Source organism: Thunnus albacares, chromosome 21 (genome assembly GCF_914725855.1).
Source record: "Thunnus albacares chromosome 21, fThuAlb1.1, whole genome shotgun sequence".
NCBI classification, from domain to species: domain Eukaryota; kingdom Metazoa; phylum Chordata; class Actinopteri; order Scombriformes; family Scombridae; genus Thunnus; species Thunnus albacares.
The window spans coordinates 1993838-2114407 of NC_058126.1; the positions used below are offsets into that span (position 1 = coordinate 1993838).

Consider the following 120570-nt stretch of genomic DNA (forward strand, 5'->3'; position numbering starts at 1 on the left):
TATTTTCTTTCATATATTTCTTTGTTTTTACAAGATTATTGCCTGCTGATTGGTGGTTACTTATTGCTATTTATTTGCTATATCGTGTTGCGTTTATCAGTATTTTTTCCTTTGTTTGTTTGTTGTTTTATTAAGTATAATCCTGCAGCTTCTGGGCTTCTCCTGTCATACCAGTTGGATTTCTATTATCTGGATTTCATGCTGTTGTGTATGTCTGCAAATAAAAATCAATCAATCAATAAATAAATCTGATAGATGAAGGTTCTTGGAGGCAGTACGAGGCCTGGCACGAAGCTCCAAAACCTGCGGATGCCGCTCAGGGCACAAAGTCACCCGTCATGCTCTGCATCAGTCTAAAGATCATGAAATGTGTCCAAAAGAAAAAAGAAAAGTGCCTTATTTGGATTTGTAGGTGATGAAACAGGTGTGGTGTTCACTGACGCCTGTTTCCGAAAACACGCGGCCAATCAGAGCCAAGGAGGCGGGTTTAAGAACGGGGATGTCATCCTCCTACATAGGATCACATTTTCTCAAAGGTCAAATTTATGACAGTAAACTGCGTATCTTTGGGTTTTAAACCGACAAAACAAGACATGTGAACCACTGAAACAGGGCTGCAACTTATAATTATTTTCATTAGCAATTAATCCGCAAATCATTTTCTCATTGTTCTGTCTTTAAATTGACAGACTAGAGTGAAAAAATGCCCTTTATAATTACACAGAGACATAGGCCTCCTCTCTGGTGAGACGTTCTGCTGCGCATGACGGGGCCTCGTTACCTGCGACCCCTCGGCCCGGGCCTCTGCTGTTGCCCTTCAGGTTAAATGCTCACTCCATTGCAAATAAGTCCTTCATATTGAAGCTGGGATTTTCTGTTTCTGACCGTTAGTTGGCAGAGGAACTTTGAAAACGCCCCCGCCTAATCGAACTGTGCCCGCCGGACTGTACTTTTATCAGCACTCCCAGGACCTCGGGCCGGGGCGGAGGACTCGCTGTGGTTTTCAGGAAATGCCTTCAAAGTCGGATGGTGAGCCACGGGGCTTTCTCTTCCTTTGAACTGCAGATGACCAAAGTTGGGTTGTTCAAATCCAGTTTTATTGTATTTTAATTTACCAACCCCCTGGTTAGAATAGTTCTTTTATGTCTGTATTCAGTGATTTTTTTACCCTCTATCATTAGATTGGACAGAGTTATGATGGTGATTTTAATACTCACATAAATGTTGTTTCTTGTAGCTTTGCTGCTAATTTTCTTAATGTCACTGAGTCTTTTAATTTTATTCCAACATGTGTCTGGTCCCACACACATTAAGGGTCATACCCTGGTTTTACACTTGGGTTTAAAAACTGCTTCTATCTGCCCTGAGCAGCTGCATCTGTTCAACCTGTCTTTTAATTTACATTCTCTGCCCAGTAAACGTGTGCTCTCGCATCTTAAATCGCCTCTGAGCTGACAAGTTTCTCGCATCTTTTGAGCCAGGCGCAGTGTTGTCTTCTCACGCTGATGTTACTCGTCTGGTCCACTCATCGTTCTGCCATTTTGGTTAAAGTCCATCAATTCATCACCCTGATTAAATGACAATATTCATCGTTTCTTGGGTAAATGTCAGAGGGTAGAGCGACTGTGAAAATATACCAAGCTCCACATGCACCGTCTCCATGACAAAGACCTTTTAACTGAGTTTACAACATGGTTAAAGGGGGTTTCCTACTTTGCCAACCTAATCTCCTCCAGTAAACGCAACCCTAAAGCCCTGTTTGATACCATCCTGATGCGCCTGTTTTTTCAAATAAGGATTGTAGTAACTTTCTCACTTTCTTTGTGGATAAGATTAAAGATGTCAGGGCAAGCATCAACCCTTCCTCTATCCCCCTTTATGCCTGTTCAACTTGGCCGTCAATTTTGGACTGCCTTTGTGGGCAGCCTGAAAGCTTCCTCCAGTCCTGCAGATATTTTACTAACATCCATGCTTAAAAATGTATTTGGCTCTATTGGTCCATGCCTGGTCTCTATTATAAATAGTTCCATGTAATCTGGTTGAGTCTCAGCCTATTTAAAACACGCAATTGCTCAGCCTCTTCTGAAAAATAAACAGAACCTTGACCTATCACTTCCCAAAAACTCCGGGCCTATATCTAAGCTGTCTTTTATCTCAAAAGTTTTAGAGAAAGTTGTTGCCAAACAGCTTAGCGCTGTCTTGACTGCACATCACATTTTAGATAAATTCCAGCCTGGTTTCTGTCAGAAGCATTCCACTGAAACAGCTCTTCTCACAGTCTGCTGATGTGGCTGAATTTTCTGTTTTGGTGCTGCTGGATCTTAGCACAGCTTTTGATACTATAGATCACAGCATCCTGACTGAAAGGCTTAGGCAGCGGGTTGGTGTCTCTAGGAGCGTCCTGGACTGGTTCTCCTATCTCTCAAATAGGAGTTTTTCCGTGTCACTTGGTCCCTACATGTCTGAAACTGCTGCTCTTTCTTGTGGTGTACCCCAGGGCTCAGTCTTGGGTCCTTGTTCTCTATAAGGTATCTCTTATCACTATTACGCTGATGACATTCAGTATGTCTCACATCACACTCATTTTATCACCTTTACATTGGCTAGGTTCTTGTTTTCACATACAGAGCCCTGCATTGTCAGGCAACCATGTATATCTCGGACCTGCTCCATCTTTATATCACCAGTAGGTCACCCAGGTCTTTTGACCAGGGCTTACTGGTTGTCCCTCGTGTTTGATTGAAAACAAAAGGTGATCGTGTGTTTGAGGTGGTGTAATCCAACACTGTGGAACACTTCCTTTAGACATACCATCTGCCGTCTCTGTTAACGCCTTTAAAAAGCCTGTCCATCGACTAATCAACTTATTATTGCAGCTCTAAAATCAAGTGTTAAATGTGAAAAACGCCAACACAGTCTTACAACTGATTGATAAAAATACAGACCTTCTCCAGCAGGTTAAATAATGTGAGGATACAAATGATTGAAATGAAGGAAAAGTTGAACAGAAATCTTTCTCCCTGACACTGTATTACTTCCCTATATGGGACACCGAAGTGTAAACACGGCTTCACACTGCTATCGGCTGCAGTTTCACACGTGTGAAAACAGCTGACAGACGTCCAGCTGCAGCTCAAGTGTGACCTCTGACCTCCTGGACTGACTTGGCAGTGACAGCAGTTTGGTATGAAAAGGGTCAAACACAGGTTAAACACAAACACGGAGTTTGCATGTTACAGTACAGACGGAGAGAGAGAGAGCAGCCTGTATAATCCTGCTAACAGTTTCTGAGCTCCATTACTGACATTCCTCACATTCCAGCTCTGAAAATCCCCCAGGCTGCACTGCTGCTTTGTCTGCACGTCACACCTGCAGGGACGGAGCTGCATCTGACGCTGATGGGAAAAGATACCGCACAAATTTATACTAATCTTTATCAGTCTGTGGCATTTGGTGCTTTAGCATATAGCATTAGCATATCACTGCTGGGATCCCAGCCAGAGTTTCATTGATCTAGGTTCACTTTCTGTTAAGAGTTTGCTTTCTGTTGTATGCCAACCTAAGCCTTCGGTAAATACCTGAACATGTCTCCTGTCTGCTTTTTTTGCATTTCCTTATTCTCTGCCAGTATCACACAAACAGTCAGAAAACGCATGTTGCAGGTGCTGCTCCTGAGCATGTGGAGATAATCCCTTCATTATCAAACATGATGATATTCCTAATGCATTGCTGATTGAAAAGACAATTTCATCACACTATTACTTGATATCTGTGTGAAGCCACAATCTGAATGCAGCTGAGATTTGTTAAAAGTGACCAAAATCAAATAAACATGGGCCAAAAAAATTGTGTTTGATGGTGGAAAGTTCAGCTTTCATGCTCCTTATGAGAGGAAGGCAACTGAGCCCAGAAAAGACGTGTTTAAGATCATTTGTGTCCAACATGTCCTCATAAAAAAAAAGTTCAGTTGTCCCGTTAAAATCCTTAAAACACCATCTCTTCCCTCTCCCTCTTCCCCTGAATCTGTAAATATTGTTAATTTCTAAAGTTTTCCTGCTGGACACCAGATGTCTCCTCCTTCACTTCACAATTGGCCCCAAACTAGTAGTGATAAAGGAGTGTTAAACACAGTGAGTGAGACACAGTTTGTGGGGCAGGGGCACAATGTATAATTATTATTATTATTATTATTATTGTGGATGCACTAACCCAAATCAAAATCACATTTAATTTACTTGAGACCTGATATTTGATGCTGTTAGGGTTGCATTTTCGTCTTTTCTACAAAGACCACTGTTCTTTACTGCCTGAACTTTTGACTGTTTAGTGCCAACACGGCTTATAAAGGACAAAAGATGTTGTTCGACACTGAGAAAACTTTGAAAGGGATGTTGAGGAAACAGGTTGGCAGACTGGAGTATTTCAGCTGCCGCAAAACAAAAAACTAACAAATCTGCCACCTCACAAACTACCACCTACTCTGTTCACTGCAGAAAAGGCACATGTGTAACCGATTACATTAGCAATGACTCATGAGCGGCATGTCAGTGAGTGCTACATAATATTATTTGTGTAATATGATAAATGAACAGAAACATTTGGGACCAGGGCTGAGTGAAGTAAAAATACTGATTAAATTATGTTTAATTATTAAAAATATGTAGACAACAATAACCTCCTATGACTCATATTCATCACTTGTCCTGCTCATACAGAGTTGATTTTATTTAATCAAATATAAAAATAAACACAATGCATCCATATGTTGGTAACTCATTAATTAAAACTTCACTGGGGAAATATAAAGCTGCAGTGAGCAGGAAAATAAAACCAATAAATAGTAATAATCAATAAAAACAGTGCAGTTTTCTTCCTGACTGATGAGTAAAACTATTTCTGTCCAGCCAGCAAAAAACTGGTGAAAAGATGTTTCCAGTGTTGAGAAACTACAGACCTCAGTTCAGGCTTAGTGTGTTTTGAATCGGGCTGATTGTTTTCAGTCATTTCTCTTCGGCTCAGTATGCTAACAGTGTTGCCATGGTTACAACGAGCCTGCAACGTCTTCTTTTATTGTCGGAGTAGAGTTTCGGTTTGCTGCTTCCAAAGAAACACACACATGTAAAGACACAAAGATAAACACACACACACACAAACACACTGCCAAGGTCTTTCCCAAAAGTCAATAGGAACAACACACACACACACACACACACACACACACACACACACACACTGAGAAGTTCTCTGTTAGCAGACTGAAGGTCGAACCTCTGCAGTCACAACAGAGTTTCGTCATTTATTTCAGTTGAAATGGAGATTTTTTAAAAAATGTAGCTTTAACATCCAGAACAAACAAAACAAAACAAACAGAAAAACAGGCAGCTGCTCTCCTCCGGACTCTCCGTTCACTCTCTCTCTGCTTTCACGTCAGTCATCACTTGAACCGCTGAAACGAGCCAAGAAAAGCTGCTGAATGTGCAGATTATGATCATGTCAACTAATCAGACACAAGCAGTTAAAAACTTGTCTAATGCTATTACAGTTTTTTTTTGTACGATCGGTTCCCTGCACAGTTCACACACAAAGCAAATCCCTCCAACTGACACGAACACAACAACTCATGTGTCAATCAGACACGCTGAGATAAAAACACAAGCAGCACATGAGGATCTTTATATGGCCGTTCGTGAAGGTACATCGCTGCTTTATTGTGTTTATGTAGTTTTAATGGTTGATAGTGTATAAATGTGTGTATTGTGTAAATACAGTCAGATGTGCAGCTCTCTATAGAACGTACTGCAGCGTATCTACAGGAACGAGTCATAGAAATGCAGCAGGAAGCTTTCATCTTGTTTTTCGGTTGAATATAGATGTATTTCAGTGTGGTTATGATTCATATGAATACATGTTAGTGTTTGAATATAAACCAAAGAGTTTGGAAGTGAGGATGTAAACTTTGTTTACATGAAAAGAAGAAAGATCTTAAGTTATAAGGACCATGAAAGTCCATATGGACTCCTATTGCTCTTCAAGCAACAATACAACCTTCTTAAAGAGGACATATTCTGCACATTTCCAGCTCTATATTTATATTCTGGGGCTCTACTGGAATATATTTGCATGATTTCCAGTTAAAACTCTGTATTTATGGTCCTTTATGCAGCCCCTCAGTTCAGCCTCTGTCTGAAACAGGCTGTTTTAGTTCCTGTCTCTTTAAGGCCCCGCCTCCTGATGAGCCCACTCTGTTCTGATTGGTCAGCTTCAGGAAGCTTCCTCCGGCTCCGGAGGCTACGTAAACAAACTATAGTAGCAGGATTTCACTTCTTTTTCTCCTTCTTTACTCCAAATGTCAACTTCTCAAATCCATCCGAACATGTTGGAGCTGAATCACACATGGAAACACCTTAGCAACCACCTTAGCAACCAAGGCTACAGAACGAACATTTATGGGTGTGTGCAACAAGCCGACATACCACTAGAAAAAAAGTAATAACAATACGAGAACAAAAAGTTTTAACTTAACGAGAAAAAGTCAGAATAAAGCCTGAACAAAATAAACATTGAAGCCCTGAGTTTTGACTTGCAGGCAGCATTTCCACATACATTCACCTAAAGTTTTGAAACTTTGACCATGTTTAACATCTGACATCAGAACAGGATATGAATAACAGAAAACCACAAAAAGCAGAATATGTGCCCTTTAAGGACCTCTGACCTCTACAACCTTCCCAGCAAACATTGTTGGGACAGTGATGTCATGTCGCAGTTGGACAACAAAAACAGCAACATGCACATGAAACACGAATAATGAAACTCAAGTCAAATTGCTTTTTAGTGAATTCATGCACATATTTGGAATACAGATATGCGTGTGTTTTGTTCTGTATTTTTCGTACAAAAACTTTTTTTTATTCTTACATTGATTGAGAGCAGATTGTCCTAAAGAGACGTCCCCTATACATAAAATCAACGTCACTGAGCATTGTAGGTTTTTAACTGTTTAGCAATGATGTGAGCTTTATCTGGCTTAATAAAACTTAGAAAAGGGTTTGTCACTGAATCACATATCTTCATCACGGATGTATCATCTTCTTACTCTTACTTATGTTTGATATATCGTGAGAACACATGGAGTTCACCATGAGAGCTGAGAGCTGAGAGTGTGCTGCTGGCAACAGGACCAAGAGGACAGAAACTGAGCAGAAATAACATTGTTGGGTAAGTTTGCTTTTATGTTGGCGTGTATGTTCTATAACACTCATGATGAAGAAGAGTTCAGTGATTTAGAGCCTCTGTTTTCCTTACAGAGTTCAGTCGAGGACTGTCAGCAGCTGGAGTTAGCATTAGCATTAGCATTAGCCTGCTGCAGCCTCAGTAGAAACTGGAGCAAAGTGCATCAGATGGAATAAAGAGTTGAGAATTACAATTGTCAGATTATCTACAAGAAGCTGTACTTTTGATGATGTTTATCCAAAAAAAACACTGTTGCACATCAATATTGATTCAGTGTGTTTCTGTAAAAATGATGCATGTCTTGTATTAACTAAGATACTTTTTGATGTATGTTTGTTTATATATCATTTATTATCAGGATTGTCTTGAAGGTGACACGTCACTAAGATGTATCACAGACGTCCAGGTTGGTTGGACTATTTCAGAACATAAAGCATTTTAAATTGTTAATCTGGACATGCAGGATGTTTAAAGCTGCAGAATGAACAATGTGTGCATAAACTTTAGCAGAATAGCTCAATACGCCTGCTGATGATGGTAACGACATATTTCGGCGTCGCTGGGACAACCAGGAAGGACGTCCGGCTGATGGCCAGGTGACGTCCAATGTTTGCTGGGTTTTTAAAGCACTCCTAAAATATTCAAATGCAGCCACAGAGAGTCCTGGTCTCTGATTGGAGGACACACCGGTGGAGGACTTGAACTCTGAACTCTGACTTGAGACTGAAACACCAGTCTGTGGAGAGCAGCACCACAACAGTCCATTCAAGACGAGGAGAGTCACACAAACACAGAGTCTCCCCATAATCAAATTGTTGTCAAGACAAAGAGAGAGTGCAGTCAGCTGTTTTCACTTATAACTGACACACACACACAAACACACACACGCACACGCACACACACACTCTGAGATAACGGTCTGAACAGTTGAGCTCAGCGTTTCCTTCCAGTCATTCATTCATTCATTTATTCATTCATCCATTCTCTCCATCTTACAGGAGACAAAACTCATATTTCAGCTGATTGTTCCGAGATACGCTCAAATCTCATAATTCACTCGTCGCTCATAATTCCCAGAATGCTTAGCGAGTTTTTTGTTTTGTTTGTTTTTCAGCCACAAACCACTCGGACGAAAGACAATCTGAGATCTCGAGATCTTTCAGATAGTATTTAAACACTTCCACGCAAACCAAAATGAGTCAGAAGTGTATTTTCACAATGTTGAAATACATATATTTATTATATATAACACCAACCTAATTTCATGACAATCTGTCCAATAGATGTTGAGATATTTCACACAGTATCTAATGTGACTCTACTGTGTCTCGATGTAGTTCAACTCAAAGGTCTGAGTGAAACTAAGGGCTTGGTATTATTTCTTTTATCAACTATAAATGAACATTTTTAGCTTCTTGTACTGATACAGTACTTAAAGATTCCCTCCAGAAACATACTGAGACTCATAAAATACTCTGTTTGGAGCAATAATGTGAGTTTAATGCGGTTTTTACAAAGTATAATTACCACTTTAAAATCCATAAAATGACATCTCCTCCTTCTCCCTCATTAAAAATAACAGAATCTATAAATTTGCAAATATTTTTCATTTCTACTGAACATCAGACAGGTGTCTGTAAACATTCCTCCTGTTCATACTGGATATTCAAAGATCCTTCAAATGTGCTTTCAATGGAAGTGATGGAGGATAAAATCCACAGTGTGTCCACACAGTCATTTAAAAGTCTGTGTGAAGCTTATATTCAGCTTCAGCAGTCTGAGTTAGTCATATCAAGTGGATATCTGACACATTTACAGTCTTTTTAGCATCATATTTCCTCTTTGTGTTTCCTCGGACAGTGTTTCCCTGTTGAGCTGCAGGTGGAAGTATAGTAACAAAAAGAGGGACTTTGGCACTAAAAAGACTGTAACGTTGAAAGATATCTACTTGATTTGACTCATTTGGACGCTGAAGCTTCATATTAGCTTCAGATAAACTTTTAAATACATTTTTCTCCTCCATCACTTCCATTGTAAGGTCATTATGAAGGGATCTTTTACAGCAAGAAAAACAGCTTTAATGTTCATTTGAGCTCCTGACACACACCTTCAAACATCCACGTGTAGGAACAAGACATATTTTTGAGTTGAAGGGGACTTTCAGCTTCAGTAAAGATACCAAAATGCTCTGAGAAAAGCTGTTTGTAGCAAAAAAGAAAGTCTAAAGGTGTCGTATGCTGAAGCGACTTGGACCAAATAAAACAGTCTGGAATTGGTGGAATAAATCCAATTTAAAATGATATGAGTCAGACCAGTTTTCAATAGTTTGTACTACACACACATAACACATTAAGGGTTCATATCCAGACACAGTGCAGCCCTGGACTGACCCACTCCACCCAGACTGTGAACCGTCCTCCCTCTCTGAGGTTATCACTCCCAGTGGGGCAGTTTCCACACAAGATGGATTTCTTTGTTCTCACGTGTTAATCATCACAGTTTTTCATTTTCAGCCGTCTGCAGCTGAGAACACGTGAGAGGCCAAAATCTCAACGATTAATTGATCAAAATAAATGTGCTTGTGAATTGAAAAATCTTCTCAGTTTTCCTCCTGTTTAGCATTTTAACAATTAAAGTCCTGCTAGCGCCCCCTAGAGGCTGCAGTGTTCATTCAACCAGCAGCAGATATTACTTTCCATCATCAAACTCCGTTGTTTCAATGAGAAGAAATGTATCATTTCATACAAATCTCACACACATGTATGCTGTAAAAGAAACGTAACGCTAGCATCAAGCTAACAGAGATCAGTGGGGTCGCTCGGTCTTTAGCTGCTTGGTTCGCCACTCACAATGAAACACGAGGATTTAAAGGAGATTTATGGAAGTCAGACAGATCTGATGGAGGTTTGTGGTGTCAGTTTGTTGTTGGAGCAGCTGATTATAACCTTCATAGAGCTGCAACATTAGAAGATCAACCAAAAATGAACCAGCAACCATGTGTATAATTTAATAACCGCATTTTTTAAAAATTTAAGCCAAAATTCCAAATATCTTCTGGTTTCAGCTTCTCAAATGTGATGATATGAAGCTTTTCTGTCATAACTGAATATCTTTGGGTTTTGGATCGTTAATGAGTCAAAACAAGACATCTGAAGACGTCACAGTGACAGACAATTAATCAGTTAATTGAGAAAATCAGTTATTGAAATAATTGTTAGTTGCAGCTCTAGACCTTCATTTGAATGGCATCTCATGACTATATTTTCAACACTGGAAGTGTCTCTACGTTTCCTTTCATCTGTTGCTTTGGCTCTCTTAATGTTGAACAATGAAATTCATTAAAAGGGGTCAAAGTAATGACCCCTGCATCCAGAGTCCCCGCAGATACAAACACTCGTTTAACTCGCTGCCGTCAATCAGTAGGGAAAAGGTCACCTCCATACCTTTACATGAATTTATTGCATTTGAACCGTTTTTTTGTCTTTTTTAATCATTTAATTTTTATGCATTCTCTGTTTTCTTGTTGTCTTTGTTTCGTGCTGTGTTTGTCGTGTTGGAGATTTGGCTCAAATACAAAGAAAACCCAGGAAATGAACATTTAATTAATGATAATTCAGTCTGAATGAGCTTACATGGGATTTATCTGCAATAATATTGCTGCTGCTCTCTCTTTTATTCCCAATTACATTCATAATTACCTGGTAATTTAAAGCATTTTATGACATGTTTCCATTATTATAATTACTCATATTACTATAATATATTTAGTGTGGTGTAAGCTGTATTTATATAGTTTGAAGTAACCATTGCATACTTTATGCTACTTTTTAATGGTTATTCATCACTCTGTTGTTCCTGTTACAGTCCTATAATACTATATTACTTTAAACTCTTTATCATCATTCTGAATATTTCTATAATAGACTATGTCTGTAATATTTATAGTGACTAATAGTAGCCTACTAATATATATTTGTAAAACTCTGTAATGATTTTACAGTCATTTTTCTGTATTTAATGACATTTTAGCTGTTTTGTTATCACAACATTCATTTCATGTTTACGAAATTTACGAAATTTACGTGTTTTTTGGTGTTTTTTCTTTTATTATTATTTTTGGGAATTTTAAATGCACCATTTTTTTTAAGTTCACTCTGTTTTAGTGATATAACTTTCATATTAAGTGTTTTATTTGCATTTTCTAAAGTGATCTGCAGCTTAAATCCTGAATAAAATCACAGGATTCTTCAAAAAACTACAGAAATGAAAAACAGAATCTCTTCCTTCAGTGAAACCACATTGGGAAACACATTTTACTGTCATTGAGTTAAAGTGGTGAAACTTTAAGAACATTATAACATCTTTGACTCTAACTCTGCCTCTGTCACTGACTCCCGCCCTCTCCGGAGCTCTCGCCCCGGGCTCAGTCTTACCTCTCCTGCCGGGAATGGTGCAGCAGCAGCGGCCGAGCAGCAGCAGCAGCAGCGCAGCTCCTCCTCCGGAAAACTTCATGTCCGCAGCTGCTTTTTAATTAAAAAAAACTCCGCGAACTTTTTTCTTCTTCTGGTGGCCGCTGACAAGCAGTTTATCCATAAGCAGCGGCGGCAGCGGGAGGTCCGGGTGTCTCAGTGTTGTGACGGATCTTTGTGGATTCAACGAGGCTCAGCAGAGAAATACACACCTCCCCTCCTGATCCACACCTCTCCCTCTCCCTCTATTCAAATTTCAATTAGCTTTATTGACATGACATATGAAGGGTTTTGAATGGCTGGAGCTTAAAGGAGTCAAATATTAATAATGTTGTTTTTTTTTTAAACTGTCCTTGTGTGTGAGATTTCAGTTCAGCCCAGTTTGTTGTATTCACATGATGGGTCACTGCTGTAGAGCCAATTAGATCAACTGTAATTACACCCACCACCCATCTGCAGTCTGGAAGAAGTACTCACATCCTTTACTGCAGTAAAAGTACCAATACAGCAAAAAATACTCCATTACAAGTAAAAGTCCTGCATGATGCAGTTAAAGTATTACACAAATCTGTTCTCAGTTTTTGGACTTTTTCTCTAATCTTTGATTTTTGCTGAAATATTGGATCATTTGAACATTTATTGAAATGAAAGCATGTGAGAAGTTTAGAGGGAAAAATCACTGATGGAAATACTCAAGTAAAGTACAAGTACCTCACACTTGTACATAAATAGAGTACTTGAGTAAATGTACTAACTTACTTTCCACCACTGTAACCCAGTGTTATGCTTTTTTCCCTCAATTCAAACAACTAAGAGTTTTGTGTAAAAGTGCAGAACAAACGTTATTTTCAGAAAAGAGCAAAAATAAAAGCAGCACACGTAAACAATCATAATATATCTGTGAATTCAAAGGATCAAAAGAGGAACCTTGACTTCAGTTTTCTAATTTGTCCGCTGAGGGGCCCTCTAGTGGCCGCTCTCTCTCTCCCTTCACCTGTTCATTTATCAAATCTGGAGGTTTGCTTCAGAGAAACTGGGTGACTAATAGGTTCCAGTATGACAGATAAACTGTGTCAAATAAATCTAACTGGTTCAAATTAAACTGCAGTGTTTTTTCCATTAAGATTATACAGTATTTAGGGGGCTTTTGTGTGTGTGTGTGTGTGTGTGTGTGTGTGTGTATTTTAATTGAATGCAGCAAAGGAAATAAAACATGAAATATGATTCTTCAAACCTGCCACTCCCTCCATCGACAAAAGGAACCTGAAAACAAAAGTATGTGTTTGTGTGTGTGTGTGTGTTTGTAATAATTGAGCTTATGTCATAAACAAACAGAGAAAAGAATGATGAGACAAAGAAACAACAACCACACATGTGATCAAAAGGAACATTCATAAACCACTTCAGCAGATCCTCCTCAGCGTGTCCACATCTGAGGTCATGTGTTGGTGTTTTTCTGGGACTTTTCATTACATTCATGACATTTTATTTATTTGTCTTCAGTCGGATTCATTTAAACCATCTGAAGCTTGGCGCTCGTTCATTCAACATGTGTTTTCATGCTAATGGGGTCACTGATTTCACCAACAATGCAGTATTTTCTGCATTCATAATTAATAACTCTCCCTCTGCTTTGTGTGTGTTTTTGCTGTTGTTTACTTAAAATCCCTCCGTGTGCAGCCACTTTTTTGCCAACAAAGCATCTGCGGAAGCAGGAAAAAAAAGCCCCTTAATGGATTTTCTCGCTCATTTGTCTCTAATAAAAAGCGACAGCGTGTCACCAGGCAGAAACACCTCGGCTCAGCTCAGATGTGGGTCAGAACTGACCTCAGGTGGAGCGAATCAGGAAGACCGAGGTTTAAAGATGTTGTTGAGGAAACTTGTAAGTAAAAGGAATTTAACTTAGTACTTCATGTTAACTCAGGAAGTCTTTTACAAAGTATTCAAACACGCCACAGGTGGTTCCTGGGATCATCTAGATGTAATAAGGCAGAAAGACCTTGTAACTAATATAGAAGATAATATGAAATGTTATATCAAATGTCAGAAAAAATGTCAGAGGAGCTGGAGGGAAATTTATTCATTACGAAATACACAGATGTTACTGGACACCAACTAGACTTCACAAAATGAGAATCGCTGATAACAATCGATGCTGTAAGTGTAGGAGCGAGCTGGGCACATATTTGCACGCAACCCCTCGCCCCCTGCTCACACACACACACACACAAACACACACACACAGTCAAAAGTATATGAGTTCTCAGATCAGGTCGTGAATAATCCATCAGTGTGACAGTTGGAGTGTTTCAGCATGTCCTCCTCAACAAGTTATAACTGTCTCTCACACACACACATCTTATCTGTTTTATCAGTCTAAAAAAAAAAAACCCCTGAGCCAGTAATAAAATATCAAAGCGGGGGATGACATCACCGCATACAAGAAACAGTTAACAGGAATGTTTCTTCAGAAAAGTTCAAGGACAGGTCTGTAACACTCAGAACTGATGAATCCAACAGTCAGCATTTCTACTTCACCTGCAGGAGTTTAACATCTTTTACTCAAAAATCAGGAATGGAGTTGAGCAAATTAAGCAAAAGTAATTCAATTTTAGTGCAGAAAACCCAGAAAAGCTTTCACATAAATATCCCCTGCTCTGCTCCTGCTCAAAACTCTGCGTCTGCATGCAAAATTTGTGAACCCTTTAGAATTTGCTCTATTTCTGCATAAATACGACCTAAAACGTGATCAGATTTCCATTCAAGTCCTAAAACTAGATAAAGAGACATCAGTTAAACAAATGAGACAAAAACTTTACACTTGTTTGTTTATTTATTGAGGAAAATTATCCAATGATGCATATTTATACGTGGCAAAAGTATTTGAACCCCTAAGATTATCAATTTATTTGAAGGGGAAATTAGAGTCAGTTGTTTCAATCAACGGGATGACAATCCAGTGTGAGTCTGGGAGACCCTGTCTTATTTAAAGAAGAGAAATCTGGGTCTTCACTATCAAACTCTGAGCTTCACAACACAAGTTTGTGGAAGTGTGTCATGGCTTAAACAAAGGAGATTTCTGAGGACCTTAGAAGAAGAGTTGCTGATACTCACCAGGCTGGAAAAGGTTACAAAACCATTTCTAAAGAGCTTGGACTCCACCAGTCGACTGTCAGGTAGATTGTATACAAATGGAAGACATACAACACCATTGCTACCCTCCCCAGGAGTGGTGGAACAACAAAGATCACACCAAGAGCAGGTGTGTAATAGTCCAGGAGGCCATAAGGGACCCCAGGGTAACGTTTAGGAAACTAAAGGTCTCTCTTGCAGCGGCTACAGTCGATGTTAATGAGTCCACCATCAGGAGAACATTGAACATCAATGGTGTTCATGGCAGAGTTGCAAGGAGAAACCCACTACTCTCCAAACAGAACATTGCTGCCGTCTACGGTTCGCTCAAGACCTCGTGGATAAGCCAGAAGGTGATTGGAACAATGTTCTGTGGATGGATGAGACCATTATGTTTGGCGATGAGCAAACACTGCGTTCCAGCATAAGAACCTGAACCCATCTGTGAAACATGGTGGTGGTAGTATCATGGTTTAGGCTGCTTTGCTGCCTCTGAACCAGGACAGCTTGCAATCATCAATGGAGCTACGAGTTCTGAGTCGTACCAGCAGATTCTACAGGAAAATGTCAAGATATCCGTCTGTGAACTGAAGCTCAACAGAAAGTGGGTCATGCAGTAAGACAACAACCCTAAACACACAAGTTGTTCTACCAAAGAACGGTTAAAACAGAAGAAAGATGATGTTTTGGAACGGCCGAGTCAAAGTTCTGACCTGAATCTTATAGAAATGCTGTGGAAGGACCTGAAGCATGTAGTTCATGTTGAGAAGCCCACCAACGTCCCTGAGTTGAGACTGTTCTGGACTGTTGTTGGGCTAAAATTCCTCCAAGTCGATGTGCAGAGCTGATAAACAGTTACTGGAAATGTTTGGTTGAAGTTATTGCTGTAAAGGGGAGTCATACCAGTTACTGAAAGCAAGGGTTTACATACTTTGGTCTCCCACAAATATGTAAGATTGGATCATTTTCCTCAATAAATAAATAGCATTTGTTTAAATGGGTTCCCTTTATCTAGTTTTAGGACTTGTGTAAATATCTGATTGTGTTTTAGGTCATATTTATGCAGAAATACAGAAAATTCTAAAGGGTTCACAAACTTTCAAGCAGCACTGTATATTGCTTTCACAGCTGCTTGAGTCCTTCTCCTTGTATTCAGACTACTTCATGCTCTCTTCATGCTTCATGCTGAACTGTCCAATCTAGAGCAAACAAGGAAGAATTACTACAGCCTGCAGATGGCATCTGTCACTCAAACATAACTACAGCTTGTTTTTGGGGTGACTGACATTGACCTGATGTGTTGTTTTTAATGTGCAGTAAGAGCGTAGACAGGCAAACACACCTTTACATCTGATAAAATATAAAAGATGACTCGAAACACAGTAGAGGGTAAAAACAGTTTTGCAGGATTTCAAGCGTTTCCACGTCAGCTTTTATATGTACAAGTTGAAAATGCAAATAAAAACAGGTGGATAGAAATGCATTTACAGCTTATTACACTGTAACCTGATCTCAGTTTGCAACAAACAGTTGAAGGGACTTGATGCTGCTGTACAACCTTTTTCTTTGCAGAGGAAGAACACGTTTGTAGTTTTTTGACAGGCAGCTTGAAATAGGAGGAAGAGGAGAAGCATGTGCAGGCTTTCTTCCTCCTCCTTCCTTACATCCTTCCCCCCGATGTTTTCCTCCTCCTCAGTCAGTGCAGTCAGGATTAAAGGTGACAGGTTTGTTCCTGTTTTCTTTGCTGCTTTACGTGTCCTGTGTTTGCAGGTGGAATCAGGTTAATCGACTGAGAGCTTTCAGTGGAAAATAATGGAGGAGTGGAGGGCGGAAAAAAAGGAATAAGAAGAGGATGAAATGAAGTAAAAAATGGAAAACGTTGGAAAGTATGAATAGTGCTATACGAATAAAGAATAACACTGTATTTTACAGGTCCTTTAATTTCATACTAATATCCTGGAAATGTTCAGAGTAATTTGTAGGTATTTTACAGGACAGAGACGGTGGTGCTGTTTGGTACAAAAACTGAAAAGTGTGAAGTGGTTGAGTGCTGATTCATTATATTTGTGTTCATATGCAGTTGTTAATTTGCAAAAAATCTTAATAAATTACACTCACATCAATTTTTTAACTGACAGAAAGTTTTCAATGTGTAGTTTTGTGTGTCAAACTACATGTTAGCATATTAGATTGTTTATTAAAAACTCTGCAACAAACACATTTCTTGTATAATACCAAATGACACAACCCAGTTACACAGCAACTACTTTTGGGAAATTACTGAAAAAATCTAATAAATAGTTTAATACACAAAAACTACACACTGAAAACATAAGTATTATTTAAATAATTGTTAAGAACTTTAATTTATTAAGACGTTTTCCAAATTAAGAACCATGTATGAACCCAGATATAATGAGTGGGTAACTGCACCACCTCTTCTTGTAAAATGTACTAAAAATTAACTGTTAAATACCTGCAAATTACTCTGAAAAATTTCCAGGATATTTGTATAAAATTAGATGAAAGACAGACACAAATATCACAGAAACAGTCCTCTGTCCATCTTCAAGTCAAGTTTTTCTGTTATGGGGGATTGTTTGGCAGGAAAATGTCTGTAATCATTTATATCAATAATTGCTGCTCCTCACACTGAATATTTACAAAAAATTTGTTTTTAAGTATTTTACAGCAACAGTCATTGATGTGATGTTTTATACTGTTGAAGAGGTAAAACCTTATTTTACAAGTAATATGTTCCGAACAATTTCCTTGGATGTTTCCTGGAAAAACAGATTTAATATCAAAGTAATTCTAGGGAAAATAAACACCTTGCTATAGTGCTACCTCGGAGATGTAACACTATAGCAGAGGTCTTACCTTTTAGTAAAAACACAGCAGGTCTGCTGAACATGCAAAAATGTGAATAAACAATTCAGCATATATGAAAACCAAAGTCTCAGTCATACATTTATAATGAATGAATGTTCAGTTGGCTTTAAATGCGGCAGTGCTGCATGAAAATATCCTATTTTACCTGAAATTAAAAGCAAATGACATTATTCCTTGGGGGCGAAAAATGGAAAAATGACGTTTCCATGCAGCAGCTGCTAAGTTATTATCTATTTGTGTGCTGATGTTTATCTGACAGTTAGTTCAAGGAGAGTTTAACCTCAAAACACTGAGAGAGGAAGAGGAGGAAACAGAGATGGAGGAGAAGAGAGTAAACTAATTACCCCAGATGGCTTAGCAAAACATCCATACCTGCGGGACTGGATTAAATAAACTGAATGTGTGTGTGTGTGTGCGTGTGTGTGTGTGTGTGTGTGTGTGTGTGATCAATATTCACCATTGCAAGTGAAAATGTCCTCAGGCGAAACACTGACCTCACACTCAGAGACAAACTGCTGTTGTAAATTATAAATCAAATCAATCCTTGACTTTGTTTCCTTTATGGTGTTTCTGTATATCATTAAACGCTTCAGTTCTTTAACATTGTAACCCCCATTAAAAGTCCTGCACAGACTCATCATTGCACTCCTGTATCACCGTCAGACTCATGATGGACGTTTTTTTTAAAAAAAGGATGAAAATTGATGCAGCAGAACCAGAGATATCGTCCACAATGCAAATCCACTCTGTTCAGTCGACTGCACAGATTCAGCTGTGTTATGCTAGTAGCGGCTAATGTAGCCTGTAGCTGCTAGGAAACACACACTGAGCTGGAAAATCACTGCAGTTTAACTTTTAATCATTAAAAACAGGCAGGTGGTGAAAAGAGAGACTTAAAGGGGACGACGTGTCATGTTTTTTATGATAACATGGTCAAAGTTCCAAAACTTGAGGTGAACGCATGTAGAAATGCTGCCTGCAAGTCAAAAGTCAGGGCTTCAACCTGCTCTTAACACTTCCTTTGCAAAGTGACCTGTACTTCCTCCCAATGATGTCAGCTTGTTCGCACATGCCCATAAATGACTGTCCATTCTTTCGTCTTTGTTGTTAAGGTGGTTGCTAAGGTGGTTGCTAAGGTGTTTCCATGTGTCGTTCACTCTCATATTTCAGATGTGATTCAGCTCCAACATGTACGGATGGGTTTGAGAAGTTGACATTTGGAGTAAAGAAGGAGAAAAAGAAGTGAAATCCTGCAGGAAGCTTCCTGAAAGCTGACCAATCAGAACAGAGTGGGTTCATCAGGAGGCGGGGCTTAAAGAGACAGGAGCTAAAACGGCCTGTTTCAGACAGAGGCTGAACTGAGGGGCTGCATAAAGGACCAGTAGAAGATCAATAAGGAGTTTTTAACTGGAAATCATGTAAAGATATTCCAGTAAAATGTCAGATCAAGTTATTAAAGTTCATCCTGAGGGAAACATGAATATGTGAACCAAATCTCACGGGGGTGGACTGACCGTCAGACAGACATTGTGGCTCTAACTGATTCTAGATTTCATCAGATCAAGAAGGTTTTATGTTTCAAGCGTATCAGAGTAAATTTATGAATTCTGAAAACAAAGGATCCCAGTTCAGGCCAGAAAGTTCTGAGGGATAAACTTTCAAACCAACCCTGCAGCTCAAACTTTTGACTCTTCAAAGTGTTTGAGTCTTTCTTTCTTTAACACCAAGAGGCAAGACTGGAATTTCTGAAAAGAAATAGCAACACTGACTCTGTAGCTCCAACGGTATGAAAGGTCTGCAGACGTTTTGAGGTTGCTGGTTTGATCCTGAGTTCATTTTGAAGTCTGATGTTGAGAAGAAAGACTAAAGAACTTGCTTTCATTCAGTAGTTTGAGCTTTTTTTACTCTCTGTCACATTAATACTTTAAATACATCTATCAGTCTAGTTCTAATTTGGATTTTGATCTAATTCTGGCTGTAATGAAATGTTGCCAAACATAGAAATTAAACTTAGATTCACTTTCATTTTGAACATGCAGTGATGGAGGAAGTATTCAGATCCTTCATTTAAGTAAAAGTACCAATACAGTAATGTAAAAATACTCCATTACAAGTAAAAGTCCTGCATGAAAACCCTGCTGTAGTAAAAGTACATAAGTATTATGAGCTTGATGTAGTTAAAGTATTGCAGTAAAAGTACATAAGTATTCTGAGCTTGATGTAGTTAAAGTATTGCAGTAAAAGTACATAAGTATTATGAGCTTGATGTAGTTAAAGTATTGCAGTAAAAGTACATAAGTATTATGAGCTTGATGTAGTTAAAGTATTGCAGTAAAAGTAGTGGTTTGGTCCCTCTGACTGATATATTATTATATATGACATCATTAGATTATTAATAGTGAAGCATCAGTGTTAGAGCAGCATGTTACTGTTGTAGCTGCTGGAGGTGGAGCTAGTTTACACTACTTTATATACAGTTAGCTAGTTTAGTCCAGTGGTTCCCAACCTAGGGGTCGGGGCCCCTCCAAAGGGTCAGCAGATAAATCTGAGGGGTGGTGAGATGATTAATGGGAGAGGAAAGAAGAAAAAACAAAGTTCTGATACACAAATCTGTTTTCAGTTTCATCTAATAAGTGTGGTTCTGTGAGTGGGACTCTGCTGTCGGTGTAATTATCTTGATGACTCAGGTACTTTTCTTGACTCATTTTTCTAGAAAAGTTATATTTTTCCGATGACATGACATCATACTGTGCTGTCAACATGTTCACATGTTGCAAGATCATTATGAAAGTCTTCTGCACAGACTGTTGCTCTGTGGTTTCATCGGCTAAATTATGAATGCATCAACTGGTTTAGTAATAAAAACACATTGATCGTGATGCAACGGCATCAAAACATTTAAATAAACTACTTCAGTTCCTCCCTGAACTCTGAATTCACTAGAAAGAGACCCAGCACTCATGTTATGAGGTCGTCTACCAGGAACGTGACGTTATTTGATGAATTTGCAGCAAACATTGAGTTGAAGTTTTTAGCAGGACGACTCTGCGCTGGTTCTGTCTGTGTTGATGAACTGATGCCCTTCAAACCAATGAGGAGGCTGCGTCTGACCCTCTTCTATAATTACATCTTTCTATCTCTAATCAATGTTATGGATGTCTGAAGTGATCCTGATCCTGGATGTCAATTATTCTCATCTAAGTCTGGAAATGTTGATTATTAAACTCCAAACTCTTTTCCATGAAGGCTGAAGACTTTTCTGTTTGCCTTTTATTAAATCTAATTTGAGGTTTTTGATTCATATCTCACACTGTGCAGTGACTTTTCTCCTGTTTTATTTCTTATTTTAACTTATTTTTATCTAACATTTAACTCTCTGCTTTTTGTAAGACGTCAAAAGACAAAAAGGTTGGAAACCACTGGTTTCATCTTTTACAATGTGTTGTATTTTAAAAGCTTGTTATATTATCCATTGTGTCAAATCTTCATCTGAAAAGTAACTAAAGCTGTCAAATAAATGTAGTGGAGTAGAAAGTACAATATTTCCCTCTGAAATGTAGAAAGTAGCATCACATGGAAATACTCAAGTAAAGTACAAGTACCTCAAAACTGTACTTAAGTACTGTACTTAAGTAAATGTACTTAGTTACTTTCCACCACTGTGGCACAATTGCACGTTATGTATCAATCTTTTTACTTTTTACTTGCCAACACTGAAACATGGAATCATAATTTTTTGCCATTCATTGTTCTGATTGAATGATGTCACCTGTTCTCCTCTAAACATGGTGGATTGAAGTGATCAAACCTCAGAGCAGTGATGCAGTGTGGATGGGTGGAGCAGTTAAAGGAGCAGTTCACAGTCGCTCCCTCTCTTCTGCAGGCAGACAGCACCCCCTGCTGGCTGCAACACAAACAACATGCAGGATCCCAGTGTTTCAGACAGTTACAGGACGGGTTCTCAGTGTTTCCAGTGTGTCTTAAACCATCATAATCATTCCTCCTGTTCATACTGGATATTAAAAGATCCTTCAAATGTGCTTTCAATGGAAGTGATGGAGGATAAAATCCACAGTGTGTCCACACAGTCATTTAAAAGTCTGTGTGAAGCTTCTATTCAGCTTCATCAGTCTGAGTTAGTCATATCAAGTGGATATCTGACACATTTACAGTCTTTTTAGCATCAAATTCCCTCTTTGTGTTTCCTCGGACAGTGTTTCCCTGTTGAGCTGCAGGTGGAAGTATAGTAACAAAAAGAGGAACTTTGACACTAAAAAGACTGTAACGTTGAAAGATATCTACTTGATTTGACTCATTTGGACGCTGAAGCTTCATATTAGCTTCAGATAAACTTTTATATACATTTTTGCACAGAAGGAGGACTGCTGACATACAGTACTACACATCATAAATCTCATAAATACTGTGATAAAAAAAAGTACAATAAAATACTCAGGATAAAAACAAAAAATAATGAATACTACAAATTATGAAATACTCAAAATAAAAAGCTAAAATGCTGAAAAATCTCAGCTGTACTTCATGTTCAGTGCTAATTAGCAAATGTCAACATGCTAAACATGGTAAAAATATAAAAGCTACTCCTGAACGTGGTGCGTTAGCTGAGAGGGAAGCAACATAACACCAGATGGATTAAATGGATGGATAAAATTATTTATTGCATGGATTGGTCATAAGTAACTTACAAAAAAGGAGGCAAACTACAAAGTAAAAGGGTCTGAGGTCGCTGATTAAATCAAATAAATAAAACCCCCTGACTAAGAGTTTTACATGTGTCTTAATAAAAGAAATGAAAAGTAAAACCTATCTATCTAACTAAAACTATCTAACCCACTCATCATCTAACTAACCCTAATACTTGTTACAGTTTAGTCATGATAAAAACAATGGCTCATGAATTTGACTTTTTATCTTGACTTAGTGAGTGAAACTTTTGGATTTTATCTCGTAATTTTGACTTTGTGTCCCACAAATCAGATTTTTATTTCATAATTGTGACTTTTTGTCTCAAAATTTGGATTTTTATCTGATAATTTCTACTGAGTCAGTGTTGTGACTTATCATGAGCCTTTTATTTCATCCTGACTCACTTTTTTTTTCTTTTACTGACAGAAATGTGCTTCCATTTATTGATTTTTATTATTTAATTGTATTTTAAATCTTTGGTCAACAACTTTTTTGAATTTGTAAATAAAGTGACTTGTGTTTGGTGTGACCGGATGTTTGCTTTGTTATTTGTTGATGAGTTATTTTCAGATGGGGACAGTGAGGTGAGGTTTAATTAAAACAGAGAATAGATGAGCAGGATGTGTGTGGGAGGGGTCTCCTGCGGGTCACGTGGTCCGGGCCTTTGTTGATGTGATTCAGTGGAGAGAGAACAGGAGGACAAAAAAAAAAAGTCCCGGTCCGACCGACCGACCGCATCCGTGCATCCTCCCCGGCTCACACTCGCTCCGCTTCGGCTTGGATGCTGCTGGAATCCCCTCCGGACCTGTTTCTGGATCTTTTTCTCCGCGGTGTTCCGCGGTTCTCCTCGCCGGTTTGAGTGCGAGGCGGCGGGGCTGGGGGATGGAGGCTCAGTCCGGGCTGTGAGCAGACTGGTTTTCAGGGGGTGGCGGAGGTGTGGGGGTCGGTGTGTGAAGCCCCAGGCCCTGCTTTTGCTTTGTTATCCTGGGCTTCGTTTTGCAACCCTCCTTCAGGCTTTCTCGTCGGTTTTTTTCCAGCTTATTTCTCCTCAGTTTCAGCATGAAGCCTTCCTCCTGAGAGCCGCTGGCAGGGAAACACATGGACAACAGGAGGATTTAAGGCTGTTTCTGGCTGCAGGCTTTGATTATTCTTGTTTTTCTGCGGCGTGTTTTTGTACTAAGAGCTTTTAAAGCAGGACTCCAGAAAAACAGATCATTTTTGTTTCTGTTTTTCTTTCTCTTGACCTTTTTTTATCTTCTTTCTACTCATCTGTTTCTCTTTGTATACCTCTTATCTATCTCCACATATCTGTTTCTATCTCCAAGCCTCCTTCACCTCTTTATCTTTCCCTCTTTAACTCTCTACATCTGTCACCTTTCAGTCTCTACCTCCATCTGTCTCTCCCTCCCTCCCTCCGTCCCTCCGTTCCTCCATCATGGCTCCGGTGTGCCGGTTATCCCGGTGCTCCTGGTGCTGCTGCCTGCTGGTCCTGCTGGCTCTGCCCGCCGCCCGGAGCTCGTTCCCCCGCAGCGGAGGCAGCAGTGGGGACTGCGGCCCCGGGAAGGCCGACTGCCCAGGTGAGACACTCCCAGCCTGTTTACACCTGAACACGTCACAGTGTGAAGCTGATGGGAGTTAAATTAAGAGTGAATTTCTGTCTGAATCCGGTTGATGTTGAAGGTTTGAGCATGTGGAGGTCAGAGGTCACAGCGGTGATTTGACCCTCTCTCTCTGCCACCATTTACTGAATAATGTCTCAGTGCAGCTTGATCACATGACCCAGCTGTTGTCATCAACACATCTTTGTGTTTCTGTTGTCATGACGACCGCAGCAGCAGCAGCATCATCATCATCAGCAGGATAAACCAGAGATTTGATGGAGGCTCATGAATGCAATCTGCTACTCAAGGATAAGGATACCTTAGCATCACACCAGTGTTTATCATCAATGCGGTCGTCATGACAACAGAAACATGAACAAACCTGTACAGTGTGATCAGAGGTAGTGATGAGGTTTAACTTGATGAAGCGGCCATGTTGCTGCTCGCAGAAGTTCAAGGCCTTCGTACTACAGCCTATGTGTGTGTGTATGTGTGTGTGTGTGTGTGTGTGTGCGTGTGTGTGTGCATGCGTGTGTTGTGACCACTCCTCACTTTAACTGGGCTCTATTTTCGGGTTAATTACAGGGTGGAGGAACAGGGCGAGGCTAAATGAGGGAGTACCCTGTGTGTGTGTTTAGGCCCATATGTGTGTTGTGCTCAACATATATGTTCATGTATACGTCAAACTGGAACCACATTCACCCGTAAACTTAAAGGAGAGGTCTGCTAATACTCTATTTTTACTTCTTGTCAGTGAATTCATGGACTAACAAGTATTGTGTGTATCAAAGCCTGATACATCTTATTCCTCCATTGTTGTCCAAGAAACTATTAAAAACACATCAGTGAGTCACAGAGCTGCACTGGGCGACATGTTGCTTCATCACCATGAACATGATGTGAGAGTTTAACAGCTTTAAGTCTGTTAGTTTTAAGCTTTAGGGCCGGTCAGGTCCACAGCTTGAAACTGAAGCCAAGCTGAAGCACCTTTAAAGTATCACCGATGGCCTCCAGCTGACTCAACTTCTCTCTACAAACACTGAGTCAATCATTGTTTTCAATGAGTCATTCTGGTCTCAATCTGTAAATTCAGACCCTCTAATAAGTGTGCTGGTGGTCATTTAGGAAATTATTGCTCCGTTAATAAGATTTGAAGACTTATAGCAGCTTTGATGTCTGCTGTGTGGGCGTTGATTGACAGCTGTGATTGACAGTTGGCTCTGAGACTCACGCTGAGTCCGACTGTTGTTGCAAAAGTTTCCGTTTGACGAGCAGTTTGAGGGTCACGACGTCTGATTGGTTTCCTGAACGTTTTTAGAGCTGCAACGACGAATCAATTAATCGATTAGTTGCCAAATATTAAATTAATCGCCAACTTCCAGCTTCTTACATGTGAATATTTTCTGGTTTCTTTAGTCTCTATGACAGTAAACTGAAGATCTTTGAGTTGTGGACAAAACAAGACATTTGAAGACGTCGTCTTGGACTTTAGGAAACACTGATCAACATTTTTCACCATTTTCTGCATCAAACGACTAATCCATTAATCGAGAAAATAACCAACAGATAATGAAAATATGCAGTTTAAGCTGTTAAAGTGAGCTAGTTGTATTTTAATTAGGGTATATGTTATATATATATGATATGAAACTGAACTAAACACTATCAGAGTGGAGGCTGTTACAGCAGAGCGCACGGTGCCACAGTCACATATATAACCGCAATGTTCAGCCGTCCGCATACTTTTGGACGCGTAGTGTAACGGCGTAGCTCTGGATGGAGACAGTCGGGAACATCAGGATGTAGGAAAACCAAGGAGAGAGAAGATGAAGTCGTTAGAGCGTAAGAGAGAGAGAGAGAGATCCTCGGAGGACGGAGACGCTCTTCCACTCCAGTTAAAGGTCGACGTGCTTCACTCACTGCCTCTTCATCACCGACTGGCCTCGAATCAGCTTCACTTCATCACTGAAGCTTCAGTACACATCACTGATAAAAACACTTAGAGGAACAGTTCAGATGTGTGTCAGTCTTTTATCTGCAGAGCTGAAACAATTATTGGAAAGTCGATACTAAAAACACATTTTTGCTGGTTTCCTGACAAATAAACTTGAAATACATCAGAAAATCTTCAAGGATGAGAAATATCTCTAACAGTTGTTCTCCAGACTGTTGGAGAAGGAGGAGCATCTTTTAATCGTTTTATATTTGGGTCAATACGTATTCAGCTGCAACATTTAGTCGATTAATCGTTTTATTGCTGACTATTACGTTAATATCTGTTGTATATCATTGTAAACTGAATATCTCTGAACAGCTGAAGACGTCGCTCTGGGCTTTCAGAAAGTGTAAAAGCCATTTTTAACTATTTTCTGATATTTTATAGAGTCAGACAGCAGCTAACTATAGTATATTATCTACTCTATTAATCGTTTGTTCTATAAAGTGTCAGAAAATTGCTTCTTGTTGTTGTTGTTATGATATTATAACATTTGAATTATGGATTATCATAATAGTTGCCAGTCATTGATTAATCACTGATCATTGCAGACTTATTACAGAGTAAACAAAGAGACATCAGGTTAATGGATAATGAAACTAGCGGTTAGCTGCAGCTCTGCATGTCTGTGTGTTCACTACAGAGCTGAGTCAGGACGCCGTTAGCTTAGCTTAGCATAAAGACTGTTAGCAGGGGGAAACAGCTAGCATGGCTCTGTGAAAACCCGTTAATTAACATGTTGTGATGTTTGTTTGTTCACAAACAGACATGTTTTAAGGGGAGTTACTGTCTGTGCTGGAACTATTTCCTGTTTCAAGGGTGTATTTCTTTACTCTGTGTGTCTCCGGCTGTAGAGACAGTGAATGACTGTATTCTCCGACATGTTGAACTGCTCCTTTAATTGCGTGTGTTCTTCCCACTGTGTGAGTTTAGCTGGTGTTCCGACCTGATATGTCAGTTCAGTTCAGCTCCGCTCGAGTGTCTCGGACTCTGAGATGACGTCGTTCTCTGTCTTTGTGTCTCAGTCGACTGACTCATCAGAGGTTTGAATCAGTGACCTGAAATCCAGCCGACAGCACAGAGACACACTTTCTCACGCTGAGAGCTGACGTTTGGTCCAGAAGACTCTCGGATCCTCCTCAGAGAGATCCAGGTCCTGGTTCATTACCTGTCTGACTTTACTCTCTGACTGTAGTCTCTGACTTCCTGTTCGGTCTCCAGCTGTGATGATCATCTGGTATCATTCAGTGTTTTGTGTTGTCAGTTTGTAAATGGAGGCTTTATTCCCCACAGAGCCTCCGTGACGGGTCTCTGCAGACCTGTGACTCTGTAAACAAGCTGTAATTGGCTGCTGATGAGAAGTTAGTTACTATAGCAACAGGAGATTATCATAGTTGATGGTAGTGGTTTCTCTCTGCAGGCAGATCGCTGTCAGATTCATGTTGTTGAAGAGAAACTTGTAGTTTTACGATGTAGATGAAAGAAGAGTCTTAACATCTGATATCACACGAATCATCTCAGGCTTTAATCCTGTAAACCTGCAATTAAATACAACTTTTATCAATTCAACTTTTCTTTCTAGTAACACCTGAAACTGTTTAGTTTACTGAAAATAATAGATTCTTCACAGCAGAGCAGCTGGAACCAGATCATGTCTGAGACTCTCAAACTGTTTGATAGAGAACCAACTCTCAGGTTTTTGTAGGATTTTAAAGGCGTAAAGAGATGAAACGATTCTGGATTTCACAAGAAAACTGATACATTTTGATTAAAGTCAGATACAAATACAGTTCTGTGTTGGTTTACATCAGGAAGTGCTGAGTTGTCGGAGCTGCATGACAGCAGAGTCACTACATGTGTCATCCAGGCAGCCATTTTGTTTATTTCAGGAGAAGTTAAGCTCATCACAAATGTGACTTTTAATTTGGAAAGAAAAAACAAAAAAATGTACATTTTGTACTTTCTTGTCTTGATATAAATCTCCACATCTGAATGGATAGAGGAGACAATGTTTTCATTCAGTTGATCACTCTGATTGATTTGCTGATCAGCCAGCGAGGATCAATACGTTCAGTGACATCAGAGTTATAAGCTGCGTTTGCTTCTCAACACTTTCGCTTCACACAGATGAGGCTGTAAAAACTTTTACTGGAGGAAAAGTCAGAAATGTGATGAGTTATCAGGACCGACTGACCCTGAACGCATCACGGAGAAACACACACACACAGGTTCTGCTGATGGTTACTGTGTGTGTGTGTGTGTGTGTGTGTGTGTGTGTGTGTGTGTGTGTGTGTGTGTGTGTGTGTGTGTGTGTGTCAGCAGGTTGTTCTGGCTGTCTCAGCACACTGAAGTATTTACTAATTACAGGGGAGGCGGGGGTCACGACCCCTGTAATTACCAGCTCTAATTGGCTAGCCTGCAGGCCGCCAGCCAATCAGCCGCCATCAGAAAATGACCACCCTGGATAATAGCCTGTGTGTGTGTGTGTGTGTTTCCCGCCATGTGTGTGTGTGTGTGTTGCTCCAGAGTGAAACATCTTCACTGCTGTTGGATCGATCATCATCAGATTTTGTTCAGACGTTCACGACGTCCAGAAGAAGAATCCTCTGACTTTACATCTAGCGCCACCATGAGGTCAAAGTTCACACGTGTCCAACACCTCAGTTTAGATTATTATAATGTGAGAATTTGCTGCTTATATTATTGTAAATTGAATATTTTGTAGTTTTGGACAGTTTGTTGTCGCCTTCTAGGAAACTGATCACTGTTTTTTATTGTTTCCTGATGTTTTCAGAGATGTTTTTGTGTGCAAATTTTTATTGGATGTTTTTTCTTCTGAAGGTGTGAGTGTGAGTGGACGGACATGAGATGATTGAATTTGCTCGTAGTTACGTTAGTTTAAGCACAAACCTGCATATCTGAACGTACGGAGGAGATTAAACTGTATTGATCGTGATGATTAACAGATATATCGACGTACGATTCTTCAGTTGGAAGCTGAATATTGCTGATAATCAATATCTATATTTAACAGATCTGTCAGAGAAGAAGAGCGACCTGCGCGTGTGCGACGCCGGGACGTGTCGCTTCGGAGGAACCTGCCGCGAGAACGGAGCCGACATCAAGTGTGTCTGTCAGTTCCACGTGAGTCACACACACACACACGCACACACACACACACGCACACACACACACACATGCACACACACCAGATGTTGTGAACATGTTATTGTCTCGTTGTCATTTCCAGAAACAAATGTTGTCACATATTTGGGCCAAGACAATAATTTCAGTAAATATCTTTGTTGCTGTTGCCAAAGTGAACCAAGCGCGTGTGTGTGTGTGTGTGTGTGTGTGTGTGTGTGTGTGTGTGTGTGTGTGTGTGTTGTAGTGCCCTAAGAAGTACGTACCCGTCTGTGGGTCCAATGGAGACACATATCAGAACGAGTGTTTCCTCAGGAGAGCCGCCTGCAAGAAACAGAGAGCCATCACCATCCTGTCAGAGGGACCCTGTTACCACGGTAACATACACACACACATGTTTCTACCCCCGTCTGAGCAACAAAGCGTGTTATATTATGGCCACGCACCAAATTACACATATCAGTCGTTCATTTACTGACACTACAAGCTCAGTAATAAACATAAACTAGAATGTCGACAAAAACTGAAAATGTATAAACTTCATAAAACTAGACTTCACGGCAGAGCTGTTGTGTTCTGAGTATGGGGTTGGATGTCAGGTATTCACATCCCAGGATTTCTCGCCAAAATCTGCTCCCATTACCCGAGAAAAATACCACAATACCTGGAAGTTACAATCAAATGTCATTATTGTGGAGAGATCCTGTGATAAGAGTGATATTCCCTTTAACTCCAGCGAACACTGAAGAGTTAAATTAGTTCAACTCTGACCCTGAGCTGTGTTACAGTAGTTGTGATAATACAGGTGATGCTGTGATTTAAAGATAATTAGATAATAAAGGTAGAATGAGTTGCATTCATCTGGAAACCCTGCAGACTCTCTAACATGTAACACCGGATGTGTTTGGGAACATTTAAGGGGAAATTTAAAGAAGTTTACAGGCTGAGATTCAGTTTGTTTGAGTTCAGATCAGCACGACTGTCATGTTTGCGTCTGATATTGTTGTGGGTGTGAAGCTGCTGTTATTATCTGATCAGATAGAGATGGTCTGATGGGAGAGTTCATTGCCTTTTAATAAAAACCGTTTCCATCGTTAACGTCTCTCTGTTTCTGTCTGTCAGACGGCGGTTCGGGATCCGGTGATGGAGGTAAAAACAGCTTCTTATTTCTGATCGTTATTCGTTTCAAACATTTTCAGTAAAAAATAATATAATAATAAATGTTGTCGTGATGTTTTGCGTCTGCAGATGACGAGGGTTCCGGACGCGGTAAAAAGGTCTCGAAATGTGGAAACTGCAAGTTTGGAGCCGAGTGTGACGAAGACTCTGAGGATATGCTGTTAGTACACACACACACACACACACACGCACACACACACACACACACACACACACACACACACATCACTGAGGACATGATCTAAGTGTGTGTTTATATTCATTTGTATGTTTTCTGATTGTCGGTAGAGCTTCTCCTCAGAAATCTGCAGCAACAAAAACACAAATAAAACAACAGGCTGCATCACCATGGTAACTTATACCGCAAACTGAACCTGGTCCGGAGCAGGTTGTGTTTCGAGTTTCGGCGATAAAAAGCGCCGTCACTTTCACTGACCACCTGATTTGATGTCATGTTGTAAATTTGTAACGGTGGTTAGGGTTACCAAAAAACAAGCAAAAAAAACCAATGAAGAAATACTTTGAACAAAAAAAAAAGATGAATCTATTGGTATTTATCACAGATAATATTCAATCTATAATATTAGTTTCACTTTGATTCAGCCAGAATATTAAGTGATTTCCACTGATCCTTCATTATAGGACAGAATCAGACAGTTTAATGTTTAAATCTGCTGCATCGAGTTTAAAGTTTAAGAGCTCTGGATGTGAGAGAGAGAGAGCATTGAGTGGTCAAATAAGTATATAAACTATTTACAAAATTAATGATTTTTCTTTTTAATGAACGCAATTTTCTGCCAGCGTTCCTCTCTCGCCTTATTTGCAGCGACAGTGTTGCTTTTCGCTGTAATAATGTATTTATATTCTTCTTATCTCTCCGTTATAATGACCTGTTCTTCCTGACTGAAGCAGGCGGCATGCGATTGGTCCATTTTGTGCGGGAAAAAGAGTCAAATGATGCCAAACGCCTCCTTTTATGGGGACGTGCACAGAGCCTGAAGCAGAAAGCCTGAGTTAACAAAGAAAGTTCATAACCACCGTCATGATTCCACTTATCTCTGATCGCGAGTTTGTCGAGCCAGAACACACAAAGCCTGGATATGTTGAACTGGCTTCATAGTAAAACCCCCCAGGGCTGTTTCAGAAAGCAGAATTATTGAAAACTCTTGAGTTTGTTCACCCTGAGATGAGGGGAAACAGTTCCAGAAAGAGAGGTAACCATGGTAACTGACTCTGTGAAGCTAACCTGCTCACTGGCAGGTTTACTTCTGTCTCCTCCTCTTACAGAGCCATCGGATATTAGTTTAGTCAGTAATCAGTCATTTCAAACCTCTTCACGTCCTTCTGTTATAACTCTGAGACTCAGTTTGTTAGAGCAGCTGCTGACCTCAAATCTTTACTGCACATAATCTGTAACCTCAGTTTAGACACGTGGGATCAATGAATAATTATCTCTATCAGTCATGATGTGATGGATGATGTAAATCAGCAAACACATTATTACTGATCAGACTGTGAGTTACAGTTTATGTTTTAAATCTTTAACTATATTTTTCATCTTCAGTCGCTGCTTCCTGCGTTTCATCCGTCAGATTAAAGCTGAACAAATATATTTAAAATGCAGCTGCAGCCTGATGCACAGAAGGAAATGTAAGAATGATAAATGATCAATTAATGGACGACACTGAATAAAACTTTATTGTGTTAATTTATTGACACTTTTCCCGCTCTGACTCAGGCTCTTTATTTAAATATAAATGTGCATCGTCTGCATACACATGCATTCGTATCTCTACATCCACCGGATTAAAATGGAGGCTCTGCCTTTTATTTACCTGTTGCCATGGTGACTCGTAGTATCGGAACTCCATTGATGACGGCTTTTAACTCGGAGTTGATTGAACTGAGTCTGATCAGCTGTTCTCGAACCGAAAACTCAGAGTTTGTTAAGCCTGCTTTCTGAAACAAGCTTCCTGTAGCGTCAGATTGTTTACTTGTGTGTGTTTTGTTTGTTTTTTTAGCTGCATGTGTAACATCGTGTGTAACGGCCACAACGACAACCCGGTGTGCGGCGGCGACGGTGTCACCTACGACACGCCGTGCCACGTCCGCGAGGCGTCGTGCCTCAAACAGCTCAAGATTGACATCAAACACGTGGGGCGTTGCCAAGGTAACGGAGAAATACACACACACACACACACACACACACATACACACATCAACAAATGTCTAATCAAATCAAACACAAACCCTGAGGCGAGGAGGAGGAGGAGGAGGAGGAGGAGGATAGATAGTAAGGATAAAGGAGAGGAGAAAAGATGAGGAGGGAGTGTTTTAGGAAGAGGAAGAGGAGGAGGAGAAATAAAGAAAGGAGTGGAGAAGAGGAGAGATGGAGGAGGAAGGAGGGATAGAATAGAATCTGCTTTTTCCTTTAAAGCCATTAAAGAACAGAATAACCTGCAGATATTTTCTCCTGTGAAGTTAAAAAATGGATTTTAAGTTAACAGTCCTGTCAGCATCAGTTTGATCACTTTGGATATAAGTATGATATAGATATTAAATATTCTGCTTCATGTTTATTCCTATGAAACGTGTTATTGTGTCTGATCACCTGCTAGCAGCTAAATCTGGTACAAAGCATCTTTTCTCTTTGTTTGAGATGAATGTATCTTGTAAACGGTCCCTGATATAAATAAATTCAATAATCTAAACTAAGAAAAGGACAAGAGGAGGAGGGATGGAGGGATAAAGGAAAGGTAGAAAGAGGAAAAACAGAGTTGAGGAGAGGATAGATGACCAAAAAGGAAAGACGAAGAGATGGTGGAGGAAAAGAAAAGGGATGAAAAGGAAAAAGAGAAAGAAAAGGAGGAGAGACGAAGAAGAAGGAAAATGGAGTAGGAAGGAAGGACAAGAAGAGAAGATGAAGATAGACGACAGGAGGAGGAAAAGAGGGATGAAGGAAAAGTGGAGTAAAACAAGAAAGAGGAAGAGTAGAGGAGGAGTGATGAAGGGTATGAAGAGAGGATAGAAAAGAGATGAAAAAAGGAGGATAAAAAAGAGACTCTGCTGTGTTTTCAGCTCATCTATATTGAATGATGACCTGACCCCAATCTGAACACACACACACACACACACACACACACACACACACACACACACACACACACACACACATTGAGGATTAACACGGTCGGCTGAACAACCAGCTGGTCACATTTATTATACGATGACCTCCTGCTTTTTTATTTTTCTTCTTCTTCTTTGTTGCATCTTTCTCTCCTCTTTGCTCTGCTGTTCTTCACCACATTTTTATCATGAACATTATCACATTTAAATCAAATATCAGGGGACGTCCCGTTAGCGCAGTCAGGTGTGAAACAATAATCTCTTCTGTCTCACAACTTCTTCTTCTGTGGTTTCAGATAAGAGCAGGAAGGATGACAGCATCAAGATGAAACCAGACATCTACGGTAAGTTTGACCACAGTTTGACTTTGTGATTCTGTTTCCTCCAATCAGCCAATCAGAAACCAGAGTTTATTTGTGTTTTTTTTTTTTTTCCAGCTGTGTCCAAACCTGGCGAGGGGGAGGGGTTTGTGGACAGCCCCGCCCCCTGTCCTGAAGACTATTTCCAGTTCTGTGATCACGGCCAGTGTGAGATGAGACACAACCTGCCCACCTGCAGGTAACCTGTCTGTCTGTCTGTCTGTGTGTTCCTGTCCTGTCTCTGTGAGGACAAATTAATCATCAGCACCCACATCTGCAGTATGTTTGACTCATGTAACTGCCAGTGGTGGAAAATAACTGTACATTGACTCAAGTTAAAAAAAAAATACATTTCAGAGGGAAATATTGTACTTTCTACTCCACTACATTTATTTGACAGCTTTAGTTACTTTTCAGATGAAGATTTGACACAATGGATAATATAACAAGCTTTTAAAATACAACACATTGTTAAAGATGAAACCAGTGGTTTCCAACCTTTTTGTCTTTTGACGTCTTACAAAAAGCAGTGTGTAGTCGGGGTCACATTTCACATGTCTATGAGTTGTTAACAGCTCCACCAAATAGTGATTTTTCCCTCTAAACTTCTCACATGCTTTCATTTCAATAAATGTTCAAATGATCCAATATTTCAGCAAAAATCAAAGATTAGAGAAAAAGTCCAAAAACTGAAAACAGATTTGTGTATCAGAACTTTGTTTTTTCTTCTTTCCTCTCCCATTAATCATCTCACCACCCCTCAGATTTATCTGCTGACCCTTTGGAGGGGCCCGACCCCTAGGTTGGGAACCACTGGACTAAACTAGCTAACTGTATATAAAGTAGTGTAAACTAGCTCCACCTCCAGCAGCTACAACAGTAACATGCTGCTCTAACACTGATGCTTCACTATTAATAATCTAATGATGTCATATATAATAATATATCAGTCAGAGGGACCAAACCACTACTTTTACTGCAATACTTTAACTACATCAAGCTCATAATATTTATGTACTTTTACTGCAATACTTTAACTACATCAAGCTCATAATACTTATGTACTTTTACTGCAATACTTTAACTACATCAAGCTCATAATACTTATGTACTTTTACTGCAATACTTTAACTACATCAAGCTCATAATACTTATGTACTTTCACTGCAATACTTTAACTACATCAAGCTCATAATACTTATGTACTTTTACTGTAGGAGGATTTTTCATGCAGGACTTTTACTTGTAATGGAGTATTTTTACTTTGCTGTATTGATACTTTTACTGCAGTGAAGGATCTGAGTACTTCTTCCCCCGCTGTTCATATGTGAGAAGTTGCTATCAGAGAGTTTATTTGACAGCTTTAGTTACTTTTCAGATGAAGATTTGACACAATGGATAATATAACAAGCTTTTCAAAAACATTCAGTAAAACAGGTCAGATATGTGATATTCAAAAAAACGTCTTTATTGCACATTTCCAGTACAAAGAAATTTTCAGCCCTGGAAACAGCTGCAAACACCATATCAAGGTATAAATTTTAATAAAGAAATAAGTATAAAAACAGTATATTAAAAAACTGCTGTGTGTGTGTGTGTGTGTGTGTGTGTGTGTGTGTGTGTGTGTGTGTGTGTGTGTGTGTGTGTGTGTGTGTGTGTGTGTGTGTGTGTGTGTGTGTGTGTGTGTGTGTGTCTGTCAGGTGTGAGGCGGCGTACGGTGGTACTCAGTGCGATCAGCTCCTGGACTTTAACATCCTGTACGTGGTTCCCAGCGGTCAGAAGCTGCACTACGTCCTCATCGCCGCCATCATCGGAGCCGTTCAGATCGCCGTCATCGTAGCTGTGGTCATGTGCTTCACCAGGTAAACACATCACATCACTACTACTCATAGTACAAATACTACTACTGCTACTACTACCACATCTGGCAGCTGTACTATCAGTTAATACTACTGCTATATTTATGTAGTACTAAAGCAAGCAAAGATCACTAAAACTACTATTAATATTAATACTACACAACAACTACTGCTAACTCGTTTAAGTACTACTCTAGAGGTTCTACTGCAGTCAAAGGTTTGGTTATAAAAAGTCAGAAAGTTTACTTAAAGTATGTATATCATACTATTACTACTACTACTACTGCTGCTGCTGCTCAGTGTCTGTGCTGCAGTACGCCGTCTCAGCCAGCGGAGGGCGCTCACACTCTGACACACATCCTCTGATCAGCCCTGAAACCAGCTGATGACAGTTCATTAAAGCCATCTGACAGAGGAAATACATGCTTCAACATGTGGAGAAACATTTGTATTATGTATTTATTTAAAAATATAAATACTGTTTATAGAACAGCAGGAAGAGAACAACTGTAGAACAACAAACATACAGAGAAACAGGAGGCTCAGTGCTGTCAGGTTCAAATATCACAGCTCAACATAAATAACATACACACAGAAATCTCTAGAATAACAATAAGAAAAGAGGCTGAAATATATGAGCCAAAAATTCAAATAAAGCATAAAAACAAAGAAATGAACAACGTATCCAAGTGTTTGATGCTGAGTGTCAAAATAACAGAAAACGTCTCTGAGGAGTTGACTTGAAATCGTCTCAAAATTTCAAATTTCTCACTGGTACAAAAACAGACAGAGAGGTTTTAGAGTTGAAACAATAAGTCAAATAATTGATTTAAGTGAATCAGAATTTGAGAGAAAAAGACAGGATCAAATAGAATTAATCATTTAAGTAATATTTTTCAAGCAAAAATGCCAAATATTCTGTTGTTGTGCTTTTCTAATGTTTAATTGCATTTTAAATTGAGTATCTTTGCATTTAAGACTCTTAGCTGAACAAAAAAAAGACATTTGAAGACGTCACTTTGGGCTTTAGATTCTTATGATGAGCATTTATACCATATTAAGGCATTTTTTTTCATAGACAAAGTGAATAATCGAGAAAATAATAGGCAGACCAGTCGGTAACGTCAAGGAGAGAGAAGCACAGCAACAACAATAATAGCAGTAATAATATGACTAATAATAATAGTGGTAGCAGTCGATGTCAAGCTGGACTAAAGGGACAGCAGGCAGTTTGAGAATAATAATTTAATTCATGTATGTTCAGTATGTAGTCATTCACTACAATCTGTACATGTTTATTGCATGATTTGAATATAAACTATGCAGTGATTTGTATATTTGATCAGTAGATGTGTTTGGAATATATTATTATTTGTCATGTCTGATTTAAGAGTGTTGAAATCAAAGCGTCCTTCCAGCATATACAGTATTATCTAGGGCTGTAGTCAACCAAAGAAAATCTTGGTCGACTAAAATCGTACATAATCTTCAACGAATCGATTAGTCACGCGGGGGTGGGTGTGGATGTAACGGGACAGAGTGCACCGTAAACTCAGCAGTCACACATTTCTCTGTTCTGTATTTCTCTGTTTTGTGTCTTCAGGCTAGGCTAACCCATTGTTGCTAACTTTGGAGCTAACCCCCTTTACTTTTCCAGCATTTGAGGAAACAACAGACGTGACTTTTTAGCATTTATTAACTGACACACTGTAGTCTGTGCTGTACATTTACTGCCAGACTGACAACTTACTACTAACCTTTTCCTCTGCTCCGCTCGCATCCACCGTCACTTCTCTGCCCCTCGCTCTTTCCCGCTCGCTACGCAAACATACTCCTTAACGGAGCCACGCGACCAGTGGTTTCCCAGGCAACGACATACATACCAGAACAGCGCTGCTCAGAGACTCCCTGACGCTGTCAATTTCCGAATGAATGGATATGGAGAATGGAGAAACACAGATTCAGTAAACGTTCAGTAAACGTTGAGTACAGTTAGACCCAGCAGTCTCCGTTAGGTTGGGCGAGTTCAAAGTTGTGTATTCAAAACACCCCCGTTGTTGTTATTTGTTAGTCTGTCCCTCCCGCCGCAGGAAATAATGGATTAATCCTGGAAAGCTGTTGATGTAGCACTTTTCTCCTCATAACAAGGAGATTATTCGACCAATGAGAATTTAGTCAGATGAGAGCATATCGACCAGTCGACCAGCAGACTACAGCCCTAGTATTATCAAAGCATGACCTCTAAAATAATTTGGACCAAAGCTGCAACTTTGTTCCTTTGATGCAGCTGCAGTTGCATGTTCTTGACGTGTAATTCCTGTCGTTTCCTGCAGGAGGTGCAACAAGACGAAGCGAGGCCGGAGACAGAAGCAGCACCTCGGCCACTTCCCGTCAGGAACGTCCTCCAGGATGATGTAGCTGCTCTTCTTTTTTTTTTTTCTCCTCTCGTTTTTATTAAACACAAGAAGTTTTTCGTACCACACAGACAGACTGCATTTTTGATATCTCGACTTTTTTGGTGCCTCTTTTGTTTTTCCCTTTTTTAAAAAATAATTTTTTGAATTTCTTAAGGGGCCTTATTTTTAAGATTTTCCTCCGTGTTCGATTTCCTTTCCTGTCTGGACAGTTTAGTCTCTTCGCTGTCTGCAGATGACTTTTTGTTTTCCATCAGACAGACTTACAGTTTGTTTTCTGTGTTCGTCATGACGCTGCCGTCCACTCAGACTCTGAAACACTGTGGATCCTCCGACGGGAGACAGAAACACTTATTTATCTGATTGTATCTTCACTCTGGACCGTCCACCTCCAAAACTGGGAAAACAGATTTTCTTTTTGTTTTGAACCCTGTGAGACGCAGACTGATGCTGTTTCTGTGTTTTTGTTTAGACTAGAAATGTCTAGTTTATGGATTATGGAAGCAAAACCAATAATAACATAACAATAATATGTGATCTGAATTTATGTGGTTTGAATTCCCCCTCTTTGAAATTTCTAAAGTTTAAAGTGGAGCAATTTCAGAACATCTGAATTGGAAAATGTTAGTGTCCAGCTTTAAAAAAAAAAAACTCTTTCTGGTCAGATTGGATGAGTTAAATAAATACAGACACTAAAATTCAAGATGAAATATTAAAACTTATCATACATGAACAAGATCTGATCATCTATTCCTGCAAATATACAAGAGGAAGAGGATTCCTGAGTAGTCCAGGGAATAACTGGACAGACATTAAACATGTCAGTGCTAAAGTCTCAGTGATATTTAAATTTTAACATGAAGTATTAAGTAGTTTACTTATGAGATTCAAATTATTAATATGTTTGCTTCTATATTTGAGATACACTTTCATCCTGCTGCATAAAACTACAGATTCTTTGCAGCACAGCGTGTTTAAGACCACGTGGACTCTCGAGAGTTTTAGCAACTTTGGAAATTTAAAGTTGCAATAAACGACATTCAGCCTCACTAGATGTCAGCCAACAACTATTTGCTATGTAAAGATCCTGAGCAGAGAATGAAGTCACGCTCCCTCTGTGTGTGTTTTATAATCTGAGCTTCTCTCGTCTTTGTTTTGGTCGCCGGTTTGGCCGCGTGTGCATGTGAATGCATGTGAGCGTGCATGTCAGTGCATGTGAGTCCCTTGCTGTGCTCCCGCAGCCGTTTCCAACATGGCGGCCGCGTCACAGACTTTCACAAATTACAGCTATACAGTTCACTAAGAGATGTTTCTGAAAACATTTGAGGCAGAAGCAGAATATTGATCCATATCTGATCAGCTCTGCCTAGTTTGATCTGAGTTTCATGAGCCGTCGGTTCAGGAGCCAACTTTATTGAGTAAACAACGCACACGTTTATTTTGGTCTGAGATGCTGGTGCTAATGTGACACCTAGTGAGGCTGAATGTCATATATTGCACCTTTTTTAAAAAATGTACCTACATGTCTGTCTGCTAATGTAATATAACGCCTTAATCCTCTAGGGGGCGCTTTGTTCTGGGATTACAGGATTATCAGGGACCACTGAAACCCTCTTGGGTTTTGTTTTTTTTTGCAAACTTCAAATGTTCTGTTTTGCTGCGTCTCACAGGGTCAAAAACAATCTTTTATGTAACTTTGATAAACTTTATTTTCCTCCTTTTTTTTGTATTTGTTATGATGACATGCACCTGAAAACCAAAATGCTGTTTTTTCTACTGCTTAAAATAATGATAAGGTACAAGCTGACATGTACAGGTTGTTGTTATAATTATTTTATTGCTTAATTTTCAGATGACGCCATTCCGGAAATGGATTCCAATGTTTTTTTTTGTGTGTTTTGACAAGCTGATGATAATTTAAATGACTTTGTTTTTTGGTCGAGTTTCTTTTTTTTTTTTTTTTTTTATATAATTTGTAACAATGGTACGAAATGTCCGTGTTGGTTGTTTTTTTTGTGGTAGAAGGAGTAGACTCAATAAGCTGGGCCGAGGTTCCCTCAAGCATCGCTGCTCTGACATCAGATTTACTCGACTCTTTGTTCAGAAAAACAAACACTTGTAACCGGAGTGAAGCTGCGGTCTCAGTCATGTGATGTGTGGGAAACCAGCCTGATTTTACTGTAGATGTTGCAAACTGCATGAACCAGTGAAGTTGATGTTTAGACTGTGCTGTAGTTGAACTAGAATTAAATTATGATGTTCTTCGAAACCTCTGTGTCATTGCTTTGATCTGTTCTTTGACAGCGGATTGAGTTTAATGCTGCTTTAAGGAGTTTAAATCGTATAACTTGACGTTGAAGCAGAATGAAAAGAATATGAGGTTATAAGTTGCATGTTGGATAATGAATCTCAATACTTTTTGAGTGTTGGAGTATCGGAAGTTGGATTTGAATTCTTGATCAGACTTAATTTGATCATAATTTTGCTCACTTTAGTTAGTTAAAGTTAAACACTGACAAATTTTAGAAGGGTGAAAAAGATGGTTGAGGAATATAAAATGTTTAAGTATAGTTTTAGTATCTGTACTGAGACTCAAAAATCAAAGAATTTGCTAGATTTTAAGGTTGTTTTGAAAACTGCTTCAGTAAAAGCTTTTAAAAGTAAAGGCATCTCTTGTGAGAGCTCTCTGAAGTGAGGACGATGAAAACACAAAATGAATTTGTGAAGCCCTTAGTTATGCTGCTATAGGCCTAGACTGCTGGGGGACTTCCCATGATGCACTGAGCTCCTCTCTCCTCCTCCTCCTCCTCTCCACCTGTATGCATTCATGTAACATCAATGCATGTCACTAACTTTGCTTCTTCCCTGGAGTTTTTGTGCTTTCTCATCTCGCAGGAAACCCTGGGATGCAGGCTGAGTCTTCGCGGTCCTTCACAGTCCTGTTGGCATCCTTCCCTGGCTGCTGCTGCTACTTATCCCCTCCTCCCCCTTTCCCTCTCTCTTTCTCTCTCTCTCAACCCAACCGGTCAAAGCAGATGGCCGCCCACCAACAGCCGGGTTCTGCTTGAGATTTCTACCCGTTAAAGGGGAGTTTTTCCTTACTGCTGTCGCCAAGTTCTGCTCATGGGGGAATTGTTGGGTTTCTGTAAATTAAAGAGTATGGTCTTGACCTGCTCTATGTGAAAAGTGCCTTGAGATGACTTTTGTTGTGATTTGGCGCTATATAAATAAATTGATGTAACTGATGTGAGATTACAGACAGAGTGAGTGAGGATGCAGCTGAGTGTGGTGGCCGCGACAAGGCTGAGCTGGGATCTTTCGCCTTTCTGTGCAGCCCAACACTGACCTGGTCCTCCATCAGAGTGGCCGAACCATGTGACCACCGCCGCCAAAAACTGACTTTATGTTTACACTACAGTTTTGTAATGCAACTTTTTCTATCTTCAAAAACTGAGCCTTTCCAAAACAGCCTCCACAGCATGTAAATCCTCAAATGCCGGCTTCCTGTGTGTGCACGGGGTAAATTAAGCTTTTGAAAAGCAATGACGGGTCGGGTCCGCATGCATTAAGACAAACTGAAGTCGCCTCTAATTTCTCTGTGGTCGTTAATATGGCCGACAATCATTATCCTGTATTTATGTTGATTTTGTCCGACATCGTCACGATTGTAAGATTTTATCATCGCAGTGCAGCAACTTTAGAATGAATGCTGAATTTCATATTCACTCCATCATCTGACAACAGAAACAGAAAAATATGTAAATGAGACCAACTATTTGGTGAATTCAGCTGCATTAAAATAGTAAAAGTGATAAATTCAACGCTCGACAGACGACAGGAATTCTAACCTCCTCTGAGATCATTAATTTAAAAAAAACGATATAGTCGATTTAACAACACAGCTCTTGTATTCATGTTTTATCAGATGACATTGCAATCATAAAATGGGGATTTGGTCAGATGTTTTACTCCTCCTTATCAGATGTTGGATTTTAGTAGATAAAATGTTGTCGTTTGATGTTATTCAGGTGTTTCCGCATGGATACAAATTATTTCCACATGAAAAACAGCATTTAAAAATTAGGCCACATACCTGTTAGTGTAGAGCATAGAGCGTATATGCAAATCGATGTAGCGAGGTGTGACGTCACCCGTTGGTTTCATTGGAGTCCGTTTGAAGCCCAGAGTTGCAGCTTCTGGTTGGTTTTGTTTGGAGTCAGGACCTTCCAGATCAACAGCGCAGCATGTTGCCTTTCACACTCCGGGAACACGCCCCGCTACCTCGGACCAAAGCTAACGCTAGCTTACTGGGAACACTGATTACTGCACACTGGGGCTAACCTTAGCTATTTTAGCTAACTTGCACTAACAGGGCGGATATCTGTCAATAGTCCGACTCAGTGTGAATCCCAGAGTCGGGGAGAGCAGCAGGTGAGCCAACTGTCAAATACAGCTGTCAATTAACGCCCACACAGTGAGACATCAAAGCTACTATAAGTCTTAAAATCCTATTAATGGAGCAATAATTTCCTAAATGACCACCAGCACAGTTATTAGAGGGCCTGAATTTAGAGGTTGAGACCATAATGACTCCTTGAAAACAATGATTGACTCAGTGTTTCTAAAGAGAAGTTGAGGCTTTTTGAATGGGAATCAGTTGGAGCAGCTAGCGGCCGTTGGTGGCGCTCTGAGCCTCAAGATGTGGTAGCTGCTGATACTGAAGTGAAATTTCTGCTTTAGTTCATCCGTTGCTGACTGTCAGCACATCAGGCTACTGCAACACTCTGATTCTCGTACAAATTTACCTGCCACTCATGACATCGACGCAGATGATTGGCCCAGTCAGAAAAAGATAAATGAAATTTGAAAGCAACCAAATCCAAAGACGATCTAAGTTGGAAGCTTTGCACAACAAAATGGCCACAACTTAACCCACTATTTTATCAGAACCATATTCATACTGAAAGAGAAGCACGTTTTGGGTTGACTGACAGGTGTTTCAGCCTATCGCAGTCTCAGGAACTGACAGTGTTTTTACTTGAATCACAACCCTCCAGTCACATGAAACTGTGTCCCCTCTGATTCATCAAACAGCAGGAATATCAAACAAGCCAACCTGAAGACTCCACCCACGTAGAGTGAAGGAGTGAAAACCAAGCGCTCCTGTCGGCTGTGGAAGCATCCATGTCAAATATAGAAGTGACGGCAGGATAATTATAGGCAGCAGCTGGTGGAGGGTTTTTAGATGGCGGGGAGTCCCCTTCTCCACTCACTTCATTTTCTTCACATCCTAACACCTTTCTTCCTCCTCCTCTGTCTTCTGCATGTTTTGAATTGCAATCGACTCCCTTCCAGGTTTTTAGAAGTTAATAGGTATTCAGACAGTTGATTAAACTTCAAAACTTTGTATGTTTACTTCACAAATGTTAACAGTTACATCTGAACAATAATAAAGTCCATTGGTTCAGATTACTTTGAATTAGTAACTTCACACAGCAGATGCAATAAAGATGCAACTATAGGATAACATGCTGACTGAGGAGAATCAGTAAATTACCTTTCAGCAGAAATGCTTCGCTATTGACTTTGAACTCCGCAAAGATCAATTGAGCAACAGGTTGGTGACTCCTGGTTGGCACTAAGGCGATTATTTTCATTATTGATTAATCTGCTAGTTAATTTTTTTATTTTATTTTATTATTTTGATCTATGAAATGTCAAAAAAAGTGAGAAAGTACTAATCACAGCTTCGCAGAGCCCAAGGTGATTGGTCTTGTTAAAACAAAAGGTCAAAACCTAAAAGGTGCTCATATTACTGTTATATATGATACAGACAAGCAGCAAATCCTGTAATCTGAGAAGCTGGAACCTGAGAATGTGAAGCATTTTTCAGTATTTTTGCTTGATAAATGACAAAATAACTGACAAATCAATTCAGCTCTAGTTTGGACTGATCATCAACATGGAGCAAATCCAGCATTCAAGTACACTAACTATATTTGGTGAACATTTAATGAAATGAAAGCATGTGAGAAGTTTAGAGGGAAAAATCACTATTTGGTGGAGCTGTTAACAACTCATAGACATGTGAAATGTGTCCCCGACTACACACTGCTTTTTGTAAGACGTCAAAAGCCAAAAAGGTTGGAAACCACTGGTTTTATCTTAAACAATGTGTTGTATTTTAAAGGTATAATTGTATTCCTGAAGAGCAGCATTTGTGTTTTTTGTTTTATCTTGGTGTTGCTGAGAATGAATTTCATTTTGTGTTTTGTTGCCGTATGTACGACGACTTGAGGAATTATCAGCTTGAAAAAAATTCAGCTCAGGAATCCTGATTTGTTTTGGTTGTCAGAAGGTGATAACTATGTTGAGTTGGCTCTTTAAGGAGGAGATTTATAGAAAATGTGACAACTAAGTCAGAGAACATTGTATCCACCATAATAAAACATTTCTGTCATGTAAATTGAATGTTTTGAAATGTTCCCTTTTTTTAATTGGTGTATCTGTATATTATGATTTGTCATGTGGCCATCCTGGTTATTGTTGCCATTTAGTGTCTTGTACCTCTAATAAAAAAATCAATGTTGTTCTACTAAAATTCACTCCATGTTCCATCTAACTACCTTTATGGTCTAAAAATCTAATTTCACTTTTTTTGATGCGCCTGTGAGAAAGTTTTGAGATTTAGCACACCACAGAAACAATATTAAGACCTAAAATGTGTGTTTGCTTTGACTGACAGTTGTCTCATCCCATCGCAGTGAGCTACTTGTCATCTCACCTCAGCTCCTTCTAGGATCCAACCCCCCCCACCCCAGATTTGGACTATCTGGCTCCAGTAACTAACAAAGATGGCAGCGATGGTGAGAGTTAGCATTAGGAATGCTTTTAGAAAACCTAGCTGTTCGTTTGGAGGCCTGTCGATGCCAAAAAAGACTCAACCTACAGGGAGGGATTAAGACTGAACAAGTGAAAAGGTGACGGTTGATAGATGGATGATGGAGGAATAGATGTGAGGGAGTTTCCATTCCCTTTAATACACTCATGTCCCAAAGAGGTGCAGGGAGTCACTTTACCCTCACTGTATTTTTAGCAGCAGAGAACACAGAGCAAGGCCGGGATCCATGTCACTCTTTATCTCTCATTAACACTCACATTCCAGTAATATCCTTTTCCATTTTTAAACTTTCTGATTGGTGGGAACTTGCTGAAGTCTGTGGGTAATCGAACATGACTTCTTAGATAAACTGACTTCCATTCAAGTTTTACTTTAACAGTCTCTTTACTCACTTTAAAATGTAGAGCTTCATTGTTAAATCATTGATTAAACATTGTTAAAACTCACTAACACCTCTTCCTCTCAACTCTCCCTCTGTGTTTTACCTTCTCACTCTTTTTAGCCTCACTATTCCCCCCTCCATCCATCCCTCACTCCTCTTAACTGCTGTCATCCCTCCCTCCCTCCCTCTCTGCCCCAGCAGGGTGGAGTCTATCAGTTGATCTGACCAGTTTCAGGGTCAACCTCCAGTTGTAGAGGAGTGATCCGGTCCTCCTGACCTCCTCTTGGCTCTCCTTCTCCTTCCAGAGGAGGCTTTGTTGTGTTCACCGATGCCGCAACCCTCACCTTTCTCTTTTTTGTGCCACTGATTTTTATTTTTTCTCCAAATTTCCAAGATTTCTTTTTACCAAAGATCTTGTCGGAGCTTGCCTCTCCTCTTTGTCCCTTCTTTTCACATTTGGATCACTGGGTTCTAACAGTCGATCAATCAGGCAACTAGCAAGTCAACCGACAATCAACTATGGCAGACAAACCAGGCTTGCCGACGGGTGGTGGAGATGACGCAGGAAGCATCATGGCATTGCTGGAGCGCGTGGCGGGCCTCATGGATAGTGTCCAGACCACACAGCAGCGCATGGAGGAGCGTCAGCTGGAGCTGGAGAACACAGTGAAGACCATCCAGTCCGACGTCGTCAAGCTGACCAGTGACCACGCCACCACCAGTTCTACCGTTGACCGGCTGCTGGAGAAGACGCGCAAGGTCAGCCGCCACATCAAGGACGTCAGGGTGCGAGTGGAGAACCAGAACATCCGGGTGAAGAAGGTGGAGGCCACCCAGGTCGACCTCTTGGCCAAGAACAAGTTCAGGGTGGTCATTTATCAGGTAAGACTCAGATGTTTGGTTACAAAGACACATTGTGCCACTGTTGAGTACTTTTTGGTGTCTTTTATTGAACCTTTGGGGTTCTGACCAACTGCCTCTTGGAAACTGAGTGCTTAAGTGATACTTCTTGTATCAGGACTGTAGACTGTTTATTCTTTTCTAGAAAGGTTGAAGAGAATCAGATTAAATGTACCTCTAATGCTTTTAGGATTTTGGGTCAGGATTTAAAGATGGTAAGCTGGTATGCTGCCTCGACAAAACAGAGGTATGCAAGGGTTGAAATTTTGAACCAGGTCTGAAACACTGAGACTCTGTGGAAAACCTACCTGAACCCAACATGCTTAAATTACTCCTACAAAAAAAAAGACTCAATACAAAGGGGGCCCGAGGACAGTCCTATCTGATCTAAAAAGAATCAAACGGTTAACCCGAATTGACCCTTCCCTACCTGATCCAATTGGACCAAATACAATTTTGATTCTGCCCAGCTCTGGCCATGGTTGGTTCTTGATCACTGGGAACAGAATCGAATCGTGAAGGCGTTTAACATTCACTCTCAGTGCATTTTGATTCTGTTTCTCACCATTTCTATGATGGAAGACAAACTAGAGAACTGAGGAGACTGAAAAGGTCAAGAGGCCAGTTGTCTGACAGAGGATGAGTGTGATAAAAGATTTCTGTCTACTAAATAGTTAAGGTAGAAAATTTCCAAAAGAAGCAAACTTGTTTTGATGTTTCAGCACCCAGATTTAGACCACTAAGAATGACACCACCGATACCGAAAGCCAAACAAAATCTACAATATATTCATGATATTCACTTGTGAGTTATGAGAAGACACTTGTGAACACTGAACAACATTCTCAAGGTTCTGTTGATTCACATCTCTGAGTTCTGAGTTTGTTGAGATGAACAAATTGCATTAGCTGCATGTATGTCTCAGTTCGTTCTAGAGGTTGAAATAGCAACAAGCACACGCACACCAGGCTTCGTTTTACTTCTTTGGCCTTCACTGTTAGCAGCTGCCAGCGCGATGGTGACCTGGTTATTTTAGCCCTGGATAAACGTCAGTATGCTGAAAGGTTACACCACAGATCTGGAACACATAGAGTTTTTTTCACACAGAAATAACAATTTGTGAATGATTATTTGGCTGCCATACTGTAGAAAACTAATCCACTAATCCTGACAAGGTGCAGCTGGAGACTGAGTGATGGTTTCATTAGGGAAAGTTGAGTGCAGCTACAGCTTTTCATTCCCTTTTTTCCCCTCTTTGATGTCCCTACCTTGGAGCAGTTATAAGATTTTTACCTTTCATTCCTGAGCTGGGTTAGGAACTGGTTCTTACATACCGGATATCTTCAACAAAACAAAGCAAAAAGTGGTCAAAGATGCCAATGAACTTTGTTGGTATTTACATGCCAAAATGATGCAATATTGATGCTTTCTTGTTTTTGCCTGTTTGTGAATTTTCTAAAAATGCTCATTTGTGCTCCATCACAAAAGGAGAAATAAACAAAATGAGACGAAATAAATTTTAGTAATAGCAAAAGTAAAGGAAAAATGTAATGTCAGAGTTGTCACAAATTTAGTCTTTATCCAACAAAACTGCTGAGACTGCAAACGACCAACAACTATTTTTGAATCTGAAGATGCATGCTGACTGCATGCATCTCACCGTGATATCATTAGAGTGCTAACATGCTAAATATCAGGACGTTCAATCTGCAAGAGTTGTCTGGTGAATGCACAAAAAAGATGAGGTGCTTGTCCTAGAAGGTGGCTGCACATTTAGCTCTAATGATTTTATCTGACATTTTGACCACACTTGGTCTTTCTAAGGGCGAGTTCTTGGACGAAACGGCTGTACAATGAAATCATTTCAGCTTAGTGTGCAGTCAGCTACTGTAATCTGGACTCTGTAAGGTACAGTGTCAGGTTGCAGGACTCTCAGTGAGGTACTGAACATGTTAATTGAACCTCAGAAAGACCATGTGATTGGCTGGCTGCAGCTGCTGGATGTCAGGCTGCATTGTGCACATGAAGTGTCATGTTCACGTCTCGTGGGATGGAAGGTAGAGACGGCTTATGTTTTGCGAGCGTTCACATCATCAAACAACTCAAGACACTTTTATGATGGTTGTATCCTATGCAGACATTTCTCTACATGATCTGCACATGGCAACTAGAATGTGGTTATGTTAGGGAAGGATTGTGTTTAGAGAAAATTTCTGGTCTGTGACTGGTGCAGAACTCTGGTCTCCTGCATTAATATCTGATGCACTAAATGACAAAGACCTCCACACCCTTACTCTCAATCCCTAAAGGACACATTTGGTCACACTACAAACCATTAATGATCTGGATATGAACCGCATCAAAGTCACTTGAATGAAATGTTATTAATGATTGATGCACTCACCAAATTCATAGTATTATTACGCTTTTGTAGTTTTTCAGAAATGGAAACCAAAAGAAGACACTTTTCGGAAATAGTCACTGAAGGTTTTTCCTCTCGTTTCTCTGTGGTGCTTTGAAAGAGTATATATATCACTCCCAGTTGTGGCCTTACACAAAATAGAAACCGACCATGAAATAATAACTTTTTAAAGATGTTATGTGTTTTTAAAAAGCCTCTGAACTTCTTTTTATCACAAAAAATGAATATTCAGTTAGCAGAGCTGCTGTGTGGTTTCTGTACTGTAAGTGACTGTGCCAGCTGAGCGCTGACCGACCAGGTTATTCTGAGTCTGAACCTCCACCATCTCCTAATATAGTTGTCTGCTCTCTCTCTCTCCCTTCCTCTCTCTCTGGATTAGCTAACAACAACCTCCTGGACGAACGTTATAAATCATTTCGTTAGCTGCTAACAGGCTGCGCTCGCTGTTTGATTTGTTCTGACACCGGGTTTTAGTTAGACTGGTGAAGGGAAATCCTCTCAGTTGAAGCTGAAGGGGTTCAGCACATAACTGTGATGTCATGGGGTCAAATGGGCTCATAACCTTTGACCCACCCACTTTGGACCACTCCTCCCTGCCCATACTTTAAAAGAGCAGAGATCCCTGCAAGCTGAGACCTTAACCTCTTGTGTTCTGTTACTTTCCTTCTTAACGTTGGATTAATTGGTGAGCTGCTGCTCTCTGACTGGCAATATTTAAATAAGTGACACCTTTTGTGACAACTTTGTAGTTTCATGCACTGAAATCAACAGAAAAACTCAAGTGACTGATAAACTTTTTAACTTTTTAATAGGACTGGGTATTAGACCTGTAATGTATGTGAGCACTGACTACTGAAACATGTCAAACACCGAATGTCGGCATCGCTGTTAGTCAGATGAAAAGATATCAATATTATCTGTGTGTTAGGTGCAGAGCTGGAGGTTCACAAAGACAGACTTTGACTAAGCTTTAAATTGAACTGCTCAGTTTCCTTCGCTGAGGCAGAAAATGACTGCCATCTCAAAGAACTCAACAGTTGCAAGAACATTTAATTGGGACAATTCAGCCACAAGTGTAACAATAGAAAAAACTTCCAGTAGCATACAATCTCAGCGCAGTGCAGACCTGCAGCAGAGCAGGGATGCTTCTTAATGTGGCAGGACTCAGTACTTCTGCCAACTTGTCAGTCACACTCGGAACAAAAATGACAATTTCCTATATATGCAATGGATTACTGCAGTCTCTAAAAACTTTTTCCCTTCTTTTTACTGACCCACATAATGCAAGAAAACCACAAATTAAGAGCCATGTTTTTCTCTTTTTTGTCCTCTAAAGAGAAAAACATGGCTCTGGTCAGAAGGTGTCAGTGATTGTTACCATGAAAACATGGCTGTTGCGTCGAATGGCTAACATTTGAAATAAGCCATATTTGTGAGACTGTCTAACTTGCATTGCCAAAAGCTACAGACAAGTATAAAATATCTAGGACTTGGTTAGCTTAGATTAGCATAAAGACTGGAAACGGGGAAACAGCTAGCCTGGCTCTGTCCAAAGTTCAAAAATACACCTATCAACACCTGAAAAGCTCAATAAATAATACGGTTTTAGTTTTGGTCTCCATACATACACTATGGTACCACACCTGACGCTCACATGCTGCAACTGTTCCTTGAGGCATAACAGCTGATGGATGCAGTAACGCCCTCTGAAGTCACAAACATCTTTTTACATTCCTGTTTGTTTACGGATTAATCAAACAAGATACAAACGTGTTAATTAATGATCTTTAGAGGTGCTAGTAGGTGTACTTTTGAACTTTACTTCCCTTTAAGCTTGTTTGCAGACTGCAGACTGTAATGCAATCTGTTAAAGCTTTGGAAATGTCAGCCTCTCTATCAGGTGTCATTTGGTGCCCATGATGCGTGTAATCAAAGATCCTGATGCTCCCATTTGCATGCTACAAACTAGTTAGCTAACTAGCGTTAATAAAGGTTCATTTTGCTTCATGGATTCCTTCATTTAGGACAGATACAAAAACCTAAAATTCACAGGATAGAAAATGAATGGTCAGTTTTCTTACATTTTCTTACTTTCCAGCTCAGGTTTGGTCCAAACTGGTGCCTGGGAGTTCTTGAGGAGGTTGTAGGAGGTCCCCAGTAAATTTATGGCTTTGCAAAGTCAGCTTTGTACATCTGTCCAGCTCACATTTCACTACAGACCAAAATGTAAAAGACTGTCTCTCTAAACTGCTGAACATCATTAACAACAATTTAATCAGGGTTTTAATAATCCTTTTTTTCTTCTTAAATATACAGAAATAGATTCTGATTGATAGTTTAGGACCACAAATAGCAAATATACCAGACTCTGTGACATATGATGTTGCTTTTCTTTTATAGGCTTTCACTAGTTTTGTTTACTTCTTGTAGAATTCTGGCTGCTGTTCACCAGTATTCACCATGAATGAGTCTCATTGTGGATCAGGGTCAACCTTCCCTGAGCGAATTACGTCTACAGGGATCTGGTTCAGTTTGCAGCTTCGGCCTCAGCATTTCTGCCCCATTTAATGTTGGGTGTAAACTGATATTACAGTTCCAGACTGAGGCATGCCGTGACGTACCCCGAAGCTGAAAGTGATCCAGCTTTGCTCCGTACGCTGCTGCTCGCTGATATGTTTAGCTTCCTGCAGCCGAGCCCTGAGCTGCAGAAACAGGTGCTGCAGTTTATTTATAGAGGCAGGATCAAGGCCTGCACGCTAAAGTCTGCATGACACACTTTAACCAGAACAGAAATAAACCTTACATCAACCATTCAAAGTTTGTCCATCTGAATGAGAAGAAAAAACAAATACAATTTTTTATATCTAAAGCATTGTGTTATTTTAAAGTTTGTCACAATCATTTAATCATGATGTTCCTCCTGGATTCTCATTCTGTTCTGTGTTCTCCTCCATCAGGGTGACCAGGAGGTGAAGGCCGTCGCGCCAGGCAATGAGCCAGCAGAACACAGCGGGGGCGGCGGCGCCGGCGCCAGAGCCGAGGTGGAACCGGACAAGTTCGAGCTCCCTCCAGAGTCGGACGAGGAGTACATGGTGGTGGAGGAGGCCGACTCCTCAGCAGCCAGCCGCATGAAGAAGACGGGCCTGACGCGCATCGAGAGCTTCAAAGCCACTTTCTCCAAGCAGAACATGAGCAAGACCCGCGAGAGCCTGGGCACTAAGGTCAACAAGTTTGGTGAGCGCATTGTGACGGCCGAGAGGCGCGAGAAGATCCGCCAGTCTGGCGAGAGGCTGAAGCACTCAGGCGAGAGGCTGAAGGAGACCATCACCAAGAGCGTCCCGGCCAAGCTCAACCTGAAGAAGGAGAGGACTGTGGCAGAGGGCCAGGAAGGAGCTGAGGGCGCCACGGAGGGAGCCGTGCCCGTCCCGCCTCCCAAGGGCCGCAAGGGCACCCCAGACGCCGCCAAGGCGGCTGCTGACGAGGGCAAGGCAGAGGAGTCAGAGGTGCCAATGTACGACATGAAGCAGCTATCGTAAAGCTTTAGACAGTGATGATCTGTGCCGTTTTCTATGGACTACTGAGACCACACAGAGCAAGTGAAGAAGAAGTTTTAGGGTCGCTGCCACCCAGCGGAGCTGCAAAAGTGCAAATGATGAAGGTTAACATTTGTTTGAACGTTGTTGAAGGAAGTGAGCAGAGAACAGGCCGGTTACAGATCCAATCTGACTGAACATCAAGATGACAACCAAAGATTCCTCAAATCATTGAGGCTATTTCATATGCAGTGTCTTCCTGGACATTTATTATCAAATCAGCAAAATATATGAAGTCTTTTTTTTTGTTTTGTGTTCAATAAACACTGACTTTGGAAAATAAATGAACAGTGTTCAGAACTTCTCCACAAAACTTTTCACATTATCACACCGCTGCTTGTTTTTGCATGTTGATGAGATAGACATGTTGGGTGATAAAGCTATAATGGGGTCATGGTAGGTTTGGTTCTGTAATACGGAGTTTTGCACTTGTGACATGATTAAGGTTAAAAGGTCAAAAAGTGGAGATCAACTTAAATAAACTTGACTCAACAGAGAGAATAGAGACAAATTTGTGTTTGGAGACAACTATGAGGGCAGAAGGTTGTTTGTACACGTTAAAGGACTTAATGGATCCAAAAAGTTTGGAATCATATCAGAGATATTGACACACAGACCAGAGACTCGAAGCAACAGGACAGGAAACTACCTGGACCTAAATAGACTGAATATACAGTAAGTTGGACCCGTGAAGACGTCTTGTTTGCTTTAGTAGAAGCAGCGAAAGAGATTAAACCTGAAAACCTGTGTTTAATAGAATAAGTGAGTAAATTACTGAGACATTAGTGAGCTGAGCTTTTTTAGATAAGTGGCTGTAAATAAAACCAAACGAGTATTTTAGAAATTCTTTACCTCACATATAATGATTTTAATTGATCAATAAATATCTAAATAATTTAAAATATGTATTGTATAAAGTTGTCAGTGTTACACATGGGGAATGCGAGGATTTTCAGAACATTTTGACTTGTTATACGAGAAAAAGCTCAGGTGTTACTAATAGCATTAACGATGACCTCAGCAAGCCAAAAAAAAAAAAAAGATTCAATAAATACATTTGAGGAAACTTCAGGGTCTGTAAAAAAAAAATTGAGTCATTTTACTTAAAGTGAAGTTTCTGAAATTAGTTCAGAAAAATAAATTGTCACAAATAACGTGATGGCGGCGTTGTGTATTTTTCTATATGGAAACCTTGACAACCAAAACCATATTTTTACAGTATTTGTTTGTGTTTGAGCTTTTGTTAGTGTGTGACTGCATGGCTGTAGTTTGTCAGTGATATTTCCTTAAAGCAGATTTATGTTTGTCATGTTAAAAGAATAAACGTTTACTTGATTTATTCTATAGCTGGAGCAAAGCTGCTGACTTCTTCATTAATTACGGACTAATTCGGTGTTTCAGATTTTATTTTATTCTATTTTTCACCGTCATGACAGTATTCATCTTGTAAAAAATATATGCAACTTATAGAAGTTAGTAGTAGTGATTTTCAACACTGATAATGTGTCACAAAGTTTTAATTGACTTTGGTTTTCTTCTCTGCTGAATCTCTGTTGATAATTCTGTGAATTCTCACTGATGCTGTTCTTCTAAGTTAACTTCAATAAAGAAACAAACAACAGACTGACTCACTTCACAAGCTGAGTTTGACTCTGAGGACAAACATCAGTTTTTATTGTTAAATCTTCACAGATCTCACAGTGTCGTAAACAGACACAAAGCAGAATCAGTGTTTAAATGTGTCTGGAGGAAAGCGACTCTTAACTTCTAAGTGATCTAATCAATCAGAAAGTTCATTGCCATGATACATTTGTTACATTTGTTTTACACCAATCTGAATAATTTGATTAATAACAGGTTTTTAATTTTAGTTAACTTAACAACAGTTTTTATCAGCAACCCATCATCATTATTAAGGATACTTTCCATTCTGCGTCCTCACTCCTCCGTCCTCCAGCCCTTAAATGCATCTTGTATGCACAAATCACCACGTCTTTCTATTACAAACTATTTAGAAAACACAGAAATGCAAACAGTGATGTGAAGATATGTGGCTCAAACCTCAGATTATTGAATTGCATCAAGTTTCAAGTCTCTGCCAGCTGATTTTCATAGAAATAAAATGAAACCAACGGCTGTCTGGAAGGAAGGAAATCAATCTAAAGATGAGGGATGGTTTGGAAAATGATCAGCAGGACTTTAAAATAAAATTAACAGCTAAAACCTTAAAAAAAATACACCTACTTGTTACTTTTTATGCTACTTGACCACAACAAGTCAGAGGATCATTTGCAGTCACAGAGCAGCGCGGCGCCTCGCAGCGTCCAGTGCTCCGCCGGCTGCACGCTCCTCAGCTGCAGCGAGAAGATGAAGTTCAGGTCGGTCCGCCGCGGTTTCTTATACACCGGACATGAATACAGGTTGATCGCCCCGCCGCCACCGGGCTGACGCTTACTGTCGGCCATGTTGGCTGAGCTGACAGCGTAGACGTGAACCACAGGGAGGGGAGTGAAGAGGACCTGAGAGGAGACAGCGGACAGGTTCATGGGAGTTTTGTATCATTTATTATTTTATTAGGTTTATAATCGTTTATTATTTTAATAAAACTGCACACACTGACCTTGGGCGGGGACTCAGTGATTTTGGCGCTGCGCCGGTCCCATCCTGCTCCATCCAGGAAGAGGCCATAGATGTAGACTCCGCCCATATCCTCTGGGGGTGGGGCCGACACATCTTCCCTCATCATCTTGGTAACGTCGTTGCTAAGGGTGACCGTATCCAAGGCCCAGCCCCTAGAGAGGTTGGAGCGTGTTGTCTCCTGACGCATGGCGGTCAAAAAGCCCTGCAGGGAAAACAACAGACTCACACACTCACTTCTAAAGATAAAATGCCAATAAACTAAATGAACGAAGGTGGCGTGGTGTGAACCGACCTGCGGGTTGAAGAAGCCCGTGAGCCAGAACTGGTTTGGCCGTCCAGTGCTGATCCAGCTGCTGAGCTGCTGGTTCCTCTCCAGCAGCTCGCTGAACCAGAAGCCCAGCGTGGCCGACGGCCAGCTGAGCCGCAGCCACAGGCGAGGGATCCGAGCATCAAACATGCAGTCGAGAGCGTCGCGCAGGTCCTCCGACATGATGATGGTGCCTGCAGCGTGTCAAATTATAATATTCATAATAATAACAATAACAACATTATTTATATCGCTCTGTTAAAAACAGAGTTGCAGAGTTTGTCTGTCAAATTGCAATTTGACAATTTGACAGACAAAACAAAAGCAGGATACTCAGGAAGCCAAACCGTAAGGCCAAACGCAAGACAAAATTAAGATTAATTTAAAGATGCAATACACGACATTCAGCCACTAGATGTCACACTATAGTACCAGCATCTTGACCAAAACAAATGTGTTCGTTGTGTCGTGTCCCTGAACCCACAGCTCACAAAACTCAGATCAAACTGTCAAACTAGGCAGAGCTGATCAAATACAGATCAAGATTCTGTTAGTGTACAACATATTTTTGTGTGATGTTTAGCTGTAATTTGGGATAAGTTTGTGACACGCCGCCGCCGTCTTGGAAACAGACACGGAGGACATGGAGGGACTCACATGCACTAACATTTACGTGCAGCTGAACCGGCTATCAAAACAAAGAACAGAGAAGCTCAGATTACAACACACACAGAGGGAGTGTGACTTCATTCTCTGCTCAGGTTGCCATTACTCTATTACTCTCTATTACGCTATATCTTTACATAGCAAATAGTTGTTTTCTGACGTCCAGAGAGGCTGAATGTCGTTTCTTGCACCTCTGAGGAGAAGTTAAGACAAGGCAGCAAAAGATGAAAGATAAAAAGACAGTAAAAAAACATCACATCACATGAAAGCAAGTCTATAAAGCCTCGACTTTGGAACGGCCAGAAAGGCCCCATGTGAGGATCTAAAGCTGCAAACTGGCTCATATGGGGCCAGTATATCTGTTATGTTTGGAGCCAGACCCAGATGTGCTTTAAAAATGATCAGTAAAATCTTAAAATCAATTCTGACTTGAACGGGGAGCCAATGGAGAGAAGCCAGGACTGGGGTGATGGGATGTCTAAATGTTGAAAATGTGTGTGTTCGTGTGTGTGTGTTGTGACTGACCGTCGATGGCCAGTTTGAGGTCGGTGAGCGTGCTCCGTACGCTGCTGATGACTCGCTGCATGCGGTCCACCTCTTGCCGGAGGAAGATGTTCATCGGCTGGAGTGGACCCATCTTCTGCAGCTGACCTTTGACCTTCAAAAAAAACACACTCAAGACTTACTCAGCATTTCTGCAGAGAATTACAGAGAATACATTTGTATTGTTTAATATCAAAGGAACATTGAATTTTGGGAAATATACTTATTTGCTTTCTGATGGAGAGTTAGATTAGAAAGTTGATACCACAAACATACCTGTGTACTAAATATGAAGCTACAGCTAGCAGCTGGTTAGCTTAGCTTAGCATAAAGACTAGAACCAGCTAGCCTGGCTCTGTCCAAAAGTAACAGAATCCACCTACCAGCACCTCTAAATAACTTGAATTAAACTTTTGTCTTATCTGATTGTAATAACAAAGTTAATTTACACATAGATGTGTAGTTCAATAATACTTTGGCAGGTACCTTTCTCTAGATATTCTCCCAGATGGTTGTTATTATAAAGGCTACAGCTCTAATAAACACATCATATCTTGTTAATTTAACTGTAAAAACGATACTTCACTGTTATACAGGCTGTGTTGGAAGATTCTTTGGCCAGGTACTTGGCAGCAGCTTAGAGCCAAGAAGCATTCCTGCTCATAACCGCCTGTAAAACTGCACTTTGGTTTTTATACAGATATATTTTTTGCTCCAAATTAGAAAGTAAACGATGCCCGTTTGGCTCAAACTGGCACTGTGCCGGTCTGGTGTTGGAGCCCATTCAGCACTAAACACACACCTCATGTGGCACGTAGTCAGGTGGTAGCTTCTCCAGCATCTCATTGGCTAGTCTCTGTACACTGGCCTCCCTGGTCTCTCCGGTCCCGCCCCCGCTGTCCTTCGGTTGGATGTTGATGATGGTGCTGAGCGTCTCAATGGCCAGATTGGTCTGGTAGGTGATGTCAGCGTTGGGGTGGAGCCCAAACACCTGCGAACAGGAAGACAAGGGTTAAATGATGAAGCTGCTGGACTGTTTTTCTGTGAGTTCTTCTGTGTTCTCATAACCTTCATGATGATGTGTTAAGTAAAAGGAGCATCACTGTGAACGTGTTGTTTCTGGTGCTCACAGACAGCCTTTAACCCTGTCGTGCTTCTGAGCATGCTCTGACCTCAGGTGAGTCGACCAGTGGCAGGGCCTCGATGTGCTGCAGGATGTCCTGGACGGTCTTGGCCTTGGTGGGGATGCTGTAGCCTTTATAGAAGAAGAACTTTTCACTGAAGGTGTTCTCGCTGAACCAGACACGAGTGAAGGTGTTCAGGAGGCGTTTGTCCAGGTCATCGGTCACCCGACCGCCATACTGGACCTCACCTGATTATGGACATGTAGAAAAAGAGTAATGTAATAAACTAATAATCTAATCTGAGCAATTCCACTGTGGAAGTTAGAAATTAAGTGTTGTGCTTCTTGGTTCACCCCGCCTGTCTTCATCTCTTGTAGTGTTGTATTTTTTTGTGCTGTGTCTTGTATTTTTGCTTATTATTGTGTTGTGTCTTGTAAATTTTCATGTCATATCTTGTTGTGTAGTGTCTTGGTGTGTCATAGCTTGTCGTGTTGTATTTGCTTGAGTTGTGTCTTGTTGTCATATCGTGTCATGTGTGTATCTTGTAACATTGTATCTTGTGTCATATCTTGTGTATTATCTTGTGTCGTATTTTGTTGTTTAGTGTCTTGTCAAGTGTTATCTTGTTGTGTAGTTTCTTGTAGTGTCGTATCTTGTCATGTCGTATCTTCTTGTCGTATCATTGTATGTACTGTCTTGTGTCGTATCTTGTTGTGTCGTGACTCGTTGTGACGTGTCTTGTGTTGTACCTTGTTGTGTTGTATCTTGTGTCATATCTTGTTGTGCAGTATCTTGTGTATTATCCTGCGTCGCGTCTTGTCGTGTCGCGTCTTGTGTCGTATCTTGTTGTGTCGTATCTTCTTGTCGTATCATTGTATGTACTGTCTTGTGTCGTACCTTGTTGTGTCGCGTCTTGTTGTGTCGTATCTTGTCAGTCTCATTTCTTGTCATGTTGCAATGTGCATCTTGTCCTATTGTGTTGTGTGCTGAATCTTTTATTGTTGTATCACAAATTTTGCTCATCTCAACCTTTGAAATATTACTTCATTTTGTCTGTAAAGTAATAAAAGATGTACAGACCAAGACCAGACCTACTGAGTGACTTCTGGCGTTTAAAATGTGGCTTTAGTGTAGGATTTGATGTTTAGGGTTTGAAGTTTCACTGCCTTAGTTAAATAATGGATGAAACTCAGTCTGGTTCAGGAGTTTCTCGCCTGGTAGAATAAAGAGCATGATAGATTTAAAGAAGTCTGACCCAGCATGTAGCGCAGGCAGCTCCAGTTCACTCCTCTCTTGGAGTCCAGGTCATCCAAGTGGTTCTGAACAAACTGCATACTGGAGGTGAAATCTGCCTGGTTGAACTCGTAGGGGATGTTCCAGCCGAGAGGACCGAACTTACGACGCTCCTGACGGGGTGACAGAGGAAGGAAAAAAGAAAGTATTATTTCCAAATCACATCCATCAGCTCTTACACTGATTGGTTTCCTTCCCGGCAGCTTTTCATTTCAGTTTATTTTTATGAAAATTATCATGCAGAGATGTGAAACTTGCAGTCATCAATACTTGAATCAGGTTTGTTTTTGGTGATGCAGGGACTGTAAAACTCTGAACAAGCAGTGACACCAGTCATTGTAAAAACAATGTAAATTTGGTCATTTGGTCGTTCATTGCATATAAACAGGCGGATACCTGTACAGTGGTGTGTAAGAAGGCCACAGCATACAGAAGAGGTTTCCACTGAAACAGGTTGCTGATCTCTAACTGATCCTGAGTGACGCCACTGAAAGTCCTCTTCAGACCAGCTTTCATCCCTGATGAAGGCAGATGACAGTGAAGAAAACCAAAGAAAATACTTTCTACTTTCTACATATTTATTATCTTATTTATCTTTTTTGGTTGTTATCTCTTTCTAGCCCCTACCTTCTTTAGCTTTATTATTTATCTACTTCCTTTTGCCTTGAATAGATTTTTATACACAGGCGCATGTGTAGATGAGCAGAGGCCAGTTTAAATGTACACACATAGATATGTGCACATATATATGGGTTTAAATAGGAATATACAGCTCTTGTTGTTTTGTGTTTTTTTAAATATATATAACTATCATTATTATTATTATTTTCTTTTATTCTTCTTTTCTATTCCCTTGGCTCTTAATATTAAAAACAGAACATGATGGAAAGCTGGCCATGACATAACATGTACAAAACATTTGTCCTAAATTAAATTAAATAAAAAAAGAGAAAGAAATAAAAGCAAAGAAACAACCAATGGATGTTGAAGATGGAAATTACTAAAGATAAAAAATGGGCAGAGTAAATGAATAAATTAATTAACATATCAATTAATCCATTAGCCATGATGAAACTAACCGTAAAGAGGACCAGAAGCCTAATATATCATAAAATATATCCAAGGCGCAAGAGGATAAAGTACGTAACATTTAATAAATTAGATAATAAATCAATCATGATGATAGAAGAATCAAAAAGCTGATTGAAAAGATTATCAGCTGAGGATGAACATAAAGGTGAAGAACTGGATTCACTGAACAAGACTAAATAAACAAACAATATAACTGGACTTCAGAAAGCAGTTTATTACCGAGAGGAGGTTCATTGGTGAACTTGATGGAGGACTGAAGGAAGTTGATGGGGAATCTGTAGAAACACAAACACAGTGAAATTACAGATGTAGACCTGCCAAGTCTGTAGACACACCTTCTGGTACAGACTGAAAAGACTTCACTTAAATGTGCTTCATCAGATCCAGCTAAAAACACACTTTGGTTGGTTTTTGGTTAGTTAAACTTATTTACTTACTTTACATTTTTAGCTGAAACCCCTCATCAGCATGTTTGTTCTGGTGTAATGAAAACAGCAGCCTCTAGGGGGAGCTAGCAGGTCACCGGACCTCGTCTTGCGTTATCAATTACCTGGGGTGAACGTCGGTCGTCAGCCACACCCTGAAGCCCTTATGGACGCTCTCTGGTGTTGCCATGGTGACTGTCTCCAGCAGCTCATCCAGGAAGTCCAGTCCCAGGTGGCAGTTCTGCAGGAGGAGCCAGCCGCCGTCCGTCATGCTGTTGGCCAATAGCCTGCGAGCGTGAACCTCCTGGCCCTGACCCATGGAGATGGGACGGCACGGCGCCCCCTGCAGGCAGAGGACAGGTCTCTGCTGTTCATCCATCCATTTTCAATCTACTCATCCATCACATCATCTGTCCATCTTTTTTTGCCCTATTTATATCCTACTAAACTTCTACAAATCCATCAATCTATTAACTGTTCTCTCTTCTATTCTTTCCTTTATTCATCCATCCTTTCTTTAGCCCGTCCGTTTCCATTTGGTCATTTCGGTACTTCTCTCTCTCTTTCAATCCTTTCATGTATTTCTGCCCATTAGCTAATCATCTATACATAGTTTATAATCTTTCTTGCTTTCACTGATTAATTAATTATCTCCTCTTGTATATACTTCAGTCCTCCAGCCATCCATCTTCCCATCCTTCATCCACTAATTTCTTTTCATCATCTCTTCATCTTCTCATCTATCATTCACCTTGTTCTTGGCCAGTCTCTCTATGTTCTCAGTTGGGTCGGAGCCCATCGACAGCAGACAGACCATCGGCGTCCTGTTATCGCTCTCGGCCCACATGGCGTCCAGGTCCAGAACCAAACCTTCAGCGTACTGTTGACCCAGAGACCCTGAGATGTAGCGCCGCGCCTGGCCAACAAACACACAAAACCTGTTACATGTATTAAACTGTTATAACTATTAGCATTATATCTCTTGATTTCTAACTGTTAAAATGACATCACAAACTCTTAGAGTTACCGCTTTATCCATTAGCTTTGGGGTGGTTTTGTTTGTTTCATTTCCGTACTTCGTTTCCTGTCATCTTTCCACATGTATAGGACACATAAATTCACCATTAAATTTCTAATGTTAGCATCACAACCTTAGCGTGTGTTAGTGTTAGCATTATAAATTACATTTCAACTGTTAGTATTTCAATTTTGTCATCGTTATTTCTCTAACTGTTAGCATTATAACAGAATAACTGTCAGCATTGTAACATTATCTATAACTGTTAGTATTATGCTTCTTTATCACTTTAAATTTAAAAGTGTGATGATTTTAAGAGACTTGACATGTGGTGAGTTGAAGATTTGCAGCAGCAGTTTGTCCTCCTCTACAAGATACAGTTAGCATTAAATCAGGACCTGCTAACATTAATAAACATTTGCACTGAACTTACTTATTCTTGACCTACAGTTTGGTATGAGTCTGAACTGATAGGCGGTGGAGGAATTATCACAGCGTCCATCTATGAACAGTTAAACCAGTCACCCATCACTGTCAAATATATATTTGAGCAGGCTTAACTGTACACAGATATGTACACATGCATAAACTATACATAACCACTTACTATATGTATATATAGTAACTTATTACATCAGCCATTCAATATTTATTTCAGCTCTTTTACACAACATACTACTAGTATCCTTGTTTACAGTCTACAGAAACTGTTTGACCTGTATAGACTTATATGTTGTTGTCCATTTGTTGTTTCTGTGCGTCTATTTTTTCACCTACTTGCTTGTACATAATAGTCATATGTTTGTGTTGTACATGTAAGCACATTGAGATCCACTAGAAACTGTATGTGTAAACATACTGGGCCAATAAGGCTGACTCTGATTCTGATCTGTCCTGTAATGAAATCCAGTCTTTTGTTGTGGGTGAACTACAGTGTTCAGCAGTCAGACCTGAGCGATGGTTCGGTCGGGACACCAGCTTCGGATGAGCAGAAGCTTCCGGAAGGTGTCAAGCTTTTCCTCATACCCATCAGGCAACGGGGCGTCCTCTGGGGCCGGATGGTCGAACCACGTCCTCCAGGCACGCTCGTTCTGGCCCACCTGAGACATACCGGAACATAACTTCTTTCAATCTGTGTGTTTCAGCTTTACCTGCTCTAATGACCATGGGTCTGGGTTGTACCTGGGTCAGGATCTGATTGAACAGTGTCAGGCCAGACAGCTGCACCAGGTTGAGCCAGGTCTGATCCAGGATCCAGCGCCGTGGTTTGGATTCAACAGAGTTTAGATCTAGAGAGGCGCCGCCTACACACAAAGTACTTACTGTGACATTACTTCAGTAAAAAAAGAAAAGAAGCACAGAGGGAAAGGAATGGAGAATAAAGAAAAGATTTGGTAAGACATGGAAGGTACAACATAGTGAAAGAGGACAGGAAGGGGCGGAGAGGGAAGATGGATGGATGGATGAATGGATGGATAGATTGCTAAGGCTATTGCTAAGGTAGCAGACTGTCCACACTTGAATAATTTACACAATGTATACATATATATACTGTTTATATATATATATATATATATATATATGGATGGGTGTGTAACCTTTGACGAAGGTGAGCACCTCGGTGTGCGAGATGTTTCGGTCCTGCAGGTCGATCTTCAGAGCCAACAGCAGAGTAAAGAGCAGCTTGTGCTCCTCATACAAACCTCTGGCTGTGTAACAGTACACCTGAGGGAGGGTCAAACAGTCAGTTACACCTGCAGCTTACATCCAATCACAACCAGATGTAACCTGTTTTTACAAATGGTTTAGGTTGACACAATGAGTGCTGATTGGCCAGTTACACATTTACAATAGAAAGGTAAGTATGTGAATTGATTTTTTTAAATTTGCCTCAACAGATATAATGTCTGTCAGAAATATGAGGGTCACACCTTCAATGTGGACTAAAACTAGCTGGTACCTGGTAGGTGAGGAAGTTGATGATGTTGCTGATGCGTTTGGAGGTGAGCTGCGACTTGGCAGAGTGCTGCATGGATGAATCGAAGAGCCCCAAGAACTGCCGCAGCGAAGTCTGGTACATGACGTTGACCAGTGACATCTCCACGATCAGGAAGTAGAGGATGCTCCCCCTGGTGGCCACTGGACGGTACTCCTCCCTGGCTTGGTTGATCTTTACCTCTGTCTCTGCGGCAACTGACAGTTTCTCACTCACCTGGAGGACAAGAAGATGAAGTTGGTTTGGTTTTAAGAGTTTTACTTGTTTTCCTTTGTGCTTTTATTTCATGTGTTGGTCATAGAGTTTGGATAAGCTGGTAGGAAAAGCAGGGAAATGTGAAAATGCTCCCATTCAGCCACAGGAGCATTAATGAGGTCCTACATTGATGTTGGGTTACATAAAGCCTGGTCCCCAGTCGTATAGGATTAGATTCTGAAAATTCAGTAGCAAAAACTGAACAAAGTGACAGCAAAAGAGAAATCTTGATCAGTGACAGAAAAGTAGAGATTACTGTAATCAAATGTTGGTCTCGTATAGTTTTATTGCAAGTTTTGCATTTGGGGTAATTTTTCAGTTTCAAATTATTTTTATTCACTTTCTATTTGTAACTTTTATATGATTCTTAAGAGGTTTTGTTCAATGACCATGAAAGAAATCTATCTTCCATACATTCGGTATTCCAGCTCATCCCAAAGGTGGCGGATGGTGTTGAGGTCAAGTTCAGTCAAGTTCTTCCACACCAAACTGGTGAAATCATTTATTTATGGAGCTGGCTTTTTGCACTTTGGTATTGACATGTTGAAACAGACAACTGTACCTCCTGAGCGGTGGTCTTGGTGACCCTCAGCACCTCGATCAGAGACTGGTCCTCCACCAGGGACCCCTGTGTGCTGGTCAGCCTGAACAGCAGACTGTCCTCCAGCTCCTGCATCTTCCTCTTGTTGGATGTCACCTCCTCCAGGAGCTTCACTCGCTCCGCCTCCAGCTCCTGGCGGGACCAACAAGGTTGAATGAATTTATGTAGACGTTTTAAGGTTTAAATCTGCTGATTTAAACCTTAAACTGATTTTTTTGGCCACTTGGGGGCAGCAGAAACAAGTTGTGAACTCAACATTGACATATTGTCACCTTTCAAGCTGATATATTTTTATTATTTACACATCCAGTAGTTAGTAGTGACCTGTTTCTCCAGCAGTATGACTCGCCCCAGCAGCTGGTCCTCCAGCCCTCGCAGGGTGACAGTGAAGTCGACCACAGCCGTCCTGGCGCTGACCTCGGGGCTGTACGCTGGGTTGGCCAGCTTGGTGGTGATGTAGAGCGTGAAGCCTTTCATCACATCCACTTCCTTATCTCCTACCTTCACCTGCAGGAGGAGTTTTAGAGTGTTACTGTTTATCATTTGATTCATTTCAGCAGAAGAAAAACTAAAGGATGAATTCCTGTTTAGTGTCTAGTGTAGTTGGAGCTGTCTTACTTTATAAGTGGATCCAGACTTGATGTAGTTTTTGTCCAGTATATTGTCCAGGACGGGATCCAGTTCCTCCCCTACATCCTCCAGCAGCAGGGGGCGCCCCAGAGACAGACTGTCCTCCAGGTGAGAACGGAAATATTTATGGTTCAGAGACGTCACCTGAGAGAGAGAAAAGGAAATCACACAGATTTATTTTCACTTTATGTGTCTTTGTGGTGTGTATGCTCCTCACCAGCAGGTAGATTTATGAAAGAGGGTGTAAAACTCACCTGCAGCTGCTGGTCTCTCTCTCTGTTCTGGATCCAGGTCTTGCCCTGTCCCTGGGGGTCTATCAGCAGCGGGTAGCGTGACGCCTTTGTCACTACAATGCCATTCTGGATGGACAGATCATCGCTGGGTAAACCCTGCAGGTTCCACTCGCTCACTGTGGCATTGTCCACCAGCAGACCAATCACATTCAGGTCCTGCAGGGGACAGATATGGCTGTGTGACCTTGTAATGTTCAGTGGTGGAAAGTAAGAGAGTACATTTACTCAGGTTCTGTACTGAAGAACAGTCTTGAGGTACTTGTACTTTACTTGAGTATTTCTATGTGATGCTACTTTCTACATTTCAGAGGGAAATATTGTACTTTCTACTCCACTACATTTATTTGACAGCTTTAGTTACTTTTCAGATGAAGATTTGACACAATGGATAATATAACAAGCTTTTAAAATACAACAATATATCAGTCAGAGGGACCAAACCACTACTTTTACTGCAATACTTTAACTACATCAAGCTCATAATACTTATGTACTTTTACAGCAGTAAAGGTATTTCTTCCATCACTGTGTTCTCTAAGGATTCACATCCTATAGTTTTTATTTTATTCGTGCAAAACAACAGAGCAAAAGATAAACAGCATCTAATGATGATATGAAACATAAAAAGCCGTGACGGAAAAGAACATAGAATGAAACTAATTAAACTAAGACCTATAACAGTAGTCTGACAAGGGGGATAATTAATGTGTGAATAAACTAAATGGATGAACAAATGAATAACTGCAGAAGAAACTGTTGGTTTTAACTTTCTGTAAATTCTTAAATAAAAGCCAGTATTTAAGTAATAGACAGGAATGGATGAATAAAGGCCGGCCGCTAATAAAAGGTGTGTAAAACAATTACCTGTACTATAAGAGTGGTTAATTCGGTAAAACATACATTTACATGCAATAATTCCAAAAGTAAAGAGTAATACTCTGAGTTTCTCTTTTACTGCTCCAATTCACTTATTATATTCAGTCACTTCTAGTTCTGCTATCATCACTGAAACTCAACACACAGAAAAACAAGCGACCAGTTTCTTTGATGTTTCACCATTTTCCTGAAACTTGTTGCCAATTAACAAAACTACTGAACACATTTCACATCTGCTGCTAAAATGTCTGTTTAAATATATATATTGTCCAAAAAACTGTTCAAAAACTGAAATGTCTTCATTTTAAAACAGAAATATATTAAAATATTTGTGTGAGTGAACGCAGGTGCTACAGTGAGCAGGTATTCAGAATATAATCAGAGCAGATGGTGACTGAAAGAGTTAACGTGTCAGTGAGGTGACTGTCTGAGGTCTCACAGGACTGAAGGGGATCAGCTTCTCCTCCATCTCTTTCTTCCACAGCTCCAGCAGCAGGCTGCGGTACTCCTGGTTGAAGGGACCGGCGTAGGACAGGAAGCCTGTGGACAGCAGGACGTCCCCGACCAGATGTTTGATCTGAGTCTGGAACCCAGCGCTGCTGTCTGTCCAACGCACCTGAAAAAGGACAACACCAGGGGAGGAGATGGATGGATGGACGGATGGATGATGGATGGATAGATGTTTGGATGGATGTTTAGATGGATAGATGGATGGATGTTTAGATGGATGATGGATGGATGGATGTTTAGATGGATAGATGGATGGATGGATGTTTAGATGGATGGATGGATGTTTAGATGGATGGATGTTTAGATGGATGGATGGATGGATGGATGTTTGGATGGATGTTTGGATGGATGGATGTTTGGATGGATGGATGGATGGATGTTTAGATAGATGGATGGATGGATGTTTAGATGGATGGATGGATGTTTAGATAGATGGATGGATGGATGTTTGGATGGATGGATGGATGGATGTTCGGATGGATGGATGTTTGGATGGATGGATGTTTGGATGGATGGATGGATGGATGTTTGGATGGATGGATGGATGGATGTTTGGATGGATGGATGTTTGGATGGATGGATGAAGGGATTGATGGGTAAAAGCTGACCTTCTCTCCTCCCAGCCCATCGATCAGAGCCGTAGCGTTGGCCATCTTGCGGCGGCAGGCCTGGGCATCGTCCTGCAGGTCCTGCTTCTCCTTCATGGCGGCGTCGTAAAGCGCCTAAAGATCAGGTCACATCGCTTATTTATACACTTAAATACATTAACAGGATAAAGCGATGGTATGAATGCAAGAACAGCAAATACAAATTCATGGAGTTGAGATAAACCATTTCAAAGACGACGACTCAGATTTATCATTTCACTCCGATAACATAATCAGACTCATGATGGACGGTTTTGTAAAAAAAAAAAGATCAAAACTGATGCAGCTGAAACAGAGATATCGTCTTTTTTAATCCGTGCATTCTTCAGAACCTGACGCCTACATTACCCACAATACAACTGGACGGCCCACACATCAGTCAGATATTGTGGTGTGTAATGCTAGTAGAGCTTCAGCACAGATGAAGAGCTATAGAGGTCTGGTAACCTCACTGTTTTCTAACTCCACACCTGATTATTTTACTTTTTGTTTTATGACATTTGAGTTTTTATTGATATTCAGGGACTGGTTGGTACATGGCAACAAATAAATCTTTATATCCTCTCAGGATCACAGGAGTTGACACTGTTACATTACATGACGTAGAAAGTAATGATAATTATAATAAAGGGTTAAATGAATGAAAATAAGTAGCACATACGAGAGAGAAAGATCCAGTTCCCAGTAAACTGAAAACACATTATACATTTTTTAGAGTTATAGATCATAAATGGTTGGTTAGTTAATAAAACTGTGACAGCCTTCGCGATTAGTATTCATTGTTTTTCCCCCAACCAATGCTGGCAATTTGGACAAGCAATTAGAGTATTTAAACAACATCAAATCCTAATGTAGCGGCTGCACCACATGCCGACACCGAGTGTTAGTGGTTTTCTGTTTAGCAATGTAGTAATGACAGCACAAATAGCCTTTTGTTCTCATACACTTTATTATTATTTGACAGTTTGTTTGCTAATTTGAGTGCATGCATTTTGGTTAACATTCTGTCATTAACTCTTACTTGCTTTAAATTATGTTTGTTTTTCATGTCCTCTCCTGGCCAAAGGAAGCGGCGCCAGTAAAGATGGCCTCTTATACTGTGGCAGGCAGGAAGTGGGAGAGACCAACTGGGCTTGCCAGAGGGGAGTCTAATTATATTGTGTGTGTGTTTTACCTGCACAGCATCCAGCTCCTGCTGTTTGGCATCCAGCTGTTCCTGAGCTTTAGTCAGCTCAGCCTGAGCAACCACCAGACGAGCCTCCTGCAGGGCCAGGTTAGCCTGCACGCACACACACACACACACACACACACACACACACACACACACACACACACACACACACACACACACACACACACACACACACACACTGTTGTTACACCACTTACAACAACATTGTCTTGTACATAAAGTCTGTAAATATTTGAGTCCTCTGTGTTTACCTTCAGCGGCAGGACCTCCTTGTTGATGGCGAAGAAGTCGGCCATGGCCTGAGTCCAGGAGCAGAGTCCCGCCACGTTACCACAGATCCTCTTGGCCGACTCCATGTTGTAGTCGTCCATGTCCAGGTAGGGAGCGAGCAGCTCCACCACCTCCCCTGTGATGGAGTCCTGCAGCACAAACACACAGTACAGATCAGTGCAGTAAACTAATAGTGATGTAGATGCCGTTTTCTCACTGGCTGGATCACCTGTGTGTTAAACATCATAGAAAACAGCTTCAGAGGGTGAAAGATTTAACAGCAGTGTGATCTCAGCACAAAAATAGAGGTCACAAACGTTCAACAGCAATTCAATAGACGTTTTAAAGGTGCAGTGTGTAGAATTTAGTGGCATCTAGAGGAACAAACTTGGCAGAAATGGAATATAACATCATAAATATGTTTTAATTAGTGTAAAATCACCTGAAAATAAGAATCATTGTGTTTCCGTTACCTTAGAATGAGCCTTTTATATCTACAGAGGGAGCGGGTCTTCTTCCACAGAGCCCGCCATGTTTCTACAGTAGCCCAGAACGGACAAACCAAACACTGGCTCTAGAGAGGGACTTTCACATTTTTTACGAGTTTTGCTTGGAGGTGGAGGGGTATCCAACTGGTTGCAATCTGCAACCTCATCACTAGATGCCACTAAATCCTACAGACTGGTCCTTTAAGACATAAAAATACTCTGCTTTGAATGATAATTTTTCCACAAACAAAAGTGCCATTACCTCGTTAAAATGGTAACACTTTATTTTAAGTTCCCCTATCTAGCATTTAAAAGGTTTATAACACAGGTGACTGCCATAAACCACCAGAACTAGATTCTGTGGGTCAGATTTTAGGACTAAATCACAAAGTGAAGATGGAGATATTTGTCTAAGGCATCATCTCAACACCTATATTCAAAAATCTTATCGTGAGCAAGAGAAACAGATGTACAGAAAGGCTGAAACACACATACTGAGGATCCTCATTGTCATAATGCATTCCCCAGCTTGACCACTGGTTTTTATCTGAAACAAGTAGTGAACATTAACTCTGACATGTCATCAGCTTTTAAGTTGATATGTTGAACTTGTTAGCAAACAGTTGCTTATTTCCACATCCAGCAGTTACGGAGCAACATTATCATTCATGTGGAGTCGTGTTTCTGTCCACCTGGTGAATGTGAGTCCAATATTCACTCTCTTTTAGCTCTGTTTTTACTCTCTACCAACTCCTGAGGGAAATATCTGGCTCTTTAGCTGCTAAATGCTCCACTATGTTCACCAGCTAGTCTACAGCTAACTGTGTCTGTTTGGTGCTGAGCAGGTAGTGTACAGCGGCTTTTTACAGCTTTTTCTCTGAAAACAACACTATGAGACGCTGAGAGTGAACCAGAACAGTAAAGTTGCAGATAAACAATGAGCTGAAACTCACTATAAAGCTCCATAAAGCCGAGAGGAGCTGCAGAGACACTGATAATTCTCTGTAGGTTCATCACTACGAGCCACAACCAACACATTACACACTGACACATCAGACTGTCGAGGGATAGAAATATAGATTATATTCGCTTAAACCATCACAACTAAATGTCTTCAAACCTTCAAAACAGTCCATTGAAGAAGCGAGGACCAGTCAAAATGTCAGACGATGTTGTAAAACTAAAACTGGTCCTCAGGAGGATAGAAATACCAGCACATAAACACATACATAGTTCAGGGTTTTTCCAGCTCTAAACATACAGACGATCAGTGGCAGCTCCACTAATCCACAGCTTAGCAGGTATTAAGTGTGTGCACACTGATAGTCAGCACTATAAAAGCAGGTGATGGCTGCAGTGTGATAAGATGAGAAGGGAGTTTCCCTCAGACACACACTGATACGCATAGATGTGTGTGTGTGTGTGTGTGTATTTGAACGTCTGGCTTTGTGAGGACCAATTGGAGATTTAGACCTTGGGACTGAGGACATTTTGGCCAGTTCTCAATTTCTGCTGTTTGTTCTATATTTGTGAGCACATTTTGTCAAGTCATCACTTCTTCAAAAGGACCATTTGTGGGGTTAAAGATAGAATCAGGTTTAGGGTGGAGCCGCAAAGATTAATTGATCGACACAGACTTAATCAGCAATTATGGTGATAATTGGATAATTGTTTTATAGAAACTAATCCCTAGTTGCAGCCAGTCAGTCCCTCCAGGAAACTGTGATTTTATGATCGCAATATTTAATGCAAATTCAAGAAATGTACACAATATTTGCAAGAGCTTGCAGTTTTGCTAAATTACTGCAACTTTTTGCCAATTCATGAAATGGACCAATTAAGAGAGCGCTTGTGATTTGGACCGATTGTTGTGTTTCGTGTCGTGGTAACTTTATGCCATTGCAGCACGCAGGAAGTGATTATATATGACTCTTCATAGGAGGAAAGAGTTAAAATACTGCACAAAGAGTGCATAAAACATTGCAAATTGTATTGCAATTTTTGAGAAAAGCTGCTGCAAAATCAAACATTTTTGGCCCCGATAGTCACAAAAAAACTTGAGGTAAGGGTGCTGGAGAATGTTGTTGATGATCCTCACATGTATGATAATATAAATGTGTGTGTGTGTGTGTGTGTGCGTGTGTGACCTTGCTGAAGTTGAGCAGCATGCTGAGGAAGGCCGAGTTCTGCATCAGCTTCATGGCTTCGGCCCATGAAGGTCGCGGACACGGACGCTCAGGGTCAGAGGTCACTGTGTCGATCTGAGAGCAAACATGCGGGGAAAAACAAAACAGAACTATGAAGATGAAGATGAAGATGAAGGACAAACACGTCTCTTCAGCCTCTAATGACAAACTGGACGAAAGCAGACGTGAGAGTCAGCGACCTTCCTCTGGAACAGCAGCAGCACGGCGTCCATGATCCTCATGATGAGATGAGGAGGCTTCTGCAGCTTCCTCACGGTGGCGATGTCCGCGGGTTTAATGGTCTGTAGAGAAACGACGCAGCCAACATGATATTTAATATACTTTCATCCTGCCATATGAGCTTTATGCTCCGTTAAAAACCAGCGTAGAAACCAACGAACATCAGCTGATAGAGACGCCTTTCTTCATCTTTTTGTCTGTTCAAGTGTTTTTATGTTTTTATTCTGTTTTATGGCTTTTGCTATGTTGATTGCAACACTTTGCTCAGCTTTTGTTGTTTTTAAAATGTGCTTTATAAAATTTGACTGAAAATTGACCTTTCATTTGACAAAAAAAGTCGTTCAACATGCAAAATGCTTCGTCCAGCTGAGGAGCATCTAGAGAATCAGGGTCCAGACGCATAAATGAAGCGCACACACAGAGAGGAGAAGCATGTGTGTGTGTGTGTGTGTGTGTGTGTGTGTGAGACCTGCAGTGCAGCCTCAGCAGCCTCCAGTGCTGGTTTTGCAGCCTCCAGTTTGGACTCTGCTGATGTTTTATCGGCTTCAATCTCGTCAACAATGAGCTGAGCTTTATCCTTCACCTTCTGCACCTGCTGCTTCACCTGGAGAGAGAGAGAGAGAGAGAGAGAGAGAGAGAGAGAGAGAGAGAGAGAGAGAGAGAGAGAGAGAGAGAGAGAGAGAGAGAGAGAGAGAGAGAGAGAGAGAGAGAGAGAGAGAGAGAGAGAGAGAGAGAGAGAGAGAGAGAGAGAGAGAGAGAGAATAAATTAAAGTCATCATATATCATCATTTTATAAAGTAGTTGTGACTAACACATTAACAGCAGACACAGAGTAACATGATCATCTGTCTCTGTAGAGCTGCAGAGATGGTGACGATGCTCTGTGAGGTCATCGTTTCTTTCACATTACACAGAGTCAATTAATCCACTGCTAATTTATTACACATATTTTTTGGAAAAGTCAGAAAATAACAGTGTTTTGGAAAATGGTAGTGTCCAATTTTAACAATTTTAGAGTGTATTATTATGAGAAATTAGAGGAAGGCAGCACCTCTGACAAAGATTAAAGGCAAACAATAGCTGAATAAATCTTCTTAATGATGAAACTGACATATTTTGACACTACAAGGAGAACCACTGGAAGGTAAAACAGGAAAAAATGACTTTATACAAGTCTCAGAATAGCAACATGGGATCAGAGACGCCAATAAACGAATCAACAGGACTTCATGGATGATGGAAAAGATGTGACTGAACTTCCTAAAATATTTTGTGTGTGTGTGTGTGTGTGTATTTTTTGTTATTTTCTCTTATTGTCATTGTGTAATCCTGCAGATCGTTTGCAAATAAAGATTTAAGTGACCAAAAAACAATTATATTATTTTATTAATTGTAATTAATAAAAAATAAGTAAAACTAAAAGGACTTGAAATTGTTTGACGACACCTTGTTAATCAAATTACAAACAAAAACTCATCAGAATAATTTAATTTAATTAATAATTTTAAAAATGTACACACAAGGGCTTTAACAAACTGTAAACGTTAACTAGTTTTGTATCAAACCTTTTCAGCAGCCTGTGCTTTAGCCGTGACCTCCTGCAGGACTTCGTCCGCCCTCTGGGAGGCGACGGCGAGCTCCTGCTCCTTCAGCACCAGCTCCTCAGAGAGCAGAGACACTGACTGCTCCGCCTCCATCAGCTTACACAGACCTGCAGGAACAAACAACACAGGTTACAGACTGCATGATTAACCCTCTGCATCCACTGGTGGAAAGTAACTAAATACATTTATTGGTATTTGTACTTGAGTGTTTCCATGTGATGCTACTTTCTACATTTCAGAGGGAAATATTGTACTTTCTACTCCACTACATTTATTTGACAGCTTTAGTTACTTTTCAGATGAAGATTTGACACAATGGATAATATAACAAGCTTTTAAAATACAACACATTGTTAAAGATGAAACCAGTGGTTTCCAACCTTTTTGTCTTTTGACGTCTTACAAAAAGCAGTGTGTAGTCGGGGTCACATTTCACATGTCTATGAGTTGTTAACAGCTCCACCAAATAGTGATTTTTCCCTCTGAACTTCTCACATGCTTTCATTTCAATAAATGTTCAAATGATCCAATATTTCAGCGAAAATCAAAGATTAGAGAAAAAGTCCAAAAACTGAAAACAGATTTGTGTATCAGACAGTACAGTATGAAATTATCCATAAAATACGTCTATGTTCTATTGTCTTTTCTGATTCTGCCTCCATCTAATTCAAGTAAATGGATGTAAAAATGGGATAAAATTGAATTCATGAGTGATTGACTGAGCTGCCAATCAAGTATTTCGTACTCTATCAGTAATTGTAGCTCATCGTTAAATAAGGAAAGACTTTTAGCCACTCTGTTCCACTCTTTTAAGAAATGAAGTATTAAATTAGGTCTAATATTTGTGTTTTCAGTATGAGGGGGACACACTGTGAAGCAGTTGATCTTAAAGCACTGAGCAGAAAAACAGAATATGGCAACAAAGTCATAACAACATATATTTTATCTGTGTGAAAAACTGGAAAGAATGTACATTCAGCATTAATGTTAAATGTTAAATAAAGTCCGAGATTTGTTGTGTTTTGTGAATCCTTCTCTAGTTGGTAATAAGTAATAAATCTACCCGTCTTCATGCGCTCGGCCAGCGTGCCGACGTGAGCGATCTTCTCTGCGTAGATGATCTTGTAGCTGTCAATGAAGGACAGGTAGGATTTGGGCGTCACAAACGTCTGACGGCGGAAACGCTCGAAGTACTCTGCACATTTCTCCGCCACCAGGTCCTGCAGGGAGAGAGGTCATGTGATCGGAATCTGACGACACACACCTGATCCCAAAGTGAGCAGCAGCGACCGTTCCTGCCATATTTTCAAATTTAGACAAATTCTCATTCATGTGTTTTTATTTCTGGGGTTGACTGGAGTTTGTCTGATGACAATGTGAGCACTACCTGGAAGGTTCCCATGGTAACCACCACGCTCTGCTTTACGTCCTCTGAGCAGCGGAGGTCCTGGTACTGAGACAGGAAGTGATGCGATACGGCCACCAGGGCGTCCCGAGGCCAGCGCTGGAACCAGTCCACTGTGCAGCCTGATATCAGGCCTGGGAACTGTTCAGGTCAGAGGTCAGAGGTCAGGGGTCAGGGGTCAGGGGTCTGTTTGTTCTTTGCTTCAGTTTAATTTCCCACGTTTCATTTTCCCTGTTTCATTAATGCTTTTGTTCATAATCATCACCTTTTTGTGCACGAACCCTTTAAAAGTTTCAAGTGCCAAATAATATCTTCTGCCCTTTATATGGGGTGACGGCACTACAACCGTGTGATGTCATCACATTTCACCACATCACATCACATGATTTCATGTTACCACATCCCGTACATTCATCTAATCTCATCACATTCTTTCATCTCGTCACATCTCATCAGTCCTTTCAGGGTTTCACAGCGTTTTAGCAACTTTTCTTAAAAACTACAATCAAAGGAAAATAAAGCATTTAAAAAAAAAAAAAACTACAATCAATGAAGAGTCATATGTAATGACTTCCTTGGATGAAAAGCATCCTGCAGATCACAGAAACATCTATATTTCAGTGCTAATGTTTAATGTATCTTCTGAACATGAGAACCATAAGGACTCAAAGTTATATAAAAAGGAAAATATTGTAACTGAGTTTCATTTATATCCTTGCTGAATGTGCTGCGATTACTTAAGTTACTGCAACACCAAATGCCATAATTGGTCCAAATCAAGTCTGTTGATTTGTACATTTCATGTGGAAAAGTTGCTGTAATTTAGCAAAATTGCAAACTCTCTCAAATATTGCAGCGATTTCTTGAATTTGTGTTAATTGCTCCCATTGAACCTCTTGTCTCATCAGTCCATCTTGTCTTTTTTTGTCTGTATATGTGACAAACAGTTGGCTTCTGACACAAAACACATTTCAGAGGAACATTAAAGTCAAATCTTATCTCATTTCACCTTTTTCTTTTATCTCATCCCTCATGTGAAACAGAGTTGTGTTATGATGCAAGACGAGACTCAGGCATGACTCAGTCTTTGTCTCACCTTTAAGGCACGAGTGCGAAACTTCTCCCCGACAGGCGAGAAGCAGAGGACGACGTGGAGGTTGCTCCTCACGCGGGACAGGAAGAAGTCGTAGAGGTTTTCTGGGGTCGGAGGTCGGCGAGGATGCTGCCGCTTCATGACAGGAATCAGATCCTGAGTGATGTCATCCAGCTCGTCACGAGCAAACAGGTTGGAAACCTCGCCGCTTGCCAGCACGTTGTTCATGTATTCTGTAGAGGAGAGGAGGAGAGAGTGATGGTTCAATATTTAGAAACCAAACATTTGCAAGGAAGAAGCACAGACAGAGAATGATTTTATTCATCTCCTGACCTTTCCTCTAACAGGCAGATTTCTCCTCTCACATTCTTGTTCCCAACAAGACAAATTCTTTAGATTTCAAGGACCACATAACCTCAGGACAAACTTTACTCTAAGAAGAGCTCAATTATCAGGGTGCTGTTTGCGTCTGTCCAACATGTAAAGGACGGTTCACAATTTTTCAAGTCTGTCAGGAGCCCAAATGGCAGATATCCACTTGGAGGACAAAATGTATGTAAGTTTATCTGAAGCTAATATGAAGCTTCAGCATCCAAATGAAGTCAAATCAAGTAGATATCTTTCAACGTTACAGTCTTTTTAGTGCCAAAGTTCCTCTTTTTGTTACTATACTTCCACCTGCAGCTCAACAGCTGGAATGGGAATTTGATGCTAAAAAGACTGTAAATGTGTCAGATATCCACTTGATATGACTAACTCAGACTGCTGAAGCTGAATATAAGCTTCACAGAGACTTTTAAATGACTGTGTGGACACACTGTGGATTTTGGCCTCCATCACTTCCATTGAAAGCTCTCATCAAACACGTCATACAGGCAGAAGAAGAAGTGAAGGCACAGTGGTCAGAATGAACTGATCCAGCGAGAAAATGTGTTTAAATTGCAGATTTTTTGAAGGTGTGGATACATTTCAAAACAGTCAGTTTTACCCAGGAAGGCTTCGTCCTTGATGTCGTTGTCTGTGAACAGGAATGTGACTCCTTTCCCCTTCTGACCAGCGATACGATACAGAGTCTTCAGATCCTCCAGCAGGTTACTGCTGCTGTACGTCCTGCAGGACACACACACACACACACACACACACGAACACACACACACACACACACACACACACACACACACACACACACACGCACACACACACACACACACACAGACAACCAGAGACAACATTAACTTGTAAATTACTTCTAATTTTAATTATTAAAACAGTGGATAGATAACTTTCTCCAGTGTAGCTGCTAAATATATTATAAACCCTCATACACATCTTTACATGTACATATGTAGTCTGTATATATTTAATCCCCTCCACACCATCTATCTCACAAAATACAACAATACATAATACAACATAAAGCCAAGAAAAAAACAAACAAAAAATGTAAAAAAAAATATAAACAACAACAGAGAACCTGAAGACATTAAGACTGTTAGTGAATTAAACTTATAATAACAGCTAATATCAGTTCCTTTATAATGTGATTTTTGCAGTATAAAGTGACTAATGTGAGTAAGTCTCAGCTTCTGTAGCTGTTGTATTAATGATATTTAGATGCTCCTGATCCATTAATAAACAGTGATTGACAGTTAGTGGTGTGTGCTGCATGTTGGCAGTTACCTGGTCAGTGTGATCTGGAAGGTTTGGTATCCTGCGATGAAAGACGCGAGCCTCGTCAGACTCTGCTTCCCCGACCCCCCGACCCCGACCAGCAGGGCGTTCCCCTGCGGCGTCCGCAGGATCCGTGAGATCCGCATCAGGTGAGTCATTGCGTCCTGCCGTTGGACCCAAACAGAGACAATAGAAAGATAAATATAACACCACAGAGATGTTTTCATTACAGTAGCTGCATATTTTGTTCGTGTAAGTGTGAACGTTAGTGCTTCTTTGTTTTTTTTGGTCTCTCTGAGAGCTGTTGGAGCCAGAAACGAGCCAATCACAGAGCTTCAAATACTACATTTTGTGTCTCTGTATATTAGCGACTAACTGCTAACACTTTCATTAAAGACCTCCTCTACTCAAAAACATGTTTCTCTGTTTGTTTCTTCAGCTGGATGCTGCAGAAAGTTTCTCTGTTCTCACTTTAAAAGGATCAGTTCACAGTTCATCAAGTGTGTCTTAAAACAACAATCAGGAGCCCAAATGAACATTAAAGCTGTTTTTTCTAGCTGTAATCATTCCTCCTGTTCATACTGACCATTAGAAGATCCCTTCATAATGACCTTACAATGGAAGTGATGGAGGACAAAATCCACAGTCCTCCTTCTGTGTAAAAAATGTATTTAAAAGTTTATCTGAAGTTAATATGAAGCTTCAGGAGGAATGATTACAGCGAGGAAAATCTCTTTCACTGTTCATACAGACACCTGCCTGCTGTTTTAAGACAAACCCGAAAAACTGTGAACTGTCCTTTAAATCTCAGTTTAACACCTGCAGGATTTATGACATCATGGACTTTTCTGTGAAGTAGGAGACATCTTGCTATTTGCATATTCATATGGATTTTTACATGAGGGAGAAGAAGTAGATGTGATTTTAAGAATTTGTAACTCAGTAATTAAACTTTTTGTTTTGCATAAAACACATATTATACACAAAGCTGACTTAAAACATGTCTCGAGGAGATCTTTTTAAAAAAGCGGATCAAGATATAAACAAAGTTCAATGTTTTTGGATCCGTTTTTAAATCTTGCAGGGACAAAAAAAAGGTGAAAGAAGTTACAGTTTGGATGAACCTCAAACCTCCAACATGTCTGATAGAAATCCTTCATCACCTTGAAGAAGACGAGGTCCATGGCTCCGCCCCTCACCGCCTCATTGTACTGCAGCTGGAAAACAGACAGCCGCTCCGCCAGAGCGTCCAGCGACGGGATTGGCTCATACACCTGTCAATCATATTCATATATCAGAACTAAAACATCACAGGTCTGTCATATAATATAATTATAATTTATCATATATTCTGTAGCCTGAAGACTGTGTCTCTATATGAATGTTACTGTTCTGTGTGGAAATTTTAATATTATGACGACAACAGAAGAAGTTCTGACTTTTAAACTTTACTAAAATAATAATGAATGAATATAATTTAAAATGTGACATAATTAATCATTAAAGACTTCACTAATTATACAAGTTTATGGAAAGACACCACAAACACACTGACTTCTTCTTGTTTTTTTTTGTTTTTTTTTTTAATATATGCACATAAAAAACATGGGTGGATGGGTTTAATTATGTATGAGTGTAAACATATATACTGTATGTTATATATAAACATTTACAGTATATATGAGTATAAATATATGTGTGTATGGATATTGGTACATTGGTACAGCAGTGGTAGCCAAATAGCGGTCCGTGGGCCAAATCTGGCCCTCCAACAAAAATATTCGGCCCCCTAAAGAAAGCTGAAGTTTTCTCTTTTACAGATGACATCAAATCTTTTACACATAAATCTACCGTAGTTAACAATATAAACACAAAATTCACCTAAATCCCAATAACTATGAGCTTATAAACTCTTATACAGCTACATAATGTAATAATTTGTCTTATCTGACCAGAACAGATTTGTATTAATAACAGTACTTCAACCATAAATGACGCCACTGCTTATTGTGTTAGATTATTAATGAGAATTCTGATATCTGCCCTCAGATACAACCCAAAAACTGTTTTATACAAACAAAAACGTATCAAAAACACGTTTTCACCGACACCTGCCTCCAGAAAACAATGCTGAAATAAATCCAGTCCATTGCTGACCCCTGGTGTACAGTATCTGTTACTTTCTTTGTGTTTTTGTCTTTATAAAAATTTAAATTAGAAGAAGAAAAAAGTGCCATAAGTGAAATATAACACGTCTGCTTTGAGCTGAGGACCTTTGGAGCTTCCAGCTCAGTGTCTTCAGGTTCGTCCCCCGTCGCCTCCGGAGCTTCACGCAGGAAGTCCACAAAGCAGCCGTCCCACTGAGCATGCTCGATCAGAGCTCTCCCATGATCCTCCACTGTGATCTGAGTGTGTGTGAGGGGGCGTTAAAGAAGCAATAAAAGTCCCAGTTACAGAATATAATGCTGCCACCATGACAAAAAGGATATTTGCTCAGTTATAAATAATAAAAAGTTTTCTGATTATAATAGGAGAGTTTAGTTATAATGAGAAAAATAAGAAGAAAAAAGATGCTTATCATGTAAAAACAAGTAAATGTTGTTGTTATAATGAGGAAAATATTAGTTTTAATAAGAAAAGTGTTGCTGCTGAAATTAATGAGTGTGAACATTTGAATAAATTGATCAAGTCTTTCTTTTAAAGCGAACACATGATGAAATTCTGCTTAATGAGCAACATGGATGTGTTGTTATCAGCATCCAGAGGATATTTTCCTCTCTGTGTCTCTACTGGAGAAAGAACCAAGACCAATTAAAGTGCCTTTCATTATTAGAAAACTTAATCATCATAACAAGTATTGTATTAATAAGGAAAAACATGTTGTTATAATGAGAAACTTTCCCATTTAAATGGGAAAGTTGATATTTTCTCGTTATAATGAGAACCATAAAGGCACCCCCAACACACACACACACACACACACACACACACACACACACACACACACACACACACCTTCTCCATGATGCAGCTGAAGGTTTGTCTGTCGCTGCTGTCGGTGAATCGGTCGGCGATCACTCGGCTGCATTCATGATGGAAGAGAGCGGAGAGGAGCTCAGAGCTCTGACACACATCAGACTTCACTGTCAGGATCCCCTGAAACACAAACACACAAACACCATCACACACTGTGACACATTCGCACTGATGAACTCCAGACTGTTTGTGGTCATTTGACTGTATATCTTCTCTCTCAGACGGCGGAGAAAGAAAAAGGATTTGACCAATAGTTCCACACAGAGCAAAAAATATTACTATGACAAATACCACAATGTAAAAACGCTTCATTACAAGTAAAAGTCCTGCATTTAAAACATTTCAGCAGATTAATGTGTAGAAATATCATAATACAGCTGCTCATTATGCTGAATGAAGAGTTTCCATATAACATGTGTGTTGATGTCTAGCTCTGATATTATACTGTGTGCACAGTTTCAGCTGCAGCAGCTCATCATTACTGTCACTGGTCAGCGAGAATATGGTGAAAATTAATGACTGAAGGAAATGTGTATTATTGTGTCGAACACACAACTATCCCCAGCCTGCATACATTAATAATTTAACAGTAAATCTTTAACAGCACATTCAAACAAAACAACATTAAAACAGCCATTTCCATTTTTATACATCTGTGCAGCAGAATATTTCAGGGTTTTGTTGAACCATTTCATGGAAAATTAATTCTCTCACACAGTCTGTTTTCCTTCTGAATATCTTTGAATCTACCAACGTCAGTAAACTGAAGATCTTTGGCTTCTAGATGAACAAGATGTAACATCTGGTTCTGGGTCATACGTGTGTCTGATACGCACATTTTCTTCAATTTTATTTTATTAAATGTTTACTTTTAATAAAATTAACATTAGAAACCAAATGATTCCTGCAAAGTAACCAGCAGTGGTGGACAAAGTACACAACTCCATTACTGGAGTCATAGTATAGATACTCCTGATCAAATATTGCTCACATCAACACAAGAGAACTGTTCAAGAAGCACTTTGAACTTTACTGACAGCACAGGAGTAGTTTTCTCTTGTGACAAACACATGACGTAAAAAATACAAGATTTACCTCTGAAATATAGGTGAGCAAAGTCTTCCAAAGTGGAAATATATGAGTAAAGCAGAAGAAACTTCTGAATTGTTTTTTTAAATAGTTCATGTCATTCTGTCTGGTTTTGTTGGGAAAAAAAGCAAAAACAAACTAGCTGGTGTGATTTTTACCTGCCAGATTCTGCTGAGGTCCCGCAGGTTGAAGATGTAGTGGAACTTAGCAGGAGACGGCAACATCTGAGGAAACACAGAGGAGAGATTTCATTACATTTGTCTGGTGGCTGCATGTTCTGTAACATGGCTCCTCCAATGACCTGTTTCATATTAAACATATTAAACCTCCATATTTTTCAGAGCTGATAGAGGTTCAACTCTCCAGAAAAAGCGCTGAGTCATAGAAAAATTACAAAAAAAGTTTTCTGTTTCATGTTTCTAACAAACAGAGAAACTGCATTTTAAGCAACCAGGCACATCAGCATGTAATGTAGAGAAAAGAAAAGGTAACTATTTTACCTTCGCCTTCACAGCCTGCCACACCCGTCTGGTGGTGGGTACGAGGGCGGAGGCAAGGTCGCAGACCACGGCAGGGAAGCCCCTTTCCGGGCAGAAGTACCCCTGAGCCACGGTGCCAAAGATCTTATCGATGGAGGAGTTGGAGGGCAGGGTGCAGTTAAAGATGGAGAACTGCCTCTTCAGACGCTGAGGGATGTCGTTGCGACCGCCACCGGGGTGAATCATTGCTGCCACCAGCTGTTAAAGGTTATTACACTCTTTATTTATCTTTATTCACACTGAAGTTTGAGCAGCAGTGGCTGTTATCATCATCAGTCATAAAGACAAACTGAAAGCAATTTAAAGGATATCTAAAAGTCTAATATGTTGCTCATCAGATACAGACCTTTAAATTAGAATAGAACAGATCTTTATTGTCCACCAGGGTGGAGAACTGACTTCAGCTCATCAAAACATGAAGACGCACTACACATGATTCTTATGTGAAGAGACAGAGAAGCAGTCAGTGTTGTGTCTTTGGCTTAGATCTCATCAGGCTCTTTGCAGAGTTAAGACTACTGATTGATCTTGGGATGAAGGACTTCTTAAATACGTGTTTACGAGGCTTAAACTGGCTGAATAGAGGATGGCAGCTTTCTATAAGGATGCTCCTCTTCTTCCTTCTCATCCTTTCTGTAAAAAGTTGAACTGAGGACTTTTGGGATTTGCCAACTTTTCTGCAGCTATTAGAACAATCCTGGAAAGTTTATTCTTAGATCTACAGTTTAAGTGACCGTACCAGGCAGGAAGATGAAAAGTTAAAACATTCTCAACAAGAGTTTTGTTTACTAGTTCTAAAATTTGCTGCATATCAATGAACTTCAACATTAAAACACACTATAATAAACACTCTAAAAGAAGCCAGTCTGCATGATGAGCACTTGACACTTTCAGTACATCTTACTGATAATACTTCTGTATCTCAGTTCTTCCATCCACCATGGCCTCCGTGTTGAGTTTGTTACCTGAACGTCCACCACGGTGATGAACTCTCCCGGACGATCCAAACTGTAGAAACCTCCCTGCTCCATCAGCTGACGCACAATCTCATTGGTTATCTGACAGCCGGACAAAGATATCAACAATCTGATTGGTTATAAGGTAGAGTTGGGGAAAAGGAGCTTGTTAATGTGATCGGCTGCTGAAGTGTCAAGTGGAGTAAATAATGAAATAAAGACATATCTGAGAACAAATAGAAATAAGGTAATATTTTATTGATAAAAAGAAAACTTGAAAATAGATTTTTAAAGAAATTAAACCAATAATTTACTTGGTTCATCTGGAAGTGCAGATTAGTGTATCAGTAACATCATTGAACATGATTAAATAGGATTATTGATAAATTGTAGTGGTTAATCGCATCTATTCCATTTTTCTTGCAACAATTAGAAATAAAAGACAATATGTGAGTGTGTTTGGAGGTATATTATGTGCTGACTGTGGAGTGTGTGAGTGTGTCAGGAAGGAAAAGAGAATATTAGTAAGAAGAAAATTTAAAAAAAATGAAATAAAATAAAATGAAGGAAAAAAGAAACCAAGACAAGAAATGAACAGAAGACGAAAGATCAGAGAGCTTGAAGATGACCTGGTCTCCCCATTCGTTGATGACGGGCATGTTGATGTCGTCTATGAAGACGGTCATCCTGCGGCCTGCCGGTGGCCCGTAGGTGGCGCCCATTCGTTTATCAATGTAGCTCTCGATGGTTCTCTGGAACATGCCGGGCAGCGTGGCTGAAGAGAAGTTCACCGTCTTACTGAGGTGACGCTCCGGGTCGAGCTTACTGGTGTAACCCTGCAGGGGGAGCCAAAGAGGAACATATAGCTTTAGCATTAGCTTGCTGAGGATAAGAACAAGCTCCAACTACCACAGCCGAATGGAGAGAAGTGTTAACCTGCAGATCACTCTTAGAGTCAAAATCCTGGTCATCAAAACATCCAGATTTATTTAAGTCCTCCACTCAAAAATACGTGTTTCTTCTTGTTCCTTCAGTTGGATGTTGTTCTCTTCTTTGTGCTGAATGATGATGAGCTAAAACGGCCTGTTTCAGACAGAGGCTGAACTGAGGGGCTGCATAAAGGACCAGTAGAAGATAAACAAGGAGTTTTTAACTGGAAATCATGCAAAGATATTCCAGTAGAGCCCCAGAATATAAATATAGAGCTGGAAATGTGCAGAATATGTGTCCTTTAACACGTGTGTTGGCATGATTTGTGACATTACAGCTAGTTTGGAGCCAATCGTGGTTCAATATGCAACTTACACAAGTGTGATGTAGAAATTTGAAGCCTCCTGTGCACAAAACACTGAGAATAGACTTTACAGTAAAGTAGGAGACATCTTGTGTTTAGAGGAAAAACTTTAGAAATGAACAATATTTACATGTTTATTCATTACATGTAGGAGAAAATTCCTGACAGGTTAATTAAAGATTTCTGTGGAAAACCCAGGTCAGATACAAATTATTATTCAGAGCACAGGAGTTTTATGTCTTAAACATGTCTGACGGGTAACTTCAAGTCTTAAAAGAGGAGTGTTTTCAGTTGTTGCATATTTGTGTAAAAGTTATGACACTAACAGTATTATTATGCTGCTGTCTGCCAGGTGAGATTACGTTTGTCAACAGTTTCATTCCTGTGTTCATTCTCTCTCTGCGTCTCACTTTTATCATGACGGTCTTGGCGGTTCCCTGCTCGCCGATCAGCAGCACAGCCTTCCTCTGCTTCATGATAGTCTGCATCAGGAAGTCCGTCCTCACGTTGTCCACGTTGGGAACCAGGATGGACGAGTAGTCAGGGACGTGGTCTTTGGGGTAGACATACTCTGGGACCTGGATCATAACATCACATCATAACATTTTGCTAAAGTGTTTTTTAATGTGGAGATATTGAAGAAAACCTGCAGATGTCTATTTGACCAATTCAACCTCTTTTTTTTGCAATGAAGCACTGCAGTGAGCAGATACAGAATATGTGGAAAAAATCATTGACTTTGAGGCAAATTGAGGGGAATTTTAAGAGGCACATGGGAGGTAAAGGGTTAGGGTCAGGTGGCCGAATATTGAGTTGTATCAAAGTTTCCTGGACCTCTGACTGAAATGCGGAAGTTTAGTGTCCACAGACCTTGTTGGACCAGTGCTCCCACTGTCCCTGCTCGTTGACGGTGAACTCAAAGATGGTCTGATCATCCTGAGTGTGCGGCAGGTCCAGAGACGAGTTGCAGCTCTTCAGACAGAAAAAGATACAAACATTCCATCCATTACAGCCTCCTAAAGTCCAACAACAGTAAACCAAGTGATCGAGTGACTGAGATCTGTCACAGATCTGTTCTATTTCAATAAATAAAAACATACATTTAGTCACTGCTGAGGAAATTCTACGACCTCTGGTTTCACAACAATATTTGGTGTTTTCACAGTTGGGAAGAGGAAGTGCTGTGCAATGATCACAGATGGGGGTGACAATTAAGCGTCCTCTAGAAGCTCCTTGCAGCCACCAAATGAACATCTTGGCAAATAAATCTGATTCTGTGTGTCTGACAATTTTTGTAACTTTCCAAAACTGACAATCTGACTTCATGTCTCTCTTTATTATGTTCATTCCACCACATTTTGCTGTAACTATCTAATATGAACATGTGTGCAACTCTGATGTTTTCCAGGGGATACTGTCTGAAAATGTGTGCTGTTAACCCTGAATTTAAGCAGTTATCACATCTCCCCCCTCTCTGTGATGGCCAGTGTTTCACTCTGCCTTTGAGTGTGTACGTTCAGAACAACTATGACAATTTTGATTTGTCGTGGTTGGAAAACATATGAAGTAGTTTTTTTTGAGCATCACTTACTAGTAACGGGGATAAAAATATAAACTTTGTCCTGAGGTTGGCGCTAGAGGAAAGGTCAGACATCCTTAGTATCCATCCTCTGTGGATCATGAGTATCCACTGCAAATTACATGGAAATCTGGACAGCAGTTGTGGAGATATCTCAACTTCAAACAAGACTGAACTAGTGATGGGAATTACGGTTCTTTGAAGGGAGCCGGATCTTATGGCTCTCACCATGTTTGGATCTTAATGTCAGACCTGGACTAGCCATCAGGAGCACCGGGAGAATTCCTGGTGGCCTGGCAAGCTGATTGACCTGTAGTGTCAGGCCAGTGTTAAAAATGCTAATTGAAATGGGTAAATCAAAGAGAAAACAACACAGGGCAGCTACAGTCCCTCAGAACTGTAGACCGCCAACCCCCCCGACCTGCTTTTACTCTAATTGTGTGATCTCTGTCATCACACATGATTGGTTGGACGCACACACACACACATCAACACAACATTCAGTCAGTGCATGCACGTGGCTGCACATTGTGAAAAGATCATCCTATTATTCTATCTTGTATTAATTTGCCTCATAGAACCGACTCGTTCACGACTGACGCATCACTAGACCGAACAAAGACAACAACAACAAAAAAAGAAATAAAAGATTCACGCACCTTTAGGAAGGCCTCCATCTTGGCTCTGTCGTCCAGCTCCAGCAGTGCTCCAAGAGACCACATGACCGCAAACACAAACAGTCGACCCACATCGCCATGGGAACCCTGTTTCTCCTCCGCTGCTGGGAGCAAACCCTGAACACATCAACATCAACATACTCAAACAAAAAAAGACATCCGGAGGACTGAATGGAGACGAGGGGACAACAGGAGATTAATGCTGGGATCAGATTATACAAATTCAGCCCAATTTCGTTTTCAGATTTTGTCACAAATTTCCAGCGTTGGACCCAATTATGGACTTTGGGAACAACGAACGGGCCTTGTAGTGCAACATAATCAAAGAACAGTCGTGGTTCGTCACCCTGACAAAAAGTCTAGCATTCGTAGGAGTTTGACATCTCCTACGATGTGCTCCTTGACGTTGACCAATAGGATGACAGAGTGCTCTCTGGTGCACATCTGTAAACAACACTGACACAGAAACACTGAAGTACTATGTTTTACTTTTTTGTCATACCTGCAGCAGGTCAATTGTCTGTCTGATGTACATACACTCCAGCACCAGCATCTTAGGAGACACAGCAGTGGAGACAAAGTCCAACAAGTCCTGAAGGAGGAACAGAAAAATAACAACACTATGTTCCTTTCTTTCCTTTTTGACCAGCGCACCTTAAATACACTGATGGAGACATTCTATATACCATTCCATTTACCACACAACATTAAAAGTATTAAAGCTGAAAATAACAAATAAGTTGAGAAAATTAAAAATATGAAACAATGACTGTGATGGATTATCTCTCTGTGAGTAGATTTTGTATAGAAATAAACAGAAATTGATGGCTGCCAATAATGATTCAAAGGTTTCTCCTTGTGCTCACCTGGTAGCAGCAGTTGAAGCAGACTTTCAGGGCATCGGCCTGTTGTTCTGGTAGTTTCTGTAACCAGGCCTGCAGGATGGGGCTCCAGCCGAGCACCGAGGAGCTCATAAACACCATCCCATTCCGGGACACCGTGGCCGGGGAGGCGTTGTCGATGTTGTGGGGCTCAAAAACAATCTGCAGGCAGAACGCAAAGGACATGACGTAACTTCAGATCTTCTATATGACTCGGCAGCTTCTCCTCTGATTCAAATAAGGTTGACTTGCTGATTAAAACATGAGACATGACAGTCAGACTCAGGGTTGTTGCTTCGTCACCTTGCAGCAGGGAGCCATGGGGATCCGGTCTCCATTCGCCAGCGTCAGGGTTTTGTTGTCATCCAGAACTGAGTTTAAGTTCTCAATCCAGATGGCGTCCACCGGTCCGTCCAACACGATCCAGATGGATTCTCCCTGACACACAAACAGACACACGGTATTCATTTTTGCACGCCTCTCTCTCCATACATATCATGTTTTTAAAAAACAACTAAATGTAGTTTTAAGTTTAGATCGTGTTGGATAGTGGCTAGATTTTTTAGCAAGTTTCAAGGAAACTCATTAATTCATTCTTGCTGACCCCACTGACAGATTTTCTTCTTCTTCTCAAATTTCACTAGTTGAAAGAATATTTTGTACTATCTCAAATGTTTACTTTGGTTTGCGCTCTCTACATCCGTTCATTCATTCATCTGAAACATCCATCAACCTTCTTGGCCTTGAGAGTCTTCCTCCACAGAGTGGAGAAGACTCCGTCTGTCCAGTCATTGGTGGTGACGTCCAGCGTGCCGAACATCTGCGAGGCCGTGATGGCTTTAGGGTTCATCCTCATCTCCCGATGAGGAGAGCCACACTCCGACATGGCCTTCATCAGCGTGTGGATGCACGCCGTCTTCCCGGCGCCGCTGGGACCCAACGTCATCATACCTGCAAGAGCGGAGGAACAGCTGCTCTCACTTCCATACTGAGCACAGCAGGAGTTTCTCTGGAAATCTTGGGGGCTTTAACAACCTTGAAGGTTGAAGGTTTTTTGTTTGTTCATTTCTCATTTTGCCTTGTTTTGTTTTTGTGCGCTTGAGCTTTGAATAGTATAAAGCAGAAAGTATGGCTTGTTTTTTCTTTTGAGCCACTGAGATTCACAGTACTTTGATTATACTATTATCACGTTTCTGTGTTTCAACTCTGATTCTCATTGTTAGACTGACATTTTTTCTTGTCATATTTCTTAATAAAAATATTAAACAAAAAATTCTCAGTACTTCAATAATATAAATAAAAGATTTAATGTTTTTCCACCAGAATTGTATTCCTGGCAGCATGGAGAGGGCTTTGAAAACAGCTTTTTGACCTTCTTGTGGGGAAATAAAACTAACATTAGCCCACATTTTACTGGCTCAATATTTCCTAAAATGTTTTGAAAATAATTGTCTCAGAACTGTCTCTTTTTCCCCAAATATTTGTGCCAAATTACACAGTTATTTTGAGTTTTACAGCAGTTGTTGATTTCTAGAAGAATTTTACATTTCAATGAATCAAGTCAATTTTATTTGTATAGCCCAATATCACAAATAAATAAATTTGCCTCAGGGGGATTTACAATCTGTACAGCAGTACAACATCTAGCAGAATAATGTGTGTGTGTGTGTGTGTGTGTGTTTGTGTGTGTGGGGAGGGGTGCATACCACTAAATACATTCACAACACTAATTGACACCAATCATTAACCTTTACTCAAATATAAACACCAGGACAAAGACAAATGATCCAAAGGAATATTTAAAGTCCACATACAGATTTTTACACTCTGGAAGGAATTCCTTGGATTTAATATGGTTTTAACACAAAATGCAGTTATCTTTGAGATTCCTTAAACATATTTTACAGGATAATTTCTTCACCATCAGGTTAAAACTTCAGGCTGACTGAATGTGCTGCAACAAAGGTGTTTGCTACTCACTATAAGATGGGATGAGGCAAAATATATAAAATGATATTAAATCGAGAACACAAATGAAGTAATACCTAGCCAGGAATGACTAAACTGAGAGCACGAATGACACCTCCTGGGCTCCGTAGATTTTAATTTATAACACAGGTACTGCACCTACTGACCTGACAGCCCAAAATCTCTGGGAAACCTGACATCTAGTGGTGAAACACAGGTACTGGAACCCATCTGATGGCTGTCTTTAGTACCAAATAATGATGACATTATAATAACAATGATCCTATTTGTGCTTCATCCTTCATATTCCTGCTCTCCAGAGGATGAACCCTTTAGATTTTAATGTGACCTTTACTCTATCGCCACCCTCAGGACAAACTTAACATTTTCTATCCAGCACTTTCATGTTTTGTAAGGAATGATCTGTACCGTGTCGGACTCGCTGCGTCTCATAGAGCTGAACCAGTTTGAGGATCCAGGGAGGATGAGCGATCAGACCGGCCTGCTGAGCCTGACTGAAGATGGATGACTCCAAGTCTGGATACCCTGCCTTATCCAGAACTACAGAGGAGGAGGATGATGAGGAAGAAAAAAAAAAGTCTTTAAAACATATTTAGAAAATTAATCATGTAAAACTAAGCCACAAAAAGAGACCTGTCATGTGAATATAAGATAAAATAAAGTGTAAGATATACTTTATTTTCCTCTTAAGGATATCTCCAGACATAATTAGCAGCGTCCTTACAATCATTCCTACATAAAAAAGACATTCAACAGAAAAAAGCAAGCAAAAAAACCCAAAACTAAGCAAAACACAAAATGACTGCGACAGAATAAATCAGTCAGTTCAAACAAGTATCAAACAACCAAAATATCTCCTCATAAATGTTCATATGTTTTTATTTACATCCAAAACCACTCTGATAAGAAACTCTACACATAGTTTGCAACAGCAGAGAGATGTTCTGGATGTGATGTGATAGAGGCAACCTACCAATACCAGGAAACAGATCATTGATCAGACTCATGAACAGCGGCTCATCCTCATCCACCTACAGAGAGACAGAGAGAACCCACGTTAAGCTTTTACTGTTATGAAAAGAATATAATAATAAATAATCTAAATGTATTAGTTCGGTTTCATATTAAAAACATACTTTAAATCTGCAGTCAAAAATGAAAAATAACGACAATTTTGTAAACAAAGTAAGCATACTACTCTCTACTTCCCACCATGGTGAATTTGCATTTTCCTTCTTCCTACTAGAACTCACACACAGTGTTCTGTTATTTTTTTTATAGATAGTGGAACATAAACGTACCATAAAAACAAGACAAGCTTGAGAGGGTTAAAAGAAGAATTAGGGTTAGTCACCTGGATTATATTTGTTATCAAATAAAAGGAATTCTTTGAGAATAATTGGAAATTTAGCTCATAGATGGATGTGTTAACAACAAACTGGACTTTTGAATTAGTGACGGTTATTCATAAATGTCAAGTAATAAAAGCACCTAAACACCTGTAACACAAACATACCAGTTTGGAGAGGTTCATGTCTCTGAGGACCCTCATCACCACAGTCTTCTCTGGTTCTGACGGGTTGGATCTCTTCACGGCTCCCAGCGTCCTCAAAACTGACAAAATGTTCCTCAGACCAAAATCATAATGGACCTGGTGTAAAAGCATCATTATGATGATGAGGTTAAATATATAAGAAATACTTTTTGCAAGCTGAATAAGCAGAAACAAGAAACATGTGATTATGATTGAGATTATGTAGTAATCTAATTAGGAAAGAGACAAAATAAGGATTTTAACTGACAAATGACAATTGAGAAACTACATAATTTTAGAGCAAAATGAGAATTTTAGCAGGAGGAGAAAGTTTTAGAAATGACAAAAATCTGACGGGATTGTTGCAGGGAGAGAGAGGCACAGAGAGGCGTCTTCAGCTCTATCATTATCATCAGTCTCCTGACCTGCTTGGAGAGCTGCTCCTCACACAGTTTATAGAGTGTGTAGAACTTCCTGCTGAGAACCTGGTTGTCACGGAAACCTGCACTGGCCAGTTTGACCCTCATGATGATGGCTCGGTCCGGGACCATCATGGCAACCGTGCGGAACTGGATCTTCAAGTTCTCAGGCAGCTCCTGACGACCAGCATAACCAGGGTTCTGGAGAACCAAGAGGAACTTTGTGGTTGGTTCCGAGGTAGAACAGTTCTTGAACTCTCTGACAGGTTCTGACTATTTCTGAGGTAATCCAGTTTTAGAACTACTTCTCAAAATCTGTTTCTGAAGAAGTTCAGTTCTAGTTTCATTTCTAGAACTGTACTGCAGTTTCTGTTCCTTCTTTTTCTAGAAGCCGTTAGCCGGATGTATTGTAGTCAGTGTATTTCTGGAAAACTCTGAGATGGTTGAGCTCCAGAAATCTCAGGAGTCCTCTGGGAACTTCTACAGCTAACTATGTGACAAAATCCATGTTCAGGGATATTGCTGAAGTTCTACACGTTATCGAGAATCTGGTTACCTTTGTTTACTAAGGTTCTGTGATGTTTCTGTGAGTGAATAACAGCAATAATGTTTTAGCAGTGTTTCGTGAGGTCAGAGCTCAGTTACCATGGTGAGGAAGATGCCGAACTCAGGGTCCATGTCGACCACGTCTCCGTCAGTGAAGACAAACTGTTTCTTCTTGTTCTTCTTACACTGCAGGACGATGTAGATCTGCTGGGCGGCGACAGACAGCACAGGCAGCTCGATGCGGTTGAACTCATCAAAGCAGCCCCAGGCTCCGGACTGGGCCAGACCTGCAGAGACACAATAACCAACTGTAAATCCTTTGGTGTTCAGTCAGTAACAATTCATCTACATCCGGCTGCTTGGAGGTTTGTTTGGCATCACTTCCAGTTTGAGTCTCCATGTCTTCTTATAATGTTGTTGAGCAAGATGTCCTCAGCTAGATCTGCCCCCTTAAACCCAAAAGATGTGGACCAACCTGAACTGAACTGAGTTTGGGTCCAGACAAAAGCATAATTTCCACTGCTGATGGGGGGGATCATCTGCCTCAGTTTTCAAAATCCTATTTTAGTCTCTGTCACTTTTACTTTTTAACTTTGATTCATTGACTAGAATCTCTCTAAACAGTGTCCTCTCACTGTCCAACCAATGAGATCCAGATTAGAGAAGCTCTGAGTTGATTAAAAATGTTTAATGCTTATCTGAGTGACCTTCAGTTATACTGTGAGCTCACAGCATCATTGGTCATTAGCAGTTATTGAATACAGGAGGAAGCAAGCAGGAGGTTACCGCTATCTACTGATACACACTAACCAATGCACTAGAGTAATCACACACACATTCACTCACCTTTGTAGATACGTCCCAGTCCTCTGTAGTCCATCTGGTCCGAACAGTTGAAAACAACCACATATTTCCCCAGACAGCGACCCATGTCTTTAGTGGTCTCTGTCTTACCTGGAAACACACACTGTATCAGAGCAACAAAGTCAATATGAGGATACATCATTAAGCTGTCACCTGAGACTGTGTTACCTGTTCCTGCTGGACCAGCCGGAGCTCCACCCATACTCATCCCCAGAGCCTGGGACAGAGTGATGTAACACCTGGACAGATGTGCAAACATACATATCTAGTTCTGGCTGGACAATGAAGGCATCATCTTAATAATCACGTCACCCTGCTGCATGTGTCAGGTGTCTGTATACCTGTCTGTCAGTGGGGTGATCACCAGTCTGTCTGTGCAGCCCAGGTATTCATTGCAGTAGCTGAACTCCACATCTGTGATTTGGATGACACATCTGTCCGTCTCCTCCAAGAAGTAAAACCTTGACTGTTTCTGCCACTCGAAGTCTGATGCAGACCGCACATTCAGACGCACCTGTTGAGATAAAATAATAATATTTCCCTCTCTTGTCGATATTAAGCTGTACTTTTGTGCGTCCGTCTGTCCACACACCAGCTCGTCGAAGATGTCTCTCTGGTGGACGTGGATGGTGATGAGCGTCTCGTACTTGGTCCTCTCGTTCCTGCTCAGCTCTCTGGTTGTCATGTCGATCAGCTCGTTGAGGAGGTCCAGGAACTTCTGATTGGTCGTCTGCATGATCTGCCAGCCAATCAGGTAGGAGACAGTGAAGGGGGAGGGATCTCAATAATGAATGACATGTTTCCCCTCCTCCTGTTTTGAAAATAAAAGCAAACCTTCTTGTCAGACTTGCTGAGGACCAGCGCTTCCTCTGCATCTCTGGTCCAGATCATCTGGATTCCCAGCAGGCCGACCTGAGCCGGGAACGCAGCCTGGAACTCCAGCAGCTTCAGGCCCGGGTCGCTGATGGCCAGGAAGGCCTGACGGATGATGGTATGGAGGGTCTGCCTCACCCCGGCTAACAGCTGGCCTAACCAAACCTCCACGTTCCCCTGGAGGGGACACGTTCAGCCGTTAAAAACTTCTCTATCTTTGTCTCTTTCTAAGTCTTTCTTTCTTTTTTCTGAGTCTGTTTCTTTCTTTCTTTCAATTGTTAAAGCTTCATTTTTCATCCCATTTTACTTTTTTGAACCAGGTAAAAGCCTCATTGAGATTAAAATCTAATTTTCAAGACAGACCTGGCCAAGAGGGCAGCATAAAAACAACAATCTAGTTGGTCTATGACCAAACCCTTGCATCTCTACTAAGCTCTGATTGTTTGATGCTGATGGTCTGTAGGAATTCAACTTTTTCTTATGCAATGCTTGGTGACATTTACAGGAGTTTTTCCACTTTCTAACTTCTGAAAGAACCAAAGTTCTTTGTGCACAATAAGCAACTGCCATATTTCCCATTATTACAGTCCTGGAGGGTATTTTTTTTTCTTTACAAAGAACTGGATTATTGACACCTCCTTGCAGGTTTTGATGAACCTCTGGATTACTGTCTGCCACATCGTCTTTAATATGCCCTACACATAAGAACTTTAATGTTAAAATCTAAATTTATAATAACAGGCAGAGAATCAATGCAGTTCATGGCAAATCCCCATAAGGACAGTAACACTTGTTTGTGTGTGTACATACCTGTGCCAGGACAGGCTGGCTCAGATCTACAGTTTCTCCTTCTTGGGACTGAAAACTGATCATCTGGTCGTAGATTTTCTCACTGAAAACAACTCTGTTAACGTTGTCAAACAGACTGAGCAGATGAGCCTGAGAGAGAGAGATGATTTGGATTTTAATTTTTATTTTATCAAACAACAACAACAACAACAACAACAACAACAACACAGGAAAGAAGGTACAAGAAACAAAAGCAGAGAAAAAGATACTGTTCGGAGTTGGGAGGGAAGAAAGTAAAGTAACTTAAAGTTAAATTGTAAAACATTATAAATCTATCAGTATCACCTGTACATGTGTGTTACCTGTATGGTGTGCGAGTCGGAGGCCTGGCCCAGAATCTCCAGCAGCGCGGGATCGGACACAAAGAAAAAACGAGGAAACACCAACCGTTTCTTCTCCAGGTAACCAGACAGAGACTTCTGACAGAGCTCCAGCTGCTCCAGCAGGTGAGGGAGCAACTGGAGGACGATGAAAAGAGAAAGAAGAGAAAAAGATCTGGTCAGAATCAAGGATGGATCCATATTTAACAGCTGTGGCAGAATCTTGTAAGCGCTGTGTTGCTCAGAGGCACGCGGGCAGCACCTGGATGAGCGTCTCGTCTCCCACACAGCACTGCACCACGTTGGGAACCTCGTGCGCTCGCTGCATGATCCTCTGCCATGACTTATCAATGTTCTGGAAACGTTTGGCTTCCTGGATGAGTTAAAGATAACCTTTATAGTCTATCTAATGTGACGAACATGTCAAGGCTACACATATAATAAACAACCGCATGGATCAAGTGGGTTTTGGGACTTTGGTGTTTGTTGCGACCTGAGGCAGCTGCTTGGCGATGTCTCCTCCCACAAACACCGCCTCCAGGTAGATCCAGAGGTTTTGAACCGACAGCCACTTCTCGATGATCTCAGAGGTGTTGGAGAGTTTTTGGACCCACAGCTGGATAGACGGCTTGAACGGAGCATTGTATCTGCAGAAGAACGTACACAGACCACCTGTTCGTTCATACATGCATCCATTCATTCAGTCATTTGTTCACTGATCTATCGGTCACATTACCACCCTCTTTCATTTCACTACATTTCATGTTTATTTTCAGTTTCTGGTTTTGGATCTCTGTCTTTCTTTCGTGCCTTTCAAGTCTTTTTTTCAGTCCTTCAGGACTTTCTTGCCTTTAGAGTCTTTATTTCTTTCTTTCCTTCAAAGTCTCTCCTTTCTTTTCTTTCTTTCTTCTTCTTCCTGAGCCCTTTTCTTTCCTTCCAAGTCTTCCCATCCTTCTTTCCTTTCCTCCTTGCCTCCCTTGTCTCCCTACCTGTTGCTAAGCAGTGATGCCAGCACCATCAGACTGTCTTCCATCATGGAGATTTTCTCAGCGGTGTCGGCTCCTCTCAGCAGCAGTTCTCCTCTGGTCCTGAAGGTGGCGAAGCTGAGCATCTGGCTGCTCCACTCGGCCACCACGTCCTTCAGCTTGGCCTCGATGTCCCGCTCCTTCACCGCGCTGATACAAACATCCTGATGCACAAAGGAAAAAAGTCTCATAAGGAAATCTTTCAGCAAACATCTTGAAAGAGAAAGTAAGTTTTAAATGATTATACTCTTTTGTTTTTAATGGTTTAAACGTAAAAGTGAAGCATTTTGATTCCAGACTTTTCAAGGCTGTTGACGAGTGTTCAGAATGACTCGGATTATTCCAGATTTGTGAGATTTTGTCTGTGCAGTTTTTCTGGATTACTGCAGATTTTATAGGGTTCGTTCAAAATTTTTCAGATTATTCTTGACTTTTTGCAGCTACAATATTTGAGTTTTGTAAAAAAAAATAGTTTGTACTTCTAATCTTTTAGGATGATTTGTGAGTTTTCAAGATTAGTACCACCTTTCAAGATTATTGCCAAATTCCAGGGTTCACTTGAAAATTTCAAGGTTATTTCTTTTATTTTATTTATTTATTTATTTTTAAATTTTCGTTGCTAAATTTTTTAGTTTACTCCTGACTTTACAGCAGTATTCCAGACAGGATTGTTTCTTATTTTTTAAGGTTATTTTAACTGTAACTTTTCATGTCACCTTGGCATTCAGGGTTGTTATAGACTTTTCAGGATTTTATTTTTTAAAAAAAAAGGCCAAGTGAGACTTAAAACAAGCCGAATCCCAGTACAATTACCATTACCATTAAAAAACACCTATGTGAAATAAGGAGGAACAAGTCAGCCAATGTAAGACATTATACTGTACATTTAGAACTGGAAATTATAGTGAAATTAAAGAACAGACGTTATTGTGTGACCTAAAATTAATGACAAATGTTCTTCAAATCAAGGTCTGAGAAAGAGATGAAAGTAACAGAATTCATAAGTAGCTCTCTGGTCCAGACTGACATCTGCAGCTGTTTGTGTTTTCAGCATCAATACCTCAATATCTTCTTTGTTTCTCAGAAGCGGAGCCTCCATGATGTTTCTGAGGGAGAAACTCTCTGATTCCACCTGGAAATTGTGAGCAGTCAACTCACTGAGACGAGTCCAGTGTCTGGGCAGCATGGCCTGAAGGATGACAGTCAGTTAAAAACATCAGGATGACTATGATGGTATAATCTGTACATATATTTTTGAGAATTTTCAAAATAAAAGTTTGTAATGTGGATATGATAACCAAGCACATTTATCTCACTAAACTGTAATGAAGTCTTAAAGATCTGGTTTTATGGCCTTTTTGACAAATTTTTATAAATACTGAGTCCATTTTAAAACATATCCAACATTTTTTGAGCAAAAGTTTAGATTTCTCTAAAAGCATCTTTCCTTACAGCCCAGATCCCCCTTTGTCCTCCAGCAGGCTGTTACTGAAGCATCATACATAAAATCTGCATTATTAATGAGCACGTACTCTGATTGGCTGGAAGTGTGGCCTCCATCTTCACCACCATTCAATCAGAATAGGATTTAATGAATAATGCAAGTTCCCTTACGCAGCATGTTTACCTGCAGCAATGTCTGCAGCTGGAGATGTAAGACAGTATAAAGCGTCTATGAAGCAGTCTGATCCTGAATGAAGGCAGAAGCTGCTGCTGCACAGCTGAGACTCAACAGGATGTTTCAGAACGATGAGATCATGTCTAAGTTTCCTCACAAAGTAAATGTAGCTGGAGGTTGTTGGCTTAGCTTTAGCACACTTACAGTGGGCTGCTTTGCTCGTCATCCGGCTGTGATGCAAACTGCGACTACAGAAGTTACGTACACACTCAGCGTAGCGCTGGGTGGCGGTAGACTCGTGCTAAAGCTTCCTGCAGATCTGATTTGACTTTCTGGTGTGATGCAGTAACAAGTACCGCCTCAACACCGCTCACTCTTGAGCCACGAATTTCTATATTTCAAATAACTTAAAAAGACTGAGTACATTTTTAAAGCACAGGAGACTCTTCCATCACCCTAATCCATCCCAAAGATCATTTTTCTTGTTTTTCACAATACCAGCACTTTAAAAAATACATTTATTTAGACAAACAAACATACAAAGAGGCCCAGATGAAAACTAAAGAGGACAGAGTATTTGTAGTCAGGGTCCCGAGGCTCTGGAACGATCTGCCTGAGGAAATCGGATCGGCTGAGTCTCTTAAGTCCTTTCTTAAAACATACTTTTATTGGAGAGCCTTTCCTGATTTTATTTGAGTTTTGATTTCTTGGAACTGTCTTTTATTTCCTTTTAAATTTTAAACCTTATAATTTTATGTCAGCTGTCTTTGTGAAGCACTTTGTAATGTGGATTTTGAAAAGCATCATTATAATTATTATTATTTAAACCAGGGTTTATCAAAATTCACCATACTATACTATACATATGTAAAGTAAGTCAGGCAGGTTGTCCCACCTTGTTGGCCATCATGCAGAGCAGAGGGCAGGTCTCAGTGAAGTCATCGATGGTTTTCTTCAGATCTCTGAAGGCCTGCCACTCCTTCAGCGCCTTCGGAAGCTTTCGGATCCTGAAAACTCAGAAGGAGACAAAGTGAGAGATGAAGCAATAAAGTTACACTCCTCTATGTGCAACTTTTATTGAAGAGTTGACAGGTTTTGCTTTAAAATATTAAAAAGATTAAAAAGATCAATTTCTTTCTTTGGTCAGAAGCTGAAATACAGATTTAAATTAACTGGCAGCATCATATCAATCTTCATCAAATTTAATTTAAATAAATGTTCAATAACATAAAAAAAATATCTCCCTGTTCTACCTGTTCTGGAAGTCCTGCAGCTCTGTGGTGATCTTCTCGATGTTGAGGTCGGCCCACAGGATGTCGTAGTAGCCGGCCACACTGTCGATGACTGAGTTATACAAACTGTAGAGTTTGGACAGCAGAGAGAGTTCCCTCTTGATCCTCTGCAGCTCTGGATACTCTGCAGAAAGGAGAGGAGATGTTGAGAAGGAAGGAGAGAAGGAAGGAAGAAGAGAAGAAAGGAAGGAAGGAATTCAGTCGTACCATTAACATGCAGTCCGAACAGTTCCTCTCCTCCAGAGTAGGTGGTGTATTTCCTCCACAGTTGGTCAAACTCAGCCTGGAAACTCTGCAGCCGCTCACTGGCTTCAGCTGGAGCCACACCTTCCACCCCCGGACCCCTGCAGACACACAAGTTTTACTCTTTGCACATACTACGCTTCATCAGGAGTGTTTCTTCTTGATGTGTGTGCATGTCTTTCACCATCTTATCGTTTAGTACTCGTGGTTTTATTTTTTACATTGATCTCCTTTTTTTCTCCTATACTTTATTCCATGGACATCATTGTATTTTATTTTAACACTGTAATTTAAAAATGCATTGATTTTTCGTTTGCTTTTTCTGTGTGTTTTGTGTTTATAAATGTGCAGATGATGTTAAGCACTTTGTAAACTATGTTTTTAAAGAGTGCTACATAAATAAAGATATATCATTATTATTATTATTATTATTATTATTATTATTATTATTATTATTATTATTATTATACCTGTGGTTGTACTCAGAGCAGAAGCTCTGAACGTGGCTCTGGAAGCTCTGCACTGCAGACAGCAGGTCTGCCTTCATGCTGGGCTGGATCTTCACCAGAGTGTTCTGGTTCTGCACCACCTGAAACCACAAAACACACACACACTTTTATTTCTGTACTTGTGCGGACGCTCATTGACATCAAGCCTTCCCTAACCTGTAAATTTAATCCTGACCGTAGCCCTGAAAATAAGTGTTAACTCTCAAACAGCACTTTGAAGAGTAAGAACCTGATTAAATGACTTCACTTTTCAAAAACATCTTCACTGTAAAGGTTTGAAAGGTTTTTTTTTTTAAACAGACAGAAGACCACATGTACACATACATAGTGACACCAAACTCCACCACTGGAGGGCGCCTCATACACTAAATTCAAGTCAAAAAGTTTTACAGATTAGATCATTAGTGACAACATCAGCATCCCTCCATCTCACCAGGACGTTTAGGTTCTTCCAGGCGTACGTCAGACCGTCTACGCGCTCGGCGTTGCCGTCGTTGAAGAGCAGCTCGTGTTTGTTGAGCAGAGTGAAGGATTCCTCCACCGGGCCGATGGTGGCATCAATACGAACCTCCGCCTCCCGGACCTCAAAACAGTAAAACAGTGAGGAGATGAACGAGTGAACAGAGGGAGGGATGAATGGATTATAATCCGCAGGATGATGAATAAATAAGTGAGAGAATAAAGAGGAGTAAACACATGAAAGGATGACTGAATGAGCACCAAGAGAGAAAGTATGACTGGCAGCACTAACAGTGTATCAACAGTACTGGAGCTGCAAGAATTAATTGATTAACCGATTAGTAGATCGACAGAAAATTAATTGGCCACTATTTTGATAATTAATTAATTGTTCATGTAATTTTTCAAGCAAAAAACCCCAAACAAATATTTGATTGTTCCAGGTTCTCAAATGTGGGAATTTGATGCTTTTTGCATGAATGAATGAATGTGACAGAATGAGTATAAGGAGCAATTTATTAATTAACTGATAAGTGATCGAAAGATTAACTGGATTTTTGAATGAAACAGTGAGCGAGTGAATGAATGAAACTAATTAAAAGAAGAAGAACTCAACAGACAGCCAATCAGGCGCCGGCTGACCTCTCTGAGCGCAGCCATGGCTCCTCGGACGTCCTCCAGGTCTGTGATTGGACGCTGCAGGCGCTTCGTCAGCCCGTCCACGAATAAGAAGATGTCGTCCATATCGGCGGACGCCCGGCGGTTGAGCGCAGCGCCGAAGGCTCGTTTCCACAGACGACACTCCTGAGTGAGCGCCAGCTTCAGCTCGTCGGTGTCGAAGAGAATCGAACCCACCGTGCAGGACGCAGGGAGCTCTGAAATCTGCATCTCCAGCTTCTGCAGGGACAGCAAGGCATCATGGGTAAAGACAATGAACTACTGGCATTCTGGTTGTCCGCTAGAAACTGTCATAAATTGACTTTTTATCCAGTTTTAAGCCACATTTTTACGATAAACTTTTTAGATCTTGGTTTTTAACCTTATCTTTTAGTCATCGGATGTCTGGATCTTAAGTTATCAGAGAAACAAGCTGAGCAAACGTCAGCAGCAGCTCGGTTCATACAGAGCCCCTTCCGAACGTCCTCTGTCTGCCTAACACAGTCAGAGAAACATTGATTTTTAACATGAAACTGTTATGTTCAATGTTTTTACCGGTTTTAATCACTGTGTCTGTTTGTTTTTTTGGTGAGGAGGAGACCTCTGCAGATTATTCAGCTCTGATAAAAACATCCTGAACGATGAACACTGAAGGAATCCAAACAGGGAGAAACTGACTGCAATGACGGCAACAACTCCCATGATCCCACACTGCTTCACAACGTCATCAAAATCTGTCTTTTGTTATTGTTTTGATTCAGACCCCTAGCGGCAGAAATTACATATTCTGCGTTTAATACAAGCAGGAAGCTCCCGGCCTGAAAAGTGAAGCCAGTGTAGAAGTGCCTTAAACCTGCATTCTTTCTCATGGCCAGCAGGGGGCTATCTAGCAGATAGCACTATGGTCAGCTCCACCCTCTCGCTCATCCTCTCAACTAATGTGTGATGTCACGGTGATTACGTCCATATTTCTTACAGTCTACGGTTTAATAACAGAACAGTTCAGCTGCTTATTGGAGCAACTGAAGCTGTTGTTGTGTCTGCTGGTTGGAGATTTTTATGGATCTAAAAACAAATGTTTATTAGGCTCAAGAGTCATGACTCAGAATCCATAGTTGCATCAAACTGTGACCCTCTGTCATGTATTATAGTAAACCGTGATCCTGATAATAATGTTCAGTAACAGAGCAGAACTGCAGTCATCTTGAGAGCTGATGTGATGTTTGACAGAAACTGGACTCACAGAGTAGAAGGAGATCTGAGAGCTGAACTCCGTCAGCGAGGGGTTGGACTGCAAGAAGGCCTGCACCTGCTCCTCTGGGTCCTAAACACATCCGACTGTTAGTCCAACTCACCAAGAACAACAACAACAACAGCAGCAGCCCAACACACACACACACACACACAGACACACACACACACACACACACACACTGACCTGGTTCCACAGAGTGGAGAAGTGAGCGAGTTCATTCAGAGTGTTGGCAGCCTGAGCTCTCAGAGACGACACGATGGAGCCGAGCTGCATCACCAACCTGCTCCAAACACAAACAACAACATAATGGAGCCTGAAGACTGGTGCGGCTGTTTGTCTCTCATTAGCTTAGCTTAGCACTGCACAGATTTAGCATCACACTCCTAAAACATTGTCAGACTCATGATGGACAGTAAAAAAAAGATCAAAATTGATGCAACAGAATTAGAAGTATTTTATTCCTCACAATCTTCTTTCTTGTTAAAACCTGTCTCCTACCCGCAATGTAACCTCACTTCTTTCATTTTCAAACTTGTACTCAAGTGACATCACATGAGGCAACTTATCAGATTTCACACAGCTCGCTCTAGAGTCATTAGAGGCTTTATATGACTTTTGACACATAGAAACACACACTGAGGTGGAAAATTACTGCAGTTCCACTTTAAGTTTGTTATGCTCTCATAAACTGCAGTTTAATCTGCTCCTGTCGTTTAGTGTCACTGCACCTTGAGTTTAATTTAGCTTAACTGAGATTTTAAGTCAGTTTACTTCATGGTAGGTGTTTTTTCTCCAATTTTTTCTTGTTTATGTCAGTATTCAGTGGTGGGAGAAGTACTCAGATCCTTTAAGTACCAATACAGCAAAGTAAAAATACTCCATTACAACTAGAAGTCCTGCATGAAAAATACGACTGCAGTAAAAGTACATAAGTATTCTGAGTTTGATGTAGTTAAAGTATTGCAGTAAAAGTAGTGGTTTGGTGAAGCTAGTTTACACTACTTTATATAGCTAGTTTAGTCCAGTGGTTCCCAACCTAGGGGTCGGGCCCCTCCAAAGGGTCAGCAGATAAATCTGAGGGGTGTTGAGATGATTAATGGGAGAGGAAAGAAGAAAAAACAAAGTTCTGATACACAAATCTGTTTTCAGTTTTTGAACTTTTTCTCTAATCTTTGATTTTTGCTGAAATATTGGATCATTTGAACATTTATTGAAATGAAAGCATGTGAGAAGTTTAGAGGGAAAAATCACTATTTGGTGGAGCTGTTAACAACTCATAGACATGTGAAATGTGACCCCGACTACACACTGCTTTTTGTAAGACGTCAAAAGACAAAAAGGTTGGAAACCACTGGTTTCATCTTTAACAATGTGTTGTATTTTAAAAGCTTGTTATATTATCCATTGTGTCAAATCTTCATCTGAAAAGTAATTAAGCTGTCAAATAAATGTAGTGGAGTAGAAAGTACAATATTTCCCTCTGAAATGTAGAAAGTAGCATCACATGGAAATACTCAAGTAAAGTACAAGTACCTCAAAATTGTACTGAAGTACAGTACTTGAGTAAATGTATTTAGTTACTTTTCACCACTGAATTTCTTTTATTTTTCTCATTATCTGTACTAAATATCATAGAAAACAATAAAAACAAGAAAAAATGTCTGTCCCAAAGACTTGCAGCAGGTTTGTCAGTCATGATAGGAGATGAGTAAACCTCCTGCTTTGTTTTAGTTGGTGAGATATGTAGCCAGCTCTCAGCTAATGATAGCTAATGAATAAAAAGCAGATAAACTTGTATATTATGGTTCGTATTGATGTTGGTGCATGAACTTTAGAATCTAAAAATCCATATTCCGTAAATCCATATTCATCACTGTATTATTGGACTGACTTGGTGATGTCTTTGTGTTCGGCCAGCTGTCTGTCCAGAGGTTTCAGCACCGGCGGCTTCACCAGGATGTCGTCTCCTGCATCCCGAACCGCCGCCTGCTCCACCTGGAAAACACCCAAAGGGAGAGAGAGAGAAATGCTGGAATGTGATTGGTTGTCTGATAACAGGAATTTCCAAAATGAGATGACATGACTGATGAGTGTACCTGCTGCTGTTTGTACTGCAGATGAGAGTAAGTCCACAGAGGAATGTCTTTAGTCAGGGACAACATGACGCTCACCAGCTTATTCACGGTGCTCTGAAACACACACACATACGCACACTTTAATGTGAAAATCGTTGAAAAACAAAAAAAAAAATTCACATGAGAATCACGATTCTTATCTTCTACGATTCTGAATTTGATTCACAAATGTCAAAAATCAATTTTCTAAATGCCTCTCCCTCCCCTTACTCCAGGGTACAAACACCGACTTCTGTTTTTACAAAAGACATTTAACCAGTACTGTTGGTCAGTAAACTACACTTTAATTTCATACATACAGTTATATAGTCAGAAGACTGTAAGATGTTTCCAAATGAACGTAGTTAACCTTTCAAAATCAAAAATTTGTGAACTCTCACACACGTTTCTCTACTGATAGTGGCCTTCATCAAGACCATTTATCTTAATATGTTGTCATAATGCATTTCAGTGGACTGGAGTAGGAAATTACCACCTTTTCTATTCATTCAATTGAGAATCGATTCTGAATCAAATTGGACACCAAGAATCTGAATTGAATGAAATCCTGAGATTCCCAAAGATTCTCACCCCCATCATTTACATTGTAAGGTCATTATGAAGGGATCTTCTACTGGTCAGCATGAACAGGAGGAATGATTACAGCAAGAAAAACAGCTTTAATGTTCATTTGGGCTCCTGACTGTTGGTTTAAGACACGCTTGAAAAATTGTGAACCCGTCCTTTAAAAAGGTAAATAACTGTTGGCTTTACTTGTGGTCACAAGCATCCCAGCTGTCTTTTTTGTCTTTGGTTGATTGTGATGCCATTTTCTTCTACTTTCAAGGTTGGAAGAACAGTAAAGTCCAAAATATCATTGTATGCTGTAGCATTATGATTTCCCTTCATTAGAGCAAAGGGGCTCAAAAAGGAAAAAAAAACGCCCAGGCAGACCAGTATTCCTCCTCCACTCTTCATTCAGGCAGGCACCAAACTTTTTTTGTCCATCAGTCTGCCAGATAGTGAGATGTGATTCATCACTCCACACAACATGTGGTGTATCTTTAGTTTCACCGTAACTTAATTCAAAGTCTGATACAGGCTGGGCTATAACTGTTCAACAAGTCCTGGTGTGCAGCATGTTCTTAATCTTTATTCAGTTGGTATGAAGTATGATGCGTTACTGTAGATAGTTAATTGTACCTGAATATCATCCAGGCTGGGTCTCAGGACGATGTTGGGGATGGCGAGCTGAATGGAGGTTCTGAAGAGAGGAGGAGGAGCTGATTGGCTGCTACTGGAGGTGGAGGACGACGGCTGGTATTTGGGGATATGAAGGCTCCTCCTCAGTGTGTCCAGAGAAGATTTGGTGGCTGAGGGGAAGAGGATGAATCAGAGCAGAGATATCAGTATGGGAAGTTGAAAGTTGAATAAGATACCGTCCCAGTTCTCTGGAAGTAAAGATTAAAAAGGAAGGAGTGATAGAAGACAAGAAGGATGGAGAGGGAAGACAGAAAAAAGAAGGGTAGAAAGGAAGGAAGGAAGAAGGCAGGGAAGGGATGAAGACGTGTCAGGAAAGAAGGTTGACCTTTGACCAGGGCTTCAGTGTTGCGATGGCAGAGCTGACCTATCAGGTTGTAGAAACGACAAGGAAGACAAGTGAGACAGCGAGTCTTCTGTTTGGAGTCTGGATGGAGACACTGGAAAGATCCCTGAGGAGGAGAAGACAGGACACAAACTTTATCAATGAATCATTTAAATTTTGTTTTTAGATCAATACTGTGTGTGAGTGTGTGTGTGTGTGCGTGCGTGTGTGTGTGTTACCTCCAGATTAACTGTCTCTATTGGCCTCATCTTCCTCTTCAGCTCCTCAATCAGCTCAAACACATACTTCTCAACCTGCTGGCTCTGCCTGTATAAACACACACAAACACACTTATACATTGTAAGACGTGTTCTGACAAACAACAGCGTTGCCTAATAAAACACAGTCATTTGTTTGAATGAGAAGGCTGTGGTAAAAAAGTTGAACCTGGCTCAACTTTTAGAGACAAAGTAAACAAACTGCTGCAGCTACAAGTCATGGACAGACAGTGTGTCGGTAACAGGGATTTTGAACGACCAAACCAGCATCTAACAGGTCCGAAGTGACATTTGCAGGTATGTTTACATGCTGTTTAATGTTCTGCAGCTGAGCAGCTACTTAGCTATCTAGCCTGCTAACTGACATTAGCGGTGCACTTCTCCCCAGTTAATGTTTGTTTGGTGGCTCGTTCAACAAGCTAAGGTGCAGGACAAGATGTGTGTTCATGTTTGTACGTTAGATAAGAAGGAGACTTCAGCAGGAAAGCTAACATGGGTTGTTGTTCAGGGTCTGTGTGGCTCTTGTGCTGTGTAGCAGGATGCTATCAGGCTCAGTGTGACCGTTGTTCTGCCTGTGATAGAACAACACATTATCGCTTGATGCAAAGATTTGATTTGCAGTATGGAAACAAGGTCTCAATTTAAGTAGGCAGATAGCTAAATATATTCTGTCATGTCAATATAAAACAAGGGGGTGCCTTCATGAAACCAAAAAAATGTAATTTCTCCTTTTTGGTTTCAGATCTTTTCCTCAAAGGAGAACATGGGACAAGCTATTCCCAGAGCAGATATGTTGCCGTATGAGATTAAAAAAAAACATGCAATTTAATTTCAGTTGGACTTTAATGCATGTGGACAATAGGAAATAGTATAGCAGAACATCCTGACCATTTGACGTGCATCAAGACATCACGAGTGCGCCAGCGGTAGCAGTAATATCAGTATTAATGGTGACAGTAATTGTGTGAACATTGTTTTCTTACCAGTTCAGAGTGACAGCAGCAGCTTGGACTGAGCTGTCTGTCTGCAGCAGGAGGTCCTGAGGTGAGACAGGTGAGTCTTCAGGCAGGACCAACAGACAGCAGGATGATATGGCCTCAAGGAGCCGACCAATACGACACTCCAGCAGGTCTGTGGCAACTTTGGTGACCTGATCCAGTTCTGTTAGAGCCAGATACACACTCCCTATGACTGAGCAAGACAGAGAGTACTGGGTGGTTCGTCACTTGAGTATTGTTGAAGACACTGATGTTCAAATATTCATATTTTATATAGGTTAAGGTTGGTATACATCAGTTTTTATATATTTTATATACTGCGTCTGTCCGTCACTTCTTCCTTACATCCGTCAGTGTTGAGGGTGGTCCAGGACAGTGTGGTGAGTCCAGGGGAGAGAGCTGCCTCCACCCGGCCAATGAATGGCTGTATGAGAGGTAAGAGGAGAGGTGGGATCCTGGCAACCACCGAGCTGTAGTCCTGAAGCAAGTCCAGCAGCCTGGACCAGCAGGGCAGAGAGTCCAGTCAATCAAAGACAACACGAGTTTAGCACCAGTGAAAAGGCTTAAAGCCTGAGCGAAGTAGTCTGTACGATGTGTTGTCTAAAGTCAAAAGTGTTTATGGCTGTTCCAGTTGAAGGTGAGGTGAAAAGCCTGCCTACAGTCTTCAGCAACGTTTAAGTCACATGCTTCACTCCCCAGACAACCACTTTTACACCTCAGACAACAGGAAACACTTTCTTTATGATATTTCCACTCAGGTTTTTTTTAAGAACAATTTGAAAATGGAAATAAAAACAGCTGCACACACCTGGCTAATCTATGAGTAACACAGGTGTGACTGTCAGATTCATGATTTTGGGAAAACTCATAGTGAACAGTTGTTCTTACCGGTTATACAGAGCTTTGAGCTGTGCTTCTCTGGAGGTCATCTTCATGATGACCTTTGGTATGGTCACCCCGAGTTTGGTCATCCAGCGGACTTCCTGCAGCACCTCCAGAACCACAGGGTCCAGGTTCACAAAAAACTCCTGCGAAACAGACAGTTCCAGGTTTTGTCTCATAAAGACATAATAATATCAAACAGTGAAAATCCGAAGCAAAAGAACATGTGGCTGCTGACTGCCGATCACATTCCAGTAGTTTAATTTAATCAGCTGGTAATGAAAGCTGGCAAGTCATAAACATGGGACTCTTTAATCCATTCCTACATGACATACAACATGTTTTTCTGTGTTGATAGAGCTAGGCTAGCTGTTTCCCCCTGCTTCCAGTCTTTGTGCTAAGCTAAGCTGAACAGGTCATGGACTTACCTCTGTACTGGACACACACAGAGGAAACATGTCTCTGGGTTTGGAAACTGTAGGTCACGATGTTCCTTTAATGGACCATAATAATGGCATCTACTTTTTAAAAACTGTTCTTATAAACACCACAGCTCTCCTAAAATCCACATTGAGACATTTGATAGCTGGTTTATTCATCCATTTATTTATCATCCCCCTCGTTCAGCACCTTATTGTTTTCATGTCGGACCAGCAGGGTGGCGTTCAGGCAGTGTGGTGTTCTCTCTGCAGCCTGACTCCACCCTTGCAGGTGCAACAGCTCGTACTGCAGCAGCACCATGGCCAGCTTGTTGTAGCTCCGGATCACCTTCGTCATCTCTGGTCCCTGGCAGCAGAGAGACAGACAGGCAGAGTCACTGAGGTCATATTGATCAGCAATATTGATATGATTGATGTGGTAAAATGTGAGGTCGTACCTTAAGGACGTCAAGCTTCTTCTTCAGGATCAACATGGGAGCTTCAATCTTCCTGAAAAGCTGACGACACCACAAGATCCGACCTGCCACCTGAGAGAGAGAGACAGGTTCAGTCAGACCAACGGGTGATATTACCAGTGGGCAGCCTCTCTTCTGGTGGTTATATATATATGTGTGTTCACATTGTCACCTTTACTTGTGGAAAAACTGTTGTCTATCTTAACCACATGAAATAAAAGAAAAATTGGAAACAAGAAACCAGTGAGAGGACATTTTTGCAAATTTTATCGCATTGTCTAATTGACCAGACAGACAGACAGGTGTTTATACTGGCGGCAGGTTGCGTCCGATGGGCGGCCTGTCTCTCTGTCTCTGGTAGGTCTTCCTCAGCAGCTCCAGCTCTCGGCTGTAACGCTGCAGCAGAAGCAGGTAGTACTGCTTCAGGTCCAGATGAGCAGTCGGACCGGACTCAAACACCACCAGCAGCTCCAGCATCCGCTCCGTCTGAAACACACACACTGGATGTCGCTCTGTTTCGCCCCTATACACATTAGATCATCTTTTCAATCCTCAATCAATTATATTAACAGTGGTGGAAAGTAACTAAGTAAATTTACTCAAATACTGTACTTCAGTACAATTTTGAGGTACTTGTACTTTACTTGAGTATTTCCATGTGATGCTACTTTCTACATTTCAGAGGGAAATATTGTACTTTCTACTCCACTACATTTATTTGACAGCTTTAGTTACTTTTCAGATGAAGATTTGACACAATGGATAATATAACAAGCTTTTAAAATACAACACATTGTTAAAGATGAAACCAGTGGTTTCCAACCTTTTTGGCTTTTGACGTCTTACAAAAAGCAGTGTGTAGTCGGGGTCACATTTCACATGTCTATGAGTTGTTAACAGCTCCACCAAATAGTGATTTTTCCCTCTAAACTTCTCACATGCTTTCATTTCAATAAATGTTCAAATGATCCAATATTTCAGCAAAAATCAAAGATTAGAGAAAAAGTCGGAAAACTGAAAACAGATTTGTGTATCAGAACTTTGTTTTTTCTTCTTTCCTCTCCCATTAATCATCTCACCACCCCTCAGATTTATCTGCTGACCCTTTGGAGGGCCCCGACCCCTAGGTTGGGAACCACAGGACTAAACTAGCTAACTGTATATAATGTAATAATATAATGGAGTATTTTTACTTTGCTCTATTGGTACTTTTACTGCAGTAAAGGATCTGAGTACTACTTCCACCACAGTCTACACGTTTCATTTTAACGTTTACACAACATGACTCTGCATCAGTAGAGTTTAAGTTTTAGTTCTGATCGTGTTGAACTCACAGTGAGAGACTGACTGAGCCATAAGTCCAACAGAGACTGGAGAGACTGGAACAAACCCTGAACCTGGAGCTGGAAGTCTGCATAGTCACTGTCAAACTGACACACACACACACACACACACACACACACACACACACACACACACACACACACACACACACACACACACACACACACACAATCAGGGTTTTTAGAGCCCTCAGACTTTTTGAAGATTTTGTCTATTGAACTAGAACATCGAAACACTTCAGTTTCTAGAAAATCCCTTCTTGCAACATTTTTAAAAGAACACTTTTTCAGTGTGATGTGTTTTCTGGTAATAAATGATATAAGAAAGGAACCACAGAGCAAATGTTACTTATTGTTTTTTTGAACGCCTTTTTACTTGTTTCTACTGCTTTGTTGCTTGTACAGAATTTATATAATTTTCTCCTCTATGAACCACATTGTAACTTAAACTATATATTATATATATATATATATATATATATATATATATATATATATTTTTACATAATATATAGTAGTACTTTACCTCCGGCTTGCGGTGGTCCAGGATGTCGTAGGTCTTGGACTTGGTGGTGGAGACGATGGTCTGATAGCGAACATAAATCTTCTCAATGCCCTCCACCTAAAACACAGCTGAGCTCAGTTTGATTCAGTCTTCTTTCGAAATGACAGTGTGTGTGTGTGTGTGTGTGTGTGTTATATACTATACAGTATATCTATGTTTCAACAAACCAACAGGTGACATCAAAATACATATTGGCTGATTCGAGCAGAAGAATAAGTTGTTAACCTGCTAAACTTTGCAGCTACAACCACAGTTTGAGCATTTAAACTTTCTGAACACATTTTTATATATGGAATAAATATTTAATAGTTTTGTGTTCCTATGACTAAATTTATGCGCAGCAATTTATCAAACACATATTTGCAGGATTGTGTAAACTAACCCTGAACATTTGTTTCCACATAAAAAATCTAAATCATGACATTATCCAAAAATAATTCACCCACACTTAATAGGAATAATAATAATAATAACAATAACAATAACAATAACAATAACAATAATAATAATAATAATAATAATAATAATAATAAGTAGAAGAAGTAGAAGAAGAACTTTGTGGTAATTTGTAGCATAGAATAAAACATTTTAAAAAGACCTTCATGTTTTGCAGAGCGGCCAGGCTCTGCAGGGTGGACGTCATGTCGGCGATTTTCTCCAGACGCCTGCAGAACGCATCAAACTTCCCAAAGATGTAATTCTCACTGACAAGAAAAGAAGAAAGCAGGAAAAGGTTTATTTAAACTTTCATCTCAGACCTCTTCTCTTTGGAAGTTACAAGTTCTGTTGTAAAATGAGGTGAAAAGTTTACCTGAAGTCAAACTGTCTGTTTTCAGGGTTTTCTCTCAGTTTGTCTCTGATGGTGTGGAAGCTCCTCTGATACTCCACGTTCAGATTACAACAGTCAGAGATCCGCTGCAGCAGCACCGGCCTGCCGCACACACACACACACACACACACACACACACACACACACACACACACACACACACACACACACACACTGTTATGTTACATGTTAGTCCGGGTAATTGTGTCTTTGTATGTGTATATTTTTTCTCTCCACTCCTGTTTCTCTCTCCAGGTGCCATCAGCTAATTGGTTTCCACCTGTGCGTGTCAGTCATACAGTACATCTCATTGGTTCCTTCAGATTTCAGATCAGTCAATCATCATCCAGAGCCTATGAGCGGCTCTCTCATTCCTCTGCCCTTGACTTGTCTGTATGAGCTGTTGGTTCACTGTCAGATAAACTTGTTGAAGTTAATAAAACAGGTGTGTGGTGGGAGGTTGAGGACGGTTTACATTTTCACTCACATAGTTAAACGTTATTAGACACACTAAGTTTACTGGTTTTGTAGATGGTAAGTTATTCCTTTTGTTTGTTTTATTTTCAGATATAGTTATTAGTTTTATATTTTTACTTATTTGCTTTGGCACAACCACTTTGTCCTGTCCTCCCCAACATTTTGAGAACCTTCTGTGTATTTGTAAATATTGTAAAAATGTAAAAATAAATTGTAAGTTCATCCATTCCTATGATGAATTTATGAAAACACTTGGTGAGGAGGACATTTTTGCTCTGAGTGAGTATTGGTCATTAAGAAAGAAATGTTTTATATTGGTAGTTTATGTTGTTTTTTTGTGTAAAGCATTATTTTTCTTAGACTACATACAGTCAGTGGTTTGCAGCAATGACTTGTTTCTATTTGATCTCATTACATCTCTCCTCTAGTCTTGTATTGACTAATTTCATATCATCTAATCTAATCTTGTCTCATCATCAGGAATTGTCTGATTTAGTTCTGTCTGGTCTTGAGTACCTGCTGTGGTCCCAGATGCGGGCCACGTCCTGCGACAGGTAGCTCCTGCAGGTGCTGATCATCTGGTTGGTGACCTTGAGCAACAGAGAGGTCATTCTCTCGGAGGTGTTGTAGTACTGAGAGACCGTGTGGATCATCCTGATACTGGTCATCAGGCCGGGAATGTGCTCCAGCATTCTGGTCTGTCAGAGCGAGAGAGAGACCAGGTCTTAACCTGCGGCTTTGGATCCCCAGTGAGGTGTGAGAGCGTTTACTGGAACCATAACATTTTGTATTATTTTTGTATAATATATGTACAGCATATACAGAACCCCTTAAGTCCTCAAAGGCTTTTTTATCTTGTACATGATTAAGTGGTGTGAACAAGATCGTTTACTATAAATTCATGTGCGTCTCCAACATGCCACTCGCCAGCCGCCATATAACGGACAGAACTCAGCTAATCAAGTTTTAGTTTCACTTCTGAATGTAACACAATGAAATTCTTGCTGCTCTTGCGCATAAAGGAAAAAAGAAAATCAATTTATTAACTTATAATTTATATTGAATGAACGTCCTGACGGTCTACTTGGTGGTTTGTTCAGTGACAAACACAGTCCAGTGTGAATGCAGTCTCAGCATTTTGCAGCCTGTTTAAAAAACTCTTTATGCTTGATAAATTAAATCTTTTCTGTCCCTCAGTGATTTGGAGAAGGTCATACATGCTTTTATCTTCTCCAGACTTGACTTTATTGCAACTCTCTGTATTCCTGCCTCAGTCAGAAGCAACTTTAATGCCTACAACTGGTTCAGAATCCAGCTGCCAGGCTTTTAATGGATATTAACAAAAAAGACCCTGTTACACCTGTCTTAGCATCATCACGTTGATTTCAAGTTGATTTATTTATTTTTTTACTTACTTTTAAAGCACAACTTGCTCTGGCCCCAGAATATATAATAGACCTCCTAACATCTTCTGAGACTGAACATGATCATCTAACCAGTTACTCCTCGTTGTTCTCAAGTCCAATTTAGTAACCAGAGGAGGGATCAGACTTTTCTTGTCAGGGCCCCCAAACTCTGGGCCGCCCTTCCTATAGACACCAGACTGTCAACATCTGTGTCAACATTCAAAAAACATTTTAAAACCTACTTCTTTAGGATGACATTCTTCCGTAATGCACCAATGTTTTGTGTGTGTGTGTGCTTCTATGTACATGTATATTTAGGTTTTTGTGTAGATATGTGTCTAGAGACATAGATATAGAGATTGTTGATATTGTTATTATATAAATGTTGTTGTGGTAATAATAGATCCAATACTATTACAGATGTTTTACTGTATCCTGCTGAAACATTCAATGTGCTATTTTGCCTTTTTGTCTTCAGGCTTCACCCAAAAGAAGATTCAGTCATACACTGATAAGTCATCAATCCTGCAGTTATAAATGAAGAAAACTGGATTTGTCCAATGTGTTGTCTAAATGATATAGAAAATGAGTTCCATCTTGTTTTCTACTGTTCTTTTTATTGTAAACTGTGTGATGTTATGTTCAGTAAAAAAAAAGAAAATAGATGTTTATTTTGCAAACATGGTTGATGCACAAAGACTGAGTTGACTGTTCACATATGAAACATATAAATTAGCAAGTTAGCAACAGAAAAAAAGCTCTTTATCGAGTCCATGCATATGTAACAGTTCTTTATGTGAACAGCTCATTTTGATTTTTTAATTTTTTTTTATTTTGTTTGTGTTTATTTTTTGTTCTCACCTTTTTCCACATGCTTTGTATATGCAGTACCAGAAGATGTATGATTTTATAAAATAGTGGTGTCTTGTAATCCCAAACTGAATGGGCCAAATGTTTGTCATGACACAGAAATAAAGAAATTAAACTATAAATTATTATAAGTCATTTGATGTTAAATGTTTCACACATATGACTTAATAGTAAAAAAGTATCACCTTTCATGACTGTGGGAGCTCTGTATATATATGATTTCTTTCAGTTTTTTTGCTTTTTCTTGCCACATATGATGAAGAAACAGTATATTGTTTTTTCTATCCTGATAACAGACCTTAGACAGGAACTTTAAAGTTTAGAGAAGGTTGTTAGTTTGAATACAAAGACTTTATAAAAGATAAAAAGATAAGATAAGATAAAAAGTCTGTTTTTACCGGAGTGCATTTCCCCAGCGGGCCGAAGAACTTGTCCAACGTGTAGAGGAACTTCACGTTGTCCTTGGCCTCGTTGGCCACGACGGTGATGTCCCCGTCCTGAGAGAATCAATCAATCAATTGATCAATCATGATGTTAGCCATGTAAACCTAACAGCTGTCAGATCAGTTTGAAGTCAGTTACACTAAATGTGAATTTAAACTGGTGTCTTTTAGAAGCTGACCAGCTCTCTCCAGGTTCGAAGCGTTCGGGACTTGGCGACCTGCAGAACACCCAGAGTCCTTTTCACCAGAGGACGCTTCACCTCCTCCGTTAGGCTGACACATACACACACACACACACAGACACACACATCATGACAAGTAGTTTATTGAAATTTTAAAAAAATGATGATGTAAGATGATGTAAAATCTGATTAAATTATATCAGACTATTTAAGATTAAAGGACGGGTTCACAATTTTTCAAGTGTGTGTTAAACCAGCAGTCAGGTGTCCATATGAGCAGTGAAAGAGGTTTTCCTCGCTGTAATCATTCCTCCTGTTCATACTGGATATTAAAAGATCCCCTTCAAATCTGCTTTCAATGTAAGTGATGGAGGCCAAAATGTTGAGCTGCAGGTGGAAGTATAGTAACAAAAAGAGGGACTTTTGCACTAAAAAGACTGTAACGTTGAAAGATATCTACTTGATTTGACTCATTTGGACGCTGAAGCTTCATATTAGCTTCAGATAAACTTTTAAATACATTTTGACACAGAAGGAGGACTGTGGATTTTGTCCTCCATCACTTATATTGTAAGTGCATTATGAAGGGATCTTCTAATGGTCAGTATTAACAGGAGGAATGATTACAGCAAGAAAAACAGCTTTAATGTTCATTTGGGCTCCTGACTGTTATTTTAGGAGAGACTTGAAAAATTATGAACTCATGAAAAACTAAACAAGAAAAAAAACGAATGGAATCAAAAGGACGAGCAATATTTTACAAAAAGAGACAAAACAAAATCAAATTAGAGGAAACGAAAACCAGACAAACTGATATTAAACTAGACGATACAAAATTGAAGAAAATGAGATTAGAGGAGATGACGTTAGATAAGATTAGACTAACTGTGGTCATATTTCCAAGATAAGATAAAATGAGATCAGCCAAAACAAGAAGAGATTGAATAGATTAGAATAAACTTAAATGATCTCTGAAGGTTAATCTGATAATGAAGAGAAGATGTATAATTAGTTGATTTAATTACAGCATTTATATTGTACATCTACCTGTTAAAGGTGACCATGCGTCTCTTCCAGTGCTCCAGCTCAGCTGATGGTCCGACGTCATCCGCCTCCTTCCTCATCTGCTCGCTCTCCGTCAGCACCTGCTTGATCTGATTGGTCCACACTGAGACCACGCCCTCCAAACGCTCCACCAGCTCGCTGTTATTGGCTGAGAGCAGAAGCACGAACTGTTATTAAAACTATGGATGAGACTGTATTTATATGGATGAGGGCCATAAAAAGGATAGAAACAAAGGTAGTTGGGATTGGCTGGAGGAGTATCATGTAAAAGACAAGAAGAAATTGATTTCATTATCATCACTGTGGTATCATCCTGTTCCATGTACAAAGCTAGATAATGGCATTATTAAGTTATTGTGTGATATTATTAAAAAAGTCCATAAAAAATTGGCATCACAAGAACGTTTTTAGCATCCTGTCCAATATGGCACAACACAGCCTTCAAAGCTGCAGGAAATCAGCTGTCAAACTATGTTTGGTAGCAATACAGTATAGATGGGAATCCTTTTTGAGGAGCAGATATAAATTGAACATAAACACTTTTCCATAGTTCGCCCAATCAAAATTAATTTTCTCAAAACTTCCCTAAAGAATACTTTGACTATAATTATGAGACAGATAAACAATTCATGTCTTTAACATCAGATGGAGGTACTGTCTCAGGACTGTATAGAAAGTTGATTCACTGCTCTAATCTCAACATTCAGATTCAGTCCCAACGGGAACAAGACTCAGGCTGTTCCATAATTTTGGGCCTTTGTCATAAATCTGGAGTTTGGAACAATAAGTTAAGACCTGCCAGAGGATCTGAGGCTGCACACTGGCTCACAAGGAGTCAGTAGTTCTGTATGAATGATAATGATAACTACAATTTTAAAATCAATTCTAAGATAGACTGGCAGGAACTGTGGTTTTGTGATGACTGTTAAAAAATGCTAAAGCCGAGCTGCTGCATTTATGACCAAGTGAAGGTGTGAAAGTAATTTTGGTCTGATTCCTGCGAGTAGTGTGTTACAATAATGAAGTCTGGAGAAGAGGAGTGTGTGGATTTTTCCAGGTCATGGTGAGAGAACATGGGTTTATATTGGTGGATGTTTTGATGTGGAAAAATTGGATTGGACTATTTTCTTGATGTGATTTCGAATGAGTCAAAAAAGACAGCTGCAGATTACTGAAGGTGCAGCTGTGGTTGACCTTCTTACCTGCGGAGGTGTAGTCTGCAGGGCTGCTCAGCTGGCTGATGACATCAGGAAGGTTGACCTGCTGCAACTGGAACTTTCTCTCCATGTTGATTCTGGCTGAGCTCAGATTACTGACAAACTGATCCACTGAAGACAGAAAGGACTGGACGTCTGGACAGGACACGCCGTCCTCCACCGTGCCCCAAATCTGCACAGAGGAAGAAAGGGTCAGCAGTAAAAATATCACTGAGTGAAGGACGGAGCTAAATCCATACCACTGTCACCATTATTGCCCTCTTTCAGGCTTGTTTTCGTGAATAGGAGTGTTTTGAATGCTTTTGTTCTCACAGCACAAACAGAACATATCATGAGACAAACCTGTCTGTTTTTATAAACATTTAAGTGACACCACCATCTTTCACTAACCTGAACCAAAGTGCTTTTGTTGTCTAAACAACACACACAGGATGTGAACTGACTTCAGAGCGATATATAAATGTAGCTTTATTCATTCAACAAAATGTTATCTGTGAACATAATCCAGGCAGAGATTATATTTGTTAACACAACATAATTGGGAAAACAATTTAATCATATATGAACGTAATTTCTAGGAAATAGGGTTGATTGCAAAGTGCACTGCAGCTGAGCAGCACTCCGTCTTCTCCTTCTTTGAATTTTTTTTATGGTTTGACTTTTCTCAGTTGGAGTAAATCATATTTTTTGTGACTCTACACCTGCCTGACATTGTTTTTCCACTTGTAAAGCACCTAAGAAGAATCTTTCACATCTGGTGAGTTTGTAAAACATTTTATGAACTACGACTCACACGACAAGTCTGTAATTGTACATTTTATTTGTAACAAAGAAAATAGGACAGGTTCTCTTAAACTGCTTGTATGTGCCACTTCTTCACAACACATCTGTTTCTGTTTTGATGAGAAACACTCAACTGAACATAACTTCACAGGATACCTTTAATAATTTGCTACTTATAATGAACAAAACAGATGGATCTCTAAATGATAAAAATCTTTTTAGGTTTCATTCAGATTATGTAAAAACACTTCATCAGCAGAGCATAAAGAATGGATGCTGGTGTGTACCTGCTGTGATCTGAGCGCCGGTAACATGATGTAAGACAACAGAGTTTCCAGACTGTTCAGGATGCTGCCGTCACTGCAGTCCAACATGCTGAAGTTCACCTCCTGTAAACACAGCAGGTACAACAGCATGACGGCATACAGGTGAAGAAGACAGAAGTTAGATTATAGCTGCATAAGCATTTACTGACCTGCTGTACGTTAGCAGTGGTTATCGCCTTGTCAGTGGTTCTCAGGAAGAACAGACACTTCCCCAGTAAAGGCTGGAAAAAACAGAAAGATGGAGTTTTGTTTAATCCAGTGCACTTGGATCAGACACTGTGATCTAAATGTGACGATAAAGAGCATTTCCACTCAGCTCCATCATAATATTTTGGGAAAACCTTTCAAGTTGGTCTCACATTAAAATACAGTCTGTGCTGCAGATAGAGGACAGTCTGCAGTGAATTTCTTTACAGGCTCTGAAAAGTAGAATTCCCTGAAGAGCAGGTATATTTTTACCTAAACCTAAGAAAAACATGAACCCGAACCAAAGCCACTGCTTTAAAAATGGAAGAAGAAAAAGTGAGACTGAGCATTTCTGTCTGTGAACCACAGCAGTGAATGTTTTTTGGTGATAAATGGCACATATAAAGCTCAGTAGCCTGTAGGAGCGAGGCTTATAGTGAGTGAAGCTGCCAACTCAGGCAATACAGATTACATTCAATTTGTTCATTTTCTGCACTTTGACTGTCTTAAACATGCAACATTTGTTGCAAATGTTAGACTGTTCAATTAATCAGTCAATTATTTTTTCGATCTATAAACTTTCAAAAAATTGTGAAAAATGTTGATAAGTGTCCAAGGTAACATCCTCAAATGTCTTGTTTTGTCCACAACCTAAATATATTCAGTTTACTGTCATAGAGGACTAAATAAACCAGAAAATATTCACATTTAGGAATCAGAGAATTTGGAAATGTTTTCTTAAAAAATTACTTAAAGCAATTAATCAATTTCCAAAATTGTTACTGATTAATTCTCGGTTGATTGACTATGTGATTAATCGACTTATCGTTGCAGGTCTAATAGTCTGTTTTTGTGTTATAAAATCTATCACAACATGTTTATTCTGTGCAACTGAGTGAAAACATCTTTCAGATGGCAATCAACTTGTTGACAGCTGGATTTATAAATGTATTGAGATGATACCTTTAAAACCATGATCAGACCATGATTCACTAGCACCATTATTAGTATGTAGTGTTATAGCTCAAGCTCTGCTGTGTTTCTCACAGAGACAGAAACTTGGCATGAAATGGATTGTAGGGTAACCCGACTACTTGCCCTGAGTCAGACTGGTCCGCACACAGTTTCCAGGTAGACTTATTCAGGCTGTGCAATGTTTGCTGGAAGAGTTTGTATCACCTTGCTAACCACCAAAACAAAGCAGCTCATAGGATTTTCTTCCATAGAAACACTACACAGACTCAGTTATTATCTCTAAGGCAGGACAATGGTGAACATTAAGCAGGCAGCGTCACTTTCACTGAAGAGAAGAAAAGACAGTGGTGGAAAGTAACTAAGTATACTTACTCAAGTACTGTACTTCAGTACAATTTTGAGGTACCTGTACTTTATGAGTATTTCCATGTGATGCTCCACTCCACTACATTTCAGAGGGAAATATTGTACTTTCTATTATTTAACAGCTTTAGTTACCTTTCAGATGAAGATTTGATATAAAATAACGTGATACATTTATAAATTACACTGCATTGTAAAGATTAAACAACAAACTAGTTCTACTACCAGTTCTACCACTAACAACCTTTTTGTCTATTAGCAGTTCCATCAAAGAGACATTACCCCTCTTATCATCTCACGTGGTTTAATTTAATTAACTGTTCAAAGCCCAAAGAGTCAAATTCTCCAATATTTCTCAAACAAGTAAAGATTAGATTAGAAAAAGTCCAAAAAGTGAAAACAGATTTGTGTATCAGAATTTTGTTTTTTCTTCTTTCCTCTCCTATTAATCATCTCACGACCCCTCAGATTTATCTGCTGACCCTTTGGAGGGGCCCGGTCCAGTGGTTGGGAACCACTGGTCCAGTGGTTGGGAACCACTGGACCAGTAAAATGCTTCATACACATTGACTCATCAGTGTTAATGATGTACTTTTTTATCAGTGTTAATGATGTACTTTTTTAAACATACGTACTTTATCAGTCACTGCAGCATATTTCTTACAAAACAACAAAGTAAATTTAGCTGTTAATTCTTATGTAGTTTCACTTAAGTAGGACGTTAAATGCAGGACTTTTACTTGTAAAGGAGTATTTTTACATTGTCACATTGGTACTTTTACTTAAGTAAAGGACCTGAGTACTTCTTCCAACACTGAGAAAAGAGGAAAAGTTTTGTGGGTCTCTGAATGCATGGTTGTAATGTTACAAACCTTTGCTATTTGATTTTTCTCAGACGTGAAAATTAAATC

General features: G+C 40.2%; 4 protein-coding genes across 4 annotated transcripts in view; 2 read left to right on the top strand and 2 right to left on the bottom strand.

Moving 5' to 3' along the window:
- LOC122972230 (melanoma receptor tyrosine-protein kinase-like) overlaps nucleotides 1–12021 on the bottom strand; it is a 55498-nt gene extending 43477 nt beyond the window's left edge. Inside the window, exon 1 of the mRNA XM_044339181.1 lies at nucleotides 11667–12021. Within this exon, the coding sequence (XP_044195116.1) occupies nucleotides 11667–11745 (79 nt within the window). The 5' untranslated portion in view covers nucleotides 11746–12021. The remainder of the gene's footprint in view (nucleotides 1–11666) is intronic.
- Nucleotides 12022–23060: 11039 nt separating this feature from the next.
- On the top strand, nucleotides 23061–40380 carry LOC122972264 (tomoregulin-1-like). Its single transcript, XM_044339256.1, has 10 exons — nucleotides 23061–24010; nucleotides 29065–29174; nucleotides 29422–29551; nucleotides 30297–30323; nucleotides 30423–30513; nucleotides 32375–32523; nucleotides 33776–33823; nucleotides 33917–34037; nucleotides 35539–35700; nucleotides 38031–40380. Exons 1-10 carry the CDS (start codon nucleotides 23869–23871, stop codon nucleotides 38113–38115), a joined length of 1065 nt encoding a protein of 354 aa, XP_044195191.1. The 5' UTR covers nucleotides 23061–23868; the 3' UTR covers nucleotides 38116–40380.
- A 5242-nt stretch (nucleotides 40381–45622) lies between these two features.
- cavin4b (caveolae associated protein 4b) lies at nucleotides 45623–53930 on the top strand. The gene is made up of 2 exons (XM_044339261.1): nucleotides 45623–46276; nucleotides 51674–53930. Exons 1-2 carry the CDS (start codon nucleotides 45914–45916, stop codon nucleotides 52250–52252), a joined length of 942 nt encoding a protein of 313 aa, XP_044195196.1. The 5' UTR covers nucleotides 45623–45913; the 3' UTR covers nucleotides 52253–53930.
- Nucleotides 53931–53937: 7 nt separating this feature from the next.
- dnah5l (dynein, axonemal, heavy chain 5 like) lies at nucleotides 53938–118198 on the bottom strand. The gene is made up of 92 exons (XM_044339121.1): nucleotides 118097–118198; nucleotides 117012–117198; nucleotides 115792–115957; nucleotides 114742–114835; nucleotides 114518–114616; nucleotides 112360–112541; nucleotides 111349–111468; nucleotides 111136–111241; nucleotides 110499–110594; nucleotides 109964–110059; nucleotides 108942–109115; nucleotides 108612–108701; nucleotides 108365–108520; nucleotides 107741–107880; nucleotides 107198–107349; nucleotides 106838–107045; nucleotides 105816–105903; nucleotides 105580–105703; nucleotides 105195–105364; nucleotides 103974–104066; nucleotides 103769–103872; nucleotides 102061–102157; nucleotides 101866–101946; nucleotides 100608–100862; nucleotides 99940–100089; nucleotides 99468–99586; nucleotides 98962–99098; nucleotides 98716–98878; nucleotides 98358–98469; nucleotides 96905–97033; nucleotides 95809–96008; nucleotides 95313–95466; nucleotides 95082–95192; nucleotides 94802–94957; nucleotides 94461–94589; nucleotides 93612–93827; nucleotides 93370–93516; nucleotides 93119–93291; nucleotides 92946–93016; nucleotides 92760–92867; nucleotides 92013–92200; nucleotides 91374–91568; nucleotides 90931–91065; nucleotides 90388–90445; nucleotides 89823–89954; nucleotides 88159–88376; nucleotides 87729–87863; nucleotides 87411–87587; nucleotides 87047–87136; nucleotides 86527–86661; nucleotides 85159–85260; nucleotides 84699–84866; nucleotides 83624–83830; nucleotides 83004–83096; nucleotides 82000–82236; nucleotides 81658–81723; nucleotides 80390–80530; nucleotides 79648–79779; nucleotides 78538–78648; nucleotides 77384–77538; nucleotides 76692–76813; nucleotides 75707–75936; nucleotides 74593–74751; nucleotides 74269–74425; nucleotides 73167–73312; nucleotides 72071–72205; nucleotides 71562–71663; nucleotides 71323–71436; nucleotides 68669–68836; nucleotides 68400–68504; nucleotides 67187–67300; nucleotides 66508–66684; nucleotides 65154–65348; nucleotides 64888–65043; nucleotides 64594–64776; nucleotides 64231–64401; nucleotides 63378–63629; nucleotides 63016–63142; nucleotides 62600–62721; nucleotides 62368–62517; nucleotides 61151–61315; nucleotides 60525–60742; nucleotides 60194–60249; nucleotides 59279–59400; nucleotides 58845–58995; nucleotides 57638–57837; nucleotides 57268–57456; nucleotides 56448–56580; nucleotides 55242–55450; nucleotides 54930–55151; nucleotides 54554–54828; nucleotides 53938–54316 (listed from the first exon to the last, which is right to left on the bottom strand). Exons 1-91 carry the CDS (start codon nucleotides 118181–118183, stop codon nucleotides 54595–54597), a joined length of 13299 nt encoding a protein of 4432 aa, XP_044195056.1. The 5' UTR covers nucleotides 118184–118198; the 3' UTR covers nucleotides 53938–54316; nucleotides 54554–54594.
- Nucleotides 118199–120570: the final 2372 nt, after the last annotated feature.

Excerpts from the sequence above, each read along its gene's own strand:
- LOC122972264 (XM_044339256.1), top strand. The coding sequence starts at position 23,869 with ATGGCTCCGGTGTGCCGGTTATCCCGGTGCTCCTGGTGCTGCTGCCTG. Across the intron at positions 32,524-33,775 it reads ACACGTGGGGCGTTGCCAAG|ATAAGAGCAGGAAGGATGAC; the intron begins GTAACGGAGAAA and ends CTGTGGTTTCAG. Across the intron at positions 35,701-38,030 it reads GTGGTCATGTGCTTCACCAG|GAGGTGCAACAAGACGAAGC; the intron begins GTAAACACATCA and ends CGTTTCCTGCAG.
- cavin4b (XM_044339261.1), top strand. The coding sequence starts at position 45,914 with ATGGCAGACAAACCAGGCTTGCCGACGGGTGGTGGAGATGACGCAGGA. Across the intron at positions 46,277-51,673 it reads TCAGGGTGGTCATTTATCAG|GGTGACCAGGAGGTGAAGGC; the intron begins GTAAGACTCAGA and ends CTCCTCCATCAG.
- dnah5l (XM_044339121.1), bottom strand. The coding sequence starts at position 118,183 with ATGTTGGACTGCAGTGACGGCAGCATCCTGAACAGTCTGGAAACTCTG. Across the intron at positions 83,097-83,623 it reads TCAACGAATGGGGAGACCAG|ATAACCAATGAGATTGTGCG; the intron begins GTCATCTTCAAG and ends TCCGGCTGTCAG. Across the intron at positions 63,630-64,230 it reads CCAAGACCACCGCTCAGGAG|GTGAGTGAGAAACTGTCAGT; the intron begins GTACAGTTGTCT and ends CTTGTCCTCCAG.